Source organism: Erythrolamprus reginae, chromosome 9 (genome assembly GCF_031021105.1).
Source record: "Erythrolamprus reginae isolate rEryReg1 chromosome 9, rEryReg1.hap1, whole genome shotgun sequence".
Classification (NCBI taxonomy): Eukaryota; Metazoa; Chordata; class Lepidosauria; order Squamata; family Dipsadidae; genus Erythrolamprus; species Erythrolamprus reginae.
Genome location: NC_091958.1, coordinates 57622303 through 57757225, shown reverse-complemented (window position 1 = coordinate 57757225; position 134923 = coordinate 57622303). Strand labels below are relative to the sequence as shown.

At 56.2% G+C, this 134923-nt stretch overlaps 7 protein-coding genes across 18 annotated transcripts; 3 read left to right on the top strand and 4 right to left on the bottom strand.

Moving 5' to 3' along the window:
- Window positions 1–13433: 13433 nt before the first annotated feature.
- On the bottom strand, window positions 13434–57174 carry CLEC16A (C-type lectin domain containing 16A). 4 transcript variants are annotated; one of them, XM_070761487.1, is made up of 24 exons: window positions 56967–57102; window positions 54576–54704; window positions 54165–54298; window positions 52664–52812; window positions 50916–51021; window positions 48862–48985; window positions 48589–48763; window positions 46981–47034; window positions 45986–46099; window positions 43339–43552; window positions 42845–42956; window positions 42552–42652; window positions 39319–39441; window positions 38100–38209; window positions 37642–37686; window positions 36891–36941; window positions 35921–36049; window positions 31113–31233; window positions 28848–28999; window positions 27468–27672; window positions 27091–27255; window positions 19632–19775; window positions 16778–16898; window positions 13434–14344 (listed from the first exon to the last, which is right to left on the bottom strand). In XM_070761487.1, exons 1-23 carry the CDS (start codon window positions 57041–57043, stop codon window positions 16822–16824), a joined length of 2811 nt encoding a protein of 936 aa, XP_070617588.1. In that variant the 5' UTR covers window positions 57044–57102; the 3' UTR covers window positions 13434–14344; window positions 16778–16821. The 4 variants fall into 4 exon arrangements, with proteins under 4 accessions (XP_070617588.1, XP_070617585.1, XP_070617586.1 ...); XM_070761484.1 differs by having other exon boundaries at window positions 16778–16894; XM_070761485.1 differs by lacking the exon at window positions 16778–16898 and having other exon boundaries at window positions 56967–57174.
- Window positions 57175–57616: 442 nt separating this feature from the next.
- Window positions 57617–59588, top strand: DEXI (Dexi homolog). Its single transcript, XM_070760252.1, has 2 exons — window positions 57617–58040; window positions 58513–59588. The coding sequence occupies exon 1, from the start codon at window positions 57824–57826 to the stop codon at window positions 58028–58030; it is 207 nt and encodes a 68-aa protein (XP_070616353.1). The 5' UTR covers window positions 57617–57823; the 3' UTR covers window positions 58031–58040; window positions 58513–59588.
- Window positions 59589–60876: 1288 nt separating this feature from the next.
- CIITA (class II major histocompatibility complex transactivator) lies at window positions 60877–72343 on the bottom strand. Of its 6 annotated transcripts, XM_070761476.1 has the most exons (18): window positions 71886–72343; window positions 69152–69250; window positions 68941–69060; window positions 68507–68566; window positions 68233–68301; window positions 68041–68082; window positions 67508–67648; window positions 67237–67356; window positions 65367–67029; window positions 64508–64681; window positions 64127–64198; window positions 63859–63939; window positions 63401–63493; window positions 62854–62937; window positions 62636–62719; window positions 62215–62298; window positions 61620–61732; window positions 60877–61304 (listed from the first exon to the last, which is right to left on the bottom strand). In XM_070761476.1, the coding sequence occupies exons 1-17, from the start codon at window positions 72226–72228 to the stop codon at window positions 61657–61659; spliced, it is 3405 nt and encodes a 1134-aa protein (XP_070617577.1). In that variant the 5' UTR covers window positions 72229–72343; the 3' UTR covers window positions 60877–61304; window positions 61620–61656. The 6 variants fall into 6 exon arrangements, with proteins under 6 accessions (XP_070617577.1, XP_070617575.1, XP_070617576.1 ...); XM_070761474.1 differs by lacking the exon at window positions 60877–61304 and having other exon boundaries at window positions 61640–61859; XM_070761475.1 differs by lacking the exon at window positions 60877–61304 and having other exon boundaries at window positions 61640–61859; window positions 64127–64195.
- An 8571-nt stretch (window positions 72344–80914) lies between these two features.
- NUBP1 (NUBP iron-sulfur cluster assembly factor 1, cytosolic) lies at window positions 80915–86256 on the bottom strand. 2 transcript variants are annotated; one of them, XM_070761482.1, is made up of 11 exons: window positions 86150–86256; window positions 85081–85185; window positions 84589–84722; window positions 84336–84404; window positions 83820–83852; window positions 82897–82987; window positions 82447–82601; window positions 81916–82026; window positions 81511–81613; window positions 81285–81368; window positions 80915–81052 (listed from the first exon to the last, which is right to left on the bottom strand). In XM_070761482.1, exons 1-11 carry the CDS (start codon window positions 86190–86192, stop codon window positions 81000–81002), a joined length of 981 nt encoding a protein of 326 aa, XP_070617583.1. In that variant the 5' UTR covers window positions 86193–86256; the 3' UTR covers window positions 80915–80999. The 2 variants fall into 2 exon arrangements, with proteins under 2 accessions (XP_070617583.1, XP_070617584.1); XM_070761483.1 differs by having other exon boundaries at window positions 82447–82541.
- A 31-nt stretch (window positions 86257–86287) lies between these two features.
- TEKT5 (tektin 5) lies at window positions 86288–98093 on the top strand. Its single transcript, XM_070761481.1, has 7 exons — window positions 86288–87358; window positions 88918–89001; window positions 90131–90201; window positions 91224–91367; window positions 92512–92734; window positions 96394–96548; window positions 97700–98093. Exons 1-7 carry the CDS (start codon window positions 86792–86794, stop codon window positions 97914–97916), a joined length of 1461 nt encoding a protein of 486 aa, XP_070617582.1. The 5' UTR covers window positions 86288–86791; the 3' UTR covers window positions 97917–98093.
- Window positions 98094–107211: 9118 nt separating this feature from the next.
- Window positions 107212–117406, top strand: EMP2 (epithelial membrane protein 2). 2 transcript variants are annotated; one of them, XM_070761472.1, is made up of 5 exons: window positions 107212–107311; window positions 111606–111731; window positions 113043–113133; window positions 115015–115161; window positions 115317–117406. In XM_070761472.1, the coding sequence occupies exons 2-5, from the start codon at window positions 111654–111656 to the stop codon at window positions 115502–115504; spliced, it is 504 nt and encodes a 167-aa protein (XP_070617573.1). In that variant the 5' UTR covers window positions 107212–107311; window positions 111606–111653; the 3' UTR covers window positions 115505–117406. The 2 variants fall into 2 exon arrangements, with proteins under 2 accessions (XP_070617573.1, XP_070617574.1); XM_070761473.1 differs by lacking the exon at window positions 107212–107311 and adding an exon at window positions 108213–108276.
- An 892-nt stretch (window positions 117407–118298) lies between these two features.
- Window positions 118299–126684, bottom strand: ATF7IP2 (activating transcription factor 7 interacting protein 2). 2 transcript variants are annotated; one of them, XM_070761470.1, is made up of 11 exons: window positions 126570–126684; window positions 125686–126186; window positions 124786–124922; window positions 123097–123228; window positions 122788–122859; window positions 122308–122396; window positions 122095–122177; window positions 121225–121274; window positions 120985–121036; window positions 119637–119728; window positions 118299–119034 (listed from the first exon to the last, which is right to left on the bottom strand). In XM_070761470.1, the coding sequence occupies exons 2-11, from the start codon at window positions 126176–126178 to the stop codon at window positions 118630–118632; spliced, it is 1605 nt and encodes a 534-aa protein (XP_070617571.1). In that variant the 5' UTR covers window positions 126179–126186; window positions 126570–126684; the 3' UTR covers window positions 118299–118629. The 2 variants fall into 2 exon arrangements, with proteins under 2 accessions (XP_070617571.1, XP_070617572.1); XM_070761471.1 differs by having other exon boundaries at window positions 119637–119725; window positions 126570–126659.
- Window positions 126685–134923: the final 8239 nt, after the last annotated feature.

The window sequence follows — 134923 nt, the reverse complement described above, 5'->3', positions numbered from 1 at the left end:
TTCAGGGCTTCCCAGGAATTGAGCCCGAGGCTCCTGGGCTCCTCCTGGGCAGGGCCGGTCTGGGCCGCTTCCTCATTGAGCAACCGGGAAGGGAGCCAGCGTTCCCGGAGCCCAGGCGGGACTTTGCGAAGGGACTGGATTGGTCTGGCAGGGCTCAGCCTGGAAAGCCACATTGGTCTCCCAGCAGAGCTCCAAGGGCTTCATCCACCACTCCAAGCGCTGTCAATCAACCTGAAACCGATCCTGATTGAACCGGGAGTTTGATCCTTCCCAACTCAAAGGAATGCGGAGAAGAAGGAGCCAGGAGGTCTCGGGGAGGGGCCGCATGTAAATCCAATCCATCCATCAATCAATCACTATTTGAATTTGAAGAAATAAACAAATTTATAAATGAATAAAATAACTTAATAGCACACATATTAACCGGTGATATTGGGAAAAAGAAAACACACCAAGCGAAGAGACGGTGATTAGGAAAATGCTAGATTGTGCAAAATTAATCAAAATTACATTAGAATTGCAGAAAAAACAGGGCCAAGAACATTATACGGCAGGGGGGGGAGTTTTACAGCTGGATAGAAAAGGAAAAAGGGGGAAATAGTAGAAACAGAAATGCAGATGTGAATCTATATCAGAGTTTGTCGGTTCTGTTGTTGTTATGGTCTTTTTTCTGTTTGTGTTTTGTGTTTTCAATAATTTTTTAATGAAAAAAATTATAAATAAATAGATACATAAATACACCAGTGTTACCCCTGCCACAACACTTATGTTGTAAGCCACCCGGAGTCCTTGGAGAAAGGTGTAAGAAATAAAGAAATTAATAAACCAGCAGGCTCTGCTCCTTCAGCCCGAACAACCAGTGGGGGCCGTTTTCCAGCCCCCTTGAGCAGCAGGGCGTCTCCAGCGTTGGCCCCTTTAAGACTCGTGGACTTCAAATTCCAGAATTCCTCAGCCAGCCAATCAAAGGGGGCTGAGGAATTCTGGGAGCTGAAGTCCACAAGTCTTAAAGTCGCCAAGGTTGGAGCCCCCCTGCTGCTCAAGCGGACCCAGAGTTTTCCGAGGGCCACACGGCGCGTCCTTTGCCACCGCAGCTGCCCTGGGGGGAGGAAAAGTGGGGCCTTTGGTCCCCCCAGATGTTTACCCATTGCTTTGGTCTTTGGAAGAGGGGTTGGAAAAGCAGGAAGCAGGGACCAGGCAAAACGGAGAGGCCGCCTGCCACCTTTGGCTCCTGTGGGCCACCCGGCCCCTCTCCCCTGCCTGCCTGCCAGACCCAGAGAGGCCTCGAGGGGCTGCAGCCCACACGCCTCTGACTGTGGCCCCGAGCAAAGCGGAGGCTCCTCTGCCAACGCCTGCCCCCCTGCTGAGGCGAGGCCTGGCTTGGCCCCACCTGGGAGAGGCCCCTCGTGCTACGCCGGCCACAGCTGGAGCATCTGCAGACAATGGCAAGGGAGGCTCAGGCAGACTCCCCTCTGGGTGGGTGAAAAGACCGACAGGCGGCACTTCCTTCCTGGTAGACAATCCACAACAGCACAACAGCACAACTCAAGGTGTGAGCGCCTCCTCCCAGGGACGGCAGCCCCCACGGCTAGAGGGAGATGGGAAGCAGCGACTCCCGGGGAGGGCCTGGCGGGGCCACTCGGCTGCTGAGCAGGCCCCGCAAGGTCTATGTGGCCTCTGCGTGTGCATGTGCAGAGGGTGAAAAAGGGCACATGTAAAATCATGCGCTTCCGACCCGATAGGGAAGGTGATTAGATTCCACTGCTGACCCGGGTCCTCCCCTAAGAAGCACCCAGAGGGGCTGCAGAGGGTCCCTGTCCAAGGCTGGGCTTTGGGAGCGGGTGGGGATTCAACCAGTGAAGCTCTCCGTCCTGCAGTCCCAGCGGGGTGAATTGACCCCCAGCCGCTGCCCCTCCTCTGCCTGGAGGGAGGTCTCGGCTGGGAGGCTGCGGCTGAGCTTCCTTCCCTCCTGGAAACCTCTGCTGTGAGTGGGGCCACTTACAAGAAGGCCGGCCCCGGCTGCAGGGAGCCACGCGGCTGGTGGTGGAGGCCTTTCTTTCCTTCAAGAGCAGATTACAGAGAAGGAAGGGGGCCCATCCTGTCAGCCGCTGCCCGTATCTCCCCATCAGCCGCAGCACAAACAGCCCTTCGCCATCCGGGCCCCAAGACTCCCAGCCCCCTGCCAGAGATCAAGGGGGGGAGGGGGGTGCCTCCAAGCAGGGGTGGGCTGCTGCCTGGATGGGGGGGGGGCGCATTGGGGTCGCGAGAATGGAGCTCCACCCCAGAGACACCCAGTATGCGCTGAAAGATGCTGAAAGACAAGGCAGGGCCTCCTGCATCAGCCCCGCCCACAGGGTGGTAGTAATAACAAAAAGGGCAGCCCTTCCCTGTCTCCAACCTTGGGGGCTTTAAGCCTGGTGGACTTCAGCTCCCAGCATTCCCCAGCCAGCCAAGAATTCTGGGAGTTGAAGTCCACCAGGCTTAAAGTTGCCAAGGCTGGAGGCCGCTGCTCTGAGGCTGACCTTGAGGCAGGGAGGGATCCCCCTGGTCAACCGAGCGTGCAAAGCCGTGCTCAGAAAGGGGAGGGCGCTAGCGAGCTTCAGAATGGTGGAACCTCCATTGCATAACTGACGTTGGCACAATGGAGAGAGTCCAGGAAGAGGCCTTCACTCCTCCTCCTCCTCTCGAGACAAACTACCTGACTCCTCCAGGCTTCATATACTACACGTAGACAACCTACAACTACGTCGCCTCTGAACTGTGGCTCATAAGTTCATGCACAATAACGTCCTTCCTGCTAGTGACTACTTCACCTTCAACAACAACAACACAAGAGCACGTAATGGATGCAAACTAAATGTTAATCGCTCCAAACTCGACTGCAGAAAATACGACTTCAGCAACCGAGGGATCAATGCCTGCAACTCCCTGCCTGACTCTGTGGTTTCTCCCCCAAACCCCAAGATCTTCAACCTCAGATTGTCCCCTGTCGGCCCCTCCCCTTTTCTAAGAGGCCTTCTAAGGGGCGTGCGCATTGCACAAGCGCACTAGGGTGCCTACTGTCCTTGTCCTGCGGTCCTGTCGTCCTTTTTATCGCCTCTTCTTTACACTTTGTTATGTTAACACAAACTATAACTCTATACTTGTTTGACAAATGTAATGACTAAAATACCTTAAAGCAAAGGCCAGGCAATGGGGGCAGAAGCAGCAGAGCTTCATTGGGCAGCATCCCCCCCTCCCGCGAGGGTCCCACCCCCTCACCGCCTGCCCCACGGATGTCTTTACCTGCCTGGCTGGTGGGGGGGCCTGCACCTGGAGAGAAGCCGTGGGCAAGGGGTTTGGGCAAGGCAGGGGGAGAGGCTGGCATCTCTGCCTCCCCCCCCGTCTCCCCGCTTGGTGCCTGAGTTGCCTTCTGCACAAGGGTCAAGGGAGCTTGGTTGCCTCCTGGAAACTCGGCCTCTGCACAAGGCCCCCCAGCACTAAGGCAGGGAAACCCGAGCAATGCGCAGGAGTGGGGCAGGCGGCCCCCGGCTCAGCCTCCACAACGGTGAGTGGGATCCAGGCGTCCTGGTGGACAGCCGGTCAAGGGTGAGCCAGCCGGGTGCATCAACAGAGGGATGGTGTCAGTAGACCACGAGGAGTGTCAGTGATGCTTTGGGCCATAGTGGGGAGGCCACACTGGACCTTCTGTGTCTACAATACAAACAGGGGGCTCAGGCCCCTCCAGATACCCCCAGAGCCGCTCCCTTCTTGGGGGGACATTTTGCATCGCCCAGCATTGTTCCTGGGCACCGGCTGCAGGCCCAGGATGTCCAGTGGTCACCCTTGCAAGGCCCAGCCGTCCACCCTCTCTCCCCCCTCCTCCATGTGTGGCTCCCCTCCGTCTCCAACTCCCTCCTTTCGGCTGCAGCTCTGGCTCCTCCCCCCAGGAAGCAGCTGCCAGGGTAAATAAACAAGTCAAATAAATGAAGGAGTGGATGAGGCTGCCAGGATCCCCTTGGAGATTCTTCCCCTGCCGTCTGGCTTCTCTTGACGGGCAGCTCTGGCGGGTGACTCAGAAGGCAGGGAGGGCGGGGGGGCTCTTCTCCATCAGGGCCCTGCTCTCCCCTTCGGCCTCTGGACATCTGAGGGAGGACAAGCACGCCCGAGGGGACCAGTTGAAGCAACACACACACACACACACACACACACACACACAAGCGAGTCTCCTGCTCCCTCAGGGGTCTTCCCCTTGAAGGCTGTTTCTCAATGGGGCTGCTGCCAGCATTAAAATAAACGGGACACACGCTACCCCCCCCCACTATTATTGGGATTAAGGGCGAAGTTATTGGGGAAGCCAACGAGAATCAGTTGGTGGAATAAGGAAATAAAGTGGATCCGGCAGCCTTGGGTCCGTGGGGTCGATCCCCGGGAGCCTCCACTGGGCCCTGTGTCCACCAACTGATTTCTCACCAGGAAGGTCAGATAATGACGCCAATTCTCCCCGTGATGAGTTCCAGGAAAGGCCCTGCTTTCACTTTCTGCCGAAGGTCCTTGTTTACTCTAAAGGGGAGGGTCTGCACTGCCACGCGTGGCCTTGCTCGCCGTCCACGGGACAAAGACCTGCCCATCCTCTCTGCTGCAGGGAGGGGGAGGGCCTGGGTGGGGCTCTGGAGGACCCCTGGCAAAATGCTGCAGGGGGGTGGGCTTTCGTGGAGGGAGGAGCAGCCGGGGGGGGGGAGAGGAGGCAGCAGGGGGGATCCAGCCCCATTCCGGGACTTCTAGGGCTCCCACAAGGCACAGGCCCCCTCGTAGCAAGTATGCAGTGGATGATGGAGGTTGGTGGCCGGCCTTCTAACGGGGTTGATGGAAGCTGCAGGCCAAGGTGGGAAGAGGACCGGCCACGTGAGCCCTGGGGCTGATGTCTGGGAGGCCCTGGAGAGGCTGCCGAGGCCGAGGGGGTCCAGCCTCCGTGGTGGCCGGCTCCTTTCTGAAGAAGTGGGGCAGCCGGAGGGAATTGCCCCGCTTGCGTCATCTCCCTCCTGGGCCACCCTCGTCCAGCGTGGAGCATCTTCGCACTTCCTCCGGCTGACTCACCACGGTCTGGTTTTCTCCAGGGAGATTCGGAGGCGCCCAGAGGTTGACACAGCAGCAGCCCAGGGGAGGGGGGGCAGTTCCTTCTTTCTCCCGCGGGTCATCAGATGGCCTCCAAAAAGAGGTTTCAGCCCCTTCTTGTGGGGAGGGGTCAGGATGAGCTCCGTCCACCCAGGCATGCCACCAGCCACAGAGCGCACGGATCGGCATGGGCCAGGGGTCTTCCGCCCCCAAAAAAGCCTAAGGACAGTGCCCCCCCCCCGAGCCAATGATGACAGAAGATCCCCCCACCTAGAAAGACGATCAGCACAGGGGGGGCTGTCAGAAAGGAAGGTGCAAAACCAGCTTTTTCGGGGAGGCAGTTCAAGTTCACCGATGCATCGAAAGCTGAACTCAAGTCTGCCACTGACGGGAAGGGGGCCAGAGCTGAGAAGGCCCTGAATGGTGGGGCTTATTTTGACCTGAGCGCTTCTCCCTCAGAGGGAAGCTTTGCAGTGTGGTTATCCTGGAGCTAAGGGACCCTCCCCCAACCGCAAAGGTCCTCCTTCCACTCCTAACATCTCACCGTTTCCACTCCCTGCTGTGAATTCTGGAGCTGCGTTGTGTGACCGTCAAGGGGGACAAAAGTGGAAACAGCTGAGCTTATCGGTCACTTTCTGTGAAAGCAAACACAGAGACTTCCCAGGAATCGGCAAGAGGGAGGAGCTGCCCTGGGCCAAAGGGAAAGAGTGGGGGGGGGAAGGAGGCTGAGTCAATCAAGGTGGACTCAGCCTTCCATCCTTCCCAGGTGGGTCAAGTGGGGACCCAGACTGTTGGGGGGCAAGAGGCTGCACTGTGCAGCGGTATATATATTTATTGGATTTGTCTGCTGCTACTAAACTAGCCGGAAGGCCCACGCCAGAAAAGAGCTGGAACGACATCTTCGCCCCTCTTGGGCTCCACCACAAACTCGGCCCTGAGGGAACAGAGCCGGGCTGGCCCTGCGCACAGCTCCTGTGTGCACTTTGGCCCTGGGGATGCTCCTGCGCCCAGAGGGCAGCCACCGGCGAAAGACGCTGCGGCTCCCTTAAGGCCTCCTCCTGGCGACTCTGAAAGCAGCCGCCTCTTTTCCCCAAGTCCGAAATGGCTGCTTCCATGATACTGCAACCAGGATGATCAAGGCCCTGGAAACCAAAACATAGGAGGAAAGGTTGCAGGGACTGGGCGTGGATAGTCCAGCAAAGAGGAGGTCCAGGGGGGACATGAGAGCATCTTCCAATGCTTGAGAGCCTCCCACAGGGAGGAGGGGGACACGTTGTTTTCCAAAGCACCAGAGAGCCAGACCAGGAGCCACGGGCGGAAGCTGCCCAAAGAGAGATTCAACCTGGAGATAAGGAGGAACTTTCGGAGGGTGAGAGTGATCACGCTCCATCACTGGAGACCTTCAAGAAGAGGCTGGACTAGCATGATGGAGGGTCTCCGGCACCAGCACGGGGTTGGACTAGATGACCTGCAAGGTCCCTTCCAGCTCCAATAATAAAATAAAACCAAACGCAATGAAACAGAGCACCGGGAAAAGCTCTTCCCTGCCCTGACCACCTTCAAGGCTGCAGAGGGGATGAAGCTGCCTCTGAAATGTGGGGAGATTTCAAGAACAAAACCCCACTGCAACCCTCCGGCAGGCAAAACCCCTTCTCGGAATCCATGTTATTGGAACAAGGGAGCGCTGCCCCCCAGCCAGAGGCCCCTTTCCGCGTCTCCTGCGCAGGGGGGGGGCTGCTCTGCGGTTTCAGCCCCTGCCATGGTTCCTGAAGAGAGAGGTGGAGAAATGGAAAGGGTGAGCAGGATTTCTTGGAAAGGGAGGGGGGGCTGGCCGGAGGAAGCCGGTTCTGGCGAATTCAGAGGTTGCTCTCAAGAGGGGAGACGGCCCCCCCGCAAAGTGGACCAAGGAAACGCAGGAGGACTCCGGGGGGGGGGGCAAAGCTGGAGCTGCCCAGGGACGGCTGTACCCCGGTTGGTGTGATGCCAGGCCGGTTACCTGCGCTGCCCCAGCAGGGTCTCTGGACAGGGGCTGACCTGCCCCTCCTGAGACCACCCATCCCTGTGCAGCAGAGGGCGAGGGTGCTGACCACTTCATCTCTCCCGAAGGCGCATTCAGTGCAGGTTCTGCCTTGCGATGGACAACCCATCTGAAGGAGGGGTGGGGCCTACACAACGGTGCAGACTGGGTGACAAAATGTTGTTGTTTCTTCAGCGTGAATTCCTCACAGCCCCTTTTCCTGGGGGAGGGGACCCATGCCTACAAGGGCCAAGGGATCATTTATAAAACCGGGGGCTCTTTTTCTGCCATCAGTCTTCTATGTTTCCATGAGATGGACAGGACCCTCCAGCGCGTTGAGTTCACCCAGGGCTGGCTTATGGGGGGAGGGACCCCTGGGGCCCTCAGACTCCGCTGGCCCTGGTTTTGAAGGGGGGCTGCAGGGGGGGCTGTTGTTGCTTTAAGGCACGAAGGGAAGAAGCCCAAACCCTCCTGGTTGCAACAACCGGGTGTGCATCACTGCTCTGGAATCTGTTTATCTGGGCTCCAGGGCGATGTGGGTTTTTAATCCGCTGACGCTGCAATTCGGACTCTTGATGTAGGATCCATCAGGTGCATTTCCAGGGAAACGGGGCTGGAATTGCAGGAACATTTACACTTCATTGTCTTCCGTTTGTCTTCATCTCTCCAGTGTTTAGAGAGGGATTTTTTCCTTGGAGGGGATCTCTCGCTGCCCCGGTGCCTCCCACAGAGGGGGCTCCGCACCCCCCTCTCACAGGCTGCTGCTCTGCAGCCTTTCCGCCTCTCCGTGCTTGGAGAAACGGCTGTGACTCCGGCACAAGCTGCTCAGCAATGGGTCTCCTCTTGGTGCCCTTTCCAAGCTCTGCTCCCAGCCTGGCAAAAGGGGCGGCAGCTTCAGCCCCAGGCCCAGCGTGGCCTCTGCCCCTCTTTGCCCAGAAGCCTTCCTGGGCCACGCAGGTCACCCTTGCCCACCCCCTACCCATCCAGCCCCTGGCCAAGAGCCCTTCTGGCACTGTCTCCATCCGGGACTGAGTGCGAATCCCCCCTCCCCCCTCGGGCCCTGGAAGGAAGGGGCTGGAGAGGAGCCCTGGGGAGCCTCTTCCTCCCCCCCCTTAATTGGAAAGCCATATTCGGGGCCCAGGGGAAACAGCTTAAACAAACGGTTAAAAGTCTTTGGGGAAACGGGTTTTTTTAACGCTCTTCTAGGGAAAATGAAGCTGGACCCTTTCCAGCAGTAAATGCTTCCAAGGAACGAACAGTCTTCTGGTGTATAAACAAAGGAGCACTCAGAATCTGAGCAACAGCCCCGGCCGTCTTTGCGGTGGCCCTTCACCCACTCTCTTTAGGGGGGGCACAGGCACCCAATTCCCCCCCAAACTGGAGACGGGAGGCTTATTATTACCCTGGTTGTCCAGTCCTTGGCCAGGGTCCTTAGCTGGCCTCGGGCATTTTAGTCTACCTGGCAAGCCTGTCCTGGGATGGGCAGAGGTTGAATTATACTTTTTATTTTATTATCAGCGGATCAAACTCCATAAAACAGATATATTACCTTTGCTGATGATTTTTTTTAAAAAAAATAATCTTTATTAAGTTTCTACCTATAAAGAGCAATGTAAAGAAACGAAACATACAAAGAAAAAAGAAAGTGAAAGACAGAAAAATTGGCTTATAAATGTATAGAACATAGAAAGGGTTCAGTTTCACTGGTGTTTGATATATGCACATAGATAGTTATTTGCTTATCATCAATTGTATAATGATACTGAGGGTCTCCTCGCAGGACGGGAGCTGGCCCACGCTTTATTTTCACTATTCCTGGCAGCATCAGGAGACCGAGGCCACAGCTGGATCCGTATTGACCCCTCTACGCTCGCTTCTCACCTTCCTGCCCTCGCGAAGGTGCCCAAGGCCGGGGAACCCTGGACCCTCCTGGAGTGGGTGCGGAGGGGACAGGATCGGAGCATTTAAATGCGTGAAAGGGTTAAATGAGGTTCAGGAGGGAAGCGTTTTTCATAGGAAAGCGAAGCCAAGGACAAGGGGGCACAATCTGAGGTGAGTTGGGGGAAAGATCAGAAGCAACGGGAGGAAATATGATTTGACTGAAAGAGTAGTAGAGGCTTGGAACAAACTTGAACCTATAATTACAACACAGGAGGGTAGTGTTTTTAATAGGAAAATGAACCCAAGGACAAGGGGACACAATCTGAGGTCAGTTGGGAGAGAGATCAAAAGCAACACGAGAAAGTATTATTTGACTGAAAGAGTAGTAGGTGCTTGGAACAAACTTCCAGCAGACGTGGTTGGAAAAATCCCCAGGAAATGAATTAAAAACTTGCCTGGGATAAACATAGATCCATCCTAGGATAAAATACAGGAAATAGTATAAGGGCAGCAGACGAGATGGACCAGGGGGTCTTTTTCTGCCGTCAATTTTCTATGTTTCTCCGTTTCTCTCACTTGCTTAACAACCCACCTAAAGAAGTCCAGCACACTCACACATGCCCTCCATGGGGGTCCCCATGTTGCTTGGCCGTGGCATGCAGGGCCCGCCTGGATCCCCTGCAGGAGTGGCTGCCCCCCCGCCCCTCCCTCCCCCTGGCAGCGCCTCCTCCGTTGCCCAAGAGCCCTTCAGCTGAAGGAGGGCCAGCCCAGCTTGGCACCAGCCGCCCGCTCGGGGTGTGTCTTGCCCGGGGACAGAACGTGCCTCTTGCTTCTTACCCAGAAAGAGTTCAGGCTTCCAGAGAAGCTGCGGGGATAATTAAGCAGGAAGGCAGATCACGCGGAAGAGCTGCAGGCCGTGTTCACACAAGCGTTGCCCAACCAGGGTTTCTCAGGCAGCGCCTGCCTGGCTCCTCCCGACACCTGGAGCCACACTGGCCCCCTCCCCCTTCTGCAGGAGCCCCAGAGACCCCCGGCAGGGGCAGGGAAGGCAGGCCACCAGGAAAGGCCCAAGGGCGCCCCCCCCTGCTGGCCCTCCATGCTGCTGGAGTCCGGGGCAGGAAGAGGCAGGTCGGAGCTCGCTGGGTTTTTCTCAGCATCTCACCGGGGCCACTTCGTCGGGTTTGCCTGTGTTGCTAAGGAAAAAGTCGGCACCAAAATGCGCATATACCCTAAATCAGTGCTTCCCAACCTTGGCAACTGAAGATATCTGGACTTCAACTCCCAGGATTCATTTGCTGGCTGGGGAATTCTGGGAGTTGAAGTCCAGATATCTTCAAGTGGCCAAGGTTGGGAAACACTGCCCGAAATGGACTTCTTCATTGGACATTTTTGTTTCCAGGGTTGTCGAGTGTACGTGCTTCACGCAAACCATTTCACAGATGCAAAGCGTGGTTTTCAGGAACAGAGCAAAACGTGGCCAAGGGAATCCCCCCCCCCCCCCGAGCTTTGCTGTTGGCTCAAAAGCAGTGGAATTAGCTGTGTCTCATTTAATCCAGGCCCATTTGCCCCTGAGCTCCAGTGAAGAGACCTGTATTTTAATGGGCGTTTCTGTGTCAAAATGAGCCCTGGGTTAAACTGTCTGAATGCTGGAAGGCTTGCAGGTCAAGGTCAAGGCTGTGGGCTTTTCAAACAGGGGAAGGGGAAAGTGAAAGAGGCTGCTGTGGAAACTCTGGTCATTTGATCTGGGCCAGAACTGACCGGCTGAGCCCATGTGCTGTCAGGAGCCCAGAAGGGTCAGGGCAGGGTGGGGGGAGCGAGCTCTGGGCTGAGCTCTCAGCACTGACCACAGAGGAAGACGTTTAGGGGGTCTTCTGCCAGGGAATGGGAGAATCTGCCCCCCCCAGGGAAGGGACCGACATTTCCAGCCAGGGGAGGGGTGGCACGAATGAGGGCAGCCCCGATGCCAGTCCGGCCTCTCTGATGCCCCCTGGCGTGACTTTGCCCCCTTTGGACCAGACCCTGAGGACTTTGAGCTTCAGTTCAAGCAAGTTTGTGATTTGTTTATTTATGAATGGAATGTGTGGGCTGCCCCCTCCCGAAGGACTTCCATGTTTAGGCCGTGCTGCCCTCCGCCGGCCCAAGCCTCCTCCAGCCACTCCACTCAGCCGGACTGTTGTGCCAGCCGAACGTCCACAGGGAACCGCCAAAGAAGTGCTCCGAAAGGGCCCCCCCTGGAGCCCCCTCCTGGGAAAATGTGCCCCCCGGGTATCCCTTTGGGGGGGCTTTTCCAAGCCCTGCTGAGGAGGGGCATCCTTGGCGGCCCCTGCCCCGCACAGACCTTCCCCCCAGGGAGTCAGAGGAGGGGCCGGGGTCTTTGCATTGCCACCTGGGGGGCTAGGGGGGATCCAGCGTCCCGGCTACTCCGGGTCCCCTCGGGACTTTGGGGGCAGCAAGGAAAGCTTTCTGCCTACCTACAGACCCCCCCTCCATCTCCTTTAGCCGGCTGGACTCTTGGCCCAAATAAAGCCCTTGTCCAGCCCTGGCTCTACTGCCACCTCCCTGCCCCCCCAGAGCGTGTGGGGATTTCTCCGTGGCCTTATTTGGAGAACTTCCCTCTTGTGGGGAAAGCCATAAAATTGCTGCGCGTTGGAGATACCGTCAGAGTCGGCAAAGGACCCGTCGGCCTTTGGGAACAGGACATTCGGTGCTGGAGGAGCAGCCCTGGCGCAAGAGGAGGCGAGGGAGCCCCCCCCTTGAAGGAGCCCCCCCAGCTTCCTCCTTCCTTCCCCTTGGGTCCCTCCACGGAAGGCAAAGCCCGAATAAAAGAGGGCAGAGCTCCCACACTTGGGGCACGGGCTGTAAAATTCACTCAGGCAACCTTCCTAGGGCCAGGTTTTCCCAGCCGGGGACGATGGGCTCTGGGGTGCTCCAGGGTTGCTGCCCTCCAGCTACTCGCCCTGGCACAAGAATCACCCTGCGTGGGGGGCAGGGTCCTCCTCGGGACAAGGCGAAGTAAGCCGAAAGAGCCAGGAGGGGCCCAATTCTCGGGGGTCATGGAGGGCCATCAGTCAGCCCCCCCCCTCGCAAGGGCCCTGTGTGCCTCACTTCACTCACCCAGGAAGCCACAAAGCTCCAGACGGGCAACAAGAATGCTGCTGAGCCCCTTGACCTCTCTTTCTCACCTCATTCGCCCTCTTGGTGGGGCTGGGCACTTAGTGAAGGAGTGACCCAGAGATCCTGGGGGGGGGGGGGCTTTGGGCCAGCTTGCTCACGTAACCCCCCCCCCAATATTTGGGAGGAGGGGTTACACCTTCTGTAGAACAAACCCTCCCCCCTGCGAGAAGCCTGTGCACGGGGGCTGTTTGGGCGGCCTTTGGCCTTTGGCTTTCCATCCGCTGGCCGCAGGGGCAGCCTGGAGGGTCAGTTTGGAGGGGAGGGTCACCTGGCTTCGGAGGCTCCCCCCACCGGCACACCTGCAGAGGCAGCTCCAAAGGGGGGATGGGGGTTCTGACTCAGCCGGGACCAGGACAGGGGCTGGATTCCAGCCGTGACTCACAAGAGACGATCGATCGTGGCGGTTTCAGAGAAATGCAACTGGCCACGTCATGCGGCAGAAGCTCTTCCCCTCTGGAGGGGGGGGGGCAGACTACAACTCCCACCGTCCTCAGCTGGGGTGGCCCAGCCCCCTCCCTATCAGAGGCGGAGAGCCAGAGACCCCCGGGGGGGTCAGCTAACCTCCAGCCCCCTGGAGCCTCACCCCTATCTGCTGCTGGGCCCCTCCCTCCCAGAATGCAGGGTGTGTGTGTGTGTGTATCATCCTGTAAACACAGCAACACCTCCCCCCCCCCCCCCCGTCTTTCTGCCTCAACAGGATCAGCTGCTTTCCTGGGAAGCCAAAGTCCCAAAGTCCAGATGATCTGGCAGCTCTTGAAAAAAACTCCCTTGTTTGGAGTCTCAGATTCTCAGAGACAATGGAGGACACAGGAGCCTCCTTTGCACCAGGACGGGGCCTCCTTCCCCAGGGGGTGAATCACAGCCAGGGTTGGGGAGGGGGGCAGCAAATTGGGAGGGTCACTGGAGGGAGGGGCCTTGGTTTGCTCAGCCCCTCCCCCTGCCAGCTGCAGCCCTGGTGGCTCCCCCAAAGCCCACAGGAAGGGGAAAGAGAAACCAAGCCCCCCCCCCTTCCTGGAGCTTAAACAGCTGCTGTGCCCCCCCCCAGAACAAAGTCCCTGAGCTTTTGCAGCAGCCACACAAGGACCCCAACCAGATACCACAACTCCCAGGCAGCTCCAGGTGATCGGGGGGGGGGAGGAGAAATCCCTCTCCCAGGGGGCAATAACAGAAGCCATCTGCCCCCCCCCATTCATTCCTCGGCTGTGGCTGGGTTCCTACTCCCCCCTCCCTCCCCACCCCCCCAAGGAAAAATGAGAGGATGGACAGGATCTGTAAGCTAAAATATTTTACATTCCTTGAAATCCTTTACACAAAACTCCTGCCCCCCCTTCGCCCACGCAGCCCTTCAGACCTATGCAAAATATACATATATAGATGTGTATGTCCCAAATTCTGTGTGGGTGAATCTCCAACCGTGACAGACGCGTGCAAACAGCTCCGGGTTCAAATCACGTTGCAGGGAATACAGACAAGTGGGGGGGCTGCGTGAGAAGGCGAGAGGCCGAGTCCAGGGGGTCAGCTCAGTCCAGGGGTCCCCCAGGGCCTGTCCTGCCCACTCCTCCAAGGGGAGGAAGGGCTGCTCCCACCAGGGGCAGGCTGAGGGTGTGGGCAGGGCCATCCATGGGGGGAATCCATCCCGGCCAGAGTCCAGGGTGAAGGTCCATCCCAAAGGAGCCGGCAGGGGGGAGGGGGGGGCTCTGCTGCCAAGGAAAGACCCCCCCGCCCCTTCCACGTGAGCCCCCACAGCCGCCACTTAGGACGTCTCCTCCGGTAAAGAAACGCTGGTTTATTGTTTCAGAGAACCACGCTGGGGGGGGGTGAGCAGGCGGCCTCTGACCGCCCACCCCCCCGGCTCTGGCCTGAGCAGCAGCTACGACTGCTGGGGGTCCGCGAAGGCCTCTGAGTCCGCCGGCAGGAACTGGGCCGAGCCCACCGCCAGGACCCTGTGGGCAGCCACGGGAGGCACCAGGGTGAGGGACTCCAGGCTCAGGCCCTCCGTGCTGTCCTTGGAGAGGAGGGAGATGGTCGGCTGCGCGGCCGGGGTCAGGCTGGGTGACCAGGCTGCCGTCTCTGCTTCTCCGCCTCTGGAGGGGCTCTGGCCAGGCTTCAGCGAGCGATCAGCTGCAGAGAAGTAGCCGGAGGAGGAGGAGGGCAGGGACTTCTCCGGGGCCACCAACTCACCTGTGGAAGAGGAGGAAAGGGCAGCGCTTGTCATGCGTGGAGGGAAGGCGGCCCCATCCGCTTCCCTCGCCCCACCCCGCCCAGAGGGTCTGCCTGGCACCACTGGGGCAACCCGGGATCGATGTTGGCTAACCGGGGCCGGACTCCCCCCCATCTCGCAGGGCCTGCCCTTCCTGGAGCCCCGGGAGCCCCCACCTTCCCCCCAGGCTGCTGCCCCACAAGGCTTGGACTCTGCCTGCCTTGCCAAGGGACCATTAATGGCCCTGACCCAGGTGACCCCTAGATGCCTCCCTCCGTGCCCGGCTTTAACATGGGGGTCCTCGTGGACACTTGCCTGGGCATCTGGACACAACTGCTCTGGGCCAGGGGCTCCTTCTGGATTTATCCCTGCCTCCAAGGCCCCCCTCCCCCAGCAACACCAACTCTTCCCCCCAAGAGCCCCCCAGGCTCAGCAGGACCCTTGCCTGGCCCTCCCACCGAGAAGGCGGGCTCTGCCCCCCCCCTCCGCAAGGCAGGGGGGATTTGGCTCTGGCAAACAGAGGAAGCAAACGGGAGAGGGGTCAAATCAAGGGGGGGGGAACAGCAGTGGGAGAAGGCCTGGAGAGACTCCTGGAAGCCCCCAACCCAGGAAGAGGGGCAGGGAGGGAAAGGACCCCGAGCTTCATTCACGGAGAGCATCTGCCCCAGAGACAAATTCCTCGTGTGCGCAATCACACTTGGGCAAGAGAGAATTCCTGTTCTGTTCTATTCCGGAGACAAGAGGAGTGGGGGGCTCGGCTTCCCCTCCCCTCCCTTGGCAGCCCCTGCTCAGCCGGCCTCCGCAGGTGGGGGAGGCGTTCCGGAATCCCCACTGGGGGCAGGGGGAGGCCCGGAGGCTGAGCCCAGGTCCACCTGGAGGGGGGTGAGGGTGGAGGGGCAGGGCACGGAAGGGCCCCTCTCAGCCCAGACCACCCTGCCTTCCGGGGGCTCCCTCTGCCAGGGGGGGGGGGCAGGCTGGCATTGGTGCTCTAGGGCAGTGATTTTCAACCTTTTTTGAGCCGCGGCACATTTTTTACATTTACGAAACCCTGGGGCACATTGAGCCGGGGGGGGGGGGGGGCGCGCTAAAAAAAGTTTGGAGAAAAAAATTCTCTCTCTCTCCCTTCCTTCCTCTTTCTCTCTCCCTCTTTCTTTTCCTTCCTTCCTCTCTTTTTTGCTCTTTCTCTCCCTCCTTACCTCCCTCTATGTCTTTTTCTCTCTCCTTCCCTCCCTCTTTCTTTCTCTTACTTTCTTTCTCTCTTGCTTTCTTTCTCTTGTTCTCTTTCTCTCTCTCTTGCTTTCTTTCTCTCTCTCTTATTCTCTTTCTCGCTCACTCACTCTTTCTCTCTCTTGCTTGCTTTCTCTCTCTTGCTTTCTTTCTCTCTCTCTCTTGCTTTCGTTCTCTTTTTTTCTCTCTCTCTTGCTTTCTTTCTCTCTCTGAGCTTCGCGGCACACCTGACCATGTCTCGCGGCACACTAGTGTGCCATGGCACACTGGTTGAAAAACACTGCTCTAGGGCACCTCCTGCCAGGGCGCAGGGCCCTCTCGGCTGTCCGGCCAGCACACCCGGCTGCTCACTTGTCAGCGAAGGCAATCCCCGTTTCACCAGGCCGGTTGATGGAGGGAATTGACCTGCAGAGCCTTTCCCATTGATGGACACCAGGCCTCCCAACTGCCCCCAGGGACCCCCAGGGAAAGACAGAGGACCCCACAGCTGCACAGCCACGGTTTCGGGTGCTGGGAAGAGGGCGGGCTGTGTCAGGCCCCGGGGAGAGCGGCTCAAGGCAGCTAGAGCAAGGCCCTCCTCTGGCACCGGCCTGCGGAACTGACCGAACGGCCCGGCCACACACCTGCCTTTTGACCAGGCCACTCGCCCCCCTCACTTGTGAACCCAGGAGCAGGCCAGGCACACGGCAAGAGCCGGCGGCAGAGAACAATCTCCTGGCTGTCTCCGGAAGAGCTGCCCCCCCGCCCTGAAACTGGGGAGCCTTTTGTCAGCTGGGGAGGGGAGGGAGGGGGCCAAGTGGGAGGGGGTGGGGGGGCCTCCACAAGGGAAATTGGGATTCCCGAGACGCACAGGTGGGAAGGAAGCAGGATGCACATAAAGGCCAAGCAGGCCACACACGCGGTGGAACGAGCGCACGCCCAGCGCCCGAGTTGGGGCTTGCAAGCGGGCGGCAGCCTCCCTCACACGCCAGCAGAACCCCCGGCCCCCTCAGGCCACGCGGGGAGGTTTCAGGGGGGGGAAGGGGGAGGGTCCGGCTTCCACGTGGCTCTCTTGGATCTTATGCCCCCCTGGCCCCCCCTAAGACCTTCTCTGCCCTTCTTTCTTTTGAGGAGGGCGGGGGGAGAAGGGGAGCAAGACCCCGGTGCGAGAGACGCGGGCACAAGAACACATCCACGGAGACACCTGCCTGGAAGGGCCTTGCCAGGACGGGGCCCACGGCTGCTGGACGGCCTAAACCCAGTGTCCACCGTGGCTGTCAGCCTCTGAAAGACTAAGCACTCGGCGGCGTCCTTTCCTGCCCGGCCTGACTAGAGGGAAGAACAGGGAGAGGTCAGAGGGAACCTTCCGCCACTGGAGTGGGGGGGGGGGGAGGAAACAGGAAGCAGCACAGATTATAGAGCGACAACAACACAACCACCACCACCCGGGCCCAGACCTCCGCGGGTCCTCGTCCTGCCTTGAGGTAGGGGCCCCAGACAAGGCCGGCCTCCCCACCCACAGAAGAAACAAGTGACCGGAGATTTTGGCAGCGGGGCCCCTCCTCCCACGACCACAATCAATGAGAGGGTGGAGACATGGGGGCCCCTCCCACCTGGCAGGCCTGACCCCTGTGCCCGGAGCTAGAGGCAGGGCTCCGTTTGTCCAGATCAGAGACGGGAAGCAGGACTGGGAGAGGGGGGGCCACACACGGGATTGGGCACGCTGGACGGACGGGGAAGTTAATTGGGGGGGGAGGGGCAGGCAAGAGAGGAAAAGGGGGGAGGGGATGCCCTGATGCCGCCTCCTCCTCCTCCAAGAGGCCCGAAGCTCTTCCCACCCGCATCCGCTCTGCCCCCTTTCAGGAGGTCCAGCTCACCAGACCTCTCAGCGACAACTCCTGTGTGTTACACAACCCAGCTGCAGTGGCTCTTTGCACAGGCCCAGGTGGGGCTGGGTGGGGGGGCAGGAGACCAGGGACCGGCACCCCTCCGCTGGGCCTTGGTGGGGGGCGAATTCCCCCCCTGTGAGGCTCCGAGGGGCAACCTGGCTACCTCCGCTCTCACCTGTTAAGCAGGTGTCTCCAGGCCACCCAATCCGTCCCGTAAGGGGGCCGTGCTCAGGCCTCGACTGACGTAGCAGGGGGACTTTGCCCCCCTCCCCCCCCACAGGTGCACACAGCCGTCCGGGCCTGGTGCCAGTGGGGCAGGAGAGGCCGGTGGGGAGAGGGAGGCAGCCTTTTTGGTGAAAATGGGAGCAGCGCCAGGGACTTTGCCGCCGTTCTCTCCCACGGCCCCTTTGGTGGGAGCGAAGGGCTTTGGGGGACGGACTTTGGTTCCGAGCGAAAGCACCAAAAATCCCCCTCCTGAGCTCTGCCGCCAACGGTCACAAATCAAAGGGACTTTCCTGGCTGCCCGAAGGGACGCTTCCTCTCACAGGCTGCTCGCGGTGGAGCCGGAGGAAAATCCTTGGGGGGGGGGAGAACCAACCAGAAGGAAAAGCCAAGCTGGGGGGAGTCTGCCAGCACCTCCGGGGCAGCCTCACGGTGGGCTGACTCCTCTGGACAGGCTGCCACAGAGTCCCCACTTCTAAGCCTCTTGTGCCCAAAGACCCCACGGAGGCAGAGGGGGGCTGCTGGGGGGGGGAGGCGTGTGGCCCCCCTGCCCTGTGGCTCTGAGTGCTGGAGGAGTCCAGTGCAATTCTGCTACAGCACCTGGGCAGGTAGCGAAGTCGCCCGTGGAGACGCAGGTGCGCCCGTGGCTCAGGTGCCGTAGCATAATTGTGCTGGACTCCGCCAGCACTCAGAGCCACATGGGGGGGGGGGGGGGCCGCACGCCACCGTTCCACCTTTGCAAGCAGGGCTTCCAATCCGCCCCCCAGCTGTGTGTCTGGGCCGAGTGACACGTGGGCAGAAGCGAAAGGCCGGCATTTGGGCCAAAGCAGGGCCGTGGAAAGGAGCCCGGTGAAGCCGTGGCCGGCCTCCCCCCTGATGGGACCCATTGCAGAGCGCGCTCCATGTCTGACCCAGAGGGAGACTTTGCCTTTCCTGGAAAGGGGCTGCAGAGCCTGGACCTCCACTCCCAGAATCCCCCCGCAAAGCCTGTGCTGTCTGGGGAGCTCTGGGCCTGGAAGTCCGGCCACCTTGGAGTGGCCAGGGTTGAGGAAGGACTGGCCTGTGACAGGCATCGCTGGGCGGGGGTCTGATTTTATGAGTCGAATCCCTTCTCTGGAGCCAGGCTGAAGGCCTCTGAGGCAGAGAGGGGGCAGATGTGGACGGGAGGGTTGAGGGCCATTTGCACAGGGGGTGGCTGGAGAATGAGGCTGGGGGAGAGGGGTTTTGGGAGGGACCCTGACACGGAGCCCGGCCTGCAGGCTCTGCCCCCTTCCCCAGCCTGAAACCCCCATCCAGGAAGCCCCCCGCTTGGTCTCAGAAGGACCCAATTTGGAAGGGGTCATTTTCACTCTCCCCCCTGCAGCTGGGACACATCCACACACAGACTGAGAGCCGGTCAGCAAAAACAGATGCACGAGAAAGGTTCACACAAATCACTTTGAAAGCTTTTCAAAAGCGGCATTCCGGCCGCCCTGTTCATCCCTGGGGGGAACCGGCCCTCCCCCCCATCCCTGCCCAAGAAGGCCGGAGGTGAATGGTGGCCTCCACACGGGGGCTTCACCCCACCCCACGGGGGCCGAGGCTGGAGGGCGGAGGGCAGACAATGGACGGGTGGGGGGTGAGACTGGTTCCTTTGAGAGGCTCAGGATGACCCCCCTGCTAGCCAGCCCAGGGGAGGGGGGGCAGCCCTGCGAGGGGGGGAGAGGCAGGAATCCAAAGCCATGTGGCCTTCAGTCACGTAGCCACGTATGTGGTCCAAGCTGCACAAAAACGCTTCAAAGGAAAAATAACTTGGCAGACCGCTCTAAGTGTGTGGTGTTTTCCAGGAGAGTTGCTTGACCAATGGCAGTGTTTGGACAACTGGGCGTTAAAACTTACTCCGGTGCGGTTCAGGCGGAGGTCATGACCCGCCTGCTGCCCCCCCGAGAGTCGCCTGGCTGAGCGCAGGTACCTGAGGGGCTCTGTGCCACGGAGGGGCTGGAGGTGGAGCTGGCCACGGCCGAGTCACAGCCCCCGGTGCTCCTGCTGGTGGACGGGGAGAGCGAGGAAGAGGAGGAAGGGAGGGGCTGGTCCAGGCACTGGGCCACGGCAAAACCTGCAAGAGAAGAGGGAGGCCCAGCTCACACCACACAACCGCCCAGGGCAGGGGAGGGCAGCGCAGGGGGGGGGGCAGGGGGGCAGGCAATGTGGGGGAGGGGCCACTCTGAGGTAGGTCCTGCTGCTTCTGGGGGGTGCAAGTGCCACCAGCCAGGACTCCCGCATGATTGACCGGGGGGGGGGGTGTCACTCTGTCTCCGTCTTGCTCTCCTCCCTGGGCAGGTGCCAAGAGCTGCTGCCCTCTCCACGCAACCCCCTCCGCGGCCGATCCAAGCCCCCTGTGAGGTCACGGAATGAGCTTCCTGCACCCGGAGTCCCCCTGCGGCCCTTCTGGGGGGAGGGAGGAGGAGGCCAGGGAAGCCCCCGTCCCCTGATGGGGCCCTAACCCCCTTTCCCTGCAAACTGGGCAGAAGGCGGCCTGGGACCGAATGCTGCAGGAACTGCTCCTTGCGCCCCTGCTCTGACCGCTCAGAGACCCCTCGAGGTCAGGACCAGCTGCCCCCCCCCGCCAAGGAGCAGAGGGGAGGGGCCCTGTGCAAGGTGAAGGGGAGAGAGAGGCCCCTTCCTCCCACGTGAGCCCTCCGAGGCCTTGCTCTGCCCCACGTCCGTCTGCTGGACACTCCCATGGGCCCTGCCTGAACTATCGCTCGGGACACCAGGCAATGCGAGGCCAAAGCCTGCCGGTTTCCCCAGCATGGCAACCTTTATAAAACACAAACAAGGTACACAACAACAACCACAGAACCAAGGAGCCCAGAGGGGCGGGACGGAACAAATGACATCAACCGCCCAGAATCTGCCCCTGGGATGTCGCCAACTCCCCCACCCCACCCCAGCATCGCTAATCCAGGGGGACCTCAGCTTCCAGGCTGTGACCTGCGCAGTTCAGTTGTCGAAGGGTTCCCAGCCCCCCCTTGCCTTCTGTCCAGCCCCTGCCTCCCATGGACCCCACCCGCTGCCAGGAAGCCCAGCATCCCTGGCAATGACCCACGGCCTCCCGCCACCGTTTTGGGGAAGGGCCACCAAATCCCCCCCACCAGATGGAGGATTCGGGTTCCTGAGAAGATTGACGGGCATTTAAAAATAGTCCCGGGCTCTTGTGACTCCAAACCCAGTTCTAAAAATATGGGGGAAAGGCTATAAAGAGCCACCCACCGGCTGCAGACAGGCTGAGCGGGGCCACTGGGCAGAACCAGCGGGGGGCTCACCTAGCCAGCCCCCGCTCCCCCACAGACCCCTTGCTTGCCCTCCTCCCTGGACCGCTTGGGAGCAGCTGGCATTCTGGGAGTTGAAGTCCACTCTTTTTCAAAGGGCCTAGGGCAGGGGCGGGCAAAGTGGGCTCTTCTATGACTGGTGGACTTCACCTCCCAGAATTCGTGAGCTAGCATGATTGGCCCGGGAATTCTGGGAGTTGAAGTCCACCAGTCATAGAAGAGGCCACTTTGCCCGCCCCTGGCCCTGGCGGAGAAACACGGCCCTTTATTGCATACCCAGCCTTCCCCTGTCGTCTCTATCGCTCCCACGCATCAAATCCCCCTCCCAACAGTTCGGCACAGTCATTTACATCCACAGCTAACATGGGGTGGGGTGGGGGGGTCTCTTTGAGAGGCTTCTCCAAGGGAACTGGGGCTGACGATGGCGGCCAGGGTCTCCAGGGACTAGCGATGCACCCTTTGATTGGCAAGGGGGGCTGGAAAGGAGGGGGGAGAGAGGGCAGAGGCCACGGCATTCCTGCATTGCCCAAGAACCACTTTGGACCGACTGGGGGAGCTCCACTCTTAGCCAAGTCTTTCATCGGCACGGCTGACTCACCCCCAACTTCCTCCGGCTGCCCTGGGAACCGGCCTCTCCCTCCGCCGATGGCCACCCGTTCCCAGCCGCCTGGGTCAGCAGCCTTCCGCCTCCCATGGCCAAGACACCCCTCCCCCGGGAGCCCTTCTTGCCAGCCTCGGCACAGCCGCCCCACGGCCTCCGCTCGGCAGGACCACACTTGCAAATGGCAGGCAGGCGTCACGTCATCCGCTTTCTGGCTGGAGGGGGGCCTGCCCAGGAAGGGCTCCTCCCCCTCCTCAATGCCACCCGGAGGAGGGCAGCCCTGGGCACTGCTCTGCGTAGACACTCTGCCCGTGGGTGCAATCTCTCCAACGACGGTGTGCTGGCCTCTATGGGGAGACGCTGGGGGTCTTGCCTAGGGGCAGAGTTAGGCTGCCAACCATCTGCCCTGTGCCCAGACGCCAGAGGGAACCAAGCAGAGCTCCTTGAAATCCTCCGGCCCCTGGAGCCCATTCCGTGTCCAGTGCACCGCAGAGGGTGGCGCACCTGGCAGGACCCAGGGGAGAAGGGGGCAGGTGTGCTAGGCCGGATCCCCAGCGATCTGAGCTCAGGGCAGAGTTTTGAGAACATGACCACGTGTAGCTTGCTACCTTCAACCGAGCAGAGAAGAAACCTATGAAAACAAAGGTTCTTTTGAAGAAACTGAGCCACAGGAAGCAGCTCCCGTGTCTGCCAGGAAACACCACGTGGCTGGAAACCACAGCTTCAGAGAGGCTGGTGGGCCTGGTGTTCAGGTAGAGCCCGGGAAGGCTCCTCCGGGGCCCCACCACCAGCCCAGGGGAGGCATCTGCACACACACAAAAGCCCCCCCCCCCCCGTCCCCCTCTTGCTTCCTCCCCCCTTAAGAAAACCACTGTTTCCGAAGGAGAATTTCTAGGAACAGAGACTCTGGTCAAGAGCTGGAAGTCAATAAAATCTCAAGGGTAAAAAGTTCAGAGGCAAAGGGAGAGTTTCCGAAAACTATGAGGCAATGTGGAGAAACGGTTGGTGTGTATTATTACTAGTGGACCATCAGAAGACAGACAGAGCTACATTGGATCACCAGGCTCGGAAAAGGCAGGGGACAGACTCGTCCCTTCTCATCCCCCTGGGACAATTTAAAGCCAGAGAACTTCAGAGGGGCTGAAAGTCTAGGGGGGAGGTGGGGAAGCTTTTTTCCCTGGGGGGCCCAAAGAGCTTTGCTTGCAGGGCCCAGACCCAAAGTCCAACGCCCGGGGAGGGCAAACACAGCCTCTCCCGTCCCCCGGGGGCCCTCTGGAGGCCGGACACAGCCTCTTTCCCAACTCCTGGTGGGCCCAGTAGGCTCGTGGTTTGCCCTCCCCAGGACCCAAAGGCTTCCCTGGAGCCCAGAGAAGGTAAAACGCCCTCCCCCATCCCCCCAGAGCCTCTGTGGGAGCCAAAAATCAGCTGGCCGGCACATACATGAGCTGAGCGAGGGCAACGGCTCACATGCCAGCAGACATGGCTCTGTGTGCCACCTGTGCCGCCCTTGCCATAGGTTCGCCCTCACTGGTGTAGGACATTTACTGAAATTAGTGGTTATTTGCAGGAAGGGGGGAAGAAACCCAACATGGTGGTATTTGACTTCAGAAACAAATAACGTTTTATTTTTGAAAAACGGGGAGGGTGGCCGGAAGGGACCAGGCCTCCCCCAAACGCATTGCCTGGCGATGGGCCAGGAAGGTCCCCTCTTGACCCCCCTCTGAGTCAAGGGGGGGCTCTCCTCCAGGGAATCTGGGGGCTGGGCTTGGAAGAAGCACACTCCCTCCCCCCCTTCAAGGCAGGAGGACACCCGGGGCCGAGAGATGCCAACCCCGCGTGAATTGGGCGACTCAACTTCCAAGCCACCAAGCCGAACTTGAGCGTCTGCCCTGTGTGCGGCTGTGGAGAGGAGAGCCATGCGCCCTGCCCTCCTGGGAAAGCCACAGGGACACCTGGCTCAGGGCGCAGGGGCATCACCGCAGCCGCCCCCACAAAGCCCCCAGGGCTCCCCACGGCCCCAAGGAAAAGGGAGCGGGCAGGATGGGCCCGTGTGGCTCTTTCCCAGGGTTTATGGGAAGGCAGCCTCCATAGCCGGCAGCCGGTGTTGCGAAATCACCTGCCTTGCCACAGGACGGGGGGGGGGGGGCTATCTCCCTCCGAGCCACCCGACACGTGAAGCTTCCTCCTCCTCCTCCTCCCTCTTCCTCAGAAAGGCTCATTTGGCTATCAGGAGGGCGATTAGCACATAGCCACTTCGGGCCAACCTATCAGATGGATGATGTCACTAATGGCTTCTCTGGAAGGGCGCATCATGCAGAGAGGCCCTTCCGGTTTACAAGAGGTCAATCCCAGCCTCCTGTTTACCTAGAAAGGGCATTTCGTCCCCTCCTCCCTCGGCTGCGTTGCTGCCGTCCAGCTGGTGTTGGTTCCAAAAGCAGAACTGGGAGGGCAAACACAGCCCCTTATAGTGGGGGGGCCCAAGGAGGCCCCCTTCCCTCCCCCCACCCCTTTTCACCCTCTGCCCAGGAGGCGTTGCGCATGCGCCGAGGGTTAAAGAAGAGAACATGGCGATGTCCGGGTGGGTGGGCGGAGCCTGTGCTGCCGCTGCTACCGGTTCTCTGAACCACGGGTGTCCACTGCTGCCAGTGCCCCAGTCCTGGGCCGAACCGGTGACCTTTCAGCCCTGACTGAGGCCCCAAAGCAGGGGTGGGCCAAGGGGGCTCTTCTAGGACTTGTGGACCTCAACTCCCAGAATTCCTGAGCCAATCCTGCCAAGTCCACAGGTCACAGCAGAGCCCCCTTGGCCCACCCCTGCCCCAAAGGCCTCAGAGCTCCATCTTCAGCCCTTGTTAGCCTTTGCTCATCCTGCTCTGGGCCAGCTGGACGGACGGAGGGAGGGAGCCCCCCACCCACGACCTCCTCCACCTGCACTGGGGGGGCTGGGCCACCCAAATCCCACGCTGGGCCCCCCTCCCCTCCCACCACTGAAGGCCAGACTGGGAGAGATTCCCGGCTGCTTTTTTTAATAGTCTTCCAGGCTTGCGTGCCTCCTTCTCCCCCAGGGCTTATTGCGCTGGCTCTTCGGCAGCCTCCGTCCACACAACCGCCGGCCTCTCTCGCCTAGTGCTTCCTCAAGCAAAGGAACTGGAAGTGGGGGTGGCGGTGGCCTCAGCGATGGGCAGCGGGGTCCCTCCTGAGGAGCCTCTTCCTCTGCGCCCCTGCTTGCAAAAGAGAGTGGCTCTCAGGTGGTCATGCGCCTGCCTGGGACCACCCTTTCGCCACACCGGCCCCGGGAGGCCTGGCCAAAGGGAGGCTCCTGACCCCGAACGGCCGGGCAGCCTCCCCAGGCCAGGAGACCACGGGGGGGGGGGCTGCTTCCACTCTTGTGGGCTTTCCCGGATGAGAAGCGGTGGGAGGCAAGCAGGGCGCATAAGGGATGGGACCCCCACCTCCCCATTCCCAGCCCTTGACAGCTGCTGAGGAGGAGGGGGCACACGGCCCTGGTGGGCAAACTCTCCCCTCGGCCCAAACAGGCCAAGCAGAGGCCACGAGCCGACTGCCGTGGATGCCGTTGGCTCTGCCGAATGCAGCCTAGATGGGGGGGGGATCCTAAGGAAAGGGAAGCGGAGGGCAGCAGAGCCCCCCTCCTCCACCGTCACACGGCCCAAGGCAAGTGGCCCCCAGCCCCACTCGGGAAGCCGCTGAATTGGGAGATGTGTGGGGCCGCAACCAACTGCTTCTGCCGTGGCCCCCCCTCCCCACAGAGCTGCTACCTGTGCAGGGGGCCCCGGTCTGGGTGGAAGCCCCACAGGGGTGGGTGTTCCTTTCCCCCCAGCCCTTGAAAGCAGAAGACCCCCGGGAAGCTGTCCACCAGTGCCAAGCTGACCTGGACTTTCCGTCAGACCAGCTCCATCCACGGCCTCTGCCCCCATCGTGTGACACAACAGATGCAGTTCCCACGCCTTGTGCAATGACCAGCCCCCCAGCCCACAAACAAGCAAGTGGTGGCTGCCCCCCCACTCGAGCCGTGACTGAGGCAGGCGACTCTGGAACTGCAGTCTGGCTGCCTGCTGGGAAGGCCGCCCAGCCCTTCCCCAAGCACCGGCTGGGCCACCCCCTGAGCTCCACACAGGCCCTGCTTCCAGCCCTTCCAGCCGGAGTGCAGTGCTCAAGGGCTTTCAAGGTTTGTCTAGGCCAGGGGTTCTCAACCCTTTCTAATGCCCCCACCCCTCAATGCAGTTCCTCATGCTGCAGTGACCCCCAACCATAAGCCTAGCGCCAATTCTCCCAACAGAGCTTGAAGCTGATTGGCAGGAAGGTCAGAGGGACACCCCCACTGTCGATTGGTCAGATTGTAAAATTATGTTCCAAGGCGCCAGAACAGAAGCTTTTAGTTCCTAACACCAGGGGAAATTTGTCTTCCCCCCTGGGGTCCTAGGCAACCCCTGTGAAACGGCCATTCCACCCCCAAAGGGGGCCCAACTCCCAGGCTGAGAACCAGCGGTGTAGGCAATATCAAAAGAAATGTATTTCATATACTCTGGACCTATCCAGTTTTTGTTTCCATCTATCCATTTGGGTCATTTCATTTTTTAAATTATCACTTTCTAACATTATATGATCTTTTCCCCCAAGTGTTAAGAGAGATAAGAACGAATGTTTATAAAAACTCAGCTTTAAAATATTCCGTATTCACACAAGCAGCAAGTCCTCTTAGGAGTAAGGACAGGTGACGAGAGGAAATTGGACTTACACCCCTGATTTAAACCGCATGGTTTCCTGGCTTTATGAAGATTTTAAATAACTTTTGAGTTTAATCTGTTCCGATCAACAAAAGCAGAGCGGAGCCTTTTAACAGGCGGCTTCTTCACAGACCAGAGACACAACAAACACAACACAGCCAACCTCAAATAGAAGGTGCACAGAAGTGAAAGAGAGGATATTCAATAAACACCACAGCTGCCACCCACAGGGCCCTTCCTGTGCAGCCCATTCTCACACACCTTCCAGCCCCTCCCCTCCAGGCTCCCTCACACGCAGACTCAAGGCTTCTTCAGAGGAAACAGCAGGGCGGCCTTAGCCCCTGCCTGCTGCCTTCAGAGGAATCCTTTCTGGAGGGGTGCCAGGCGCTAGAAGCCCTCAAGAGCCGCCCTTGCCCCAGGCCCCATCGGGACACTTCCACAGAAGTTCTTTGGTTTAGGTGTGAACAGCACTAGCAAGTTTTCATTGTTTTCCTTTAAACAAAGGCTATAAACCTTTTTAGTTTTGTCTTCCAACTCATTTCATTTGTGGTGTGCTCACTAGTCCTGAGAGCCTACAGGGAAGGCGTTTACGCGGAGGTGGCTCTAGAAATAATACTACGGATATTATCGCGGAAAGAGAAACCCATTTGCCATAGAACACCGGGCCACGCCTTCCTCCGCCACAATGCCGTAACCTGGCTGTGGCACCTTACCTAAGATGCTCCCGGGGGGGGGGGGGAGGTGGAAGGAGCTTACCTGGGACTTTGTCGACCGAGGCAAACACCGAACGCTGGACGGCCGGGTCGCAGCTGCTCCGCCGGCCTTGCTCATAGAACCGGAACGGCAGGTGTGAGGTGGCAGCTGAGCTGTGTCCGAAGCCCATCACTTCGTTGGCGGGCTGGACGGGCAGGTCCAGGAGCGCTGGGTTCAAGGGAGACGCGCGTTACGCTTTGGCTGAGAGAGCCCAGGCTGCAGGACGACGCGTGGACGGCCTGGGGGTCACTCCCCTCTGCAGACAGACACGCCCACAACATGGCTTTCCCAGGACCAGCCAGGGGCCAGGACGGCGTCCGACTTGCTTGGGGAAAACCAGGCCCCACGAGGTGGGGGGGCAGTGGGGGCCAGGCCGCTACCTGCGATTCTTTGCATTTTCATCCGCCGGGCCTGGATCCTCCCTTTGGCCAGGCGCTGCTTGGCGATGATGCAACGGATGTGGTCCGAGAAAACGAAGTTGGCCTGAAGGATGGGGAAGGGCTTGGAGTGCGGGCTGGAGGCCGGCTTGTGGATGACGATGTTCAGGGCCCGGCTGTCGTCCTCCACTCCGGTCACCTGCATGTCCTGCAAGGGGCGAGGGAGGAAGCGCACGGGGTCGGTCAGCAAGGGCCGGAGCGGACAGCCAAGACCCAGAGCGGCCTTTGCAAAAGCCCCAGTGGAGGAGGCAGAATGAGTGAGCCTTTCTCACCGCAGCCAAGCCGGCCCCTAGTAACGGAGGAGGGGGCATCACAGGGGCTTCATACTGACCACATTCACACAGCCCCACGAGCCCAGTGTCACAACTCAGTTCTTCCGCTTGTACCACACACAGAACAGACCCATAAAGCCCTACATGGCATCGGACCAGGGTATCTCCAAGACCACCTTCTGCCGCATGAATCCCAGCGACTGGTCAGGTCCCTCAGAGTTGGCCTTCTCCGGGTCCCATCGACGAAACAATGCCGCCTGGCGGCACCCAGGGGAAGACCCTTCTCTGTGGTGGCCCCGACCCTCTGGAACCAGCTCCCCCCGGAGATTAGGACTGCCCCCACCCTCCTTGCCTTTCACAAACTCCTCAAAACCCACCTCTGTGGTCAGGCATGGGGGAATGGATTCCCCTGGGCCATTTCCCCTGTATGTATGGTCTGTATGAGATGTATGATTGTTTTTCATATTAAGGGTTTTCAGTTGTTTTAATGTATTGGGTTTGTACTGTTCCTAGTTGTGAGCCGCTCCGAGTCTGCGTAGACGGGTGGCATACAAATCTAAATAAATAAACAAAGGGGTTTGCTAACCGAAGGGGCCGAATTTGCATAAGACGGAAAAGCAACCGTGACGGAGACCGACTGAGCTCCAGGGACTCTGCCAAGGCGGCTTTTAGATCTGCCACTGAGCCACTTCCCCGTGTGGTGGTGGGGAGCCAGTCAATTAGGGCACAAGGAGCCATAAATACGGTGCTGGTGATTCCTGTTGCTTTAAAGCCAATAACCTGGAAGCTGGTTAGCCACAAACAAACCCTGGCAAGTCTCGTCTTGCTGGAAGCTCTGCACACCGGCAGCAGCTGTTCAGGGGCAGAGAAAAGGGCTGGGCCCCCTGGCTGGGGGAGGGAGGGGGTGGGAGGGGAAAGGGCCACTTGGATCCCGGCTTTGGAAACCTCCCAGGTGTGCTAGGAGGCCGGTCCCTCTCCACTCCGGGTGAGGGATGGTCTCCACCAGGGGCTGCTCTCAAACCCTGAAGCCCCCGCCAGGCTTGAGGCTCACCTGGAGGAGGCCGGCGAATTTAACGACTCCCCAGCCCAAGCGCCCCACGTCCGGCTCCACCAAGCTCATCTGGTAAATATCCACCGCCAGGAACCTCTGGACCTGCCCGCTGTCCTTGGTGATCACGGTGCAGGCGATCAAGTCACTGTTGTCTGCAGGGAGGAGAGCGAGGGGGGAGCCCTGAGAGAGGAGGGACCCAGTGGGGGGGGCATGTCCTGGGGGAGAACGCTGCAATCCCTCTGTGCCCGAAGGCCCCCAAAGAGGCCCACCCCCCCCGTGCCCCCCTGCCTGGCCCACCCGCCCCCACTTGGTTCCCCCCTTCCAGAGAAGAGGGCTAGAGGGCAGTCGGGTGCGAGAGCGGGTCAGCCTGCCCCTTTCAAAGTTCATGGTCATTGCCCAGAGCAAAGGGCCGGGGCAAGGAAAGTCTGGGGCTGAGATGGGGCAGAATCACCACCGCCGCTTCTGCCAGGTACGTGGCTTGAGCATCTTGGCTGGCCACTCAATGCCAGGGGTCAGTCTCTCGCAGGCGGAACATGCAGAGCAAGAGAGCCGGTCTCCTTGAGGCCGAAGACAGCTCATCTCCACAGAACAGAACGTGGCGTCCAGGGAAAACAGCCCAACGGGTCTTATTTAAAATGTGCAGTAACTGTTTAGTCAAGTGACAGGCTGGGAAAGTGCATTGCCCAACGCGCCCTGGAGCAGAGGCATTGGTGACTGTACCATGAGACGGAGCCAGGGTTACAGGAACAGACATTGAAACCACATCAATGAGCATTACTGAGCATTAAAACAAACAGAAGAGGGAGGGCAAAGCGGGTGGGGATCCAAAGGAGGAGGAGGAGGAGGAGGAAGAGAGGCTCCCTCAGGGCCACAGAGGCAGCTCAAACGACGCAGAGTTCAACTTCCTAAAATACCCTTCACAGTACAATGGGTCCTTTGATCATGACTGCTGCAAGTGTGACTGACATTGTTCTGTTCATAGAAGGCGTCTGCACCCAAAGGGAAGCAAGGGCAGGGCCTCTGCTGGCAAGGCTCATTGGTCCTCATCGTAGGGAGCCATCGCCAGAACCCCAGGGGGCTCTTTGGGGACTTCCAGTCTGGGCTACTGTGACCAGTGGCTTCACCTCTCCCAGACCAAAGGGGGGGAAAAAGGAGAGGGGGGAAATTAGGAGACACACACACACACACACACACAGAGCGAGGAAGGACGCAATGGCCTTCCTTCCTTCTTCCCTTCCTTCCTTCTTTCTTCCCTTCCTTCCTTCTTTCTTCCCTTCCTTCTTTCCTTCTTCCCTTCCTTCTTTCTTCCCTTCCTTCCTTCTTCCCTTTCTCCCTTTCTTCCTTCCTCCCTTCTTTCTTCCCTTCCTCCCTTCCTTCCTTCTTCCCTTCCTTCCTTCCCTCTTTCCTTCCTTCCTTCCCTCTTCCCTTCCTTCCTTCTTCCCTTCCTTCCTTTCTCCCTTCCTTCTTTCCTTCTTTCCTTCTTCCCTTCCTTCTTTCTTCCCTTCCTTCCTTCTTCCCTTCCTCCCTTCTTCCCTTCCTTTCTTTCCTTCTTCCCTTCCTTTCTTTCCTTCTTCCCTTCCTTCCTTCCTTCTTTCTTTCCTTCCTACTTTCCTTCTTCCCTTCCTTCCTTTCTCCCTTCCTTCCTTCTTTCCTTCCTCCCTTCTTTCTTCCCTTCCTCCCTTCCTTCCTTCTTTCTTTCCTTCCTTCCTTCTTCCCTTCCTTCTTCCCTTCCTTTCTTCCCTCTTTCCTTCCTTCCTTCCCTCTTTCCTTCCTTCCTTCTTCCCTTCCTTCTTTCTTCCTTCTTCCCTTCCTTCCTTTCTTTCCTTCTTTCCTTCCTCCCTTCCTTCTTTCTTCCCTTCCTTCCTTTCTTTCCTTCCTTATTCTTCCATTCCTTCCATCCCTCTTTCCTTCCTTCCTTCCCTCTTTCCTTCCTTCTTCCCTTCCTTCCTTCTTCCCTTCCTTCCTTCTTTCCTTCCTCCCTTCTTTCTTCCCTTCCTTCTTTCTTTCTTTCCTTCCTTCCTTCTTCCCTTCCTTCCTTCCCTCAGCTCAGCTGGCCCTCCAGATGCTGCACACACACAGGGTCGGCAGCAAGACTTCTCCCCAAACCTTCTGACCGACTCAGACCCCGCTGGGCCCTGAGAGAAGGCCACCAATCAAACAAGGGGGGGGGGGTTCTACCTGCACAGAAGGCACTAGAACGATGACTGACAACCGCTTGCCTTTCCCTGGCATCCCCCCTGCCCCCCCTCCTGGGCGGCTACTCACTCAGGTCCAGGACGTCGTCGGTCTTGATCAGGTCCTCCTCCCTGGTCAGGGGCAGCTGGGTCTCGGGCTCATCCTGGAGGTGCAGTGACAGGGAGCGCAGCATGAAGAACACGCGGATGGCCTGGAGGGGGGCGGGGGGGACACACAGAAAGGCCAGAGGTCCAACCAGGACACGCAACAAAGAGATACGAGCCTCCTCAAGCGCAGAATAATATTCTCTGTCGAAACCAAAAATCCCTTATTTTATGAATAAATCAAACTCCTTATTGATATAAGCAGACACAATGAAAGAAGGCTTGAAGGGGGGGGTGTTCTTTGGGGGGGGGAGCTGAATGTCAACAAGGTCCGGGGAGAACGCCAATCTCGGCCTAATTAGCATTGCAATCGATAGCAAAGTCCACCTGTCAGTTAAGCCTATGATTTACGCTCACCAGATTCCTGGTAACAAGCCTCCACCCGAGAATGAGTGCGATTGAGGCAGAAATCGTGGTTTTAAGGCTTCATTCAATCACCCCCCCAGCTTCACATCTCTTCCATTGAACAACGTAGAATCTCCACACCCCATTTCCCACAATCCTTTGCCTTTATACTGCCTGGAAGGGACACCACACCTCAAGGAGGCTAAGGCTGTAAGCTCCTGCCTTTTACTAGGCAACTCCTCTCGCCTCCTGAGCGAGGGTCAGTCCATTGGCTTTCTACTGGTCTTCCTCCTCCTCTGACTGGGACCACTCCCCCCTTGTCACATCAGCCCCCTCTAGTGGTTCCTCAGGGTCACTCGGGTCACTCCCTCCCTCGCTCTCGCTCGCTGCTTCCTCTGCCAGCCCCCCTGGCCCAGGGTACCCAGAGGGGCCGGGCTCATCCTCCTCAGGGTCTGACATGACCTGAGGGGCACCAGGGGCAATCACAACAGTAGCCGGCCATACAGGCACGTGGGAGCAGTTCAGGATAGGGGGCAAAATTAGGAATAGCAAGAAATCCAGTTGATATCACTTTGGCCCAAGAGCTGCGGGCTTCCCTAATCCCAGGACTGGACGGGAAGAGCCAGCCACCAAGGCTCCACGCCAGCATCCCTCGGCCTTCAGCAGAAGGTCACAGGTTCTGGCCAGGTGGGTTGGGAACCCTGCGAGCTGTCAGGTGATTGACGGGCAGGGGACAGGCCCTTCACAGGGCATTTGCTGTGCTCATTTTCTGAGAATACAACAATACAGAAATCCAGGGAGAAGAGAAACAACAACCCTGTTGTTGGCTGCCACTATTTCATAGTCTGATCTAACAGATGGCAAAGAACAAAAGGATTTGCTGAAGGTCTGTTTGGCAAATCATTAACTGCCAAAGCCATTGTGGATTTGCTGCCAGATAAAAACAACCGGTTCTTATCAGCAAAGCAGTAACTTAAATGGGCCTTGAAACACCAGCGTTTGAAAAAGGAAAGAAAAAAAGAGACCACTGTGTAAGGTCTTGAATTTTCCTTTTCTTAGCCCAGTTCAGGCTACTGGGAGGACGAGGGGGCTCCATGGGGATGTTGGAAGGGGCAAAGAGGGTTTTAGGCTCCCTACTGTTGCCCTTGAAGGCCCCAGAAGAAGCCTCGCCCAGACACCGCTAGGGGTTGTTGTGGTGTCTCTCTCTATGCGCCTGCACACCTGGAAACATCTGTGTAGGTGCGAGAGAGAGACCTTGGCAGCTGCACTGGGCTTGCTTCACACACGTCCTGGGTGGGCTCTTGGAATGGTGGGCCAGGGGAGGTCCCAAGTCAAAGCAGGTAGCCAGCACCGCCCTTCAGAACCGCTGGCCCAGCAACGCCTTCCTCAAGCAGCTCTCACCCCCGAGGTCTCTTCAAAGGCGGCCCAAGCAGGCAGGAAACAGCAACAGCCAAGCCACAATGATTGGCAGGTCCCTCCGCAGCTAAACAAACGGGTTGACAGAATACATGGAACACCCCCTCTGATCGCGGGAGGATTCATTTGGGGGGCGAAGGAAGCAACATTGGCGCAGCAATTATTTATTCAAGGGTTTGGTGGGTTTTGTGAATTCACGTGGGTCATTTTTAGGTGTGCTGGCAAAAACCAAGAAGTCACTCAAGGCTCAGCCCAGCGCATGCGAAGGGATGTGGTTTGTGGCTTCCTACAGAAAGAGATAATTTTTTAATGTACTTTTATTTACACGCATTAGAATGAACCTTTGCTCGTAAGGAGAAAATCTTTGTGCAAAGATGACCATCCCCTTGTCATTCTGGACATCGGATGTAGAATCTCTACGTCCAGGCAGCAGAAAACTGTGGCTTCAACTATGATCAAGAATAGGAACGGAACTTTTCTTGAATCGTTCAAGATTAAACGGCCCAAGATTCATGACCAGAAAGATTTACAGCCTGGCTGCTCTCCGTGACCCCAGCTAGTCAGAAACCCCTTGAAAAAAAGGGGTTTGTTTTGTTCTAGGAAAAGGCCCCGCTGCCTTCCCAGAAGCCTCTGAGAGCGAAAAGCCAGATAAGAAAGAGATGGTGCAGCGATAAGGGCCCTGTAAACCCAGCGCTTCTTCGGAGCCCGGCCTCGCAGCTGGGGTTTCCAAGAAAGCTCGTGAGCCTCCTCTCCGCCTCCCCCTCCCCATCCGCCCGCCTCCCCAGGCCCGGCCCACTGGTGGCGGCTCAGCCTGCCAGCCCCACCAGGCAGTTTAGTTCAGTTCAGTTTATTTAGATGTGTATGCCGCCCCTCTCCGAAGGCAAGCAAGGGGCCCTCGGGCAGCAGCTCCCCCAGGGCCAGACCCACGGCTACGCAGGGAGCAGAGAGCCTGGGGGGGGGACGGGGCTTGGGGGGGGATGGGGGGGAGGCAAGCTGATTGGGCCCCCTGTGACGCAGGCCTTTCTCAGAAGCGCCTTCCTCTGCGACAGGGCTTGACGCGCTCCAACACTCTTCTTATCAGGCCCCACCTGCACTCCCCCAGCTTGCATCACATGTGGGGGGCGCATATAAGGCCCCCTCCTGACCCTGAGGGCTTCCACCTCTCGGGGCTCATGGCAGCACCTAGAAGGCAACTGAATTACTTTCCCCTCCAGGCTGAGGGGTGCAAACAGAACCAGGTGGGGGTCTGGTTATGCCCCCGGCCCAGCTTGGCATGAGGGAGACATGTGATGGGGTGGGGCAGGGGATCAGGGAGAGCTGGAATATTAGGGTCCTAACTGGGAGGGGTAGGGAGGGTGGGAACCGAGGGGTCAGCCACTCACGGACAACCGGGACTCGCTGGGTCAAAGCGACCACCTCTTCTGGCCCCTCGGGCTCAGCTTGGGCGCCTGGGGACTCGGGGGTGTCAATCTGCGGCTGTGCAATGCCAGGTCTGCTGTCAACAAAGCCCCCCCCCCCATTCGTGATCTATTCATGGGAGAGGGAGCTGACCTGGCACGTATCACTGTGGCCTGGCTGGGCCAGGAGGGGGTGGGGGCGTCCCCCCCTCAGAGATGTGCCCAGGGGGGTTTCAAGAAGGGCCTCAGCCGCTGCCCCCCAGGGAAGAGGTGGGGGAGTGGCCATTCCAGCGTTGCAACGGTCTTCCTCCTCCTTGCAGGACCCCTGCCCGGGCGATTGCTGGGCGTGGGTCTCTCCTGCTGAGGTTGGACTCAGGGGCTCAGCTGGGTCCATTGCTGACGTACCTGCCCCCCACCTGCGTAACAATGGCCCCGCCTGCGCTGCTAGAGGCGGCAGCTGGAGTGGCGGTGGAGTTCCCCAGGCTCCTGGGGCTGTGGGACTTTGACTGGCCATCGCTCGGCGAATCCTCCGAGGCAGCTCAGGAGTTCATGGCTTCCATGACAACCACGGGCCTGACCCAAGACGTTCAGGGTCCGCCCCATAAGGGGGGAGGGGTGTCACATGCTTGACCTAGTGCTTCTCTCGGGACAGTGGAGAGATGATCTGAGAATAAGGGGCATAGTTGTTTCTCCCTTGTTGTGGTCAGATCATTTCCCGCTGAGGTTAGACTTTAAGGCACCACCAGGTCCGCGGGGGAGGGCCTTCTCTGTGATGGCCCCGACTCTCTGGAATCAGCTACCTCCCGAGATCCACACTACCCCCACCTTACTGGCCTTCCGGAAATACTGTAAAGACCTGGGTTTTCTGGCAGGCCTGAGATCTCTGACCACAGGGGGAGGATTAGCGTGGTTGGTCCATGAATGCATGGATGGCCGTAACTATTTTAAATTGAAATGGTTTTTTATATTGACCTATACCTGCTTTTTGTTGTGAGCCACCCTGAGTCCCTAGGGCAGTGATGGCGAACCTATGGCGCAGGTGCCAAAGGTGGAAGACAGAGCCATATCTGCTGGCAGGCGAGCCGTTGCCCTCGCTCAGCTCCAACGTCCACGTGTGTATCGCTCAGCTAATTCTTGGCTCACACAGAGGTTCCTGGATGGGGTTTTTGGCTCCCAGGGAGCCTCCAGAGGGATGGGGGAGGGGGCCTTTGGAGCCTGGGGAGGGCGAAACATGGACCCACTGGGCCCACCAGAAGTTGGGAAACAGGACATTCCCAGCCTCCGGGGGGTGGGGGGAGCTGTTTCATCCTCCCTAGGCACTGAATTATGGGTAGGGGCCCTCGCCCACGCTCTTTCGTCACCCGGGGAGAAAAAGGTTCACTATCACTGCCCTCTGGTCTGCAAGCGCCCCCCCCCCCCCCCCGTGGCAGAATCATGTCCGTCTCCTGCCATGAGCCGGGTGGCCAGAGCGGCCAGCTGGGAGGAACCCGGGCCAAGCGTGCCACTGTTCCCGGAGGAGGCGGGGGTGGGGCCCTTGGAGGACCGGAGGGCAGAGCCCCGAGGGAGGCGCACTCACCCGCCTGGTCCTCTCCACGTCCCCACAGGGGAGCCTCTTCACGAAGTCGATGCCCGTCAGGGGGGTCCCCGTGGGCGGCAGCAGAATGGAAGCGTCCATCATCAGGTACTCCACATTCATGGGCTTCAGCTGGAAGAAGAAACGCTGCCCTCAACTTCATGGACTTCAGGCTTCGATCCTGTCCCCCCCCTTCCCTTCTGCCCCACAGACTCTGCAGATAACAGTCCGTGAAGCCTTTCCTGATGGGCTTGGTGCTTCAGACCTCCCACCGTTCTTGCAGCCTGTCTTTGGAGCCCTTCGATTTTGTCCATATCTCTTTGTAGGTGAGGTCTCCAGAACTGGACACAGTATTATTCCAAATGTGGGGTCTCACCAGTGCTCTATATAAGGGGATCACAATCTCCTTCTTCCTGCTTGTGATACCTCTAGCTATGCAGCCAAGCATCCTGCTTGCTTTCCCTACCGCCCGACCACACTGTTCACCCATTTTGAGACTGTCAGAAATCACAACCCCTAAATCCTTCTCTTCTGAAGGTTTTGCTAACACAGAACTGCCAATACAATATGTGAATTATAGATTAATAACACTGATTATCATTTTTGAATATGTCTTTTTAAAATGATTAGATTTCTCACATATATTGTTTGCATTTACACTGTTGTACACAGCCCTGAGTCGCTTGGAGAAGGGGGACAATTAATAAACCCCCCCCTCAAAAGAGCCATGGGGGGTTGAATAGGGGAGCAGCTCAGATTCCCCCCTTCTCCCCCTCTGACTACGTGTCCAGCTTTCTCCCTGTTCAACTGCTCCATTCAAGCAGGGCTATTCATCTTTAATTCACATCTGGCCTATTTCAATACTTCCTCCTCTTTCCTTAACAGGTGACTGGCAAAAGGCTTACACACAATAGCAATTTTAACAAAACTTTGGCCAGTTTTGTATCTCCCTGGCAATTCGTCCATTACTTACGGTCATCGTCCTGTATTCATCTTCAAACATGTCCAGAAAAATTTCTTCTCCCTTTAAAGCAAGTAAAATATTTCATTCTCTTCATTCACTTCCTCAAAGATGGACCTCTGTCCCACCCAGGAATGAGTACAACTCCCGCACCCACTGCCCTGACCCTGACTCTGACCCTGACCCTCCCTAATTTGCCCTGCCCGGAGCAGAGGGCACTTGCTTATTCATGCAGCTGCTTTGGAAGAGCTGCTCCCCTCCTGCTCCTGTGAGTGAAGGGCCAAGTCATCAGGCCTTCCTCCTCCTCCTCCTCCTCCTCCTCCTCCCCCCAAACTGAAGGACCATTTTTCTGGGACACATTCTCTACCAACTATATCTCAAGCCCTCTATTAAATCGGCTGTAGACCTGCTGGGAGATCTGACCACCGGCCAGCTTTCGAGGGCAGCTGTTTAAACCTTTTAAGTGACCCCCCCCTGTCCTCTGTCAGGCTTGCCCCAATGAGGGGAGGGGGGGCTTTCAATGATGGCCAGAGACTCCTTTCATCCAGATCATCATCTGTCTTTGGTTCCACGCAAACTTAGTGGGGGCCATTCAATGCAGGGACATCCAGAGGCCCCACCCGGCCAGAACCAGGCAGGTACGTATGGGAAGGTCCTATCGGGAAGGACGCCTGCCATCCCATCGCAAGAGTTTCTCTGGAAACCTAAAACAGTCACGCCCAGGATTCAGTGGGGGGGGGGGGGCTTCAGGACGGGAGGTTACCTTGTAGAAACGCCGCACCAGGTGGACGCTTTCTTCTCTCGCCCCCTGGAAACAGAAACAGGGAACCTTCAGCTCAGGGCACAAAATGTTGAGGCTAACAGAAGTGGCACCATCTCCCCCCCCCCCAACGGCTCCCCTTAGTAAGGGCCACGTGGGAGAAACGGGCGGAGACGGAAGAACCACGGCCTATGACCAGCGACTGGCGACTGGCAAGGCCCACAAGCCGAGGGGCAGAGGCGGCAGGGTCAAGAAGGGGGGGGGGCTCTTCCCAAGAACCCAGGTGTGTGTGTGGGGGGGCAGGGAATCTCCCGGGGTTCAGACAGGGGGCCCCTGAGCCCCAGAGTCCCGCTATCAGCGGCCCTTGGTGGGAAAGGCAGGGACCGGGCTGGGCGATCTACACGGGAAGAGAGATGGGCCCAACAGGACAAGGGTTGTGTGTGTTTCTGCAGAAGACTCACTTCCAAACAGGCCAGGTGGACGTCTTTGATAATGCTGCCGTGTTTGTTGAACACCAGCTGCTTCAACAGGAGGCAGCTGAGCTCCAAGGTGGCCAGGCGGATCTTGCCATCTGTTGGGGGGCAGGGGGAGATTAAGAGAAAACCCATTGAATGGTTGTGACACTTTTCCCTGGAAGGTCCACATTCGGTTCACATCTGTCTCACACACAATTCAAGTTCAACGCACCAAGAGCGAAATGCCTTCTGCCACCAAAGACAGAAACGTCTTTCACCTGTGGTGGTTGTGTCCAGAGACAAGAATATATTGGGAAAAAATAAAGGATTGGTTGTGTCAAATAACAAATACAAAAATGGAATATGCGCCAGAGTTTTGTCTACTATTATGAGAGGTCCCTATTCTAAAAATGTAAAATATCTAAGCTTGCATATTACAACAGCTGCAAGGATGGTATTTGCACAGAACTGGAAAAATCCACAAATACCTGAAGACAATGAGGTCATCAAGAAAATATAGGACGGTGCAGAGATGGACAGATGGACAATGGAGCTTAATAATAAAAAAGAATCGGACTACTATGAAACCTGGACAAAATGGTCCCAGTGGACAAAATAAACTCAAAAGAAGCATTGAAATAAAATACTAAGAAATTCAAAAGCAATTAAAAGACAATATTGATAGGAATGTATATATGATGTAGATTCATCTGTAAATATGATCATGTACTTTTTTTTAAAAAAAGGGAAAACCTAATAAATATATATTAAAAAAAAGAAAAGAAAAGTGGGTGGACAGTCCACCAGGCTTTAAGAAGCAGGGATTTTATTCTTGGGCAGAAAAAGAGCAGAAGGATTCAAACCGCTTCGTGGGGGCGAGTCCTGGTTTTTTTCTTTCCTTACGAGACCAAGAGGGCAACAGCCCCCCCCCCCTCTCTCTGCTGATGGTGGAGGGAGGTTCTTGCCTACACAACTCTGGACACTCGGGGGTCTTTCATAAGCTCCCATCAGAAGCTGGGTCTCTTTTCCCCTGCCCTGCTTCGGACCCCTCCGTGCCAAAGGTGGCTGGAGTGGAGGCTTTGGACTTGCTGGTTCCTGCCCTGAGGGTCCAAAACTGCTCCAGGAGGAAAAGCTGTGCGTTGCCCCCTTTTTCCAACCACGCCTCTTGGCCCACAGGTCCGGCGGGGGGGGAGCGAAGGTGGCTCAGGACAAGGCCCCTCCCTACCTGGCTGAGCCGCGTAGCTCATGATCCGGATGAGCCGCTCTGCCAGGCCGGGGTTGTAGCTGCTCTTCTCCTCGGTGTCCTGGGCCGAGAGCTGGATCCTCTCCAGGGTGATCGGCTTGATTCCTGGGGAGAAACAGGAATCGGACGCTGCCATTACAACGCGGTGGGGGGCAAAGCAATGCCCAGGAACCACAAAAAGGGGAGGGGGGGAATGGGGGGGGTGTCAGCTCAGTTTGCAGGACAATCCCTCAAAGCTGCCAAGACAGAGATTTGGGAAGCTGAGGGAGGCCGGGGCTCTTCCGTTAGGTTGGATTGTCACCCAAGTTTAAGCCGACTCTGGGCTGCAGATAAAGAGGCTGAAACAACTACGCCTCTCTCTCTCTCTCTCTCTCTCTCTATTTCACTGAATTCGCCTCTAGCCCCCCCCCCCCCCCTGTGACCCTGACGAGCATCTGACAGTCCTGGGACCCCCTGACGCTTCTCCTCCAGCTGCCCTCCCACCCCCGCTCCTGTGCTCAACTCCTCCTGCGACTCCGGACAATGTGAATGGCCCCCCCTGGGTGGTTTCGATCCTTGGGGGGGAGGGGGAGGGGGTATTGCTATTGCTGTGAGCCGCCCTGAGTCTGCGGAGAGGGGCGGCATACAAATCTGATTTAAAAAATAATAATAAAAAAATAAATAAAAAAGGCCTGATAAACCCTAAACCAGGGATGGCAAACCTCTTTTCCCTCGGGTGCCAAGAGCGTGCTACCACACCTGCGCGACCACCCACACCCGTAATCCAATGCCTGGCGGGGGGGCGAAAACAGCTCTCCCCCCGGAGGCCCCTTGGATGCCAGAAATGGCTGTTCCCCAACTTCTGGTGGGCTCCTGTTTTGCCCTCCCCAGGCTCCAAAGGCTTCCCTGCAGCTGGAGGAGGGTGAAAACGCCCCCCCATCCCCCTGGAGGCTCTCTGGAAGCCAAACCCCCCTCCCAGAGCCTCTGTGTGAGCCAGAAGTCAGCTGACAGGCACAGGCACCTTGGAGCTGAGCGAGGGCAACAGCTTGTGTGCCAGCAGATATGGCTCCGCGTGCCCACCTGTGCCATAGGTTTGCCATCACTACCCTAAACCAATGTCCTGAGAGCCACTTCAAGCCTCCCTCTGAATGGCTGGCTTCCTTCCTTCCTTCCTTCTTTCCTTCCTCCCTCACTCTCTACTTCTTCCTCCCTCCCTCCCTCCGTTCCTTCCTCCCTTCCTCTCTTTCCTTCCTCCCTTCCTTCCTAAGGATGCTCTCATGAGACAAGAGGATGCAGAGCCAAGAGGGCGGCTAGCCCAGGTCGCCAAAGGGGTCTCGGATGCCCAGAGCCAACAGCTACCTCCACTGGCCTTTGGCCTGAGCATCTCAGGAGCACAAAGGCTCTCTCATCCCCACCCCCTTTTTCGCCTGCTGAGAGGCCCCTGGGGACCATTGATGGAAAGGGGGAGGGAGGGGGAAGAGAAAGAGAAAGCTACCGATCGGCCCTTGCAGGCACAGCATCCGCGGCAGTTGTGGGAGAGAGCGACAGCCCAGACCAAGAAAAGCTACAGACGGAGGAACCGAGCGCGTCCATTCAGTGGTGCTGGCTGGGGCAGCCGAGTTATTTAAAGCCGCATCAACCCAGCCAGCAGCTCTTGCAACGCTGCCGCCAGGTTATTTCTCAGAAGAGGCTGCTGTGAAAGAGCCCAGCCCTCGTCCAGCCACCCCCGTGCCCGTCACGTCCTCTGGCCAAGCGTTAGGGGCAGCAGGCCCACACAAAGAGGGACACTTTTCCTGATGCAGGCAAAATAGTTCGCAACTCTCCTACCCGCCAGCCCTCGACTCCCTGGCCCCCAGGAGAACCACTTGCGATGGGGATTTAACCAATTCAGGGACTCCAACCTCAGGAGTTTAGCGCCATTTTTAAAAAAAAATCTTTATTAATATATGCAGATTAAAACCAAAAGGAAAATCCCACAAAATAAGCAGTAGACTAAAGAAACAGTAAACAAACAATAACATGGCATTGGACCAGAGCACCTCCGGAACCGCCTGCTATGGCACAAATCCCAGCGGCCGATAAGGTCCCACAGAGTTGGCCTTCTCCGGGTCCCCTCGACTAAACAATGTCCTCTGGTGGGCCCCAGGGGAAGAGCCTTCTCTGTGGCGGCCCCAGCCCTCTGGAATCAACTCCCCCGGAGATTAGAACTGCCCCCACCCTCCTTGTCTTCCGTAAACTACTTAAGACCCACCTATACCGCCAGGCATGGGGGATTTGAGATACCTTTCCCCCAGGCTTATTACAATTTATGTTTGGTGTGTATGTGCTGTTTGGTTTTTAATTATGATAGGGTTTTTAGTTGTTTTTAATATTAGATTTGTGCCAGCATAATATTGTTTTTATCATTGTTGTGAGCCGCCCCGAGTCTTCGGAGAGGGGCGGCATACAAATCTAATAAATTATTATTATTATTATTATTATTATTATTATTATTATTAATAAAAAACCCATATAATACATTGCGGCAAAGATCAGAGAGGGAGGAGCGAGTAATATATTATATTCCTTATCATTTATTTTACATGGTGATAATAATAATAATAATAATAATAATAATAATAATAGTAATCATTTCCTATTAATATCTGACTATATTTATGTACATGCTCCTTTCTCTGAGTATCTAAGTTGCACTTAACACAAAGGAAACATAACTGGCAACCACACTGTGGACTTCTGCAGTTTTCGACCTTCTCTTACGGTTTCTATATCAGGAACATCTTATTTCTGTGCTTTGATTTATTTTAGGATCGTTTTATTTAACATTTAATTAATGCCATTTAATCTCATATAATTTTTTGGTTTTCTGTTTTCTCTAGAACACAATTAAAACATTAGAAAAAATAGATGAAACCCAATATAAAAAACCAATCATCCCTCGGTCATACTATTGGCCGCAGCGAAGCCACCGCTCACGGTCCCCAGGCCTGCCGGCATAAATGTGTTTCTAGCGCCTTCCGGAAGGCGAGGAGAGTGGGGAGGAGGGTACGAATCTCCGGGGTGGGGAGTTGGTTCCAGAAGACCGGGGCTGCAACCGAGAAGGCTCTCCCCTGTGGGCCTGCCAGGCAGCATTGTTTGGCTGATGGGACCCGGAGGACACAGGTGGAGAAAACCAGGGGGGGGGGGAGGTTGGAGCAGCAGCCCTGCCCCCCCCTCACAGAGTACCCCAGACTCACCTCTGTTGTGAGTCATGGCGTACAGAAGACACAGCACAAAGAGGGCATAGTAGTCAAAGTCGGCACACTCCAGGGCATTGTACACCATCTCCAGAAAGGGCCTGGGGGGGGGGGAGGGGGTGGTGGAAGAGAAAGAGGATTTGTTTTCACTAAGAGACCCTGACCCCTTTCTGAGGATTCTGCCCTTTCCCTGTATGCCGGAGGGTGACCCCCCCCTCCTCATGTGGGCAAAAGGGAAACCCCAGAGGGCCTTGCTAGCCGAGAGAGGGGGGAGAGGACCCCTCCCGGCCCACCTGTTCCAGCTGCAGACTTGGGAGGTGGCCGCTGCGCTCTTCTCCTCGTCCGTTATGTTTTGCTCCCTGGCCGAAAGGAGTTTGCAACGCTCCATGATGACCATCTCAATTTCTGGAGAGAGAGAGAGAAAGACGGTTGATTCCACGAGACAGAGGTGGGCAGGCGTGGCCCACGGGGGGTGGGGGGTGGGGTGGGGGGCCATGGGGATCTGGCCAGAGGGACCCTGCAGAGAGACGGCGGGTGCCCCGATTGCGGAGAAGCCCTGCCAGCTAGGAAGGTCCGAGGCCAGCCTCCTGTCCGGGCCCTCTGCAGTGGGAAGGGAAGCCCGGTTTGGGGCAGGGGGGATGTCCACCAGGCAGCAGCTGCAGGTCCCGGGAGAAGTGGGGGGAGCAGGCAAAGACCACCGGAAGGCTCAGGGGCAGGAAAAGAAGAGCGGTCGTCCCCTCGATATCGACCCCGCAGGCCCTGGAGGGCAGGAAGGGCCCCCGCTCACCTTCGCTCTCCCCACTGGGCTTGAGGCCCCTGGAGGGGCTCTCGGTGCCCTCCAGGGGGTCTTCTGGGCCCCTCTCCTCCTCCTCCTCCTCCTCCCCAACGTTCTTGTAGTTGGGCCTCTTCTGCAGCCTCTTCTTCCCCTTCTGTTTGTTGATCTCCAGCGAGCGCTCCAAAGTCTCGGAAGGTTTGATGAAGCACCGGATGCCGGCCTTCACCTGCAACAGCCACACAGGCAGAAGGGGGTCAGCTCCGTGGTCAGCCCCCCGGCCCACTCCACGGGAGGAGCCTCACAGGGAGAAAGGCCAGGAGCTGCAAAAGAAACGCCAGGCGGCCTTTCTGCCCCACCCCAAAGAACCGTGGTCTTTCGGTGGCCGGTTCTTTGCCTGTGGCAAGAATGGGACAGGGCAAGGGATGCCGGCACCTCTGGGCTCTAACACCACGGCCGTGAAGGGGCCACACCCTCCTCTCGTGGAGGCAGAGGGACACGGGAGCCTTGAAGAAACGTCCTGCAAGGACCGACCACTCCTGGAAACCTACAGTTTTATTCCATGCCGAGAATCTCGTTCTATGGGAGCCGAGGGGACGGGTCAGTCAAGCCCCACCTGGCGACATTATTTCCTCTGCTTCAGCCAATCCCCAACCAAGTCCAGGTACAAGTGGCACTTTCTCCCTCGCACGCCCCCCACCCCCCACCTACGTCGCCAGTCTTGGGGCAACTAGGTCTCAGCCCCCTGGACAACGAAATGGGATATATGTTGTATGATTGAACTGGTATGATTGTTTTTAAATATTGGCTTTTTAGATTGCAACTTTAAATTGAATTAGATTTGCCGTTGTACTGTTTTGTTATATTTTATGCTGTCAGCCTCCCCGAGTCCTCGGAGAAGGGCGGCACACAAATCATGAACGTGAGTGGTCAATGAGGGCTTGGACTGGCTTAATTCTTGACCCACAGATCTTGGACAGAAGCGGATTTAAAGTGGGTGCAATCCAGGAAACCTCTGCTCTTAGAGTCCAAAGAGGAAAGAAGGCGGATTCACTCCGCAGTGGGGAAAGGTCCCAACCTAGAAAAAGGTTTCCACCTTATGGGGTTTAAAGAGGGGTCAGCTCCCTCACTCAATACTGAGCTTGGCGGGGTCCTTCAGCCGAGACGCCCCCCTGCAGCAGGGATGGAAGTGCCGGCTGGGGCGTCTGCCTGAGAGACCCAACCTTTCCAGACCCCCCCCCCCCCCGCGGGGTTACAGGAAGGAGCAAAAGTAGGTTAAGCCCCGGTGCAGAGGCAGCCACATCCGACTGGGGCAGGAAGCCGAGCGAAGCCAGTTGAAAGGAGGGCAGGCGGGGGCCCCAGTGTGACTCCGGTCGCCTTGGGGGGGTGTCGGGCGAAGGCGTGTGACTCACCGGCCCCAGACAGCCAGGAGGAGACGGAGCAGCCCCCCCTCCTCTGGCGCTTCCCACGGCTGGAAACACAAGCCCCTTCTGGGGTCTGAGAACTGCCTCCCTCTTCTCCAGACCACTCAGGTGGGGGCTGACCAGAGACAGGGGGTGGGGGGCACACAGGGCAGAAACTCTGGCTTCCCCAGGTTTCTCAGCTGCTGAGAGAGAGAGAAGCCTCGTCCCAACCACTTGCCCCCCCCCACTTCATCTGAAGGTGTCACAGCCTGAGCCCAAGACCTGCCCTCCAACTGCAGCAGCCGCGCATCCAGGGGGGGGGGGCATTGGTAAAGGGGGCAACGTCAGTCAGAGTGCTTGGGAGGAGGAAGTGGGCAGGGACTCTGGGCAAAACAGGCGTTTGGACCTTCCACCTTCCTTCGGCTCCACTGCCCCACTGGCCTTATTGCCCCCAAGGCTGCTGCCCCCTTCGTTCCCTCCCCCTCCCCACAAGTGAGGGAGGGGCCTCTTTAAACCCCCACCACCACACTGCTTATAGGGCAGTCCTCAAGGCAGTCCCCACTTCGCAGCCCTCCTCCCCTTGAGAGGCTCCTCCTCCTCCTCCTCTTGGGGGGAAACAAGGCCAGCCCCCTTTGGGGAGACCCACCCCACCTGGCCCACCTGGCCCTCTTTCTGCTCAAACTGAGCCGGATGCTCTTTCCAATAAGCGCCCTCGTCTCCATCTCTTTCCAAAGCTTTAGGGACCCCCCCTCCGCCCCCCTGGCTTATCAAATGCTCTCTGAGTGATTGATGGGTGGAGCGACAGATTGAAAGCCAAACCGTCCAGAGCAGCTCTAGGAGGCGCCTGCCTTCGGAGGGACCAGGCTTACCTAGAAAAACCACCAACACAACATCCACTCTTGTCCCAACCCACTTCGATGAAGAACAAAAGACTCATTCAGTGGAAGTCAAACTGCTGGGGCAGAGGAGAAGGCGGCCAGCTGCTAACCACAGGTTTCCCAGTAACAGAAGCCGCTGAGCAGAGAAACGGGCCGAAGCCCCGAGTGAGTCTGGCGGCCGCACAGACAAGATCGTTTCCATGGGCCACGGCCCTTTTTATCTGTCAGCTCGCATGCGAGATCAGGGCCTGATTCTTTTAAAAAAAACACCAAGATAAGGCGGACCCAGGAACCCTCCAGATACCAGGCCCGGCCATGCCCACGGCCCCGGTCTGGCCAAACAGACCAAGAAGGCCTCCAACGGACGCTGGTTCTACTCACAGAACACTTCTGGACATCTTGCTCCACTTTTGAGGAAAGCCCCACGAGGTCTCCGTTCAGAATGACTTCGGCCAAGGAATTCACCAGAGGGGCATAGTGGATGATCAGGAACACCTGGGACGGGGGGAAGAGAAGCGAAGACGGTTGGGTGAGGAGGGAGGCTCAGAGCCTTCTCTGTGGTGGCCCCGGCCCTCTGGAGTCAACTCCCCCCCAGAGATCAGGACTGCCCCCACCCTCCTTGCCTTTCGCAAACTCCTGAAAACGCAGCTATGTCGCTACGGGTGGGGAAATCAACCGGCCCCTCGGCTGTTCCGTTTTATGTGTGATCTGTTTGGGTTGCATGGTTGTTGGTTTTTTAATACGGGTCTTAAAATTGCTTTTAATATTGGATTTGTATTTTGTATTGCTTGTTGTGAGCCGCCCCGAGTCCTCAGAGAGGGGCGGCATGCAAATCTCATAAATTATTATTATTATTATTATTATTATTATTATTATTATTATTATTATTATTATCTTGCTCCTTTCCTCCCCACTAGAGGACAAGAGAAGCCACTCAAGGCTGATTTCAAGGGCGGGTATTTCTCTGAGCGCGTGGGAGAAAAAGAGGAGGACAAGAGGAAATATCTCGGGTTCAACGCTTCCTGACGTCCTGCTGACGGACAGCCAGGGTCCCATCAGAGGGAATTGCAACTAATCCCCTTCTCAGCCCCTCCCACCCATTTGCCTTGATTCGTTACGGAGCCCACTTCTAACCCTGGTCCTTCAGTTTTCTCCCTGTCCTTAAAACCTCCCCCCCCCAAAAAAAACCCTCCCCTCAGCCAGTTTTAACACAGGCTATGTTACATCGCAGTTAGAAAGCAGACATCACCCCCCCTATCAAATTCTTAACTAACTCTACAGCAGCATTGCTCAAACCTGAGGGGTGGGCTTCCGCTCCCAGAATCCCATTTTGAAGGTGGCTGCTCCAGAATGAGGGGTGGGCCATTCGCACTTACCTGGGATAACAGGTACAGAGAGACCTGGAGACTTATTCTTGGCCGCTCTCCAGTCTAAGGAGGAAAAAAATTAAGAAACCGCTTTTAACTCCCTTCCGTTCTTCAACTGCACATGGAAAACTCTCTCCAGAACAGCCACAACCCAGGAGGGGAAACGTCGCCCACAACCTCTTTGTAGAACAGAAGCACCGCTCGATTGTGCAACCGTTTGGGGAGAGCATGGGGAGGTGGGCCATGTTTCATCCTCTTGCCTAGAGCGGGGAACATCCCCAGGGAGAACAGGCAGGGAGCTACAGGGAGCCCCACCAAGGGGTCACAGCTCAGAGCCTGTGGATGGGACTTCCATAGGGGTTAAATCGCTCAGGGGGAACCCTCCATAAAAGCCTTTAGAAGGTTCCAGGAGCTCTTGGGGAAAGGCATTTTCTAAAGACCACAAACCCCTCTGCACAGCGTTAGACTTCTCTCAATTCATTCGGGGTCCCTAAGCCTGAGCCTTCCCCCCACCCCAAGACCACGGAGGGGGCTGCCTTCCCGCAGGTGGGGGCTCTTCTTTCCCCTTGGAGAAGCAGTCGGGTGTGGATACGAGGGCGGCAGCCACAGGCCTCCGTTCTTGCTTGTGCTGGCAGACAGGTGCCCCCCCTGCCCTGCCCTCCCCTGGGGACGGGGGTCTGCAGGGACAACCAAGCGAGGAGGAAAGCCCAAGAGCTGAAGCTTTAACCAGAACCCATGAAGCAACCTCTGTGGCTGCCCAAAAGACGCTTATCCAGGGCAAAGCCACAGACTGATTCATGCGCATCGTTACGTCAGGAGGGATTGAGAAATCTTTGTTATGAAAGGAGGCGACGGAGCTGGCGGTCCAAGGATGACGCTGGCGGCCACAGCTGCCCTCGCTCCCTGGCTTTGCCCCGACAGGGAAGCAGCGGTTGAGAGGAGGCCTCCGCGAGATCTCTCTCTCTCCCCCCCACTCTCTCTCTCAGGGGGGAACGGCACAAGGTTACTGACAGAAAGGACCGTGGCGTCAATACGGGCCAGAATATCTCAGGGACCGCCTTCTGCCGCACGAATCCCAGCGACCGGTTAGGTCCCACAGAGTTGGCCTTCTCCGGGTCCCGTCAACTAAGCAATGTCGTTTGGTGGGACCCAGGAGAAGAGCCTTCTCTGTGGAGGCCCCGACCCTCTGGAACCAGCTCCCCCCAGATATCAGAGTTGCCCCCACCCTCCTCGCCTTTCGCAAGCTCCTTAAAACCCACCTCTGTCATCAGGCATGGGGGAATTGATTCTTTCTCTCCCCCTAGGCTTATAGGATTTATACATGGGATGCTTGTATGTATGAGTGGTTCTTTAAATGGGGGTTTTTTAGATGGTTTTTAATACTAGATTTGTTTACATTGTCTTTTTATATTGTTGTTAGCCGCCCCAAGAGGGGCGGCATACAAATCAAATCAAATCAAATCAAATCAAATCAAATCAAATCAAATCAAATCAAATAAACAAACAAATGTAGCTTTGTGTCGGTGCAGTTGCCCGATTCAAGAAAGATCCAAGGCAGCCTGGGTTCTTGGAAAGCCCCCCCCCCCCCCGGGGTAAAGCAGGGGGCGAGCCCCTCACCTTCTCCTGATTGACCAGGGAGTAGACGTAGAGCGGCAGGAACAGGCTGTTCAGCAGGTGGTCGGTCAAGACTTCGTTTAAGAATTCACAGTTGATAATGAGGATGTCGTTCAGGTAATGGAGGTGGTCCAGGTGCTCGGCTACCAGGTCACTCAGTTTGCCCCGGTTTCTGTGCCTGTAAGAAAAAAAAAGGGGGGGTGCAGACTAAATATGCAGTCACTAACCAACCCCCCCCCCCGAGAAAAGGCCCCCTGGTGAGCAAGAAAGGCTTACTCCTCATCTGTCTGGACGCAATTGTCCAGTTCGATGACGTGGCTGCCGATGAACCAGACCAGGTTGGAGAAGTAAGGGACGGCCGTCTTATCTCGAATGTAGTGCAGCATCGGCTGGTTGTCCACTGAAGGCAAAGAGGCGGTCATCACCGTCGGCCCATTTCTCCCCAAACGCTTTAAGAACGGACCCCTTCCTCTAACGCGCTCTCGGCGGCAGGGGCCAAAGTCAGCTCTGTCTCTGCGGCAGTTTTGGGGGAAGACCGACATCCCCTTTGGGGAGATGGTCCTAACAGTAGTAAAAAGGCTGAGAGTGGCCGGACCCTGCCCTCGCCCGGAAGGGCCCCGCTTGCACTCTAGGGAACTGGGCAACGGCCCCACCGGCAGACTTACATGACACTGTGTTAAGGGAGACGGGATGCGCCAGTGAAGAGAGGACGAGGAGAGACAAGAGAGACAGCGTGGTTAGCAGGGTTAGGAGCTCCACAGAGGTCAGTGGTTAAAGCAGCAGGGCATCTAGGCTAGAAGACAGCAGTTAGGAACAAGCAGGCAGCCCTCCCTACGAAACCCCTCTCCCAAGGCCGGCCACCAGGGGGCGCTGTCCCCTCAACTGCACATCCCATGGGCGGGGGGGGGGGGGGAAGACTAGGCATTATTATTTCATTTATTTATATCCAGCCTTGGGGGGGGGGGGGTTTCCCGTAGCTGAGAACAGAAGAAGTCCTGTCTCTGTCCGACTGCCACTTCTACAGCCTCTGACCAGAACCACCCTTTGGAAGGGGCCCAAGTCAAATTTATTAGGGGGGGGGGTTGCGTGAGGGATAGGCAAACCCAATGGCCCCCCCTCTCCTCGGTTGCTGGAGTCCACCGACTCAGGGCGGAGTTTCAAACGGACACAAAACCCAGCCCAGACCCCTTAAAATCCTTTGGAACCAACTCCCCCCAGATATCAGAGTTGCCCCCACCCTCCTTGCCTTTCGTAAGCTCCTGAAAACCCACCTCTGTCGTCAGGCCTGGGGGAATTGAGACTTTCCCTCCCCCTAGGCTTATAAAAATCTATGCATGGTATGTCTGTATGTATGATTGGTTTCTAAATTGGGGTTTTTAAATTAACTTAAATATTAGATTTGTTTACATTGTATTATTATTGCTGTGAGCCGCCCCGAGTCTGTGGAGAGGGGCAGCATACAAGTCTGATTAATAAATAAATAAATAAATAATAAATAAAACCTCTACCGCTAATGTCTGGGCAAAACAGAGAGACGCATGGCCTCTATTGCTCTACAGTGGGAAACATCTGGCTGAATTCTAGGCTGCAGCTGGCATTTTCTTCACTGAGGAAGTAGAGTGTGCATGCATGGGACACACACACACACACACACACACACACACACACACACACACAGAGGGAACAAAAGTTCTAATAAATACACTTAAACAACAGAATATAACTCCAAGGAAATCAAACGTCTGTGAAAATCAAACCGTCCACTTAGGAAGAAGCAACACTGGCGAACAATCTAATTTCACATGTGCTGTTGTGCGCATTCCACTCTGGACAGGACAAAGGATCCCATGGGGACATTTCATTCGTTCAGATCTAGGGGCTGATCCTTGAGGCCCCCCTTATTTTCTTTGACTGAGTCGTATGGTTTTAATAATGGGGTGTTGCTTTTTTAACACATTGGATTTGTGACATTGCCTTCGGTTGTGAGCCGCTCAGAGTCCTCGGAGAGGGGCGGCATGCAAATCGAATAAATTAAATTAAGTTAATTCTCTGCGCAGTCTATTCCAGGGAGCTGCTCCGAGTCCTGACCGGGCAGCCCAGGAGAACCCTCCTCCCTTTCACAGTCTCAAGAGGGGAACCGCGTGCCAAGGGCGCCCTCCAGTGGCCATTGCCCGAGAGTTCTGCAGCGTCTACCGCCCCCTCCTGGCTGAGAGGACAGCGCTGGCTTCCAACCCTGGGCCTGGGGTCAGGAGGCCCACTCGGCCAACTGGGGGGCTGCCCCTTCCTCCCGAGGCAGGTGGGGCGCTGAAGGGACCCAAGGGGACGCTTACCTTTGTAGACGTTCAAGGTGATGGTCCTCACCGCGATCCTCACCATGCTCTCGGGGTGGTTGAAGAATTTGATGGCCTCGGTGTACAGGGCAAAATCGTTGGTGTGCTGAGGGAGAAGGCGGGGAAGGACATGCGTTATGCGCTTTGCACATTTTTAATTTAATTTAGAAACTTAAATAATTTTAATTTAATTTAGAAATTTAAATAATTTTGACTTATATGCGGCCCAATCCCAATGGGACTCGGGGCGGCTTTCAACAGTAAATGGTACATACAATAAACGGGTTCAAATAATTAGGAATAACAACAGTAAAACCCATAACAAACCCTAATGAAGTTTCCAATCAAACCCACAGAACAGTTGCTAATCAGACAAGATGCTACATTCGCGGTTACATTGCCAGCAAAGCCAGGTCTCCACAGCCTTTCAGAAGGACTCTCGGGTGGGAGCAGTACGAATATCGGGGGGTAGTTGGTTCCATAAGGTCGGGGCAGCCACAGAGAAGGCTCTGCCCCGAGGGCCCATCAACCTGCATTCTTTAGTCCACGGGACCTGGAGGATCTTATTCGTCTCTGGGACGTATGTGGCAGGAGACGGTCTCATATATGGACTGGCCCTGAGCCATCTAGGGCTTCATAGGTAATAACCAACACCTTGAATTGTGACCGGAGACCAACTGGTAGCCAGTGCAGTGTTGGTATTATATGGGTGCATCTAAGCACCCCCATAACAACTTGTGCGGCTGCATTCTGGACTCTCTGTCCGAACGCTCTTCAAGGGTAGCCCCATGTAGAGCACGTTGCAATAATCTAGAATGGAGGTGATGAGGGCCTGAGTGACCATGCAGAGGGCCTCCTGGTCCAAATAGGGTCGCAACTGGTGTACCAGGCAAATCTGGGCAAAGGGCCCTCTAGCCACAGTTGAGAGGTGGTGGTCACGGCTCAGCTGTGGACCTAGGAGGAGACCTAGATTACGGACCCTACCTGAGGGGGTTAAAGCCCCCCCCTAATCCCAGAGACAATTGAGGGACGGATGGAATGGTCCTTCGGAGGAAATGCCCAGAGCCCCTCGGTCTTGTGAGGGTTGAGCTTGACCCTCACAGCTTCTAGGCACCGGCACATTACATCAACCACTTCACTGAATTGGCATGGGGTGGAGATGTATAATTGGGTATTATCAGCGAATTGGTGACACCGCACCCCGTGCCCTCAGGTGATCTTATTCTTCCCTTTCAGACTTTGGACTGTTAAAGATCAGAAGATCAGAAGCAACGTGAGAAAATATTATTTGACTGAAAGAGTAGTAGATGCTTGGAACAAACTTCCAGCAGACGTGGTTGGTCAATCCACAGGATTGAAACCTGCCTGGGATAAACAGAGATCCACCCTAAGATAAAACACAGGGAATCGTAAAAGGGCAGACAAGGTGGACCAGGAGGTCTTTTTCTGCCGTCAATCGTTCTTCTATGTTTCTACAGGACGATCTGGGGCCTCGGTCAGTAGAGGAAGCTCCCGTCGGCACCTGCCTTGCTACACAAGGGGTCGGGGCAGAATTTTAAGGCCTCCTCCCTTAGCCTGCCTCCCTCCAGACTGCCCCCAGCCACAACTCCAGCAGAAAAACCTACTGGCTCTTTGAGAGATTTTGAAATCAACAGTGAGGATGCAGCCACTTCTGAAGTATACATGGAGCAACATTATAGATACTGCACATCATTCCATGAAATGTTTATCCGACCTGCCACACTCACCTCGTTGTAGAAAAAGTGAACGGTGTGACTGTTGAGTTTCAGAGACAGCGTCTTTAAGAATGAGATGTAGTAGGCCATGATTTCTTCATCGGAGAAGTCAAACTTGTGCACAATGATGGAATTCACGTAGTTGTTGGACAGCAAATAGTCTGAGGGGGGGAAGAGACACAGGTGCATAAAATACAGGGAGTCCTCTACTTGTGACCACACTGGAGCCCCAAATTTCCGCTGCTAAGTGAGATGTTTGTTAAGAGAACTTTGCCCCATTTAACAACCGTTTCTGCCACAGCTGTTAAGTGAATTGCTGCCGTGGTGAACCCGGCTTAGTCGCAAAAGGGAGATCGGGTGATGCGAGGACACAGCAGCCATCACCAGTATGAACCAGTTGCCAAGCATCCATATAAAGCCCTTCATGGCATTGGACCAGAATATCTCCAGGACTGCCTTCTGCCGCACGAATCCCAGCGACCGGTTAGGTCCCACAGAGTCGGCCTTCTCCGAGTCCCATCAACTAAACAATGTCGGTTGGCGGGCCCCAGGGGAAGAGCCTTCTCTGTGGCGGCCCCAACTCTCTGGAACCAGCTCCCCCCAGAGATTAGAACTGCCCCTACCCTCCTTGCCTTTCGTAAACTTCTCAAAACCCACCTCTGTCGTCAGGCATGGGGGAACTGAAATATCTCCCCTGGGCCTATACAACTTATGTATGGTATGTTTGTATGTATGTCTGCTTAATAATGGGGTTTTTAAAAAATATTTTTCATTGTAAATTATTAGATTTGTTATGAACTATTTTATTGTGTTGTGAGCAGCCCCGAGTCTACGGAGAGGGCGGCATACAAATCTAATAAATAATAATAATAAAAATAATGCAATCACGTGGCCACAAGGATGATGCAAAGGCCCCAAGTGCCTTTTGCCTGTGCAGCTATGACTTTGAGCAGCCACCGAACGAACCGTTGTAAGTCCAGGACGACCTGTACACATGAGTATAAAAATGAACCCAGCCAACTGAAGGAGATGCTCAACACATCCTAGCAGAGAGGGCTTTTTTTTTTAAAAGGACCTTTATCATCTCTGAACTGTTTAATCCCAAACCACCACAAAGCCCGGAGAGGTTCATACGTCCCTCTTCTCTGCCTTCACTGCACAGGTGGACTTTCATGGTTTGGATTTTCAGGAAAAAGGAGGGTGGTCAAAGCATTATAGAGGCCTGGTTGTTTTTTTTAAAAAAAACCTTATGATTTATATCACAGGTCTTTTGCAAAATGTATGTCTCTGTGTGAAAAGAGAAACCACTTGGCAACTTAATAAAATTAACTGGTTGGACAGTACTGTGCATGTTGGAGAATATTAATCGGGTCAAGTCCCAATTAATTTAATCCATTTAATACCCAGTACATTTAAAACGTCTCAAACTCTCCAGTCTTCAGGAGAGAAAACAAGAGCCTCCATTGTAGCTGATGTTGCTTTGCATAAAGAGGAAAGAAATGTTCACACTCACAAAGAGATGTTTCGTGGCTGATGTTCTCAAAGAGGATATTTAAAGTCTGCAGAAGCTGCACGCAGACATAACGGCCCGACTTCTGGCGCAGAATGTTCAGAAAGAACACAAACATGTTTTTCTCCAGGAAAAAGCTGGAATGCAAACATTTTTACCAATTTACTACATCTTATTGGAGAAATTTCATTCAAATGTTCCTTTCTGGAATGTAATATGGGTGGAGATCTTGGTGATGACTACATTTTAACCAGCATGATTAGAACTATATCGATACGTTTCTTAGCTTCTCACGCCACTGCAGCCAGATAATTCTCAGCAGTTACAGGAAATAAAACATCCATGAAACAATAATTATACAGGTAATGAAAAAAAAGTCTGTATCTGTTAAAGCAAAATCCGAAAAGCTCTTACTCAAACACTGAACTGTCATTTTGATCTCCCCATATCAGGATCTCGGTTATCGATCGAATAGTTTCCACCAGGAGGTTGCGGTTATGGTCAGTCACAGTGGTATTCTTGGTCAAAACATGATACATATACCTGAAAGACAAGAAGAGAAAGTGAACCTCGGGCACTGCAAATAGAGGATTCTAAATAGGTAAAGGTGGGAGAATCTGTGGCTCTTTGGAACCACTGCAGGAACAATCCACAGATTCTCATCACTTCTTGCCTCTTCTTTAGATTGATTTATTCATTCATTCATTCATTCATTCATTCATTTATTAGATTTGTATGCTGCCCCTCTCCGTAGACTCAGGGCGGCTCACAACAATAACAAGAACAATGTAAAAAACAAATCTAATAATTTAAAAAACACTAAAAACCCCATTATTAAAAGCAAACACACACACAAACATTCCATGTATAAACTGTATAGGCCCGGGGGAGATGTCTCAGTTCCCCCATGCCTGACGGCAGAGATGGGTCTTAAGAACTTTACGAAAGGCAAGGAGGGTGGGGGCAGTTCTAATCTCCGGGGGGAGCTGGTTCCAGAGGGTCGGGGCTGCCACAGAGAAGGCTCTTCTCCTGGGTCCCGCTAAATGACATTGTTTAGTTGACGGGACCCGGAGAAGGCCAACTCTGTGGGACCTAACTGGTCGCTGGGATTCGTTCCATGTTCTCCATCTAGCATAAGCCACCCTGGTACCAAAAGCATCCCCTACACTTCTTTCCCTGTTCCAGGCATTTTCCCTGCAGAAAGGGCAACCGAGGGTCCCATCAGAACGGTCTTCCCGCTGAAGGGGGGCCAGAGGAACCCCCCCCCCAAGAAAGCCAGCAAGTACCAAAGGGTGCCATGCTTGATGCAAATAAAATGTAGGCATAATTAGCTTGAATGATATATTTGTTTTACACAAACAGTTCATGTATGGTTTTACACAATTATGAAATCTATGGGAAAATCAAAAAGCCATGGCCTGTTTCTCCAGATCATTTAAACCTGGAACAATGTGACTGTGTACCTCAAGCATGGAATGCTGATGAAAAATAACCAAGATGGTCAAGGGAGCTGATAAAAAATCACATTTTCTGAGCTTTTGTGGGGGTAAGGAATAAAAGAGCGAGAGGTCTGACAGATTATGCTGGTTGAGAAAGCTGTACCAGGAAAAACACCTCCCTTTTCTGAAAGAATAATCCGATAAAGGAAGTAATTCTTAGTCACAAAACAAAACTGTCAGATTGGCTACCAGAAAATCATCCTGACAGTCTTTGTATACTAGAAGGAAAAATAAGAATAATTTAAATAAAATAGATGAATAGAAACATAGTGCTGATGGCCAGTCTTAACACGTTTAGGTACACAAATACTCAGCAGTTAAAACTGCTGGTCATGCTGACTCTGCTACCTTGGAAAGACACACACACACACAGCCTCTGCTTCCCAAAGACAAGGGCCTGTCAGAGGGAGGGAGCTGTCAGCTGCTTTGCTTACAAGCCTCCTTCCCTTCACCCATAGCAATAGCTTGGCAGCCCACTCTAGAGCCAGCAGCATCTTGCCCCCACCAATCTGGACCCTCCTTTTGCGAAGGATGGACGGCTGAGTCGGCCTTCGGGTCAAGATCACCCTGGCCTGAAGGGCCCTTGACCTCATCCAGCCTTCGTCTTGTGACCTTAGGTTCCCCTGACACCAGATTACAATTCCAACTGTTCTCTCTCCAGGCACTTCCTGGAATATGAAAAAGGGGCAAAACCTATAGAGGGTCATTTGGGCCAAGGGTCGGTTTATCTCCTCCACCCACTCCGGGAGCCTTATTTCGCAGAGCAGTGGTTCCCAATCTTGGCATTCGCTGGCAGGGGAATTCTGGGAGTTGAAGTCCAAATGCCTTCAAGTGGCCAAGGTTGGGGAACACTGTCAAAGAGGACTAATGCTCGACCAATAACACGAATAACAGTGATGTGGGAAAAGCACAGAAGTTTCTTTGGGCACCCAAGGTCTCTTCCTTGTTAGGCCTCGGCGGCTCTGCCCTTCCCTGGGCCCTGCCCGGCCTCCCAACCCCGGGACAGAGGGAGGCAGCGGAAGCATAGCCGCTCCCTTTAGCCCGTCCTGCTCCACCCCAACTCGCAGGTGCAGGTGCAGGTGTTCTCGACCGCGGCCCCTTTAAGAAGGTCCCCCCCTCATCACGGCTGCCCAGGGAATCCTGGGAGTAGTAGTCCACACGTCCTGTGGAGGCCCAGGTCGCCGGCAGCCGCCCGTGGAGAAGCGACCCCCCCCCCCGTCGGCACCCCAGAGACCCCCGACGCTCCCGGGGCGGCTGCGGAGGATGGGCGCGGGAGTCCCCGGGGGCGGCGGCGAGGGACACTCACTTGAGGTGCTCGAGCGAGTGGATGTTGCGCGAGGCCTTCCCGCCGCCGCCGCCCCAGCTGCGCGACCGCCCGAACATGGTGCGCGGGCCCCGCGGGCGCGCCTCCGCTCCTACGGCCGCCGCCTCCGCCTGCGCTGCTGCCGCCGCTGCCCCTCCCCGCTCGCCTCGTCCTCGGCAGCCGCCGCCGCCATCCTCCCCTCAGCCTCTCTGAGGAGCCGTCCTCTCGCGGGCCGCGTAGGCGCGAGGCACGCCGGGAAACGCAGTCTTCCGTGCCCGCGTCAACCCCGACGCCCGACGCCGGGCGGACCGGCCGCGAACTCCGCTTCCCGGCGGCCCCTGCGCGCGAGCATCCCGGAAGGGGAGCGAGGCGGCGAGCGTTTGTGATCCAAGAGGGGCGGGGCGCGCATGCTAATGAGGCGCGGCGTCACGCTTAACCCCCTCGCCGCCGCGCCGCAGCCGATGCGATGTGGAGGGGCGCTGCGGGCGGGCGGGATGCGCGCTCTGCGGACCGGGAGCCGCGCAGCTGGAGGGGCCGGGCGGGCTGAGCGGTGGGCGCGGGGGCCGCTGCGGGCCGGCGTCTGGCGGGCTCCCGGGGCGGGCATGGCCGGGGCGGGCGCAGGGCGGGCGGGCGTCGGGGCTTAGGGAGCAGGGCCGCCCCCCACCCCCGTTTCCTCGCAGCAGCCCTCCTGGGACGGGGCTGAGCCCCCCGGGGAAGAGAGGCCGGGCGCCCGAGGCCCTCCCGCCCCCGCTGGCCCGCCCTGGGCGCCGGGACTGGGCCGGGCTGGGGGCGGCTGTCGTGGGGGGCGTCGTGGGTGGGTGGGGTCTGCCGAGGGGTGGCGCCCGCGGGGCTCCTGCTCGATGTTCTCGGCGGGCCTCTTCCTGGTCAACGTGCTGATCCTGTACTACGCCTTCCTGCTGGAGTACATCGCGCTCAACGTGGGCCTGGTCTTCCTGCCCGACGACGTGGACCAGGCGCTGGGCGACCTCGGGCTCCTCTCCGACCCGGCGCTCGGCCTCTACCGCCTGGACAGCGACGCCGAGCCGCTCGACGGCGCCTGGGACTAGGGCCGGCCAGGTAGGCGCCGCCCGCCCGCCGGGGGGCGCTGCGGAGGTGGGAGGCTGAGCCGTGCGGTGCGCGCCCACGGGGCTCCGGTGCTGGCGGCGTCCAGGCCAATGACGCAGGGCCGCCCGTGGCCCAGGGGCCGTAGCGCAGTTCAGCAGGCCCCCTCCGCCTCCCGCGGGAACCTGGGACTCCCCCGCCCATCATGCTGAGCCAGCCCTGGATGCCCCTCACTCCCCCGCCCATCATGCTGAGCCAGCCCTGGATCCCCGGAGGGGCAGGAAGGCCGGAGCTGAATTCTCCGGAAGGGCCGCCAGGTCCGAGCTAAGAAGGTGCACAGGGGTCTTTCCCCCCCCCCCCAAAAAGAAGCCAATGCTCCTCCGTCTGCTCCCAGGCTCTCAGCCTTCCTGCCCCACGGGGCAATTCCTTCAGGGCCCCTCTGCAGCCCCCCCCCCTTTAACCCTCTGCTTCCTTCACATCCCCACAGGCTCCACAAGGGAACAGAAAGAAGAGGAGATCCCAGAAAGGACAGCTGGACTCCTGCAGGCCGGCCTGTGGTGGCCCCTCTTGCAATTCTGCAGGAGTCCGTTGGACACAATGGCAGGGGTTCCCCGCAGGGTCTGGAGGGGAGAAACCCACCCAGAGATTATGGCTCCTTATGTGAGCGGAGGGACCTCCTCCCCCTGTCCAAACCTCCAGGAGCAAGACTGCCCTCTGGTGCTTTTGAAGAGGTGAAGGTACATGGGGGGCTCGCCTGGATCCCCTGACAAGGAAGCAGTGGCCGTGAGGGGCTGACCAGGGCTCAAGGGGGCTGGGGAAACGAACAAACCCAGAGAGCCTGAGGTTGCTTGCAGCAGCGCATGTTCCTGAACACAGAAGACCCCCCAATCACGTTTTCCCCACAGGACAGTAGAACATAGCCCCCCACCACCACCAGTACCCTCCACATCTGTGAGAGCTTTGACAAAAGACCTTCACTACTCATTAATGGGATGTTCTCCAGCACGTAGAAAGGTGGTGTGAGCTCAATGGAGCTGCTCCCCGACATGCTAGGTTTCCGGCTGCAGGGAGACGCGGGGGGGGGGATATATGGCAAAGCCATCGATTTGCACAGGGGTCCTTAAGTGTTATTAGCCGCGGAGGCTCCGGTTTCTGCTCTTTGGAAGCGTGGAAATGTTGGAAGCCTCCAACCGGCAATCTTAATTTGCCGTGAATGATCAGGTCGCCCTCCTTGAAATTTTATTTTTTTTAATTGTTTGGGATCCCCTGAATCTTTGCAATGCCCGCAAAAGTTCTGCTTTTAAAGGAGTAATAATTTAAGGGGGGGAGGGGAGAAGAACCTGCAGGGATGTTTCTGTCCTACTGTTACAGAGAAGAATTGATTTTGTAAGTATTTTTATAACTGAGGGGGGGGGGAGGAAAGGAGAGCCGCCTTGTCATTGTCTGGGCAAGTTATTTTGGAAAACGTTCAAGTGCATTGTTATGTAAAGCAGAAAATGTAAAAAAAGCAATATCTTGATAACTCCACCTCTTGCAAATACAGATGTGTGCCGGTGACAACAACTCGCTTTGCGTTTTATTGCTGGGACCAAGGTGGCCACTGGGGGGGGGGGTTCACGGCAAAGACTGCGGCTAGAAACACACACACACACACCATGGGGCCTTTGCATCCTTAAAAGTGTGTGCGTGTGTCGAGGTGCTTCCAGTGGCCCCAACGGACGGGTGCAGATAGACCCTCCTCTTTGCCTCCTTCTAGGACCCCCCCACCCCCTTTGCCCCCTCTGCTTTGTCTCGGAACCCTGGGCAACACTGCCCCCACTTTCTGCCGTCCATCCCCAAAGGAAATGAATTCAGAGCTGCTCGTTCTTAACCCAAGACTCCACCAATATCCCCACTTCCAAAAGGAAAAAAAAAGATGCTTCTAGAAAAACTATTTATTGACAGTCTTGGGGGGGGCATGAAAACTGTACATTAGAGTTAACTCACATCGGAGTCTCTCTGCTCCGATCCCTAGAAAAAAAGCTCCTGGGCCCTGGTACACACCAACACAGCCACACTCCCAGCAGTTGTCGAGCTTGAAATGATCCTTGTGGGTCCAGGAGTCCAGCTCTGCCTTGGCTACTTGTGTGTTTGTTACGCTATTCCTCCAAACCTTTTAGCCAAGCTGCCAGGGACCGATCGTGAATTCGTGCAGAGATGCTCCAGAAACATATCAGCTCTCAAAGGGAGTCGAGTTTCTTCAGAAATGAAGCATTGGTGGTGCTGCTTTTGGGTTTTTTTTTTTAGGAAAGTCAGTTGCTTATTCTCCATAGCAGTGTTTCCCAACCTTGGCCACTTGAAGATATCTGGACTTCAACTCCCAGATGTCCTGAATGCTGGCTGGGGAATTCTGGGAGTTGAAGTCCAAATACAGTGATACCTTGTCTTACAAACTTAATTGGTTCTGGGACGAGGTTCTTAAGATGAAAAGTTTCCCATAGGAATCAATGGAAAAGCAAGCCCAAAATTCACCCCTTTTGCCAGCCGAAGCGCCGGTTTTTGAACCCCACCTCCAGACTTCCGTGTTTTTGCGATGCTGCAGGGGAATCCCAGCAGTGCAAAAACGGGCGCTTCGCTGGCAACAGAAGTCCGGAGGTGGGGTTTCCCAGCGAGGGGAGCCTCAGTGAAATCGCAGCATCACAAAAACACCAAAGTCCTCAAAACCCCACCTCCAGACCTCTGTGTTTTTGCGATGCTGCGATTTCACTGAGGCTCCCCTCGCTGGGAAACCCCACCTCCGGACTTACGTTGCCAGTGAAGCGCCCGTTTTTGTGCTGCTGGGATTCCCCTGCAGCATCGCAAAAACAGGGAAGTTCAGAGGTGGGGTTTCCCAGAGAGGGGAGCCTCAGGGGAATCCCAGCAGCGTAAAAATGGGTGCTTCGCTGGCAACGGAAGTCTGGAGGCGGGACATCCCAGTGGCGGCGACTTAGGTTTGTAAGGTGAAAAAGTTTGTAAGAAGAGGCAAAAAAATCTTAAACCCCAGGTTTGTATCTCGAAAAGTTTGTATGACGAGGGGTTTGTAAGTCGAGGTATCACTGTAGCTTCAAGTGGCCAAGCTTGGGAAACACTGCTCCATAGAGGTCTCTGCTAAGTAACCTCTGTTGCATCCCCCGAGACACACAAACCGTTGCCTTCGCCCTTCACAAAATGTGGGAGAGGATTCCTCCAGATCCTGTCCATGGAGGAGCAGCAGCAGCCCTCAGGGATCCCCCAGCAAGAGTGGAGCAGCAGGGCTTCCTCCTGAGGGAGAGAAAGTGGGGGTGGGGGGCAGGACTCTCTTAAAGGTAGGGGACTGCCATGGGGGAGGGGCTTTCCTAGCCTTGCATTGAGCCCTGGGGGGGGGGCAGGGGAGGCAAAGGGCTTATTCATTAGCTACATTGATGACATTGATTGAGATGAAAAGGGTGCGTGTGTCTCAAAGGGCCCATATTGATTCAATAGCGTTTTATGATTCATGAACGGGGGGGGGGGCTCCCGCCTGTAGTTCAGCACCTGCCCCACGGGGAGGGGCATGGAGTGGGCCCAAGGTAGAAGCGAGGGCAGGGAGACACTCACCACCGCAGGGTCCCAAGCGGCCGGTCGGGGGCTGCCCCTAAAACCTCCTGATCCGAGAGTCCAGCTGCTGCAGGTGATCCAGGACCCCGTGTGGGATGGTCGGGTTCCACAGCCTGGAAGGTGTTTTAGGAAGGAAAAGAATGAAAGACCTGTGGCCTCTCTGGTGTCTCCCACGTCTTCTGTCCCTGGGTCTTTTCTGCTATTCTCTCGTAGATGTGTTTCACCCCTATATTTTCTCTTCTTTCTTTAATACATTATAACCTTCATTGTGTATTATTGTGTATTGGGCAAAATAAATAAACAAACAAACAAATAAAGGCAAGGGGAATTGGTGGTTCTCCCTCCGGAACAAGAGGGTTATTATAGCTGTGAACCACCATTGATTGACAAAACAATCAATCAAAGAAACAAACCAATAAATGCCACCAGCAGCGGCCACTGAGGGCCGGGGGGGGGGGGCTTTCCTCCGTGTCTCCCACTCTGCAGCCGGCCAGGAATTGGGGGGCACAGATCGTCCCGCCCACACCCTCTTCCCAAGCTGCACCTGTTGAATCCCGTGCAGGCGGAGGGGCCGCCTGGGGCAGCCCACACTTACGCCAGGCTCTGAAGGCCGGGGCACCTCCTCAACCGCTCCGTCAGGCACCGGGCTCCGGCGGCCGAAATCTGGTTGCAGTGCAGGCTGGGGGGGGGGAAGGGGGGGAGAGGCACAGGCAGGATTACAGCCCCCCCTTTGCCAGCCCCCCCCTCGAGGCAGGCAGGCAACCAAGGGCTGAGCAGGGGCGGGAGTCTCAGCATCCTTTTCAAGGGCCGCCTGGCATTTGGGGGGAGGGGCTCCCCAAGAGCTGGGGGGGGCAGAAGTCTTCCTCTTTTCCACCCCCCCCCCCACTGAACGTCCACGCAGGCGGGGTGACTGTGCATCAGCTAAGGGGTGCCTGTGTCAAGACTGGTGGGTGCCAGTCCCGTGCTTTGAAACCCCCTCCCCGCCAGCCCTCGGCCAGAGACCCTGGCACACTCACTCCAGCACCCGCAAGGCCGACATCTGGGGCAGCACCTCCGCCACGTGCTCAGCACCCGCGTCCCCAATGTTGTTTTCGTACAAGCTGTGGGGGGCCGAAGCAAGAGAGAGAGGCTGACCCACAAGCCCCCTCCCCTGGACTCAGGCAAGGAAGGAGGGCCAGTCCCACAGAGGGAGACCACCCTCCTCAGCCCCCCCATCTGCCACTGGCTGGCTCACCTGAGGGTCTTCAGCAAAGGCAGGGAGGGGAGGGCTCCAACCAACACCTCCGCCCCCAGGTCACTGACCTTGTTCCGGGACAGGCTGGGGAGAAAAGAGGGTTAAACTCAGGATGGAGGGGGGCGTCCTCCTCCCCCTCCCTCTCTGGATGTGAGGCTGGTGTGGGGGGCACCCCCCGGGAACAGCCCCTTCCTCAATGAATGTTACTGTTTTTTATAATAAGGGTTTTAAACTTTTTTTTTTAACCATTAGTTTTGCACCATGTATTGTTGTTGTGAGCCGCTCTGAGTCTCCGGAGAGGGGCGGCATACAAATATAAATAATAACAATAACAACAACAACAACAATAATAATACTGTTTATAATCTTGGCTATCAGGTGCTTTGTCACTATTTCCTGTCCCAGCCTGCTTCTTTTGGCCAGGTGCCAAACACAAACCTAAACACACTCAATCCATCACACACACACAAACAGAATGTCCACCGTGATTCTCTGTGTGTGTGTGTGCGTGTGTGGCATTTCTGGAGCTGAGGGACAATGAACCCACTTCAAGGTCTCCAGCGACGCCAAGCGCGGAAGGACACGGGTGAGGGTCTCCACCCCTTCGTCTCCCAGGCCGTTCTCCTCGGGGGAGTCCAAGCTGGGGAGAAAACAAGCCCAGACGGCTGCAGGGTCCGCTTCCCCCGAGGGTCTTTTGGGGGAGACCCAGGCCAGCCCCCCTCCCCCCCGTGGGACTTGGCTTTCCTTCCCGAGAAGGGGCTACAGATGCGAGGGTGTGGGGAGGGGGCCGGCAGGATTGGGAATATCCTGTAGCCCCTCTTGGAGGGTCTTGCCTGCCAGCCCAGAAGGGCCACCTGGACGGGGAGAGGAGGGGGGCCCACGGGGGCTCCCTCTTCCTGCGGCCCTGATGGTCTCGGTGCCTAAATCTGGCATCTGACAAAGAGGGGCCCCCTCCCTCCCCCAACTCCAAGACCCTCCCCCAAGAGGGGCCTGTGGCTCACTTACTCCAAGTGCCGAAGAGCCGAGAAGGCAACCAAAGAATCCGCCAACTTTTGGAAACCCTCCAAGCCAGAGGTGGGTCCGAGGCTGCAAGGCAAAGGGGGGGGGACAGTGGGTGCTGGACTCCTGACCCAAGGCCTCCCCCCCAGCCCAGGTGGAAAATGGAGGCTGTTGGGAGGTAGACTGCCTCAGCACAAAGAGGTTCTGCTTTCAACAGACGGCTGCCTCCACCTCCTGCTGCTTTCCACTCTTAAAAAAACACAGCTGAACTTACCTGAATTCCAGGTGCAGGAACCTAGCGATGGCTGGAATAAGGCGGCCGCCGGAACCTGCAGCGTCTTCCCTGCTGAACCAAAATGGGTTGGGGGCAGAGAGGGTCAGGCTGTGATTCTCCCAGAGGGCAGGGCCTCACCTGCTGCAGCTCCTACCCTAAGCGAGGCTCCTCCATCCTCCAGCACCTTCGGCTGGGCCTGGGGAGGGTGGGGGCTGGGCAGGCCGTCTCTGGCCAAAGCCCCCACAAGCTTTCCCCTGGCGGTCAGCACAGCACCTGCCCTCCCCCAGGCTCCGTTCCCCAAGTCAGGCCCAGAGGTGGCCCAGGATTCCACATTGCAGAGACCCCCCCTCAGCTGTGGCTGAGATGGGGGGGGCTTCTTACCCTTCTGCCATGAGTCTCTGCAGCTGCACCAGGGCGAGGAGGGCGTCCACGTCCCCCATCGTCTCCGCTCGGAACGGCAGCACCGGGAGCTTCTCCATGGCCGTGCGCAGGGCCTCCCTCTGCCCTTCGTCCCACAGGTGCCTCCAGAGCGCCACCGCCTCCCCCAGGGAGACCCTGCAAAGAGAGACGTCCTGCGGGAAACTGCCTCTCCCTCTGACGTGGGGGGGGTTGTCCTGCTCCCCCCCTGCCGCCGCTGCAGCTTCTCCCGGACCCTGGCTCTGCCTTTCCTGGCCCGGGAGTGAGCTCCAAAACCCTCCACGTCTGGTTCGTGGGCGGGGGCAGGTGGGCGGAGCGTCCCGGGCTCAGAGGGGTGGAGCCTCCCACTGCTGGCGCTACTGGTTCTTAGAACAGGGCCAAACCTCCCACCGCTGATCTGCTCTGAAGGACACACGGCAATGCCCGAGGAACCAGGTCCAATCTCCTTCTCGGACACCGACCGCCTCCCCAGACTGTGGATCGGTTCCCATCCAACCTTGACAGACCTTCCTCGCGTTGTTACCAAGATAATTTTTATGGGCCCACTCAGGTCACTGGGGGACAACCGAGACCCCTTCAGTTTAGGAATAAACCCCACCGGACGTCCCTCAGAAATAACCCAATTTTTTAGAAGCGTTCCAGATGTTCTCCCAGCCACTCCAACTGCAGCCTCCCCCTCCCCCAGGAATGGCCCCATCTAGGGTCACTTGCTAGAGCCGTTGCTCTTGGGCCCCTCCCTCTTAGCCCCTCGTCCTCAGTTCCAGGGACTTGAAGCCCCCCCCCTTTATCCAGAGGGTTCCACGCTCCAAAAACCTCCACCAACCTAAACCTGGTGACGTTCTTGAGGTCCACCAGCTTCCGGAGTCCGTCCAGGGGAAGGCAGCTGCCCCTCAGGTCTAAAGAGAACCTCTTGGAGGGACTCCTGCTCAACACAGAGTGCAGGACGCTGACGTCTGGTGGGCTGAGCGGAAAGCCCAAGAAGGAGAGGTCCGGTCCCAGCCCCAGCGTCACGTGGCTCAGGAGGTGGGGGTCTTCGGTTTCATGGACGCAGTGGAGCAGCTCCAGCAACAGGTCCGGACTGAAGTCCCGAAGGGGAAGTTTGCGGATGAACCGGGCGAGGCTTCTCTGCTTCCTGGCGATCATCTTCTCTGCACCGGACTCTCCTTCCTGGCCCAAGAGGAGAGAGCGGCTCCGCTCGTCCTTTAGGAACAGCAGCCCAGACAAGAAGCGGGGCACCAGGCCCCCCGGAGAGCGGAATCTCCTGAACCGGGCCCCAAACCCGAGGTGCTTGGTGAGCTTTTTGCCCTTCATCTCCCGGGCAAGGGTCAAATGCAGGGCCAGCAGGACGTTCTGGACCACGAAGCTGGAGAACTCATAGACCTCCCGATGCTCCTCCACGAGCCCAGTTTCCAGGGCGAACTCCTTGACCTCTGCGGAAGGGAAGTGCTCGCTCAGGAGGGCCTTTTGGCACCGCTGCCCGAGAGACCACGAGACCTCGGCCAAGGCGGGGAGGGCCCTGCTGCCTGCTGCCGAGGTGGCCACCTTCTGGAGGAGGTAGGGGACGAAGAGGCCGGTGAGGGTGGAGGGCAGCTCTCGGCCACCGCTCGCTTCAAGCACGGCCTGGCAAATGGACCGGCAGAGTCCAGGATTGCAGCAGTGGCTGAAGAGGTAAGGGGAGGCCCTGATCAGGCCGGCCTTCTGCTCCCACTGGGCAGAGCCCTCCAGAGAGCGGGCGAGGCAGAGCGAGGCCTGCTCCGTGGAGAGGCCCACCACCTCCAGCACCGTGTCCACCCGGGGGAAGTAGGGGGGCAGCCTTTCTTTGGGCCGTCCGGTCAGCAGGAAAGTGCAGCCGTTGAGCACCTTCCTCTGGAAGAGGGAGGCCAAGAGGGCGCCAAGGCCGTGGGCCGCTTCCCTGCAGGGCGGGCTCTCCGGGGAGGGGGAGGGGGGCGCGGAGGAGAAGCCCTCGGGATCCTTCAGGTCTCCCACACCGTCAAAGAGGAGCAGGACCCTTTCGGGCCTCTGCAGGAGCCTGGCGTGGACTTCGTGGAGGCCCTGCCAGGAGCCGCCCAGGGAATCCGCCAGCAGGGCCCGGAGGTCGTGGCAGGCGCCGTGCAGCAGGCTCAGCCTCCGGCAGTCGAACGGGAAGACAAAGTCGAACTGGGGCAGGTGGCCATCGGCCCAGTCCAGGCAGATCTGCTGGATCAGGGCGCTCTTGCCCGTGCCCGCCTTGCCCAGGACCACGATGACCCTGCCGCCAAGGCCGCTTCTCCCGGCCACCTGGAACAAGCTGCTCCTGTCCAGGGAGGCCTCCCACTTCTCCCCCAGGTGGCAACGCCTCAGGTCAGCGCCCCTCCCGCCCCGGCCGTCCAGCAGGTGCTGCACCAGGTCCCGCTCCAGGTAAAGGCGTCCCGGGGGCTGCCCGGCCTTTGGGCCCCACTCTCTGTGGAAATGCTCCTGCAGCCGTTGGCAGAAAGACCGGACCAAGCCTGGGAAAGGAGGGGGGCAGAGGGTCAAGGCCCAGCCAGGGGGCAGGGAAAGAGGCCGGGCCCTTGAAGGCAGCCGCCTCCAGCCTTCCCCCCCCCAGAATGACCCAGCCGGCTTGGCTTTAAGGAGACCCCAAACCCCTGCTCTGAGGACTCCAGCCTTGGCGCTCTGGTGGTCCCGAGACCCCACTCTCTTGGAGTCAGAATCACCTGGGGAGGCGGGGGCACGTGGGGGCGAGCGGGGCTGCTGGGCATTTTCGAGGGTGAAGATCATCTGGAAGTTGCTCTTATGGCCTGGGATGCACCAGAGCTCCCCCTCGGAAGAGGGTCCTGGAGGGAGAGAGAGAGGGTGGTGGTGGTGGATGGGGGGGTTCCCCTCGGCCCCCCCGCCTTCCTTCCCGCAGCAGAAGAGGGTTTTTGCACCCAGGGGTCCCGGCACAGCCGGTCCAGGGCTGGGATCTCTGGGGGGGCTTCCACATACCAAGCGCTTTCGGGGGTCTGCCCACAGGGCCCACAGTGGCCACCAGAATTTGCATGTGGAAGTCGGGTGGAGGGTCGGGGCCAGGGTTCAGCGGGAGGGCGAGGGTCTCCCCGCTCACAATGCAGAGCGCTGGTGGGTGAGCTGTCAAAGGAAAGGACGGTTAGGCAAGGGGGGCTCCGTGACGAAGTGAAAGTGGAAGACCCCCCCCTCCGCTTAGTCTGGAATGTTGGAAGGGTCGTGTTTCATTCCCTTGCTGCCTACAGATGCGAGGGGCTTCCAAGCCAGTGGCTGGGGATGATGGGAGTTGAAGCCTCAGGCCTGGGGAAGGGCTTGCCATTTTGTAGGGGGGGGACGCTTGGAGGGCAGAAGGCCGGAGTGGCAAGGCACTTTGAAAAGCCCCCATCGGGAGGGGAAAGAAGCAGGGGGAGGTGGGGGGTGTCTTCCGAGAGGGGAGGGGGCTTGGGGCAGGGGTCGGCCCCCATCTCTGCCCAGCCCAGTTCCTGAAGGAGACCCCGAGGACGCTGCCCACTCACCCAGCCTCGGGCGCTTGGCCTCGGGGGCATCGGAGGAGGGTCCTGCGGGAGGAGAGGGGCCGGCTGAGGTGGGGCCGAGTCCCTGCGGATGCTCAGGGGGCTGAGCAGGGGTCTCGGCAGCCAGCCTGGGGGTGGGTGTCCGTCACTCTCCGAACCTGAACCCGCCTCCAGCCCCCCTGCTGCCTCACTTACCCCAGTGGGCTTTGGCCTCTGCGCAACCCCCAGGCCCCTCGGCAGCCCCCACATCCCAAAAGAGGCTTTCTGGCGATGGAGAGAAGAGCCGGAGAGGACGGTTAGCATGGGGGCAGGCACCCCAGGATTAAGCAAAGCCCCGGGAGCCGGTCCTCATGAAGGTTGGGAGGGGTGGAGGAGCCAGGTGGCCCCACCCTCACCCGCCAATAGGCCCCCTCCAGGCCAGAGTCCTCCGGGGGAGCCCTGGAAGCAAAGCGGGGAAGGGGGGGCTCACCAAAGTGGTCGTCCACTGGGGCATCTTCCTGGTCTTTCAGCAGGTATTCAGCCAGGGCAGCTAAAGGTGGGAGGGGGGCAAGGAGGTGTGGGGGGGGGAGGAAACAGGACCTGAACTCTCAGGCACCACAAATCCTTTCCAAAGTGCAACATCCTCATTAAAGCGGGGACATTGTGCCCCCCCCCCCCATTCAATTCAGCTCCTGGTGTGGATGGTGAGGGTGTGTGTGTGCCCCCCAAGCTGTCCTGCCGGCTCCCCCCAAAGTCTTGGGCCGGGCATCCCGGGGTGACCTTTGGGCATTGGGACTCCCAAGTCGCATGGAGACGTGGACCCTTTCCCCCAGACACCCCCCCTGCCTTCTGGGGTCCTGGACTGTGACCTCAAGGGAGGGCACCCTCAGGCCGCTGACCGGCCCTCGTCCAGGAGGGACCCACCTATCTTGTCGTAGGCCTCCCCCATGTCGGAGCAGAGATAGACGACCTCTCCGCTCTCGTCCCTCTCCACTGTGAAAAAGACCTCGGGGTTCTCAGGGTCTTCGCTGACCCCTCCGGGCGCTTGAAGAGAAGAGTGTGTTGGTGACCCCCAGAGGCCTCCCCAGAGACAGCCCCCCCCACCAGGAGCTCCCCTTCAGCCAGGCCCAAGCACCTGCGGCTGCCCCGTCCATCTCGTCCATTGAGCCCGGGGCGGTCTTGCTCTGCAGGCAGGGGGTCTGCGGTGGGATCCCTCCAGGGCCGCTCACCTCACCTGGGGCAGAAACAGTGTGGGGGGGGAGAAGGGGAGGGAGCTCTTCAGCAGGGGACAACAGCCGACCTCCAGCCCCTCGTCTAGGGCCATTTTAAGGCGGGGGGGGGGGGAACGTGGCTTTGAGGACCCCCACCAGCTGCTTTGGAGAGAAAGGGCTAAAGGCCATTTCCCTTCCCTAACTTTTATGCCTGGATTCACTTTCCAGATGCTCTGGAGGAAAATGACACTGGGGGGATTTTTGAAGAAAAAGGGGCGCAGGCCCATGGCTGGTCCAGACTTCGCTTTATGGGGGGGGGGTTTACTGAACAACCTACGAGGTTCTGAAACAGAGTTTGCAATCTGGCTGGGATCAGTTTATTGGACCTCTGAGGGACCCCCGGGGGGGGCAAAACGTGGGGCTAAGCTGCACCACGCAGCCCCCGCCCCTTTTCCACCACGCCCCCCTCTTTGACCCCGAGGGCTCCAGAGGAAGAGACCCCACAGCCGTGCTCCTTCTTCACAAAAGGGGAAGAGAAAGGGGGCTCCCGTCTTCTGCCTTCTATAAATATCTGGGAGGGGGGGAGAAGAGGGGAGGGGCGACTCAATCTTAGCTCAAACAAGGAGGGCAAGAAAACATCCCATCTCCTTAGAAGACACCCTCACCCCACCCCCAAAAAAGAAGGACCACCGCTGTGCCCCTCTTATCAATTCAAAAGCATCCCATGATTGATGGTGGCGGCTGTAACACTGGAAAGACACGGAGGAGGAGGAGGAGGAGGAGGAGGGGCCGGTGGGCGGTCTGGAGCCTCTTTCAACCCCCCCTCCCAGGTTTAGCAAGGCTGGCCAGAGACCACATGGTTTGGCTGCAGCAAAGGAGCCTCCGTCAAGCTCAAACATCTGAACCGAAAAGTGACCGACATTTGCCCGTTGCCTTCCTTTAAAAAAAGGGGGCAGCTGGCTGCACGCACAGAACCAGCAAGAGCTGCAAGACCCCCCTGCAATACTCAGCCTCTAAGAGGGGAGGGGGCTGCCTCCTCCTGCTCCCCCCCTGGGAATGTGAAGGCAGGGTCAGCTGGCACCTTTCCCTCCCTGGGGGTCACTCACTTCCCTTCTCCACCAGCCACACCACCGGCTAACCCTGAGAGCACCATCGGTGAAGAAGGGGGGAGGGGTCTTCCAGAAGCCCCCCTCTCACCCCCTGGCTGGCAAAGATCGGGGAGCAGAGAGATGAGATTCTGGGGGAGTGAGAGGGGGGGGAATGAAAACCGACCTTGCAGGAAACTTTCCAGCCACCCTCCCTGCCAAAAGCCTGGCTGGGCAAGCTCCGGGAGACGAGCCATCCTGGAGGCCGTGGGGCAAAGTGGCCAGGCTGCCCGGTCCTTTTGCCTCGCCCAGGTGGCTGCCCGTAACGGCAGGAAAATCCCAGCAGGGAGCTCGGGAGGGAGGAATTCCCCTTCGTGTCAGAATCAGAAATAATCTACCGAGTTTGGCAACTCCCTGGCTGCCCGGCCAGCCCCCTGCCCTGCTCCTCTGCCCGACCACGTGCCCTGCAGGGCTGGGCACCTACCGTCCAGGTGGCCACACATACATGGCTTCAGGGCTCGGGCGGAGGAGAGTTCCTCCAGCTGCTCTCGGGTGTGCAACCGACACACCAGAAGTGAAAGTGGCTTCGCGATTCCGATTCTATCGGGTCCACCCACTCGCCCCTTTGCATCTCCTCCCCCCTCTCCCCCCCCTTTGGCCCTCTTGGGGCTGCTCCTCCCACCCGCGACCCTTCCACCCGGGACAGGGTTGCCTCCCCAGGGGCCCCGGTGCACGGCTGTGGTATGGACGCGGGCACCAACACCACCGCGCAGGCACCAGTGGGCAAGGGCTGGGCGGGGAGCCGGCCCTGGTCATCTAACAGGGGACCCCCACAGCCAGGCCCCGGGGGAACTAGCAGGAGATCAAAGAAATGGGGCGGGTGGGGTGGAAGATGGAATAATGAACTGGCGCTCTGGACTACAATTCCCATCATCCTGTCACCCAGCACCTTTGTAGGGTTCCTTTCTCAAATTAAGGATTTTTTTTTTCCTGGTAATGGTTCCAAGATTTTAAAATGAGGTTCCAAAATGTCCTATTTATCACATTAAATTGAAACTCAGCAGTATTTAAAACATTTAAGATTTTAAAAAAGGCAGTTGGAGAAAAAAAACCTCGCTCATTTATTTATTTATTTATTTATTGGACTTTTATGCCGCCCATCTCCGAGGACTCGGGGAGGTTTACAACCTATAATAAACAATATACAATATCTTAGATCCAATTAATTAAATTTAAACCCTATAAAAAACAGTCGTTCCATTCGCTCAACGTATTCTCAACACTTTCATTGGCGGGGGGGTGGGGGGCAAGAATCTAATAATTTAATTCTCAGATAAGGTAAGTCCTACCGATTAGAGGGAGAAATAGGATTTATCCCACTTGAGAATTAGTGTTCATTGATTTTGGAATTAAATTTGAATTCACGTTAGGTTTAAGGACTTGCCTACTGCTTGAAAGACGGAGCCAGTGAAATTATCCGATTGGGCAGGAAGGAGGCGTCTCGCAGAGGGAGGTTGGATGGACCTTAATTCCCTTCCCACATAAATGCAGAGAATCATATGACGAAGCTTACCGGCCCAGTCTCTAGTCCTCAGTGAGGCATCTCCATTCTTAGCATTTTCCCTAGAATTGCTAGACACGGGTGAGGAGGGGGGGCAGGAGGAATTCGGTGGCCCAGCCTGCTTCCCAAACAGGGTCAGGGCGACTTTCCTTGCCAAATCCTCCACGTCGTCTTCGTAAACCAAGGTCTGGTAATATTCCCTGGATATGATCCCTTCCCTCAGCATGGAGTCCAGGAAGGCTCGAACCTGCGGGGCCGAAGCCGTTAACAAAACCTCCCTCACTTCCGGCAAGAGTTGCTTGAAAACGTCCATTCGGTCAGCAGGAGCGCTTGGATTCCTCTGAACTATCTGCATGGCACTTCCCTGTTTTTATAGGGATATTTCTATGATGGACGCGCGTCTGAGCAGGGCTCCAAAAAGATGAAGTGAGAAAAGGCCTTTGGTTTGGAGAATCTTCTCCGCCACCGTTTCCTCATTTCGCTGAGACACCAGAGCCTCCTCCAAGGATTCCCTCTCCCTCAGGTTTCCATGGTTTGAAATCATTCCTAAAAATTGACTTGGATGTGAATAGCCAAACTCTACATTGCAGGTGGGAAGCTTTGGTCTTTGGAACCCCCCCCCCCCAAGAGCGGGAAATTCACCGGAGCCGTTGCCAGAGTCAAATAGAGACTTTATTGTGTGTGTGTTTGAGAGCCAGGAAGCCTCGAGTGTGAAATTACACGTTTAATTGTAGGTGCTTAGTTGCAGAAGTGACGCTTGGCTGAGTTTCTGGACCTTCCCTGGATGCACTCCAACAGCAGAGGGGGGGGTTTTCACCCCCTCCCTTTAAATCCCCCCTAAGAGACTCCAGAACTGCATAAGGACATGAGAACCTAGGAAGAGCCCTGCTGAATGGGCCCAAAGCCCCTCGAGTCCGGCATTCTGTGTCCCCCACTGGCCCCCCAATTGTCCCTGGGGATCTTGAGCAGAAAGAGAAGGCAAGACCCTCCCTTTCCCTTGACCCCCAACAAATGGGACCCAAGGGAACCCTGCCTGCCTCCACCAACATAGAGGTGGCACATGGACATCTGTTTCAATAAGGGGGAGAAGGAAGGAAGGAAGGAAGGAAGGAAGGAAGGAAGGAAGGAAGGAAGGAAGGAAGGAATGAATATAAGAACCCAAGAAGAGCCCTGCTGAATGGGCCCAAATCCCCTCGAGTCAAACATTCTGTGTCCCACAGTGGCCCCCCAATTGTCCAGGGGGATCTTCAGCAGGAGGAGAAGGCAAGACCCTCCCCTTTGCAGCAGAGGGATCCTAGGCGGGGTGCCTGGTTGACCCCCAGGAAGATTGGAGGGGGGGCGCCAATGGCTGAACGGGAGCGAGGCGGATGGCAGGGGAGGGGGCCACTCTCCCACCCCAAGGAGAAGAGGGCCCTGCGGGGGCTGCCTGGGCTTGTGGAGGTTGGGGCAGCCCAGGACACATGCATCCCAAGGATCCCAGGGACCTCCCCCAACCCAAAGCAGGGAGGGCAGCCCAGCAGCGCCCAGGGCAGGAAGGGGGAAACGGGGCTCCCCACTGTCTGCCCGGCAGCCTCACTCGCACTCGCGCCCCCTACTCTGGTTTCACCTGTGGCCACCCTCGGAAGGCTCCTCCAGGGGGGCCTGGGGCGTTTCTGCCTCAAAGCCCTCACCCGGGCAGTCGGCCAGCAGACACACCTCCTAAACGCCTCAGGCCAGAATACCTCCAGGACCGCCTTCTGCCGCACGAATCCCAGCGGCCAATGAGGTCCCACAGAGTTGGCCTTCTCCGGGTCCCACTGACTAAGCAATGCCATCTGGCGGGATCCATGGGAAGAGCCTTCTCTGTGGCGGCCCTGGCCCTCTGGAATCAACCCCCCCCAGATATCAAGACTGCCCCCACCCTCCTTGCCTTTCGTAAACTTTTGAAAACCCACCTATGTTGCCAGGCATGGGGAAATTAGGCCACCCCTAAGCTATTGAAGTTTATGCAGGGTTTGTTTGGCTTGTATGATTACTTTTTTATAAGGGTTTTTAAATATTGGCTTTGTATTCATTGTATTGTGGGGTTTTTTCCTTGTTGTGAGCCGCTCCGAGTTCTCGGAGAGGGTCAGCATACAAATCTAATAAATGTAATATACAATACAATATATGAACAACGCAGGGGAATTCCAGTGGCTGGGCTAGGCAAATGCACGGCAGATACAAACCCCCTCTGCCTTCTTCACAAAGGTTGTGGGGGGTGGGGGGGAGCGGGGGGGGATAGGAGCTCCCCCCCCCTTTTTATGCCTGCGTCTCCTGCTGCAGATTTTCCAGGCCAGGTTTTGCATCTGGGGCTGGATTCCAGCGCTGTGACGTTGCATCCGTTCCTTGTAGCCATGAAGCCAGGTAGCTCGGCAGCACCTGGCAGGTGGGAAGGCAGGTGAGGTGGGAAACCCCGCTGGGCAGGTGAGGGTTGTCCTGAAAGAGCAGCCCCCACGGGGGACTTTGGCCCAGCGTCGCCCAGGAGCTGCCCAAAGGCGGCCAGTCTGTGTCCCAGCCTGCCCCTCTGGGTAGCAGCATCCCTGCTCCGGTCGCCATAGCAACGGCCAGGAGGAGGCAGGATATTGGGCGGATCCTGCTCACATCCGCAGAGGCCAGAGGAGGAGGAGGGGGAGACGGAGCCGAGAAGATGAAGCAGGTGGGGGAGAACGGGGGCGAAGGGGAGGCAGACCCGGGCGTTTATTATGGGCTGGCTTTGGACCGATGGGATGCGTGAGGCCGTGTGTAACAGCAGGGAAAGGGGACTCCCTGCCCAAGGGGGCTCCAGAACCCTCTGGGAGGAGGCTATCTGGAACGGAAAACCTTTTCTGGAGGGAGGCCCTGCGCATCGGGCCGTGCGCGCACATGGTGCTTCTGGAAAAGAAGAGGCAGGGAGACCCTCTGGAGGCACAAGGGGGGGGGGGGCTCAGCCCTCCAGTCAATACAGGGGCCCCGTGGGCTTCCCCAGACTGGGAAGAGGCCCCTCCACGCAGGTGGGAAGCAGGTAGAAGCAGGGGAGGACCAGCCTGGCCGGTCACAGGAGGAAGGGGTGGTGGGGGTGGGTGGGTGAGGGGGGGCAGAGCTCTGCTGGAGGAGGAGGGGGGGGAAAGAGGCCCGGTCCTGCCTCCCCTGCAGGGGCTTCTGAGCCTGGGTGTGCAGGTGATGCTCACACGAGGCCCCTCTCTTTAGCATAGCTTAGCAGACGACACGGAAGACGTGTCCCTGGACTTCGGGAATGAAGAGGAGCTGGCCTTGAGGAAGGCAAAACTCAGGTAAGGGGAGGGGCCTCTTCCAAATCCCCCCCACCCCCAAAGCCTTCTATGGGTTCTATAGAGTAGTGTTTCCCAACCTTGGCCACTTGAAGATATCTGGACTTCAACTCCCAGAGCGAATGCTGGCTGGGGAATTCTGGGAGTTGAAGTCCAGATATCTTCAAGTGGCCAAGGTTGGGAAAGACTGTTATAGAGAGGCCTCTGGTTGGTGTGTGATGCACAGGCAAAGCCTCTTTCGCAGTTTCTGCCTCACTGGTTGGAGGGTTTCCCCCCCCTGCTCAGCTGAATTTGGTAGAAAGCTTGTTCGAATTCTTGGCTTTGTAGCCGTCCTGGCATCACTGTTCTTAGGGAAGCTGAGTGAAGTATTTGGTGTTTCTGGCACTTAGTGGTCATTGCCAGATTAATTGGCTGTCCAGAATTGGGCTGCACACACGTTTAATATTTTTAAAAGATATTAATGTACATTTTAAAAGTAACAATAACAATTCTTTGTCACATACATTCTGTATCGTTGTATATTCTTTACAGCTGGAGAAACATAAGAGAAATTCCTTGCGTGTCCAATCACGCTTGGCCAATGAAGAATTGTATATTTTTTAAAAGTCTTTTCTTCTTGAGATCCTCTAGCTTCTTAAATGTTTTTCACTTAATAAAATCATGCTGCTTCTTTAGTGGGGTCAGCCGGTCTTTGGAAACGCTGACCAGTCTGACTCGGAGGGGGGGGGAGAGGGCACAGGAACTGGGATCAGAACTTTCTCCAAAGCTTTTTTCATGATCAGGTCTTGGGTATCAGCAACACCCTTAATCTGATTGACTATTTTAAATTCTTATCACGCTTTTCCTGTTGTAAGCCGCACGGAGTCCACAAGGAGGAGGGCAGCCTATCAATCAAATGAAATCAAATAAATATTGTTCCTGTAATTGGCCTAAGTGTTTTGGATTTGCTTTTAAAATTGCCTGATTATATACGGTGACCTTTGCTCTTTGGGTCCAGAACTGCCCGAGAGAGGCTTCTTCACTGAAATTCACAGGTGCAAATAAAAACATTTCTCCTTGCTGTTCTCTTGTGCCTACGGTTGCCAGGTAGGTAAATATTCGGTCACCTGATAATGTCCCAGGTGTCCTTGGAATCAGCCCAGCTGTAACCTGTTCACCTTTCTCCTCCTTCTCACCAATGTAAACACACCTGCTTTGCTCCTGCAGCGACGGAGCTTCCCTGGGAAACCAGGGGGCCAACCTCCAGCCAGACCCCTCTGGCCTTTGCCCTCCAGGGCAGCAAAGAAATCCTGTGGGGCTGTCCAGCCTTGGCAGCTTCCAGACCACTGGATGTCGGTTCCCTGCTAGGTACCCGCTGGCCACCTTCTTCCACCTCTTCTTCCGCGTGAATGCCATTGTGACCTACCTCTTCTGCGACTGGTTCAGCAAAAGCTTCATCGCCTGCTTCCTCCTCATCCTCCTCCTCCTCTCCTTTGACTTCTGGTCTGTGAAGGTAGGCCTCCTCCCGCTGGCCCCGGGTCACCCCGCCTCGCCGGGCCCTTCGCGATGCCCAGGGAGACAGGCGGCCCCCGAGCTCGGCTTCACCCTCTCTCTTCCTCTGCTTCGTAAAGTTTATTTAGTGCTCTTGTTGTGGGCAGATAAAGGAAGTAAACACTGTATTTGCTTTACTGGGTGTGAGTTTGTTATTTATCGGGTGCCAATTATGGAAAAGGCAGTTTGTTCTCCTAGATAAAAGGAGAAAGTGACCTTTGGGACTGTCTCCTGCCTCATCTACCCCACCGGGCAGTCAGTCCCACAGTCGGCCTTCCCCAGGTCCCATCGGCCAGAAAATGTCGTCCGGTGGGGCCTAGGGGAAGAGCCTTCTCTGTGGTGACCCCGGCCCTCTGGAACAAACTCTCCCCAGAGATACGTACCGCGCCCCCCCCCTCCTGGTCTTTCACAAAGTTCTGAAGACCCCCTCTGCCGGTGGTCATGGGGGGCCACGAGTGATGAGATTGTCTCTGGCCGATATTAGGAATGATTGGATTGGATGAATGTGTGTGAGTGTATATGGGGTTTTAAACACTTTTAGTAATTTTGCAAAATTCTTTTTAAAGTAATGTAGATTTCTTTATATATATACATTTGCATTTATAACGTTTTACGCTGCCGAGTCATCTCGAGAAGGGCAGCATAGAAATCTAATAAATGAATAAATGAATAAATAAGGGCGTGGGGGGGTGCGATGGTGCCTTGGGCATCACCCCCAGTCAAGCGACTGGACGAGTTAATTGAACGGCCAGTTGCAGCAGATGCAGTGAAGGAGACCGGTCGAGTCCTTCAGGATTGGGCGGCATGCAAGTCGAAGGAAGGAAGGGACGCATACATATCCCCTAGCTTTCCAGCCCAGGACCTGTCAGGCCACCGGTTCCCTTCTGACCAGCCGGCAGTCACAGTGTTGAGTCCTCGATCGAGATGGACGAGTCACAAGCGGCTTCTCCAAGTGACGGCCAGGGGAAACGGGGAGGGGCTGGTCCTGGGGGGCCCCACGTGCTGGTAGCTGAGACGGGAGGGGCCTCCTGCCTTTCTCCAGTCCAAGGAGCCCCCCCAAACCCACCTCTTTGTCCCCGTCCGTCCCCCTGAAGCGCCCACTGTTCTTTCTCCCTCTGCCCCACCAGAATGTCACTGGGCGGCTGCTGGTCGGTTTGCGATGGTGGAACCAGATCGACGAGGACGGGAGGAGCCACTGGGTCTTCGAAGCCAGGAAGGTAGCCCTTGACCGGGTCTCCTTTGGGGCCCTTTGCTCTGCAACTGCGGGGGGGGGGGAAGCCCCCCCCGGCACACCTGGGCATCTCCCTCCCAGCCTGGGGTCATGACCCCCAGCTAACCCCGCGATGCTTGGGAACCAGGGGATTTTTTTTCCATTTCTGGCCTGGGAAAGGGAGGCGGGAGGAAAGTGCCTATTGTTCCAAGGGGATGCGGCGGCTCAGTGGCCAAGATGCTGAAGGTCCAGCGGTTCGAATCCTCAGTGCCACCTAACCGAGTGATGAGCTCCCGTTGCTTGTCCCAGTTTCCGCCAACCCAGCAGCCTGAAAGCAAGTAGGAAATTAGGGGCCACTTTAGAGGGAAGGTCACCGGGCTCCGTCTGCCTCTGGCGTTTAGTCTTGCCGGCCAGCTGACCACAGACACGTCTTGGGGCAGCGCTGGCTCTTTGGCTTGGAAATGGAGATGAGCACCGCCCCCTAGAGTCAGGAACGACTAGCACACGTGTGTGGGGAAACCTTCAAATTTGCATTTCAAAGAGCTTTTTTTAAAGAAAGTTTTTTATTTATAGTTTTCAGATACAATTAGAAAAAGCTCTCAAAAAATCTCCTTTGTGTCATGTATTTCAATGCCCCCATGATCTGGTACCAGAGGCCGTTCTGCCTTGTTTCTTTTTTGGATCCATTTGTACCGTTTCCCCCGTGGTTTATTCGCTCCGTTGCCTTTTGCTTTACGGATTGTTTGGTCTCTTCTTTCGGACCCTACGAACCCAATCAAAACAATCACATTTTGAGGAAGTTGCCTTGCTGGCCGGAGGAAGTGAATCTGCTTTCTTAACATGAGACGGTATCTGTTCCCGTTTCTGCTGAACGTGGCCGTCTTGAGACCAACGTCCACAACGGCATTTTCCTAAAACAATTTGCTTTTCTCTTCTCTGCAGGGCCCCTCTGCTGTGGCTCCCCCCACGGAGGTAGAGGCCCGCATCTTCTGGCTCGGGCTGATCGTCTGCCCCGTCATCTGGATCCTCTTCTTCTTCAGCAGCTTGTTGTCTCTGAAGCTGCAGTGGCTGGTATGGGCTGGGCCACCCCCGGGAGGGCCCCGCTGGGACTTTGACAAGGCCAGGGGGCTTTTCAGACGGGGGCTTTGGCCCAGGTGTTTCGCAGCCAGAGCGAGATACTTTGTGAGCAGGCGGGGATGGAGTCAATCCTGCATTGGGAGTGGGGAGGGGACCACCACACGGGGCCCCTGTGCAGTGGGGAGGCCTCCTTAGTGTGGGGCACTAAAGCGTTTCCTGAGTCAGGAGACGGGAAGAACTCGGTTCACTCCGTTCTGTGTGACCTTGGACAGACTGGCTGTCACCCCAACTTTCCTTAAGCTCTGCTTTCAGGTAGAACTTTGCAGCCTTCCAGAAGGGGAGACATTTTTAAAAGACCCCCAGATTCTCAAGACCTTGAATTTCTTACAAAATATCCCCGTGATTATGTGAAGGTGCTTTGCACAATCGTAAAAGAAATGTGTAAGAGCCGGCCTTTCTGGAAGCGAGGGCTGCTCTCCCGGGGGTCTCCTCTCCTTGGGGGTCTTCCCAGCCTCCTGGAGCCTTTACGCCACTAGAAAACTTTGCCTGTGGGTCTGCTGCCCCTAACTTTTCTGTTCCAGGCGCTGGTGATAGCCGGCATCTGTCTCCAGACGGCTAACCTTTACGGCTACATCCACTGCAAACTAGGGGGAGCCCCCCAAACCATCCGCAAAGTCACCCCACACTTCCCGGGCCAGGAGGTCTTCCAGAAGGTCAGTGGGGCAGCCTCCTGCCTGGATTTGGGGGTCGGTGGAAATGTAGGTGGCTTTTTAAAGAGAGGGAATCGTTCAATGAATCCTGGCAGTGGGGCAGGGGACCCCTAGGCCAGGCAGGCCTGCATTCACAGGAAGGGGGGGGGCGGTGTAGGCTTGCTGGGTCCTCCCGCCTCTTTGGCAGCCCCCAGCCTTGATTTATTGCTCCTGCAGGATCGGCCAGAGGGCTTTCAAAAAAACGTCCTGAAGCACCTGGGGGCCCAAAGCCAAGTCAAGTGAGGCCGCCTGGGAAGTCCCTGGGGGGGTGGGGGTGGGGGGAAATGGGAAGGTTTCTGGCCCAAGGCCCAGAGAGGCTGCACGTCGCTTGAGAAGAGCCAACGCAGCACCTCCAGCAGCAGCAACGTCGGCTTCCTCTTGGCTTCACTCCCAGGCGACGCTTCCCGGCCCACCCACCCTTTTCTAGGAAGCTGCCCGGGGCTTTTCCTCTGCTGGAGAAGGGGGCTTCTCCCCTTGCGAGGCAGGCCCGGAGACCTCTTCTTCTGCCTGCTCCTTTGGGGGAGAGGGGGCCCTTCTCTCGGAGCCCTTAGTGGCTCCCTCACAACGCGGCATAAAGATTCAGCCCCACCCCAATTCTGTCACGCATCGTTTCAGCGCCTGTGGGCGGCTTGCTAGCGCTCTGCAGCAGGGGGGCTGGGTGGGCCGGCCACAGGTTTATTTCTGCCCCTGCTCACCTGCGCAGGATGCTGGGGGCGCTAACCAGTCATCCTTCCTGCCAATCTCTCCCCGGGGAGCAGCAAGGGGCAGGAGAGGGGGGTCTCTGCCCACGGGCTTTGCCTGCAAGAACGTTTGCTCCGCGAAGCTGATGAGGAAATGAAAGCGCCACGGCTGAGAACCAGGCAGAGACCAAGGGAGGAGTTGTTGTTGTTTTTATTTGCATTCCTAAAAGAGCTAATGGGGCCCTCGCGAACAGGGCCCTGCCAGTGTCACCCGAAGAACGAGACTAAACAGACTTTAAACGAACCTCCAATAGAAAAAGAAAGACTTACGTTTCCTCAATAAAAGCCACCTCTGAAACTTGCCTCCAGTGGCTGATTCCACTAGTGAAGATAATTATATCTTAAGTTATCAAACCGCGACAGGTGGATCTGCTCCCGGGAACTCAAGGCCGCCTGTTCTGGGAAATTTAGAAGGGCTCTCCTCAGGAAACACACCCCACTGGCAAGGGTCATTCAAAGGTATTTATTTGCACACACACGTATTTATGCACCTATATATAGATATGCACAAAGGGTCCAGGCTGATCTGCTGCTCAGGCCATGTGGTCTTCCTGTGGGGAGTTCTGGTTGCAGTAGTCCTGGATCCCTGCACAAAGACCCAAAGCAAGAATGGGGCTCAGGCTCCGCGATGCCTCTCTCTCTGGCCGGCTTCCAGGCACAGGTACGAAGGCCACACGGTGGCTCTTGGGGGGCCACGATTATCCAAAGGAGTGGCCTGTGGCTGAAAACGACTCTGCAGGCCACAGAGATTTGCTACCCAAAACATTGTCTTAAAAAAAGGGATGGGCTGAAATGCTTTGATGCAGGGCTGAACTCACTTTGGATAATGGTCCTGCAAGACCGGGCGGCTGGAGACTGTGCTGCCTCAGCTAAGAAAGAGTGGCCGCGGTCACAGCTTTTTCCTGCTCGAGGAGAGGGGGAAAGGGAAGGTGCAGAGTTAGTGGAATGACCAGTCCCCCACCAGGCTGCCTCGTCCACTCGGAGGGACAAGGATTCTTGCTGCCAATCGTGTGGCGCCAAAGGTGAGCCACTAGGGAGCCTTACCTATCTGGGGGTCGAGGGGCATTTTCCCCAGGAGAGGCACGTTTAGACTGCGGCACATCGTCTCTGCCCCTCCCGTGGTGAGAGGGAAGATTTGGGACTCGTTCTGTAACAGGGAAGACACTCACACAGGCTCCGAGGGGGACAAAAAGAGGAGGGGGGTGGGTGGGTGTCTCTCTCTTCCGCTGCAGCCCCTCCAGGGGGAGGAGCCCCCCTCCCAGGCCAGCTGCCCAGGCCTGCAGAAGCCCCCTGGAATTCACAGGAGAGCCGCCTTGGCAGCTGGAGGCGTAAAGGGAGGAGGAACCCTGAGGGGCTGGGCGGGAGGAGGAGAATCTTGCCGTGGGAGGACTGGACGCGGCAAGAGTGAATCCTCCCGACTAAGAGCCATTAAAAGAGATGCAGCGATACCTTGCATTTGGGGCACACGAAGCCGCTCATGTTTTCCACCACTCCAATGACAGGGAGCTTCACCTTCCGGCAGAAGCTGATCTCTTTCCGAACATCCTGAAGAGCCACTTCCTGTGTGTGAAAGGACAGCTGGCCACTAACCCCACTTTCCCACATTAAAGAGTTGGCCCCACTGCCCTTAGGTTCTGGATGCCCTGGAGTCCAGCGAGCGTTGCTGGGGGGACTGACCCCTCGATCTCTACCTGCCTCTTCTGCCTCTCCCCTTCTCACCTGACCTCCTCTCCCAAACCCCAAATGGCTCTTCCCAATCTTGTCTCGGCAACTCTGGCCGTATCTACCGATTCCCCTTCAAACCTGGTTCGTCCGCTTCCTGCTCCAATTGTGCTTCCCACTTACCTGTGAGGACAACCTGGGGGCGGCCGTTGTGGGGTTTTCCTCAGAAGGCTCAGCTGATTCAAACACCTGCCTACAGATGTTTGCAGCCCGAGTGAAAAGCCGTTTTAACCCAATTGCTGAGGCTCCGTGTCTCACCTGCGGGGTGGTGATGATGACCGCCCCATCGACTCTGGCGCTGCTGAGGAACTGGACGATGGATATATGTTCATCGGATGTTCCCGGAGGGGTATCTACAATCAGGTAGTCAATGTCACCCCAGTCCACATCCCGAAGAAACTGCTTAATCATCCCTAAAAATAATAATAATAATGAAAAATAGAGGGACGAAGTGGGTCTTTTTGCCCCCCCCCCCCGAAATTTACCCCAATCGCCAGCATCGTATGTCTACGTGCTGCATCTATTTTTCTTAATATATTTTCACACGGCCACCAGACAAAAATAATTATCAGCTAGTTATCAAGCTCTAGAACTAGAACTAGTTTCATTTTAACCAAACTGGTGGAAATTCCAGATGTGGAGAAGCCACTGCCACTCAGAGGCAAAATCTGCAGCTGGGGTTCTTTGCAGGAGCCGAGAGAGACAAACCGTTTTTTTTCGGCCCTCTCCAAATAACGGCATCATCGGGGCTGCTGAGCAGAAACCCCACCGACATCACCCCCAGGTTTTCTTCAACGTACTAAAAGACAGAAGCACAAACACAACGCATGAAAAAACCCAACAGATGCATTATTATTTCTTTTTTTGAAAAATATCTTTATTAAATATTTACATTTAAAACAGAAACAAAGACAGAAAACATACAAACAAAAACGTGCCATAAAAGAGCATACAGCTTTATAGAGATTACTTTGGTATCGGAACTTAAGCATCTAACACTTATGTGGCAGCTGTTCTGTGGAACCTTGTTCCTTACAGCCTATACAGCGCTGGGCTCCAGCCGGAACGCTAAATTGGGCTCGCCACCGCGGCTGGTGAGTGCTTGCGGGGCCAGCGCAATTTTGCTTCTGCACCTGTGGAGATAGCAAAATTGTGCACGGAGCCGCAGGTGCGTCCATGTTTCCGCATGCACAGAAGCAAAAAAACCTTGCCGAAACATGGGCACACCTGTGGCTCTATGCACAATTTTGCTATCTCCACAGGTGCAGAAGCAAAATTGCGCAGGGACTCACAAGCCGCCACAGCGAGCCCAATTTAGCATTCCGGCTAGCAGCCCACCCCTGAGCCTATCTATATTTTATATGCATTATTATTTCTGTATATGAAGCAGCTGCCGAAGTGGACACGGCGGTCAAGTATCTAGGCCAAACTTTTTCAGAAAGTAAATAAATCTGTAAAATCAGTCGGGTAAACTAATACAAGGGACTTCAGCACCAAAACAGGGGAATATGGGAGAGGACACCTAAGCTTTGCTTTTCCTTGTAGTTTCTAATTTTTGGCTGGAAGTGGCCATCAGCAGAAAAGACCAGAGTTCTCACAGAGTTTATTAAGAAATAGCCACAGCAACTTACCACTGGAGACCATCCGGACCCACTTTGATGAACCTGAAAAGAAACTTTCAAAATGTTAATATTAACAAAGCACATAGCATCACAACAATTTGCTGTTTCTCTAAATTTGTAATTCAAAATTACAGGGGATTTATGATGATGATATTTGTGTAGTAAGAAGAAAAACCCAATACATAAATTTCCCAAGATGATATTGTAACAGATTGACAATCAACAAGCATATCCCCCACCCCCCGTGCAAAATCAGGGAGAAGAGCCAGGCACCCTATTTTAGAAACATGCAAGTTTGCTACAACACAATGTTCTGTTTTGGGATAGATCTTTTAAGCACATCTTATTATTAGTTTCCAAAAGGCCAGTTTCCCACTTTGTAGAACCATAAAACCAAACATAAAGAGTGTCCAGGTTACTTTATTTTTACCCAGGAAGCTGCATTTTTAAAAGGACTACAGGGCACAAAATCTGACATCCTGGGTCAGAGAGCAACACAAAGAACATGACACATAAAAGCCACACCTGTTCTCCCTCAAGGCCCATGATTTTCGGGATGGATGGTCCACAAATGTCAATGTCCAGCACGGCAACCTGGTGTGGGAAAAGGCAGCCTGGATTTTCAATTTGCAAAAGGACACAGTCACTATGTGCTATCAAGCAACATTATTTATGCATGGCCTTCCTCACGAAGCCATGATGAGAAATTGCTTGTTCCTCCTTGTCTGCATTGTCAGGTTACCGTTGCAACCACCTCTGTGATACAGAAGACGCTCACCTGGGTCATTTCTTCCTCAGCCAGTCCGTGGGCCAAGAGGGCAGTGAACGTGCTCTTGCCCACACCTCCTTTCCCAGACAGAACCAGCAACTTGTGCTTGACAGCTTTCATTTTTTCCTTGATTTCCTCAATGGCTTCATGGAGGGAAAAACAACAGGAAAAGTTTTATGGAGAGAGTCAGATATATGAAACGCGGTCTTCCTCCTGTGACTGAGTAGCGCTGCAACAGGCTTAGCCTCCAGCCTGCCATTAAGCCCCCCCCCCCCCCATATACTGCTTCACAGCCCTCTAAGCGATTTATAGAGTTAGCGTGTTGCCCCCAACAATCTGGTTCATTTTACCCACCGTGGAAAGATGGAAGGCTGAGCCGGTGAGGATCAAACTCCTCACGCACAGCTCAAAGTAATTTAAAAAAAAAAGTATTGAGAGCCCTGCAAGTTGCCATCAGAGGTTCCTTCCCAAACTCAGTTGCATAATGCACACGTAACATACCTGGGTCGGGGCCAGCAAGTTGTCCCGAGGAACACAAGCCCTGGTTGGGGCATCCTTGGCAAGCATCGGCCTTGCCTGCTTCATTGCTGCCGGTGCCTGGGCAGTCTGATAGGAATATGGGAAAAGGAGATTAGGCACATTGGAGGAAGCATGGTGGCAATAGATCAAAGCAGCATCAATGGCTGTGCAGCTTGGTTGGAAATCCATAAAGGGGATGCTCCCCTCCGCCCCACCTTTCCTCTGGAAGGACATAGGCCCTTTGCCCCAGGCTCAAAGTTGCTCTCCTATCCACCCCCCCACCCCGCTGATATTTCAAAGGGACTGGAAAAGGCGGCTCTTAGCAGGGGCCTTTGGCGAGGGTGAGTGAGGCCTCCTCCTTTTCTTCTTCTTCGACCCCTTTGGCCCTCTTGGCTTTTAAACGCTTTCAGCCATTTGTAAACTGGCAGTCAGGAAGAGTATAAATTCTTTGTCAAGTGGACCAGGTAAAATTGAAGCCTTGTTTGAAAAGAAACCATCACAAAAGCAACATACGATAGAAAAAAGTGCATTTTCTAATGAAATAAAAATGAAGATGATTGAAGGTGAGAAAACAGAGAGCAATAGGAAAAAAACATTGCTCTTTCTAATGAAGATTGAAGGTGAAGAAGCAGCTGTTTTCTCACCTTCAATCATCTTCATTTTTATTTCATTAGAAAGAGCACTTTTTTCTATCATCATGTATGTTGCTTTTGTGATGGTTTCTTTTCAAACAAGGCTGCAAAAGTGGACACCTGGTCCACTTGACAAAGAATGACCCACATTGAATCCATTAGATTTTTGTCCCACCTTTTGTTCACACACACACAATGGAAGTCTGCAAAAACGGTTCTCTGGTAGTTTATACATTTATTATTATTATTTAATTTTTCTACGTCCCCACGGGATGACTCTGGGCGGCTTACGAGGCCTTTAAGACAAGCGCCTCGCCCTCCTCCCTCCGGGCCCCGCTGCCAGGCCTCCGAGGGGCTCCGGGGGCGGCCGTTGGGCCAAGAGGCGCGACCCCCGTCCGCCCGCCGCCCCGCCTGCTCACCGTGAGGCCGGCTGTCGAGGGAAGGCCCGCTCCCCTCGGCCATAGCGGCGCCACTGCCGGAAGAAAAGCGCACTTCCGGCAGGTGGGGGGACGCCAAAAATCTCCCCCGCGGTGCACCCGAAAGAAATCCTCCCCCGGAAACAAGGGGAGGGGCGATGCAGTTCCGGTTGCGGCGCGGAGGGAGGCTGGCGGGGCCGAGCGAGGGGAGGGGAGGCCGCCCCCTCTTTTCCGGCCTTGGTCCGGCCCCACCGCTTGGGCCACTGCGCCCCCTCAGCCCCCCCTCCCCAGCTCTTTGGTTCGGGGTCATCCGTCCAGGGGGCCTGGGAAGCTGCCTGCTGAGGCCTGACCCCCCCTCCCCAGAAGAGTTGGGCTTTCTCCCAGAATCCCCCAGCGGGCATGTCACCCGGGGGATTCTGGGGATTGAAGTCCACCCACCCTCGGGTTGCCCAGGTCGAGAAAGGCTGGCCTGGGCGAGCAGGGAGCCATTTTAAGCAGGCAGTGGTGGTGGGCAGGGGGGTCTCCAGGGCCCTTTTGTGACACCAGCGCCAAGTCACAGTGCCAGGCTGGGCTGCAGGGCAGAGACCCCCCCTCCCCCCGGGCAGCTGAATTGCTTTGGGGCCTTGGGCTGCCAGGGAGGTTTTGATGGAATTCCTGGGCACCACCCAGACGGCCAGCTACTGCGGACCGAAGAAGAGCTGCCTGCTGCCGGAGGTGGCCCCGACCAGCCTCAGCCATGACAGCTACCAGGCGTACTACCTGCCAGGCTATCGCTACCTGAACTCGTGGAGGCCCAGCCTCTTCTACAAGGTCTCAGCTTTCCGGCCCGGCGATGAGGGGGCCGGGCGCTTCAGTGCCCCGTTGCGGCCCCCGACTATCCTGCCCTCCGTGAGGTCCTCCCTCTATGCCCGCTACAGCCCCCACGACTGGTACAAGGCCAACGCGGTGCAGATCAAAGGCTCGGAGGCCTACCGGCACTGGGCCGGGCGGCTGAACGCAGACAGTGCGCGGCTCATGCAAGACAAGGACCAGCTGACTTGGCAGCAGCAGGAGGATTCGGGGAAAAACCTGGGGCAGCGGCTGGCCGACATCGATTTCTGGCGGTCCGAGCTGACCTATGAGCTGGAGCGGCTGCTGAACGATACCCGTGCGCTGGACACGGCCAAGCGGCGCCTGGAGTGTGCGGCTGATGAAGCCCAGGGGCCTCTCCAGGCAAGTGTGGGGCTGCCAGGCTGCTATTCGTGTGGGGCGCTGGAGAAAAAGCATTTGATGCCTCTCTTGCAGCCACTGCGGGGTGAGGCCTTGCCAGCCGTTTCCCTGGTGGGGACTGAGTGAGTTCGACAGCATTCTCCTTCGCTGTAACACTGCTGCATCCTTCGGATGGTGGGGTTGGCCCTTGGAAGGATGGCAGCATGCTCTTTATTATCAACCTATCCCTAAACTAGGCCATCAACAGCCTCAGAAAATGACAGGCAAGGTAAAATGACCTGCGCTCTCTTCCAAGGGCGGTTTGCAGTGGAGGTGCAGAGAAACACCTCCAAATTATAGATTCCGCCGTAGAAAGGATGGATCCCTTTGGGATAAGAAGAGATTAAAAATGCTTAGACAGATTCCTTCAGAAATGGCAGTTCTACTTTTTGTGTTAAAGGCCAGAACAGCAATTTATTTTGAGCTCAGAAAGGAGGAGGAATTTTTGCCAAGGCTTTGGAAGCAGTAAAGTCTTAACGTCTCTGCTGGTGGCAGCACCAGGTCAATCTTGACTTGAAGGCTAAGCAAGGTTGCCCCCTCCCCTCCCCCCCCGGTTGAAAAACTAAGTCACTGGGAGTCAGTTTGATGAACCTCTGGCTTCCCTATCAGACCTCTGGTTCCTTGTGCGTCCAAACACACTTGGCCAATAAAGAATTCTCCCTGCCTATTTATCCAGTCAGAACTCAGAGTGCCTTCCGTGCCCTGTCCTAATGTTTCTCTTTTGCTAGTGTCATGTATATAAATATTATATCATTATACATATATAAATATTATACTACCAATACCTACTTGACAAAACAAACAAAAAAATAAAATAAATTATAATTTTGTATCAATTTATATTTCCGATAGGTAGAAGTTTATTTATTTATTAGATTTATATGCCACCCCTCTCCGTAGACTTGTGCTACTATGGAGCCTCTTGGAAGCTTTATTGGTGCCTATTGTTGGTGCCTTCCCACAAAATATCAGTTGTAGAAGAAAAGGGTGAGAATTCCACTTTCTTGAATGTAGAAAAACAGGACTTAAAAAATGTGTTTTGCGCCCGCTGTGAGATTAAAACTGGTCACTAGGTGGCATATTAGGTTTTCTCTTCAAATCTGGCCAGGACATGATATTGTTGATCCCAAAGTAGCCAATGTTGGCTTGTGGCAGGAGCTTTTCATCCTCTCCCCCAGCCCTCTCCCCCCACCTTGGTCATCCTTACTCAGAGCTGCCAGATTTTAGTTGCCAAATCCAGACAACCACTGGAGGATAGCAAAGAGATTTTTTAAAAATCTGTCCCCTCTTCCCCCAAGGTTTGCTGCTGCCCAGATTCTACGGAATAGCAGCCCGTGCTGGTCCCCTTTCCATCCAGCAGAATTTTATTTTAGCTGCTTCTAGCTCCTAGGCTAGAAAAAGGGAGTGGGCTGCTTAGTCTGCTTGGGGGAGGGCAGACCGGTCGGCCTATCAAGTTTGAAAAAATAATGCTTAACACTGGGAGTATTAGCCGTACTCACCCGATTTGTCTGGATTGCTCCTAGGTGGCCTTGGAATGCTTATACAATCGGGAGAAACGGATGGGAATTGACTTGGTCCATGATCACGTGGAGAGGAATCTTATACAGGTATTGTGTGATAGTTTGTAAGCAGTCGCCAAAAAAGTAGCATTTTTGTTTTCCTGCTCTTCCTGTGTCCCCCGGCTTGTTCATGGAAAGATAAGTTGAGACCGGAAATTGTTCAGAGCAAAAATAAAGATGCTCTCCAGCTTGTGTAGAGATATCTGGCTGCATATCAGGAAGAGGGGTTTCCTTTTCCTTTCCTTTTCTGTGTGCAGGAAATTTTTGTATCAGGCAAGTCGCAGTAATGTAAGATTAGTCCAGTTTTAGGAAAAACCTTGAGAAACTGGGGTGAAGAGCTGCTGCCCAGGAAACGGTCTGAGAAGAGGCAGCAGACTGACCCACAGCTGGACAGCGGTCAGCAGAGCGAGAGGCTCAGAAGAGGCACTGCCCAGTTCCCCAGGCTGCGAAGGGGACGGTGGGAGTGGAGGGCTTTCAGGCTTGCAAAATTCTGCTAGTGGAGCTTCACAAATAAAGTAGAATGAGATTCATTGGCTGTGTTTCCTGCCTGATAAGGTGACGGCTTGCTTAAAATTCCCCAATTTTAATACGGCAAGGATTTTTCTGCAGCTGGTTTCCCAAATGTAGGCTGTGTTGAACTTCAGCTCCCATAATTCCCAGCCACTGAGACTTACTGAAAGATAATAACTCGCAACAATTCTACATATGCTCCCACTGAGCTATGCCTCTGCTGTGTTTATTAATGCCTGTATGTAACGCATGATGAAACTTTTGTCTTGGTTCAGGTTCAAACAAATAACTCTGGAGGCTCCAGTGTGTAGATCTCTCAATCTGGAGTCTCCCTTGAATCGCCTGACAAGCTCCATGTTAATTTAATATTGCTGGGGATAAAAGTGAACGAGACTCACAACTCCCAGTGTGCAACTGCATATAAATGTCACACAAGGATCTTTTCGCGTCTTTAATAAACAAGATGTTGCGTACGTCCTGGAGGAGGGCTTGGACAAGACTCTCTGGAGCTGCTGCTCGATTTACGTGGATGTCTCGGTATTTTCACCAGGCGTCAAAATACCAACGGCCTTTAATTCCCTCTCACCATTGGTTTCCCTCTGCAAGGACGGAGGGCTCCCTGGACGTCCGTAGGATCCCTGACCGGCGTGTGTCTTTTCTCTTCCAGGAGGTGGACTTGATCAGGGCTTGTCAAGAGAAGATGAGGAAGCTTGCGGAAAGAATTGACCAGCAGATTAAGTAAGCTTTGAAACAAGCCTTGAAACAAGCCTCTCTAGAGCGGGACACCCGCTGGTCTGACTGATCTGGGCTGGGGATGATGCAACACCCGCAGCAGTTCAAGACCAGCATTATGGTTTGGGGAGTCTTCTTTAGGATGGGTGGGGCCTTCAGCAAAGCGCAGTCAGCTCACTGGGCGGCTCCAACTGGGAAACACCCCGAGGGCAAACTGGAAGCGGTCATCAAAGGCAGGAGGTGGCGGGGAAAGGAAAATTAGCCCTAACCCTAAACAAGCATGATTGTTGGGACTCCTCTGGACCACAGTGACCCTCCCACATATTTCACTTGGACTGCCACAGTAGGCAGAAATCCAACAGGTAGTGGTAGCAGGACTCCTTTTGTCTTACCGAGAGGGAAGTGTGATAATCAGGAATTCTTCTTTGTCAATTGCAGCCTTCTTTGTAAGTGTAGCCTTAAAAGTCAGGGCTTCCACCATAGTTCCCTCTAAGCTGAGCAGTGAGCAATCGCTCACTTAAAAATCATCATCAACTCAGAGTTTTCCAAACCTGCCCAGAAGCCGAGAGGGAAACAGTGAGAGGGAAGGAGAGAGAGAGGAAGAGAGAGAAACAGATAGAAAAAAGAGAGGAAGGAAAAGAGAAAGAAAAAGAATGGGAGTAAGGAAGAGAGAAAGAAAATCAAAATCTAGTTTGAAACTAGCTCAACTATTTAAGTGGAGTTTTGATATTGATAGAGTTGCCCTATTATGAGCTCACTGTCATAGACACACAGTACAGTGTTTTATTTTGAAATTCTCTGAGGCAAAACAGGGTGGGTTTTTTATTTGTTTGTTTATTTATTTATTATTTCTGTGCCGCTCAGACACTATACTTTTCCACCCCCCCCCCAAAAAATTAGAGGGAACACTGGCTTCCACCCCCCCCCCCTTGCAATCTGGGGCTGTAGAGGCCTTTCCTGGGCCTTGGCCCCTTTGAAGAACAATATTGGGAGAGAAGAGAAAGTAACGGCATAAACCTTCTTCGCAGCCTTAACAGAGATGCTCAGCACGCACTCGAGCGGGATCTCGGTGATAAAAGTTCAGCTCATTTTATCGACGAAAAATGCTATAATTTGAGGAATACTTCGGACAGTATCAACTATTACCATGGAATTGAGAAAATAGATGGAACGTAAGTATCCGACTGTCTCCTCCTAGTCAGCTAAATGAAGGTGAGGATAAGAAAGAGCCCGGATGAAACTTCACGAGAAGTTTGCCAGAGTTGGCTCATGGATGAGTGGACACTGGGTAAGGGACATCCATGAGCGCTTTGACTGACCAAAAAAAAGTTAAGAGGAAAAAACCCCTTAAAACATGATTCCTCTTGACTGAAATGCATTGGCGTCCGTCAGTCTCGAAAGACCCCGGTAATCATGCTCTGGATGACATCTGTCTATCTTTCTGTCCTCCGTATTAACCTCCTCAGGCTCTAGACTGAAAGGCATGTTGAATTGTTCCATATCAACTTTAGATGGTGCTCAACGATTTTTAACGCCTTCTTATGTTCCACATTAAAGAGCCCTGCTTCTCCGTTGTAGGTGTAACTGAGTCTCCAGCCTGGGAAACTTTAAGGCTTGTGGACTTCAACTCCCAGAGTTGAACATTCTGGGAGTTGGTCCACAAGTGTTAAGGTTGCCAAGGTTGGAGACTCCTGCGCTAGTTTATTTATTTATTTATTTATTTATTTAGTGGATTTATATGCCGCCCCTCTCCGAAAACTCGGGGCGGCTAACAGCAATCATAAACAGTATACAAACATAATCCAATACTGAAAGCGAATTAAAAACCCCTTAATATAAAAAAACCAAACATACATACAAACATGCCATGCATACAATTGTAAAGGCCTAGGGGGAGAAGGAATCTTAACTCCCCCATGCCTGGCGGCAGAGGTGGGTTTTGAGTAGCTTACGAAAGGCGAGGAGGGTGGGGCAATTCTAATCTCTGGGGGGAGTTGGTTCCAGAGGGCCGGGGCCGCCACAGAGAAGGCTCTTCCCCTGGGTCCCGCCAAGTGGCATTGTTTAGTTGACGGGACCCGGAGAAGGCCCACTCTGTGGGACATGACTGGCCGCTGGGATTTCTTTGCTTCTCTGAGGCCTTTTTCACCATCTCGTAGTCAGCCAAAGGGGACTGATCCCTGCGCACCTACATGGAGGACTCTTTCTATCCCATAGTCTTCTTTGCTGTTGTGAGCACCAGGCTATAATTTTGACCAAGTCCCTTGAAACAACCGTTTCTGTCCATTACCCAAAGCGACTCTGGTTCTTGCCTTGCAGAGTCTCTGTCCCTGAAACGTGGGCGAAGTTTAGCGATGACAACATCCGGTATTCCCAGAACGCCCGGGCCAACTCGGCCATCCTCTGCGAGGAAGCAAACCACACGCTGGAATTCACCTCCGACGACATGTGGAAACAGTGGACGGACAGCAACTTGTCCTTTACCTCTCGCATCTCAGAAATTGCAGATGCCAAGAACCAGCTGCAAGCACAGCTGGCGAAGGTAGGACGGCATCTGGCTGGCTCTGGGCTGACCGAATCTCTCCCGCTCGTAGATTTGTGTCCAGGAAAACCACCGGGGTCACTAGAGCAGGGGTGGCTAACCCTTCTTTCCTCGGGGGCCGAAAGAGAGTGCCTGCCCGAGTGCCCACACCCATAACTCAGGGGCTGGGGAGGACGAAAGCAGCTTCCCCCACCCCTGGAGGCCCCCTGGAGACCAGAAACGGCCTGTTTCCCAACTTCTGGTCGGTCTAGTAGCCCCATGTTTCTCCCTCCCCAGGCTCCAAAGGCTTCCCTGGACCCAGGGGAGGGGAAAACTGCCCCCCCCGGAGGCTCTCTGGAAGCCAAAAACACCCTCCCAGAGCCTCTGGTCAGCGAATTTACCACTTGTGGATTGTGGATTGGTGGCTGAGGAATTATGGTAGTTGAAATCCACAAGTGGTCAAGTTGCCACGGTTGGTGACCTTGCTGGAGATAAGGACACAACAACAGAGTGGGAAGGGACCTTGGAGGCCATCTAGTCCAACCCCCTGCTGTAGAGGAGACCCCATCGCAAGACCCGTCACTGGAGGTTCCAAGCTGAAACCGCGGTGGTCCTCATCCTGAGGACCACAGTCGGGGCCCGGGTTCCAGTGGCTAAGCAGCTCAGGGCCTCCACTCCCGGGATCGGGACGCTGGACAGAGCGGTGGTTGGTGAGCAAGCGTGGAGGGGGTGGTCCGAGTTGGCAAGTCGGGAGCTCCCTGTTTGGTCTGTCTGTGCCGCCGGTCTGCTCTGCCCACACGGCCCTGTGAGGTCACCGGAGCGGAGACACTCCAGCAGTGCGTGAGAGAGAGGTTTTGTGGGGAGACAACCGAACCGCACCAGAGTGTTGGGGGCAACGTGGGCAGGCGGGCTTGGCCTCAATAAGTCCCTTGTTCCAGTCTCTTGCACGGCAGGAGGGATGAATTGCGGCTTTCAGCGAAACCTTTGCCGGTTAACAAACCCCCACCCCCCAAATAACTTCTCTAATGAATCTGGGGCCCTTTGAATTTCAGATTAAGCCGGTGCAGCTAGAGGGAGCAGGGCCCCCAGCCTCTTCCGTGCTGCATCATTGCATGAGAGAGAGGCGGAGGGAGGGGCTGAGTCCCTGGGGGTCTCTTGGGAGTCTGTTGGACAAGAGCGGGTGGCATTTCAGAGAAGCGGGAGGATGGGAGGCCACCCAGAAAGAACTCTATGAAAAAAGGAGCATGGGGCTCCCTGCCTTTGTCTCCCAGGAGGGGCTTTAACTGAGGAGCCGGGGAGGCCAGTGAGGTCACTCGTGTTTGCCTTCTGGAGCAGGAGGGCGTCGCTTGAAGGGCCACTTCTGGAGTCCTTAATTTTTGGCTCTTTTGCACGATTCCTGGCCCTTCAACCACAGCTCTTCCGAGGTGCAGGGTTGTTGACGTTAGCTGCTATTAAGATCACACCCTTTGAAACGATGTGAATTGTTTTGCATGGCGGATTTTATGTGCAGTCCTCATTAGGGGTAGTTAAGATCACATTGCTGGCAGGCAGGAGGGCTGAATGGGCTGCAAACACACAACACACACCGGCTCTCTTCCTGCTTTTGTGGAAGCAACGGAATTGTGACTTCAAATCGCATCTCTCCCAACACTCTCTGCTCAGGTTTATACGTGGCTGAGTGGTTGGTTTTAATCCAGCGTTTATTCTGTTATTCTGTTTCTCAGCATGACATTAAGAGAAAAAACACCACAGGACAAGAAGGAGCAAAGCCATAAACAAGGCAGCCAGGATCTGTCTTTGCGCCCGGTCCTTTTGCTCGGCTGGAGAGCAGCCCCCTCCCCTCCAATGCCCCCTCTCAGCCGGAGGGGGCTGCATTCCTCCTGCAGAAGGGTTGGGCTCCCTTGGAGCATCTCTCAGGAGGAAGTGCCGGGACTCCTGGCCCACCCCAATCTGCTGAGTGTGCTCATTGTTTTGAGAGTGACTGTGGGAAAGGGAGCAGCGCATCCTTTTTCATGACTCACGAAACACCCGAAAGGCGAGAACCAGATATTCACCTCCCCACTTGGTCCATGCCCTCCCCGGGGAGGCCCTGTGCTGGGGGAGCTCCAGGGCTGCTTCAGGGGCAACCTTCATCTGCCTTCTGCACCTCCACAGCCACCTTCCTTTGGGCCAGTCTGGGGCCACTATTAATCCTTAGAGAGCCGGCACATCTCATGATACCGGACAGAAAGTTGAGGTCGTGCTGGCAGAGGAGGCTGTGGGTCTCCAAGCATCAAGCAGAGCATGGAACCATGGAGGGCCTTGACCAGCTTATAGGGACACTCCCTCCATTGCAGCTGTTACAGATCCGTGAACGAATCTTGAATCTCGGCCATGAAGTTGTTTACATACTCAGTTTGTTTTGCTTGATGTATGCACAGATATTTCGGCCGCCTTGCTCACTTTAACTGACAGAGATCAAAATGTCCCCATCCAAATTTATTCTCGGCCCAGCTCCGCCAGGGCAAGGGGAGGGCTACATTTTCCAGACCAATTAGCACCATATTTTTGGCCTGCTTGCGACACTGGGAGGCTGGACGAAGATGCCCGAGGCCACAAAGGAGAAGCGAAAAAGGGACCTGGACAAAAACGAAACGGGTTTTAATTAAAATCAGTGTTCATCAATTAATTACAATGAATATTCCATGTGCGTTTAATTATTTCCTCCTTCTGGCAAGTTAAAAATTGCAATTCAATGTCACCCATTCGGGGTCTCTGGGGATTCTCTTCCCAGGTGTTAGTTATGTCTCCCCTGATTAATCATGAAACTTTTAAAAAGGGGCAAAGTTGCCTTCGAGGGAAGTGTGATCCTAGCCCCCCCAGGGGTGGGTGCGTTTTTGGGGCATGTGGTTTCCAGGTAGTTTTTGTGGGAACAGTGAGGAAGGGCAAAGCATTTTTCTGGGTTCATAGCAACGGTGCCCATGCGATTGCTGAGAGCACTGTTTCCCAACCTTGGCCACTTGAAGAGATCTGGACTTCAACTCCCAGAATTCCCCAGCCAGCTTTTGCTGGGTGGGGAATTCTGGGAGTTGAAGTCCAAATCTCTTCAAGTTGCCACGGTTGGGAAACACTGGCTTAGAGCAGCCTTTGTCCACCTCAGCTACTTTAAGATACCTGGACGTCAACTCCCAGAATTCCTCGGCCAATACAGGAGCCATTCAGAGTTCGTGACTGATGAAAAACAAAGCAGGCGCATAGGACGGGACCTTTGGGATCAAAGCTACCTGTGGGAAAGATAAGTTTGTAATTGACCACAAGATGGAAATAAGTCTGCAGTTATTAAATAAAGGCAAACAGAGGCAAATAAGACCTGAAAGAGGTGCAGCTGGGGGCTGAGAGTTTAGCCCCATTCTGCATTGGTTAGAGGTCACTCAGGACAGAACTCTTTATATGGACCAAGTGTGACTGGACACACAAGGAACTTGTGCTCGGAGAGGGGCGACTCCTTGGAGAGGGGCGGCACATAAATCCCATTTAATAAATAAAATAAATAAACACATTTGTCTTTGGTGCAGCCGGGATAGGTGGGAATTCCGTGATTTTGGAGAATTCCGATTTGTGGGAGACGATGTCCGAGGAGGAGGCTGACCGCCATTCTTCTTCCCAAGAGTCTCACTACGGACGTTTCTTTCTCCTTTCAGACCCTCCAGGAAATCTTCCAGACGGAGAACACCATCATGTTGCTGGAGAGAGCCATCATGGCCAAGGAGTGTCCACTGAAGGTGGCCCAGACCCGCCTGGAAGCCAGGACCCGGCGGCCAAACATGGAGCTGTGCCGCGATGTCCCCCAGTTCAGGTGAGTGCCGGCACACAGCCCCCATTGGCGCTGCCCACATCGGCCCCCAGAGACGCTGCTTCTGCTGCCGTAGTGGAGGCCTCGGCTTGTGCAGCCAGGCGCAATTTGGGGAATCCGGGCGGAGTCCCTGCAAAGCCGGCTGGGTGGGTCCCTGGCCTGGCCCTTCCTGAGCCCTGAGCCGCCTATCCGGCTCAGGCGGTTTCCACGCCTTCTGAAGTCGGGTGGCAGCGTTGGGCCCTGAGCTCCTGGCCTCCTCCTGCTTCCGAGCCTTTGGTTCAGGCTGAGCGCCAGGCAGGCCTCCCTCCCTCCCTCCCAGGGCGGGAATTAAAGGCCAGATTTAGGCCCAGGCAGCCCGGCAGACCCCTCCGCTGCTGCTGCTGCAGGAAGAGGAGGAGGAGGGGATGCGCCCCCCTCGCCAGCCACCTCCACTTCCAAGGCTTCTCCTGATGGCTGTTAGTCTTGGCTGATTTGTTAACATCTTTTTAAGCCCCTAGAACGGATCCCATTAAGAAAGGAGGAGCAAGCCAGACGCCAGCAGGTCTGATGGGCTTCAGAGCCTGGGCCTCCCCCGGCTGCCCCCCCCCCCCCCATGGTGACCGCTGGTGACCCCTCCTTCTCCTTGGTCTGGCGTGGAAGGGGGGACTTGATTGAAGTGTATAAAATCTTGCATGGGATAGAAAAGGTGGATGGAGAAAAGTCCTTTTCTCTGTCCCACAATACTAGGACGAGGGGGTCACTCCCTAAAGCTCATAGGTAAGAAAGTGAGGACAGATCAAGGGAGATATTTCTCCACCCAGAGGGTCCTTGGTTGATGGGATTCCCTTCCAGAAGAGGTCGTGACAGCTGTCAGCCTGGAGAGCTTGAAGGCAGGATGAGACAGATTCATGGATGCCAAGTGTATCATAGGTGGTGATTGAAAGGGATGTCCAAGTGCCCCCTCTATGTTGGTTGAGGCAGGCAGGGTTCCCTTGGGTCCCATTTGTTGGGGGGTCCAGGGAAAGGGAGGGTCCTGCCTTCTCTTTCTGCTCAAGATCCCCAAGGGGGACAATTGGGGGAGGGCCCCTGTGGGACACAGAATGCTGGACTCTCGGTGGGTTTCGGCCCCACTCAGCAGGGCTCTTCTTGGGTTCTCACGCTCTCCCACCCCCCAGGCTGGTGAACGAGGTCTTCACCATCGACGACACCTTGCAGACCCTGAAGTTGCGGCTGCGCGAGGCCCAGGACACCCTGCAGCTGCTGATCCTGAACAAGTCCAAGCTGGAGCACGACCTGATGGTCAAGGCCAACAGCCTCTTCATCGACAAGGAGAAGTGCATGGGGATGCGCAAGACCTTCCCCAGCACCCCGCGCCTGGTCGGATACACCTGAGGCCGCCCCGCCCGCCTCCCGCGCTCCGCTCAATCTGACATAAAAGATTGAAAATCATGGGAGACAGTTCCGCTCATTTATTTTTTTGTAGCAAACGGAAGAAGGAGGAAGAGGAAAAAAAAAAGTGAAAAAAATCCCGTGAAAAAATAAATAAACGTAATGTCACAAAAACCAAAACCGGGACCAGGTCACAGCTTTTGTTGCTCCCAGAAAGCGTGAGGCGGGAGCCAAGGCCATAAAAGAGAGTCCGGCCCCGGCCTCCCTCCCCAGGGGTCACTCTTCCACCCCACCCGGAGGCCACAGGGCTGAATCCGCCATTGAACCTGGCGATCTGGCCGCCCGCGTGGCGAGAGGAGGAGGAGGAGGCGAGACGGGGCAAACGGCGCAGAGCAGAGCGGCTCCCCCTGCAAAGACCGGCTCCCCTGCTCGCCCCCTTGGGCCCGGGGGGGGGGGGGAAGCCAGCCTGGCGGAGGGCAAAGAGCTGCAAAGCGGCACGTAAGTAGCGAACATTCACCCTGACCCTCCCGCCTGTGTGAACGTGATCGATGTGTCCTGCCATACGAAGCGCAGGAAAAGGCCCACAGGATCTCTCTCTCCACGATGCTCACGGTGGGAACGAACTCAACCTCCCCCGGCCCCTATTTCATTTGGTAGAACCAAAGTCCACAGTGTCCGGAGCAGAGGGGGCAAACCACTAAGCCAGGATAATCATGCTGGTATTTGCTCACAGGGTCAGACCAGGTCAGTCCCAGTGTCCGGCCTTCTTCTGCTCCAGGTCCCCCTCTATAACTGCCCTTCCATTTCTACACCTCTGGGCAAGGACTGCAGCCAGGATCCTTCCCAGGTCAGATCCGGTCCCTCTCTTAGAAGTGTGGAAGGGGATTCCTGCAGAGGGAAAGGAGGCCCTGCTGGGTGGCGTCAGCTTCCTGCCTTTCCCCCTTCGCAGGAGACCTTGGCAGGCTGGGCCAGCGGTCAGCTGAGGATGGCTTCAGAGGATGGACGTTGCGCTTAGCCCTGGGGGACCATTTCTTCCTCTTCTTTTTCTTCTTCCTTCTTTTTCTTCTTCTTCTTCCTCTTCTTCTTCCTTCTTTTTCTTCTTCTTCTTCTTCCTCTTCCTCTTCTTCTTCTTCTTCTTCTTCCTCCTTTTCCTCTTCCTCTTCTTCCTCCTCCTCTTCTTCTTTTTCTTCTTCCATAGTCCAGCCACGTTCTGCGTCCCCCCCACCCTCTGCAGTGTCCTGGTCAGCAGAAAACAAAGTGGCCCCTTGTTCCCTCTTCCGTGTTGCACTCAACGAGTAGCCGCTTGCCTGGGCTCCTGGGCCGCCTTCCTTCAGTTTCCCTGCTGGGGTTGAAGAGGAGGAAGAAGGGCTGGGGGCAGAGGGGGGCTGCCAAGGTGGGATGGGGCCGTGTGCTCCCCCCCAGGGCTCTGAGTGCTGCCAGCGCAATTAGGCTACTGCACCTGGACCATGGGCGTGTCCGCCTGCGATTTTGCTACCTGCCCAGGTGCAGAAGCGTAATTGCGCTGGACTCCACTGGCATCACTCAGAGCCCCGGGGGGAGCACACGTCCCCGTCCCACCTTAGCAGCCCACCTGTGGCTGGGAGGGAGGGGGGGCAGAGGCTGGGCTCAGGCTGACTCCCTGTGAATAACTCCCGGCCTTTCCAGCATCATCCAGGCGAAAGGAGAAGGCCTCCCTTGCGTGGCCCCTAGTGCTTCTGAGACTCTTTTCAGCCCAGGGGCCCAGAGCAAGTCCCGCCCTCTAAATCCAGGGGCCCTTTAGTCCCACGTGGGGGGGGGGGCTGGCTTAGGGCTGGGGGAAGGCCAAGGGGGAGGCGGAAGAGGTTCCAGTGGGCGCAGAGGCTGTGCCAGGGCTGCTGCGGAATGCCCTCTGGCCTTCCACCCTCCCTCTGCCAGCGCCGGAGACGCCTTGCGGGTGGGTGCGCTCGTTCCGAGGAGAAGAAAGGGCGCCTGTTCGGAAGGAGGGGGGGTCCCGCTCTCCCCTTGGACTTAAACAAGAGCCTGGGCTGGAGCTTCGGAAAAGCCCGGAGGCTGCGCGGTTAGGAAAGCTGCAGCCTGGACAAGGAGCGTGTGGCCTTCCCCCACCCCTGCCCCAGCTGTCCTGAGCACCCCGTGGCCTCCTCCGGCTCCCACCCTCCCTCGAAATGCACATCTGGACGGCACGTCTCCTGCCCTCTTCAGGGCTCCAGGGATTCCCCCCATCCCCCAGCACAGGAAACCCCATTGGCCACACCGGCTGGAAGTGGCACGGTGGAGGTGGAGGCACACATTTGGGGGAGGGGGCTACACCCTCCTAAAACTCTCCTGACTTCAGAGATGCTGGACTAGAGCTTAGAGAACACTGCCCAGCACTATGGAGTAATATTACTATTACCATTATTATTATTATTACTACTATTTTTTATATTTGTATGCCGCCCCTCTCCGAGCCCTGGGAGGTCTTCTGCTGCTATCCCAGCCTTTGTGGTCCCAGGATCCATGCAGAGGCTCTTGGGTGAGAAGGGCAGGGGTCTTTCCCAGGGACCAGCATCTGCCCCCCTCCCCTCCGGCACTCCAGATATTCCACAGAACAGGAGTGGAAGGGAGACCGCATGGAATCCCAGAGCAGGGGAAGATGGGGAAGTTGGGGGAAAAAGGGGACCAGTAGAGAGACAGTGTGTCTCTACTGGTCTTGGGTAGATGGTCTCCACCTGCAGTGAGTTGAGCGCCAGGACCTCACTAAGTCGGATGCCGCCAGGATCTTTGGAGACTTCTCAGCGCCCCACCCCGGCTAGGGAAGTCTCTCTTCTAGGAACTGGGGTGCCTTTGTGTGTGTGTGTGTGTGTCTCTCCTTCCCTTCTTCCCTTCAGTGCCCCTTCCTTCCTTCCTTCCTTCCTTCCTTCCTTCCTTCCTTCCTTTCCTTCCTTCCTTCTTCCTTTCCTTCCTTCCTTCCTTCCTTCCTTTCCTTCCTTCCTTCCTTCCTTCTTCCTTTCCTTTCCTTCCTTCCTTCTTCCTTTCCTTTCCTTCCTTCCTTCCTTCCTTCTTCCTTTCCTTCCTTCCTTCTTCCTTCCCTTCCTTCCTTCCTTCCTTTCCTTTCCTTCCCTTCCCTTCCTTCCTTCCTTCCTTCCTTCCTTCCTTCCTTTCCTTCCTTCCTTCCTTCTTCCTTTCCTTTCCTTCCTTCCTTCCCTTTCCTTCCTTCCTTCCTTCCTTCCTTCCTTCTTCCTTTCCTTTCCTTCCTTCCTTCTTCCTTTCCTTTCCTTCCTTCCTTCTTCCTTTCCTTCCTTCCTTCCTTCTTCCTTCCCTTCCTTCCTTCCTTCCTTTCCTTTCCTTCCCTTCCCTTCCCTTCCTTCCTTCCTTCCTTCCTTCCTTCCTTCCTTCCTTCCTTCCTGGCCGTGTCCGATGCTTTGGCTTCTCGGGGTTTCATTAAACAGGCTAATTGTCCCTTCGCCACTTTCATCTCTGCCGTGATTAACCAAACAAGCCTCTGCCTTTTCTTTTGCCGTCCTGGCAGTAAGAGACCATTACTACTTAATTGAACCTTGCTGGCAACCTTAGGGAGCAAACACAGAGGAGGCAGGCTAATTATACCCCGCCCCAAAAAGCTGCCGAGCGGCGTCGCTTTCCTTTTTAAAAGTAGGGGCCGAAATAGTCCAGCGATTGCTTGGCCAGCGATGGCGAAAGCGACAGCTGCCCTGGAAATGTGAAGGAGGAGGACTCGGGACCATGAGCCCTTGGGGAGCCCAGGATGACCCTGGCCTGGTTTGAGTGCCTCCCTCTTCTGTGAGGCAGGGACGGGCAGTTCCCTTTCAATAAACGGGGGGCGGGGGGGGAGGAAAAAGGGGGGGCTGTAGAAGGGGAGAGAAGATCTGGCTTGGGGTGAAGATGTGCCCCCCTCCCCTCATTTGGGTCCACTCCAGAGACCTCCAAATAGTGCTGGGCTCTCTGGCCCGAGACCGGCCCCCCTGGTAGCCTCGGCCTGGGCTCCAGAGCAGTGACCGGCAGGAATCTCCTTGGGGAGGAGGGGAGAAGTCCCCCCCCCTCGTGGCTTTCCCAGAAGGAAGGGAGGGGCCAGCTGGGGAAGGTGAGGCCGATTCTTTTCTCTGCCTCCAAAGGAGGAAAATAAAACAAAATAAGCTGGAAGGGGGGGGGCTGTTGCAGGCCAAGCACGTTCTCAGTGACCCGACTCTGGACGGTCGGTTGAGTGAAGGCCACCTCTTTCTTTCTCCCCAGTTGCTCTGAGGGGAGTTTTGGGCTCCTGCTTCCCGAAGGGTCAAAGAAACCCCTGCCCAAGAAGAAGAAGAGGTCAAAAGCAAAGCAGGCCTTGCCCGGTGGGAAGCTGGACCTCTGGGGAGGGTCTTTCTGTGCGGCCTCCTCCCTCCCTGGAAAATAACTCTGCCTCTACTGGCTTCTTCCTGCAAGTTTGCATGACTGGTTTTACAGCGAATGCAAATTCCGGCCCGATGGACAAGGGCCTTGTGGGTGGGAGGCTTCTTTCCCAAGGCCGGATGGTCAGCCTGCAGGCTGGGGAGTCTCCTAGGGAGGGGCCCCATCAGATGGGGGGGGGGGGGTTTGGCAGGAGAGCCGCTCCTTGATCCCAGGCGTGAGGAGGCCCATGGAGGAGGGGCTGCCCTCCCCAAAAACCCCGCTCCAGCCCTCCCCAAGCAGGTTTGGGCCTCTGGGAGAGAATGCGGCGAGTCAGCCGCGCAATGGCGGAGCATCAGGTTGATCTGTGGGCTCCCCAGCCAGCCAGGAGGCCCTGCAGCTTCGCTTAACCCAACGCAGTCAGCATCCCACGGGAAGAGCCACAAGGCAAGAGGCCAGGAGGGATGGGAGGCCCTGTTGGCCAAAGCCCCCACCCGTCGCCTTCCTGGCTAGAGAGGAGCTGCAGAGGAGAGCCCTTCCTTGGCCTGCAGGAATCCCCCCTCGAGTCCCCAGGGCTGGCGAGTGGACTTGCAGGGAATGCCTCCTCCAGATCCTGCCTGGGCAGCTGCTCAAGCCACCAGGTTCTGCTTCCTCACAGGGGAAAACTGGGTGCAATGGACGGCTGTGAAAGCTGGGCCACAAGGGAGGCTGAGCGCCAGAGAATGGAGGCCTTGGAACTCTGGGGCTGGAGAAGACTCCTGAGAGTCCCCTCGGACTGCAAGGCGACCTGACCCGTCAGTCTTAGAGGAGGTCCACCCTGGCTGCTCTTGAGAAGGCCAGATCCTGAAAGAGGAAACTCAAAAAGACTTTGGCCACCCCATGACAATGGGTCAGACACGACTTTACAACTAACAGGAACAGCAAGATAGACAGCAAGATAGAAAGATAGATGGATGGATGGATGGATGGATAGATAAGATAGATAGGTAGATAAATAAGAGAGGATAGATTAGATAGATGTATGTATGTATGTATGTATGTATGTATGTATGTATGTATGTATGGATGGATGGACGGATGGATCTATAGAAGGCGAGATCCTGAAGAGGAAACTTAAATCCTCTGACCACCTCATGAGAAGGAAGGACTCACTGGAGAAGAGCCCGATGCTGGCACCGGTGGAGGGCAAAAGAAGAAGAAAGGGGCGACGGAGAACGAGGTGGCCGGATGGTCACTGAAGCAGTCGGCCTGAGCTTAAATGGACTCCAGAGGATGGGAGAGGACAGGAAGGCCTGGAGGAACGTTGTCCACGGGGTCACAATGGGTCAGACACGACTTTGCAACTAACAGCCACAAGAGATGAAGTTCCGCATACCTGAAGGCAGGAGAAGCCACCTTAGGTCAAGGTTCCCAGAGCGTGGATGGCTGCGTGGCCCTCCCCTCCCGTCTGCCCCCAACGCACTCTCCCTCCCCCAGCCCTTTGCCCCCCTTCCCTCTCCCAGCCCCGGCTGAATCGGCCCCACCCAAACCTTTCAAACTTTATTTTCTCAGATTAATCCTGTCGTGGCCCAGACATGTCCTTGTGGGTTCTCAGTGTATCTCTGCATTGAACGTGTTCCTAGGCTTCCTCTGGAGTCAACAGCCCAGGAGAGGCAGGAAAGAAAGGGAGAAATTGAGCAAAGTTAAGCCACAGCAGGCGGCCTACAAACCCTTCTACGTCCCACAAGAGAGAATGGAAGGGAATGGAGTGGAATAGAATAGAATAGAATAGAATCCTTTCTAGGCCAAGTGTGATCGGACACACAAGGACTTTGTCTTGGGTGCAGATGCTCTCAGTGGAAATAAAAGAAAAGAGACATTGGTCAAGAATCACAGCACTTATGATAGTCCGCGTACATATAAGCAATGAATATTAGGAACCAGTCAATAGAAATAGTAAGAATACAAGCAACAAAGATACAGTCACACAGTCATTGGTGGGAGGAGATGGTGATGGGAATGATGAGAAGATTAATAGTAGTGCAGCCTTAGTAAATAGTTGGACAGTGTTGAGGGATTTATTTATTTAGCAGAGCGATGGCGTTGGAGAAAAACCTGTCCTTGTGTCTAGTTGTCTTGGTGTGCAGGGCTCTGTAGCAACGTTTTAAGGGTAGGAATTGAAACAGTTTGTGTCCAGGATGCGAGGGGTCAATAAATACTTTCACCGCCCTCTTTTTGACCCGTGCAGTCTACAGGTCGTCAATGGAAGGCAGGTGGGCAGCCATTGTTTCTTCTGCAGTTCTGATTCTCCTCTGAAGTCTGTGTCGGTCTTGTTGGGCTGCAGAACCCAACCAGACAGTGATAGAGGTGCAGATGACAGACCCAACAATTCCTCTGTAGAACTGGATCTGCAGCTCTTTGGGCAGTTTGAGCTTCCTGAGCTGGCGCAGAAAGAACATTCTTTGTTGTGCTTTTTTGATGATGTTTTTGATGTTAGGTGACCATTTTAGATCCTGTGATATGGTCGAACCTAGAAATTTGAAGGTCTCCACTGTTGATACTGTGTTGTCTAGTATTGTGAGAGGTGGTAGGATGGGAGGGTTTCTCCTAAAGTCTCCCACCATTTCTGTGGTGTTGAGTGTGTTCAGTTCCAGATGGTTCAACTCCCCTTCTGTACATGGATCGATTATTGCCTTGAACGAGACCAATCACTGTTGTATCGTCTGCAAACTTCAATAGTTTAACAGATGGTTCGATCGGTCATTGGTATATAGAGAGGAGGGAGTTGGAGGGGGGGGGGGCTCCTGTGCTAATTGTAGAGGTACCGGGTGGGATTCTGCTTAACCCAAAAGTGCACAGGCTGCTGGTGCTAATACAAAACCGAAGTGTTAGAAACAATAACTCGTTTAAACACATTTCATTCCACACAATTGTTGTCTATGCCAATGTTGAAATTCTGCTTTTATGGGTGGGAGGGCCATTTTGCCCTCCCCCTCAAGAGAGGCAGGGGGAGCCCAGCCGTAAACGGCCCCCGTGGGTCGGTCGCTGACAGAGGAAGAGAAGATAAAGATTTCAATCCATCCGGTGGCTGCACATTTCTTTGCTGCAGGGAAAAATCCAGAGCTGGTGCTTTATTTTTAGATTTTTATCTTGCTGTGAGCAGAACAAACAGTAATTCTGTGGGTAACTCTTCCACCCTTTGATCTCCCTTATCTAAGATTTTGGCTCTGCAGCGTTAGGGGAGCGCCTCCATCCTCTCCGGGATGCTGCAGCAGGAGATTGGGGTGGGGGGAAAAGGGGGGCACGGCTGACCTGGAAGACTGACCTGGAGCTGGCAGGGAGGGTGTGTGCAGGTGGCCCAGCCGCTCCTGGGAAAGAGCCCCACCCCCTGCCATGTCCCAGGACAAGCCACTATCTGCTCTCTCCTCAACTGACGGGCCCGCTCCTCGGCATTGATAGGCCGCCTGCCTCTCCGATGGGCTCGCCAGGTGCGCCCCAGCCCCCCTCCCTCCCTCCTCCCTCCCCGCCCAACCTGGGCTGGCAAAGCAGAGGAGGAAGTTGCTCTTCACCAACCGTTGAGCTAGTTTGGGAGCCTGCAGGAAGAGAGCAAAGCCCTACCTGCCCTCCAGGTGTGCTGGGCCCCCTCCCTTCCCAGGCCCCTCCTGGCTGGGCCAAGTGTCCCTTCCAGGCCACTCGTGTCTTCTAGGAGGCCTCTCGGGCCAGGTGAGGTGCTGGAGAGCTTCTGCCCGTCACAGGGAACCGTGTAGAAATAATGCAGAAAACCTGGGAAGTCACGTGGGGGGGGGGAGGGCAGACCTCTCGGTGAGCCTTGACCGTTTGTGCCCTTGAGGGATGCCTCCCCACCAGGTGTGCCTGCCTTGAACCTCCCCTGCTGCCAGGGCCCAGGTAGGCGCACCTGGATGGGAAAGCTGAAGACGCTGCTGCAGAGATGGAGGTGCTGCCCTGGGCCTCCTCTTCCTTCTGGTGGGATGATGTACTTAAAAAAACAATCTTTGTTGGTTATTTCCATATAGAAAACACACAAATCGATGTAGGGGAAAATAAGCACAATAGCCAAATACAAGCAGAGGTAAAAGAAAAAGAGGGAGGGGAGAAAAAGGCTGGTGGAGTTGTCTGGCTGGGACCTTCCCGCGAGACCCTCCAGGCCCTGGACGGAGCCTTCCGCAAAGGAACGTGGTGGCCCTTCTGGCTGCTCCGTGGGTGTGTTTTCCAGGCCAGGGAAGGAGGGAGGGAGGGATGGGGGGGGGGCGCTGGTGGTGGAAATTCCTGCCTCAGTTGCCAAAAGAACTTGGCTGGTGGGAGGGGCCCTTGTCTGCTCTTCCCCACAGCAAAGGGCCTGGCCGGGGTCCCCTTGACCCCCCTCCCAGTGAAGAAGGGAGAGTCCGCCCCCTCTGTAAGAGGTGCCCAGTAAGTCTGGCCAGTCAAAAGAGGCTGCAGGACACCCCCACACCCCGTTTCTGATTGGTTCCCTTGGCACCTTTGATGGATCGGTGTGGAAAGGCACCTGGGGGTGGGTGGTCGCTGTCGCCCCCCTCCAGCAAAAGGCCTTTGTGGCTGAGCCCCTTGAGTCCCCCTGGGGGAAGTAATGGGGTTGCTGGGGTTTGGCTTGAAGTGTCCCGTGGATCCAGTGGATTCCAGTGCGGGGGGGGGGATCCTGGGTTGGCTCCTCCTCGCCCGCCTGCCCCCCCCTTTTCCCCGAGGAAGGGAAGGAAGGAGCCCTGGCCCTACTCTTTGGGGAGGGGGACACCCCCGTTTGACTGGCCTGCCCAGACCGGAGCCCGAGGCTGGACCTTGGGAGGGGGGGACCTGAAAAGGTGGGGAGGGGCTGCGGGGGCGACTCCTCGGCCCCTCCCCTTCCCGCCCCCAGCGCCCATCCTCCCCCCGCCCGGCCGGCTGCCTCCTCCCCTCCCCTCCCCTCCCCGCTGCTCCTGCCCCCGCCGGCCCAGGAGGCGGCCCAGCCAGCAGCCACTCCTCGCGCGCCCCAGCCCCGCCGCCGCCGCTCCCGCTCCCGCTCCCTGCCCGGGCCAGCGCCACCGGCCGTAAGTGGGGCGCGGGGGGACGGAGGGGGGGGGGGTGTCCGCCGGCCCAAGGCAAGCGGGGCGTCCCGGGAGAACAGGAGCTCCGGCCGGACGGGAGGGGGGGGGGGGAAGAAGCGCTCCCTCCGCCGCGCCTCTGGCGGCCCAGACGGGGCTCCCTCCGCCGCCGAACTCCGAAGGCGCCGCGCTGGGCTTGGCGGGGCAGAAGCGGCGGGAGGCGGCCGGGGTGTGTGTGTCTCGGGCACTCCGGGCGCCGCTCTGCGCGTGGGGGTCCCGGGGGGGCCGGGAGGAGGGCGGGGGAGGCTGGAGGACCGACGGCAGGCGGCCGGGACGGTCCCTCCTGCGGCTCTTCGGCCTGCGCGGGCGGTGTGGTCCCGGGGGGGCTTCCCCGCTGCTCCCGAGTCCTTTGGGGAGGGGGCGGCTGCCGGAGCTCCTTCGGAGAGAGCCGGGCCGCCCGCGAAGCCCTCCAGCCAGATCCGTCCCGCAGAGGGTCCCGAGGGGCTTGAGCCACGCCCCCCCCGTGCCTGGCTCCCCCTGCCTGTACAAGGCGGAGCTGGGGAGTCCCCGCGGGGGCCCGTGGGGGGAGAGACAAGGGAAGGCGGCTCGGAGGGCAGAGGCTGGACTGGCGGAGGGGGACACACAAGGAAGAGCGGGGGGGCTTCCCCCAAGAGCCTCCCTTGCACCCCCCTCCGGGGAACGGGCGTCGGGGGCCGGGGGCCTGCAACGGGGCCCAGGTGTGGGAGCCTTCTCCGTGCTGGTCGGGGCAGCCAGCGTGGACGCCCGGAGCTTCAGGGCAAAGTCCCACGGAGTCCACCCGGGAATCCCTTCCCAAATTCCCTGGCCGGGTTGCAGCTGAATCGCTTCCTCTGGCTTGGCAACCCGTGATGGACCGTTGAGCCTGTCATGTCCACTCCGCCAGTTGCAACCTATTCAGCAAACTTCATTATGCAAAGTGTCCATCAGGCGAGGTGTGAATTGGGATTAAGGGAGAAGGAAAAGTGTCACTCAGAACAATGAGACAAAGAGCCAGGATTCCCATATTCATGGAGGCTCATGTGCATGTCTCTGTGCGCATGTGTGAAGCCACTGTCCTGGGCATGCCCTCCGGCCAGGATGCTGGGCTGCCTCCTGTCTCCCCTCTTTGTCTCCAGGGCTTCAGTCTTGACCAACCTCCCAGGTCACCAGTTGCATCCAGCGGTCACTTCCTTTGTCCCAGCCCCACTGGTCAGCCACTTGCGTCTGGCTCTCCCCACCCACGGTCCTCCATCAGGACTGGCCTTTCCCGAAGACCCTCCCCACCCGGCCTTTGGAGGGAACCCCAGAGAGGAAGCTCAGAAAGGGGGGGGGATGCCCAGGTCAACCCTGACTTCTGCCAGGGGGTGATGCTCAGGTGCAAGGTGGGTGTGGCCGAAGGCAGCATTGGTTGCCCTCATGCTAGGAAGCCCTTGGAGACCCTCACATTCTTCTCATCTTCTTCAGACCCTAATTGTAAAAGGGGTCATTGGAACAGTGGGGCACTGTATTCTTGAGGGGGAGGGAAGGAAGGAAGGAAGGAGAAGAGAAGAAGGAAGGAAGGAAGGAAAGAAGGAGGGAGAAGGGAAGAAGGAAGGAAGGAGAAGAGAAGAAGGAAGGAAGGAAGGAAGGAAGGAAAGAAAGAAGGAGGGAGAAGGGAAGAAGGAAGGAAGGGAAGAAGGAGGGAAGAAGGAGGGAAGAAGGAAGGAAGGAGAAGAGAAGAAGGAAGGAAGGAAGGAAGGAAGGAGAAGAGAAGAAGGAAGGAAGGAAAGAAAGGGAGGGAGAAGGGAAGAAGAAAGGAAGGAAGGAAGGAAGGAGAATGGAAGAAGGAAGGAAGGAGAATGGAAGAAGGAAGGAAGGAAGGAAGGAAGGAGAAGGGAAGAAGGAAGGAAGGAAGGAGAAGGGAAGGAAGGAAGGAAGGAAGGAAGGAAGGACACTAAACATGGCTTTGTGTGAACCTTGCTGGCCTCTCAGTTCTTCTTTCACCAGCAGCCAGCCAGGTATATAGTTGGGAAGGCGGACATTTAGGCCCCCCAGGAGGTGGCTCCTGCTCTGGAGTCCCTGGGGTGGACCCAGAATCCCAGGTAAGGGTCACCTGCCCGTAAGCCAAGCGTTTTTCCCTGCCTCCTGTCCGAGGGGAAGTGGTTGGGATCCCTGGGGCTGGAGGACTGTTGCCAGAGACTCTCAAGGTTGTTTGCAATGCTTCTGCCTCCCTTTGCATTCCTGCTTGTTTTCTGCGCATTGCTTTGATTGGTAGATCATCGCTTGTAAGCTTTCCAGGAACATCTGCCCAGCTGCTCTTGGAAATGGCTCTTTTCTCCCCCCCCCTTCAGAGCGATGGAAATAGAACCGCCCGGATTCAGTGGACCAGGCCAGGGCGTAAATCTCAGGCCACGGAGGATGAGCCTCATGGGAGGGAACTGAGCTGGCATGGGTGTGGGCTGGGCACGTTGGGCAAACCGGCCCGTGCAGTCGGTCAGCTGTGGCTTAAGGAGGCGCAGGGTCCCTCCTGCACTTTGAGGGGTCTTTCAAGCGGCCTTGTGAGATTTTGTAACCCCACGTAGGTAGCGCCCTTCTTTCCATGGCCCAGCGCAGGTGGAACCGTGGGCAGCCGGGAAATGGGGGGTGGGCAGTAAGGAAGCCTGAGAGGACCAGACACCCCCCCCCCCACCCCCGTTTCCTCACCAGCCGGGTTGCTGCCCTGGTTGCCCTCAGGGCTTCTGGTAGCCTCAGGGACCCCGGCTTCTTGTTCTCCTCCGGCCCCTCCCCGGTTGGACAAACAGCCCTTGTTTCTCAGGCAGGACTCTCCCCCCCCTCCTTCCCCCCGGGCGAGAGAGAGATGTCCTGGGCCTGGCCATGGGCTGAAATGCCCTGGAGGCTGCCCGCTCCCCCCACCCCTGTCCTTATTGTCTGGGCTAGGAAAGTCCTCCTTTCGCCAGATGCCCTTTAGGGGTGGCCACACAAGCTGGGCATTGTGAGGAGGAGGAGGGGTTTCTCTCTCTCCCCCCCATTGCCATTTCCTTCCTTCTGCTCTGAAAGACCCCCCCTCGGAGAGACTGCACTTTTACCCCAGGGGGGCCTTTGGCCAAGGGCGGCAAGTGCCATCCTGGAGGCCACTAGAACCTCCGAGTCTCAGCATCGTCCTCTTCTTCGCCAGGTGTCTTCTCAACCCTCTGGCCTCCTTAAGAGGGGCACCCACTATGGGCCTTCTCTGCAGGGTTCCTTGGCACCACAAGGGGCCAAGCACACTAGGAGAAGAGTCCACACACAGAAACATAGAAACATAGAAGATTGGTGGCAGAAAAAGACTCCCTGGTCCATCTTGTCTGCCCTTCTACTATTTCCTGTATTCTATCTTAGGAGGGATCTATGTTTATCCCAGGCATGTTTAAATTCAGTTCCTGTGGGTTGACCAACCACGTCTGCTGGAAGTTTGTTCCAAGGATCTACGACTCTTTCAGTGAAATAATATTTTCTCACGTTGCTTCTGATCTTTCCCCCAACTAACTTCAGATTGTGCCCCCTTGTTCTTGGGTTTACTTTCCTATTAAAAACACTTCCCTCCTGGACCTTATTTAACCCTTTAACATATTTAAATGTTTCGATCATGTCCCCCCTTTTCCTTCTGTCCTCCAGACTATACAGATGGAGTTCATTAAGTCTTTCCTGATAGGTTTTATGCTTAAGACCTTCCACCATTCTTGTAGCCCGTCTTTGGACCCCTTCAATTTGATCTTGAGAACGAGAAAGAGAAAAAGAAAGAAAGAGAGAGAGAGAGAAATAAAAAGAAAGAAGGAAGGAAGGAAAGAAAGAAAGAAACCAGAGTAGTTAGGATGGGATCAGACCCCATGGGGAAAAAAATTAGGAAGTCTCCTTTTCTGGTGTCCCTGGAATTGCAGCTGCCCAGGCGATCCAGGGGCCTGGCTGCCTCTCTGGGGAAAGTGGGGAGACGCTCCAGAGACGACCGCTGGTCCCTCGGAGGCTCCCGTGGCTTCCTGGGCGTGAGGGGAGGGTGAGGGGCACGGCCTCTTTCCTCTCTCTCCCTGTGTCTCCCTCTCGACCGGTGGATCCAGATCTTCCACTCTGAGGAAAGCGCTTCTGTTGCCAAAAGGAGCAGATCCTGCCCAACCGCATCTCCCCGGTTCTTCTCAATCCACGTTTGTCAAGCTTGGCAACTTCCAGGCGTTGTGTCTTTGGGGGGGAGGCAGCTTTGATCTGTGCAGCCGAGGAAGCGGCCCTGCCTGGCCGGGCCTGATCCTGTGGCCTTTCCTTTCTGCCCCAACAGCGTCGCTTCCTTCTCGCCCGAAAGAGCCGCCCCTGACCCTGCTCCACCATGCTGGTCCTCCTGGCCTTCATCATCCTCTTCCACATCACCTCCGCCGCGCTTCTCTTCATCTCCACCATCGATAACGTGAGTGGCTCGGGGACCCTCCCCCTGGGCCCTGATTCCGGGATGGAGCAAGGGGGCTAAATCTGGAAACCCACCGAGAGCGCCCTAGAGTCTAAGGCAGGGCTGCTTTACCTCGGACCCTTGAAAACGGGCGGGCTCAACCCCCAGAAGCCCCCCAAGCTGGCTGGGGAATCCTGGGAGTCGAAGTCCGCGTGGCTTTGAGCAGCCAAGGTTGAGAAACCCTGGGGCTGCTGCGAAGGGCCCCCGGGGATTGGGTGCCCCACCTGAAACGGGGGAAAAACCATGCACACCCATGACCTGTCAGAAATAAGTTTATTTAACATTACAGTGCAAGCAAGTGGTTTGTATCCACAGTGAAGGCTGATGTAAGCCATAATCAGCGTCTAATCACGGCTTTGCTAATTGTGCTGCCCCCTGATTGGCTGTCACCTATATAAGGAGGAACACCCTTTGTTATAGTGGTTTGGTCCAGAGTGGTTTTGTGCTGGGTGGTTTATAGTTAGTGGTTAGTGCTTAGTGGTTGCTGTGGTGGATGTAAGAAGAGTTATACTAATGTTGTGGGTGGCTTATTGTAGCGGTTAAATGTAAAAGTGGTAGTTTATTTAGAGAAGCAGTTTGACCAGAAGAAAACAAAATATATATTTTTGCAGGGAAGCCCACTGCAGCGTTTTTCATTGAAGACTTCCACTAGGTGTAGGGGTGGACTGTGGCTCCTTGGGGGATTAACTTCCACATGCACCAAACTCTCCCCCAACGTGATTGGGGTGATGCCAATTCCCCCGAGCAAATGGGTCACTGGGACCACTTGACCACCAGTATGTGGGTCGAATTGAATAGAGGGGGGACACCAAAAGTCCTTCTGACCTTTGAAGTCTCTCTTATCCCAGGGGTCATCTCCCCCCCCCCTCTGATTTGTCAATCCACGGGCTGTTACGGTTGTGTTTCCACTGCCCACGAATCGCCGGCAAACACAAGGTGATGGATTTGCTCTGTTCTGAGCTGAGTTCAGGCTGAATAAAGCACAAATACTGACCTCACCAGCTGAAACAAAACACCACCTTAGTTTGTGTGCGTGCGTGTGTACACACACACACACTCCTGCACAGAGCTACTTCCTGACTCTTTTCTTAGGCATATTTACAAAGTTCTCTCTCCGCGTATCCGTGGACGAGGTCAGTGGGCAAGAGCTGCCAGCCACAAAGGCTTCACGTTGGTTGAGGCTGTTTTTTCTTTCAAATAAACATCTGTTTCTGGGTCTCCTGAGTGGAGGTGTCCGTGCACCCTGTGTGTCCCCCCCCTCTTCCTTTCCAGGCCTGGTGGGTGGGCGATGGCTTCTTCACGGACATCTGGCACCAGTGCTCCAACGGGACCAACTGCACCGCCTTGGACAACAGCCTCCCAGGTGAGTCTCCAGCCGTGCCCCTCCCCCTCCCCCAAGTCTTCTAACTAGCCCCTAAAAGTCTCAAAACCCCAGGGCATCACGGCATTGTCCCAATTGCACAGAAACAGCGCCTGCTTCGGGGGCCATGACAGCTCAGTGGTGAAAGAGGCAGAGCTTGTCCATTGTAGGATGGTAATTTGTACAAGCAAAACATTAGAAAAGTAATGATAAAAAAAGTAATGATAAAAGAGGAGAATAGGGCAGTAGGACAGGGACGGTAGGCAACCCCCCTGCAGACCTCTTAGAAAGGGGGGAGAGGTCAATTGTAGACAATCTAAGGTTACAGGGTTTGGTGTTAGGAATTGAAACCACAGGACTACAATACTGAGGACTAGAATACTGCTTTTCTAGGCTTGTCAGGGCCTCTGGGGTGCCCGCCCCAACCGAAAAGCCCTTCCTCCTGGGATCTCCCTGTCCTTGAGGAGCAGGGCCTCCTCGGGGGAAGCCGGGGCACTTGGGGAGAGAAGAGGAGGAAGGGAGTGGCCCACAGCTGCCCCATTCAGAAGTTCCTTGCCATGGAAGCCGGACGGTTTTCCTGTGGAGGAAATCGAGGACGTGGAGTTGGCAGGGGAGCCTGGCCTCCTTCCATTGTCCTTCGAGGTGGGGTTGGCACGGGGGCCTCCGGGGCAGGATGTGGCTGGGCCTGTGGGCGGAAAGGCCGGTGGGAAATGAGCCTGGACAGGGGAGGCCCCCCCCAGGTGCTACTGCTGCTTTCTGGAAGGAGGTGGGGGGCGAGGGGGGCTTCCTCCGGTCTGCCTTTGAAGCTCCCCCTGCCCTGGGCCTTCAGCCCCCCCCCCATCCTGGCTGCCGGCCGTGAGAACGGAGGCCTGGGAACTTCGATGCCCAGACCTTAAAAGCTGCAAAGGTCCTCAGGGAGCGGGCGGCATGTAAATTAAATTATATTAAATTTTATAACATATATTTATACGTATATATACACTGGTCAAATAAACAAAGGGAACCCTCAAAGAACCCACCATCCTAGAACTGAGCGGATGGAATATTCCCATTGAATCCTTTGTTCTGTCCAAAGTTGAATGGGCACAACAGCAGGCGAAACTGACTGTCCATCAGCGTTGCTTCCTAAGTGGGCAGTTGGATTGCACAGAGGTTTGATTTACGTAGATGTTGAAGGTCTTGGCACATCTGGGTTTCTTCCCGTGTAAGTTTCAGAGATTCCTGGCGACGTTTCCAGGAGGTCCCACTCGTGGTCTTCAGGCTGGGCCTTTTGTCCTCGTGCTGGGCCGAGCAACGCCTGGACTTCTCTTGGCTCCCAGACCACGCATTGCTCGCCCCAGCACAAGGACAAAAGCAGCAGTGTGTATACACATATATGTGTGTGTGTGTGACTCAGGACGCCTTACAACTTATCATAAAAACAATAAAATACAATGGCAAATCCAATTAATTAAACGAAACAACTGACCTAAAATCCCCAATATTTTAAAAATCAATCGTACCCATTCAGACCTCGGCCATACCTAACATTCATCGGCCAGGGGATCGAGACCTAATGACCTCAAGCCTGCCGACATAGATGAGTCTCAAGACACTTGTGGAAGGCGAGGGGGTGGGTGGGGGCAGTGCGGATCTCCAGGGGGAGCTGACTCCAAAGGTCTGGGCCCCCCACAGAGAAGGCTCTGCCCCTTGGCCCCGCCAAGTGACATCGCCTAGTTGACGGGACCTGCTCTGGGCTTTCACGACGGCTGGGGAATTCTGGGAATTGATGTCCGCAGGGCTTAAGGTGGCCGAGGTTTGACCCCTGCGCGATAGGAGCCCCGCCCTGGTGGGCCCTTTGCCTGTCTCCACCCGCCTTCTAACCCCCCCCCCCCCACCTTTCAGAGTACGCGTCTCTCCAGACGGTCCAGGCCTCGATGATCCTGTCCACGATCCTGTGCTGCGTGGCCTTCTTCGTCTTCCTCCTCCAGCTCTTCCGCCTGAAGCAGGGCGAGCGGTTCGTGCTGACCTCCATCATCCAGCTCTTGTCCTGTGAGTCCCCGGGCCCCTTCATGGGGGGCGGGGAAGCGGTTTCCGCCCTCCCCAGGCATTGAATTATGGGTGTGGGCACTCGAGGGAAAAAAGGGTCCGAGAGTTTGTGCCCTGTGGCTGAGCGGGGGCCCCTCTCTGCCTCCTTGCCCCCCCAGGCCTCTGCGTGATGATCGGGGCCTCTGTCTACACCAACCGTCGCCCGGAGCTGCACCGGGGCCTCCTCTACGACCACTTGGAGGTGGAGAGCGGCCACTTCGGCTACTCCTACGTGCTGTCCTGGGTGGCCTTCGCCTTCACGCTGCTCAGCGGCCTCATGTACCTGGTCCTCAGGAAGCGCAAATAAAAGCCCCCCCCAGCCCCCCCTCCTCAAAGCGCTGGCCCCCCCAGCCCCCTCCCCCCCTTTGTGTAAATGGAAGCGCTTGTCCCACAGCCGGGCTTGGGTCCCTCCCCCGTCCTTGGCATGGCATTGCGAGGCCGGAGGGAAGACCGGACAGGAGACCCAGGTGGGTGGACCGGCACGCAGGGATGCCCAGTGCCAGCCAGCAACAGCCACGGAGTGACCCACGAGCCCCGGGCAGGCCGGTCCCCCCTCCTGCCTTGGGGGCTGCTCTGGCTCTGTAGCACCCCAAACAACAGCAGGGCTACCAAAGGCGAGGAGGGTGGGGGGCACAGAAGTGTGTGGGGGGTCTGGTTGCCACAAATGCCAGCCTTCTTAGCTTAGCCCAGCTTCCCTTTTAACTCCACAGGGAAGGGGAGCACCCCACAACTCCCCTTGCCCCCCCACTGCCCCAATTCTGTCAAACCCCCCCCGTCCCCTCTGTGAGCTGGTGTCTTGGGATCTGGGGTGACCGTCGTGAACCCTTCTGGGCGCCCAGGGCCCTGTCCCCATCTGCCCCTCCAGTTGCCACGCGCAGCAGGGCCTCCCCGTGGGGTGACTGAGGGCTTTCCTTCCGCCCTGCCCGGGGTGTGTGAGATCTTACAAGGGCCCCCTCCCCCAAGAAGAAGCTGCTCCTGGGCGATGCTCGCTTGCATCCTGAGCTACCTCATTGTGTGCCATGCGGTCCCTGCCTCGATCCGCGGTTGGAGCGTTTCCACCCTTGGCGCAGCTCCAGAGGGCCGCCTCTCCCACTCCCCCCGCGCAGAATTCCTCCCCGTTTTGTCCTCCCCCCCTGTTCTCCGAGGAACTTCAAACATTCCTGGTGCCTCCATCAATCGCAAGAGGGAGCCAAGTTCGATGGAGCAACTCTGCTTGTCCAGAGGGGGCCCGTTGGCGGCAAGAGAAGCTGGACTTTGGCATTTGCACCCCAGCTGGACATTGTTGGCAACCCTCTGAGGCCCCAGAAGCCTCCCTCCGCCCCCCGGCTGACGGACTGACGTGGGCAGACTTCAAGGCCGTGTGAGGCTTGACCGGTGCTGGGCAGGAGAGAGGGGCCCAGGGAGACCCTCTGGCTGCTTCCCCTCCCGACCCTCTTTGGCCAGAGGCTGACCCATCCCAGCCCCCTCGCGGCTGCCGGCGTTCCTTCTCGATGGCTCCCTTGGAGCGGCCCTGTCGTTTCTAGGAGGTTGTGACCGTCAGGGCTGCAGAGCAACCTGGGGCTGCGTCTCTGGACAGGAGCTCACCTGCTTTCCATGAGTCTCCTCAGGCGGAGATTTGGAGTGAGAGACTGACCCTCTGTGGATGGGAATGGCATCCTCCGGGACGGGACGGGACTTCCTTGCCCTCTTTGGCCTTTTAATGCTTTTTAATTTTGCCTTTGACCTCCGCCACTTCCTCTCTTTGGGATAAGCCCTTGTCCACCCCACCCCGTCTCTTCCCTGACCCCCAAGCTGGCCCTTTCCTTCAGGCTGAAGCTTTTAAAAAAGTCTGGGCCCTGGGTGAACCTTTGCGCAGATCAGCTAACTCCTCTGGTGACTATAAAGTTTGGATTTGGATTTATGCGTAACCCTATCGGCCTTTCTATCTCTGACCCCCTTCGTAAGGGGACAGCAGGAAACCTCCCTAGGAGCAGGCGGCCCGGCCTTAGAGATACAGAACTGCCCCCCTTGACCACTGAGTGCCACGCTGCCCGAAGTGGGACCAGGCTCTTGGCGCTTGCCCGGGTCTTTCAAGGTTTTCAGCGGCCGAGCAATTGGGGGCCACTCAGGGGAGCAATCTGTAGCTCCCTCCCCCCAACGGTGCCTTCGCCCTTTTGTATTTTATATGCCGATTCTTGTATATAGAAATAAAACCTTGCCACCAGTTTCAGGCCGGCATTTCATTTACCTACGGCTGCCAGGCGGGCCTGAGCGTGGACCGGATGGTTTAGGGACAAACAGGAGGCAGCGTTTTGCTTCCCTGCCATGCTTTTAAAGTTTCTAGTCCTCCTCACAGCTGCGGGCTGACCAATCTCCTGCTTTTCAGTGGCAGTTACTACGTCTCTTCTCCAGAACGGGCACAAATACAGAGTGACCAGTATCTCTGCACCGTAATCAAGGAAGCTTGGTGGAAACCTGCCCGGTTACGGTTAAATGCCCTCCGGGTAACAAATGCCCCGGAGACCCCCTCAATTCCACGGAAGCAGCTTTAAGAGGCGTGGACGTCGACCTCCGGATTTCCCCACCTGTCCATCCAGTTGGGGACTTCTGGGCGTTGAAGCCCCCCGCAGGGTGTCCAGGGCGAAGGCATTTTGAAATCCCCTGACCTTTCCCCGTGACTTGCGGTCTAGTTAAGGCCGCGGTCGTAGATGACGTCATACCAAACGGCTCAGCCGTGGAGAAATATTGGTGGCTGAGGAAGCAAGTGGTGGCCACAGTTGTGCTCATTTTTGCTTGACTCTGCCGGGCAGCGCGATCTGGGTTTTGTTTGTTTACATGATTTTTCCCATTTTAATACAATTTGGTTTTCCACCCTGATTTATTCAATTTTTTTTCCACAAATTCCCTAATAATTCCGATATTTCCCAAATTTCCAGGATGGCTGGACGTGTGGCCACAGCCAGGGTGGAGAAACGGTGCGCCAGGCCACATGTCCAGCAAGGCCCCACCCACTATTTTAGCCAATGTTGGGAAAGAGGGGGAAAAATGCCTTGGGAGAGAAAAGTGGCCTTTAGGGTGGGACCCACCACCCGAGGGGCCTCTCACCAAATCAGGAGTTGAGATCCAACAAAAAAAGGCACTTTATTTAGAAAAAAATAACTGTTTTTCTTTGGGACAAAACAACATCCATCTCCTTTCTCTCCTCTTGTTGGGAAAGGGATGGAAACAATACTGAAAGCAGCAGTGCCCCCCCCCCCCCAAATCCCCTCTCTGGGGGCATCAGTCTGTCTCCCCGGCCTCCTCTCTGATGCTCTCTCACAGAGGAGGAGGGGGAAAGGGGCCACCCAGAACTGCCCGGAGAGGCCGCTGAGCGAGGGAAACAAGGCCCCCTCCCGGGAGGAAAGTCTCTGGGCAAAGGAGGGGTCAGCAGTGGAGGGGTGGGGCCCGCCCCCCCTAGAGGGCCGAGATGGACTGGACCTCGCAGAAGGGCCCGTGCCGCCCGTGGACGTCCTTGGAGCGCATGGTGAAGTAGCACTTGACCGAGCGGGGGAACTGGGAGAGGGAGCAGGCCATGGGCAGCGGCAGGGCCTTGATGACGCTGGTGCGCCTCCACTCGGAGGTGGTGCCGTTGCTCAGGTCCTCCAGGCAGATGAAGAGGGAGAAGCTCTCGATGGGGGCACACCGGGGGTCCACGCGGCTGACGTTCCACTGGAGGGCGAAGCCTTTGGGCTGCTTCACCTGGGCCACCACCAGCTCCAGCCTCTGCGGGGGAGGGGAGTCCCCCAGGTCCTTCCGGGGCGCTGCGTCGGCCTCAGCCCCGCTCGGCAGGGGAGGCAGGTGGGGGAACCTCGCGGCCACCTGGAGGGGGAGGAGCCGCGGTTGGTGGGCCGGCCGGATGAGGGACGTGGCCCCTCCCCACCAAGCAGAGGCTCTGAGCCAGGCAAGGTATCACACACACACACAGAGAAGACGTTTGTGGGGTGGCCTTGGTGGCAGCAGAGAAGAGGGGAGAGCAAGGCTGAAGGGAGGGCTCAGGGGCAAGGACTTCCTGCCCCCCCCCGCCCTCTGCAGAGGTCCCCTTAAACTTTGGCCAAACTTCTGAAGGCTCCTTTGGCTGCCCCCCCCCCGGGGCCCCATTTAGGGCCAGGCTGAGCCGCAGGGGGGCTTCTTGGGTTTTGCATTGCAGGAAGTTCAGAGGGTTTGGGGCTGGGGAACCCACCGAAGCCCCCCCCCCCCCAAGGGTTTCCAAGCTCAGCTTCAGGATCCCGCCTGGCCTTTCCCACTGCAAGGCTGCCCCCTTGTGGCCAAGGGAATAAAACGCACCCCTTCCAAAGCAGGACTTGGCCCAACAAAAACCAATGTTCCCCTTCTGTATTGTGGAGTGTGTGTGTGTGTGCAGCTCACCCTGCCTGCAGGGGACACACAGCCGTTTTCACAAGGGGGAGGTCTCCTCCCAATACCTGATCCGGGGATTCTCTTGCAGGCCGTGGGAGTCTCTCCGGACGGCTTTCGGGGCCCAGGGGTCGGCTTCCCACCACTTTTGTCTTCTCTTCTTTGACCATAAAGATAAAAAAGTGACCAGTACAGCATTTTAAACATTGTGCTAAGATGCCCCACTTCATTCATTGGTGGCAGGTCCACCTCAGGTGGCTTCTCACGATATCCACAGCTACCAAAAGAAGGGACTAAGCGCGGAGATCTTCCAGGCAGGGCAAATGAAGAACCCCCCCATCCCAAGACCGGGCGGCCCCCCCTGTCCTTTCCCCCAGCGCCCAAATGCTCTGGGGCTGTGGAAGGGACGCTCTTGGGCCAACCACCGTCCTGGGGGCAGCCGGTCTGGTACAAAGGTTCCAGCAGAGGAAACATTTTATTCCACCAGAGACAACGGGAGCATCGTGAAAGGGATTGACCTGCACTTCATGGACATGGGGCCATCATGTTTACTCCGAGGCTTTGAGGAAAGGTAAAAAGCACTGTTGCTAACATGTTGTAAGCTGCCCTGAGTCTAAAGAGAAGGGCAGCATGAAAAAAGGCAGCTCTCTACATGGGGCGACCTTTGAACAGTGTTCGGAAACTTCAGATCGTGCAGAATGCAGCTGCGAGAGCAATCATGGGCTTCCCTAAATATGCCCATGTCACACCAACACTCCGCAGTCTGCATTGGTTGCCGATCAGTTTCAACTCACAATTCAAAGTGTTGGTTATGACCTATAAAGCCCTTCATGGCACTGGGCCAATTATCTCAGGGACCGCCTTCTGCCGCACGAATCCCAGCGACCAGTTAGGTCCCACAGAGTGGGTCTTCTCCGGGTTCCGGCAACTAAACAATGCCGTTTGGCGGGACCCAGTGGAAGAGCCTTCTCTGTGGCGGCCCCGACCCTCTGGAACCAGCTCCCCCCAGAGATTAGAACTGCCCCCACCCTCCTCGCCTTTCGTAAACTCCTTAAAACCCACCTCTGCCGTCAGGCATGGGGGAACTGAAACATCTCCCCTGGGCCTATACACTTATGCATGGTATGCTTGTATGTATGTTTGCTTTTAATAATGGGTTTTTTAGTGTTTTTTAAGTTATTAGATTTGTTATATATTGTTTATTATTGCTGTGAACTGCCCCGAGTCTACGGAGAGGGGCGGCATACAAATCTAATAAATAAATAAATAAATAAATAAATAAATAAATAAATAAATAATAAAAAGAATCAAATAAATAAATAAAAGCAGGACAGAGTCTGGACAGCCATGCAGTTAAAATAATGGCAAACACCAGCTCTGTGTCCCCATGAAGGTGTGAAGAAATGGCCTGCTCACCTTTATGGGCATGGCCTTCTCCATCTGTCAAGTCGATCACCAACGCATCGTCCTGCAATTGGGAGGAAAGGTGAATTAAGGGGACCAAGCGGGTTCTGACAATAAATAATGATAATGATGATAATAATAATAATAATTCTGGCCCTTGGGTGACCGCAGAGCAGGAAGGAGGTCAGGGAAGGCAGGCCGAAGAGGAGGAAACTGCGGCAGAGCTTCAGAGCTGACCTGGGACTCGCTCACCTGGTCACCTGCAGGGTCTGGCCATCCAGCAGCCGCTTTCGGTGGAGGAGCTGCAGGAATTGGGACACAAGCGGGGGCGGTTTTAAAACCCCGAGGTTTGCTGGGTGGCTCAAAAAGGCAGAAGCTGGCACACGAGTCGGGGAGGGGGCTCTCCCAGGCACTCCCCCTGCCCCCCCCACGGCTGGACAGCCTCCTAACTTTCCTGGGCAAGGCGGAGAAGCCCACTTGGCCCAAGGTCTGGGTCTGGCTGGGGGCAGAGAAGAGCCACGTTTGGAGACACCGGCTTGTGGGGACGCCCAGCACGAGTGACCGGAGGGCGCAAGAGCCCGGGGGTCCCTCTCAGCCTTGGGGGCAGCCTCGGCCGGGGGTCTGCAGTCTGCAAGTGGGCTCTGCCTGAGCCACCGCCCCTTCTCACCCCTGGACTGCCCCACCGTGGAAAGCAACCCCTCAGCCCCAGTGAAAGACGGCTGACTAAGCCAGCGGAGGCCTCTTCCCAGGCCCCCTAACGAGGCCGCTGTGGGTCCTCTAGAGCCGAGCGCTTTCGTGCTGCCCCCCCTGGAGATCCAGGCCTGCTGCTTCCATTCTGCTGGATGCCGGGCTGCCCACAGGAGACCCCTCCCCTAATTGCCGAGTCCAGCCCCTCCCGCGTGCTCTCCGCACAGGCCGCGTGACCGTCAGTGATTTCTCTTTTCCGTGGGGCAAAGGAGGCAAACACACCTGGTGCCCCCCTGAAGGAAGACCTGCCAGAGCCTGGAGACTTAACCTGCCCCCTGGGGTCCATGGAGATGCGCTCAGGTGAGGCACCTGCTTCTTCTTTTTAAACATGTTTGTCGAGGAGCTGAAAAGCGAGAGCCCCCCCCCCCTGTGTACCTGGAGCCTCGGTGGCCGGCAGCACCCCCTCTGGGCTGGGCTTCGACGCCTCCACGCAAGGACCCTCCCCAGCACCGGGCGACCTGGTCAAGAAGCCACCAGCGTCACTCACGGCGTCCGGCGAGGGATTCGCGGAGCAGCTGGCCTCTTGCCACCGGAGACGCCGTATAAATGCCGGGGACGTTCCCCCCCCCCCCGCCGTTTGCCACCAACCTTTCTGACAAGCGCTCGGTCGACGTTGGCTTTTGGCTGGCCACATTTGTGTCCGGAGGAAGAGTGTCGCCGTTTAACCTCGGCTTGGCCTGGGAAAAGGAAAGAAGCCGTTGCTCTCCTCTGCGGGGATGACCCATCCTGCCACTGAGCTTGGCGCCCGGCCTCGAGGGAGGGGAGGGGCGGGGGGCCATCGGACGTCCTCGGCCAAAGCTCTGAGGAACAAGCCCGGCTGGGAAAGGAGGGGAGGCGGAACCCACCCCCACGTCTCCTGAGAACAGGAGCGATGCCTCCATTCAGCACCCAAAGGCTTTGGGCAGGTTGAGAGCCTGGATCTTGGGGCATGGCCCCCTCGCCCCTTAAAGGAGACCCCGACACCATTGGGCCCCACCCAGAGGCCCCGAAATGGAGGGCCGGGCTCTACTGCAGCCCCCGATGCCCCATGGCCTGTGCGCCAGAGCATGGCCACGGGAGGAGCCTCACTTTGTGGGAGAGCCACTTCCTCTGGAACAATATCACCGCATTGATGTGTCTGTTCAGCCGGGAGATTTTCTTCTGCAGGAAAAGGGAGGCACAGCTGCACCAGTGGACCCTCTGCCTTGCGCCCTGGTGCCCCCAACCCTCCCCAGCCCTTAAACATGGGCAGAGATGCTCCTGGGGGGGGGAAGCTGTCAATCTGCGTGCGAGGACCACAAAGACGCTTCTTGTGGCCCGTTCTGTGCGCGTGACAGAAAGACACACACTCTCTCTCTCACACACACACAAAGAGCTTGAAAAGAAGGGCCCCCTTACAAAAATCTTCATGGCGATGCCCTCGTGTTTGCGCGGATACTGTATGCGATCGATTCTCTCGTTCAAGTGCTGGAGTCCCTGGTCCAATTCTCTCACCGAGGCCTCCAGCTGACTCCGAATCAAGCCCTTGACCTGCACCAAGGAAGACACACAAAGACGGACACGTTGCTCAACCTAAACACACCCACACCCTCCCCAACACAACCTGGAGGCCTTTCCAAACCGTGCCCCTCTCCACCTCCCGTTTCCCCCTTCTGAATTTATTCACTTCCCCGGACTTTTGCATCCAGACATACGCAATGCCCACATTGACCGTGGACACGTAAATGTACAGAACTAAAGAAAACAGACCCACAATTCCACACACTAGACACAAATACCTAACATTAGGTCACTCGACAGTCAGAGTCAACAGGGTGGTTGACAAACTGTGTCTTCTATATATGGATGTAGAGAAAGAAAATATTAATCATAAGCAAATAACTATCTCTGTGCATATAAAGAACACTACGCAGACTGAACACGTTCTATACATTGTTTAAGTTGATAAGTTCATTTGTCTGTTTATCTTGTTCTGTTTAATTTTTTTCTTTTCTTTCTATTTCTATATATAGAGACTTAATAAAGATGATGCAAAAAAAAGAGACCGTGAACTATTTCCAATTACTGCATTCCTCGCCACTTCCATCGTGCCAGCCAGCCCCCTCCCCGGTCTCAGCCTCCCTTCTGCTCAGCCCAAAGCGGGTCGCAAAGGCCACAGAGGACCTGAAGGCCAAAGGGGCTGCTGCCCACGTGGGCACGACTCTGGTCTGGCCTTCCGGGCTTCCTTTCAAAGGTGCAAAAGTCACAAAGTTTATGCAGCTTGCACTTCCGAGGCAGAATGTCAATACTCAAGGAATGTATGTTTATATGATGTACCTTTAAGAGATGGATCCTGGTTGGCCACTAGAGGGCGCCAAAGGAGCTCCTGTCTGGGGGCAGTTTTGTTTACTGATAGTTACTGGATGGCTGTGTGGATGGCGACTGCCTTGTATTGGATATTGAGATGGTGTTTGTGACTAGAAGCCTAAAGAGAATATTCCACCTGGTGGATGTATGTAATATATATAGATTTTGTGTACTGATTTATGTGAACCGTCCATTACTATCACCACTCACACCTAACACTGTTGTTGAGTTGCTTTGTGGATATATTTTCCCTAAACAGTCAATCACAGAAGAGGCTCCGTCCATCCCCTGGACATTTCTAAAGTTTTTCCTCCTCCAAATCTTGTAACGAAACCAATTGCTTCCCGTGGCAGAATCGTGTGCGTGGACGAAGGAGGCCGGGGAGGCCAGGAGGTGCAGGTGGGGGCTCCTCTCGGCCGGACGTCCCTGGGATGCAGCTGGAGCAACCCCCCCCCCCACACACATAACGTGACTGCCCCATGCAGCATTACCTGGGTGGCCTTTCCCAGCCCGCGAAGGGCCTGAAGCAAGCTATCAAGACAAAAAGAGCGGTTACGGGCGGCTGGGAGGAAGAGCTCACACCACGCAGAGCGACGGCCCAGAAATCCACCAGCCACCAGCCACAGCGCTGGGCAGGAGGGCTTCGACGTGGCCCCGTGGGAAGCGGCACTCACAACAGCCCCCTATCCCGCTGCACTACGTTCGGAAGGGCCGCGATCCCTGTGACCTGCAGCCCTTTACCTTGTCCAGCCCAGACTCCGTTTTCCCCGGGGCTGGCGTGGCCCCTTCTGTGGGGGCCCCGTAGGCTTTGCTGCGCTTGGGAAGGATGTGGTCCTCCTCCCTGTTGCCGGATGCCGCCCTCTTCCTCCGGACCTCTCCTGCCAGGAAAGAGGGGTGGAGGTCAGGGGGGGATCGGACTCACCTCCAGGGCCTTTGTCACTTGGACGGACCCCCCCCCCCATCTTGGCAAAAAGGGGCAGCAGAATTATGATGCAAATGTCTCCAGCTGTTGTGGAAGGCCACCACTGGCCACCATCCCCTAAAGCAGTGGGGGTGAACCTTTTTCTCCTCAGGTGCTGAAAAAGAAAAGCAGGGGCTATCCTGCATCCACAACTGCCCACACCCACAATTCAATGCCTGGGGAGGGCAAAAACAGCCGCCCCTGCCCCCTGGAGGCCAGAAACGGCCCATTTCCCAACTTCTGGTGGGCCCAATAGACTCACGTTTCACCCTCCCCAGAATCCAAAGGCTTCCCTGGAGCTGCGGGAGGGTAAAAAATGCCCCCCCTCCCCGGGGGGATCTCTGGAAGCCAAAAACGCCCTCCCGGAGCCTCCGTACGAGCCAAGCATCACCTGGCCGCCCCCCCCCACATTGGAGCTGAGCTGGGGCAGGGGCCTGTGTGTGCCACCTGTGCCAGAGGTTGCCCATTCAGTGGGGGCCAAAGCAAAGGCAAGTGACCATGGAGCTCCACTGTCCAAATCAGGCACTTCAAGGTGGCCCCCAACTAACAACTCAGGCCAAAATCTCTGCCGTCGAGTGAGACGTTTGTGAAGCGGGTTTTGCCCTCTGCCCAAAGGGGGCCCTCGGAGGGTGGGGGATGCGCCCCCTTTTCACTGGCTCTCAAAGCGACCCCCGTCTTACCCAGGGGCACCGCGGGCTCCCCGTCTCTCTCCGGCACCCCAGAGTGGCTCTCCGGCTGCAGCAAGGCTGGGCGTGTCTGGCCGGCAGGCGTTTCGGCCACTGTGTCTGTGGCGGAGCTTTTATGCCTGGCAGAGGCGACCGGCGGCTGGTCCGAGTGCCGGGGCGGTGGGAGTGGCTCTGACCGGGGGGCCTCGGAGTCCTTCTCGTACCAGTAGGAAAGCAGGTCCTGCAGGGTGCCGCCGTTCAGGAAGCGCTGGAGGTCCGGGCTGGGCTGGGCCGCTTTCTGGGGCTCCGGGCAGGTGCTGGTTTCGGAGTTCACTGGCAGGCTGGCCAGGGGCTCTTTGGGGGGCCGGGGCTCCTCTCCGGCCGGGCTCTGGATGCCGTCTCGCAGCTCGGCCCTCTTCACCTGGCTCAGCTGCTTCCGGCTGCTCGGGGCCATCGTCTTCCTCGCCCGCAGCGGCTTCCGCACGGCCACCTCCACCCCCGAGTTCATCCTCACGGCTGAAAAGCAACCTCGGCCCCTTAGGACGGAGCCCCACCCGGGGCCCCACTGCAAAGAGCCAATGTCCGGGGGGGCGAGGGGGGGCAGGGATGCTTGCTTGGACCTTCCCCTCCCCCAGCCAGGAGGGGGGAGGGGCAGGAAGGGGAGGGGGGGGCCGCCCTGGGCTTGCTGGACAGCTTCCCTCCCCCCGGCTTCCCCCCTCCCTCCCCTCCAACCAGGCGGGGGGGGCGGGCGGGGGTCAGCCTCGTGGGGACCCGCCTCGCCGCCCCCCGGCCAGACCCCCGCCCGGGCGCAGCGCTGCTCGACCCCCCCCCCCCCGGAAGAGCGGCGGCACCGGGCGGCTCCTCCCCCCTCGGGCTTCCTGCCGGCGACCCCAACTCACATGCCGTTATGCGCACGCGCGCCGCCTATGTGCCCGGAGCTGCCCCCCCCTCTCCTCTCGGTCGCCTCCCGGAATGCTCGCGGCGCCGACGGAGGAAAGGATGCCGCGCAGGCGCAGAGCGAGGCGCACAGCTGGGGGAGTGGGCGGCGGCTTCGGGCCTGGCACCCAACCGGGGGCAGAGAAGGAGGGACTTTTTCCCTCGCGCCCAATCGGCAGCGAGCCCGGGGCCGGACCTTTGCCCCGATTGGCCGGGCTCGCCTAGCCGTGCTTTGTTTCAACCCGGGTTCCTTCAGGCGCACGTGTGAAGGCGGAGATGCGGGTTGGCGCCCGGTACATGAGGGAAAGGCTTCCCTGGCAAGGCTGCTGCGGCGGCAAAAAGCATTGCCGAAGGGGCGGGGGTGGGTGGGGGGTGGGAGAGGGTGGGGGGACCCGGAGGCGCCGGCGGGAAGGAGTCCAGGCCGGGCCCCTCAGGAGCCACGCCGAAGGAGGCCTCACGCAGCCCCCCCCCGCCCTCTCCGTGTTGCCCCCAAAGCCCCTCTTGCACAGCAGAGGTGGCAGGGGCCGTGGAGGCCTTCTAGTCCAGCCCCCCTGCTCAGGCAGGGACCCCGGCCCTCCCTCAGGGAGATCAAAACCTTCTGTGTTGGGGCCTTCACACCTTCTGGTGGCAAGCAGTTCCACTGGTTAATTGTTCCTACCATCAGGAATTTTCTCCTTAATTCTAGCTTGCTTCTCTCCTTGTTTCTAACAACAACAAGAGTTGGAAGGGACCTTGGAGGTCTTCTAGTGCAGCCCCCTGCTAAGGCAGGAAACTCTACACTCCTTCAGGGAGATGGTCATCCAACATCTTCTTAAAAACCTCCAGTGTTGGGGCATCACAACCTCTCGAGGCCACTTCTGTTCCACTGGTTAATTCTAATCACCAGGAAAGTTAGTTTCCACCCATTGCTTCTTGTTCTATCCTCAGGTGCTTTGGAGAATAGCCTGACTCCTCCTTCTTTGTGGCAACCCCTGAGACATTGGAAGGCTGCTATCCTGTCCCCCCTGGTCCTTCTTCTCATTAAACCACGCATTTACCCAGTTCCTGCAACCGTTTTTCATAGGTTTTATCCTCCAGGCCCCTCATCCTCTTTATGGCTCTAGACCAGTGTTTCCCAACCGTGGCAACTTGAAGATATTTGGACTTCAACTCCCAGAATTCCCCAGCCACCGGATGCTTGAAGTCCAAATATCTTCAAGTTGCCAAGGTTGGGAAACACTGGTCTAGATAGAGAGATAGATATTTTGGGCAGGGGGCCTCCGGATATGTCCTGGGAGGCCTTGCTAGGAAGCCGAGCCCCCCTCACCCCCCTCCTTCCCTGCTAATTCTTTTTTTTAATGATAAGACAAAACTCAAACATAAAACATACACAGGGGCTTTGGCTGCCCCACTCTTATCAGAAGTTTCTAGAGCAAAAATATACACAAATTTTCATGCAAACATACATATACTTACATTCCTTACATGGATTAAGACCATCGAGTTCAATCTTCACAAATTAGGCTTTAATACTGGAGATGAACTATGATCTGGCAGGACAGACCTTGCGACAAAGGGTGGAGGACATGGAGAGGCAGGAGGACCTGGGGAGAGCTCCGCTGTTTCTGGCCCCAGATGCCACTAGATATGTTGTGGCTCCTGCAAGATACCTGGCACAGCTGGAGTCAGCAAGCCATCGAAAGGCATTTGCTCTTGTACGGTGCCGTGCGCTTCCATGCGCTGTTTGGCACGGCAAGTACAAGGGAACTTCAGCCACCGAAAGATTTCGCCCTTGTGGCTCAGGAGAGGTGGAGACTGAGGGACCCATGCTCCTGAGATGCTCCTTTTACACAGACATTGGGAGAAAGCACATTCTACCCCTTGTTGAGGGATATCCTGGCCGCTCGGACGTTGCCTATCTCCGGTGGCTGCTTGGGGATGAGCAGGCCAGGATTACGGCACAGGTGGCCAGATTCTGCTCGGCAGCAGCAGCAGGGATTCATGGCAAATGTGTCCCTTCCTAGCGAGATACGTACACCTCTTGTATAGTTACAACGGGTCAATCTTGGTTGCTCAGCCAAAGTCCTGTTCCCTGTTCTTTTTCCTTTTAATTATTATTAATATTATATTGATGGTCTTTGACCGCAAATAAAATTTTATTATTATATTCCTTACGAATATTTTATCTAATTCTTAATAAAATTCTAATATTGTTTGCTATTCACTATTTACACATTTATGACTCGATTATTCCTTAATCTTTTATCTAGCCAGACATAAACCTCATCCCAGACTGATTCTTCCTGCCCCTTTAACCTTCCCTGCTAATTCAAAAGAGAAAGGATGCCCTGGGGAGGGGACCAGCCTTGGACTGGTTTGCCCGAACTGGCAGTGACCCAATGGTGACCTCATGATGATGTCACTGAACCAAATCACTTAGGGCCTGATTGGGTGCCACCATCTTAAAAAAAAATAGGATTTTTTTTCCTTCTGCACATGCGCAGAAGCCGAATACCGTTTTGTAGGGCTTTAAAAAAAATTGCATGTTTTTTTGCACTGCGCATGTGTGTGCGTACGAAGCACAGGTGTGGCCACGTGGCGTGGGAGGAAGCGAACTGGCAGGGAGGGAGGTTGGAGCCCATTCATGGCCTAATGCCCCTCCCGGCCTCAGAGGAGGCGCAACCTTCTGCCGCACGAATCCCAGCGACCGATTAGGTCCCACAGAGTCGGCCTTCTCCGGGTCCCGTCAACTAAACAATGTCGGTTGGCGGGCCCCAGGGGAAGAGCCTTCTCTGTGGCGGCCCCGACTCTCTGGAACCAACTCCCCCCAGAGATTAGAACTGCCCCTACTCTCCCTGCCTTCTGTAAACTCCTTAAAACCCACCTTTGCCGTCAGGCATGGGGGAACTGAAACACCTCCCCCGGGCATGTATAATTTATGCATGGTATGTTTGTGTGTGTGTTTGTTAGTAAATGGGGTTCTTTTTAAATCTTTTTAAATATTTTACATTTATTTGGATTTGTCATGAATTGCTGTGTCTTGCTGTGAGCCGCCCTGAGTCTGCGGAGAGGGTCGGCATACAAATCTAAATAATAAATAAAATAATAAATAAATAAACCTGCCTAAGATTAGATTTAGATTTAATTGGATTCAGATGCCGCCCTCTCTGAGGACTCGGGGCGGCTCACAGCATGTACAGAAAGAACAGGAAACAATAATAAGAATCCAATTATACCTTAAAAACAATCTTAAAATTCTAATTAAAAACTATCAATATCATTCATTCAGCAGTCAAACTAGGCCAGATGGGCATTTAAATGGGGAAGAGATCCTTCCTCAGTCCCCCCCCCCCCACTAAAAACAGTCTCCCGTTGACTGATGGGCTCCAGGACTGACCGGCGGACTGGACGGCTTGTGGAAACCAGGGTTTATATTCAGCCGGACGGGTGAATCCTGCAAGTGGATGTTTGTTCCTTACACCCAGATTGAAAACAAACAGTGGTTTAAGGGTGACTTAAGAACTAGGTCAGTGAGATTGGCAGCTCAGCCCCGGGCTTGTTTCTCGAAAGGGGAGGCCGAATTCCACAGAGGGAGGCTGAACTGTCCGGCTGGTCTGAGGTTGGGTCCCACCACAGCCCCCCAAGTGCCCTCGGCCGTGGAGGTGTGCATTGGGGGTTTTCTTGGGTTCTTTAAAAAGAAGCTTTTATCTCATCTTTCTGCCACTCCTGGGTGGAAGGAATCTCACCCCACAATTCCTGCCCACACCTACAAATCTTTAGGTTTTTGACCCCCAGAGTCCTAAAGAGGCCCCCACCGTCCTGCGGAGTGGCTGGCGTGGGCCGTGGCTGCTGCGTGGGTTCTCTTAATCGGCACTTGTATTTGTAGAGCAGAAGTAGGAAGTCGCTAACCACAAGAGCCGACTGGTGCCAACCTCCGTTTCATGAAATGCATTTTTGCCCTGAGCAGAGAATCTAATCTGGCGGAAACTCTGCCGACGTTACTGGCCAGTCCCGATTGCACAACTATGCCCAGGTGGTCTCTGCCCCCCCTCTGAAGTGGGCAGAACCTGGTGGGGTCTCTGGGATAAACTTGGCTCAGGGAGTCTGACCCCTCTCTCCCTCAACGGGGCAGTGGGGGATTTTCCCCTGTGGGAGGGACGGGACTGAGGTCTCCCCAAATAGCTCAGTCTGCTCTGTGCAACGTTCACCTGCGGTTGATGTGAATGTGTGTGTGGGGGGAACACACGCGTGAAGCTTCCCTCCAGTGCAGATAAATGGGACCGTCCCTCAAAGTCTTTCTTTTAAACCCCCCCCCCCATGAATGCAGCAGCCGCCCGGATCTTTGATAGCTTCACAGATGATTTAATTCAGGTTGACCGTAGATGGAGCTCTGCCACAATTATTGGAGCGGCTTGTGCTCCACACGTCCCCTCTGGAGGAGTGCAGAGGATTGAACGGCACGAGAGGGGGGGAGAAGTGAGAGCAGCACAGCCCCCAGCCCCACATTCCCCGTCCCTCCACGCTGCCCCGTCTCCCAGACTCTGCTGTCACTCAGAGTCTGGGAGGCTCCTTTGCAGCTCCCTGCTCAGAGGTTAAACGTCCGAACTGGGCTGCAATCTGTCCCACAGTTCCATCAGTGTGTGTTTGCGTCCTCACAATCTTTTTTCCACTGAGTGTAAACCTGCCTGGGATAAACACAGATCCATCCTAGGAAATAGTAGAAGGGCAGACGAGATGGACCAGGAGGGCTTTTTCTGTCCTCAATCTCCTATCTTTCTATGCTTCCATAATGCAACCCTCTTCCCGTTCATTGTCAGAAAGTCTCTGACCAGCACAGTGGGACGTGTGCATGGCATTGTCTTAGCCGGGGAGGGGTTGTGTGTGTGTGTGTGGGGGGGGGAACAGAATGTCATTTCGGCCCAGCCTTGCTGCTGTGTTTCCAGCTATGACCAGCCCTGCAGGTACGGGAGTTGTAACTGGGGGTGTCTTTCTTAACTCTTCCCCCAAATCACAGAACGGGACCCCCCCCATTCTGGAGTGAGCAGGAGGGACAGGCATCTGCAGCGGAGAAGATGGGAAGCCCAGTGGAGCTGGAAGGAGGAGTGGACACAAGCGAGGTGAGATCATTCATGGGGAGAAATGGTCCCCCTGGTGCAAGACTCGCCCCCTCTCACCGAGGGAGAGCGTCTCTGCCCCCTCCCCCTCCCCTTTTCTGTGGCCAACCAAGCGCCTGCATTGCATAACAGATTGTGTGGCGGATGCAGCTTGAGGCGCCTCTCCGGGTGGACCGGTCATCTGTGATTAGCAGACCTCCCCAAACCTTGGCAAGTGAGGGAGAGGCACGGCTGAACCGATGCACACATGGACTTGGGCTTTACTTACACAAGGGTCTGCGCAGAGCGATGGCACTGACCCCCTGCTGGTGCGCTCTCGGGTCCCTGAAAAACACCACGTCCACACGCCCTGGTCGCACTCAGTTGCAGGAGCCATTTGCCAAGCACCGCCCAGACCTGGCGCTTCCCTCAAATTGCGGAGAAGACACTTTGAGCCCCTCGCCCGCCCGTCTCCTCCCAGTCCTTGGAAAGAGGCCTTATTTTAAGCAGGCTCGCTGGTGGCCATTGGCGCAGGAGAAGTGACCGGAGAGCAAGAGGCTGCACGGGAGGAAAGAATTCCTGACGTTGCCTGATAAAAGAGGCGCCCGAGAGAATCGTGGCTGGGCTGCTGGAGCTTCTCAGACATTCAGGTCTTGGTTGCCCCAAAGGAGCTTTTTCAACAGGCAACTGGGCTTCCTGGTTTTCCTTTGAAGAGGTTTCGCTTCTCATGCCTTAAGAAGCTCCTTCAGTTCTAGACCAGTGAAGAAAAGTCAACAGAACTGAAGAAGCTTCTGGGAATAAGAAGCGAAACCTCTTCAAGGAAAAACCAGGAAGCCCAGTTGCCTCTTGAAAAAGCCCCTTTGAGACATAAGCAGTGCTCGGAAAGGGGCGGCATAGACATCTAATTATTATTATTATTATTATTATTATTATTATTATTGATGATGATGATGATGATGATGATGATTGCAAAAGGCCGCTTTACTAGGATTGGCAAACATAATTCACCACTACATCACGCAGTCCTAGGTGCTTGGGAAGCGCCCGACTGGGGATGAAATACGAAATCCAGCATAGTGATCTCGTTTGCTGTGTTGTACTGACATAATAATAATAATAATAATAATAATAATAATAATAATAATAATAATAATAATAATCCATCAGCCCAGGCTGGAGGTCTTGCCCTGGGGGTGTTTTCCCTCCCACCTCCCTCTCCTGCCGTGTTTGTCGGACGTTGTGCTAGAGGGCAGAGCCCCTGCGCCCCCTTCCGGAAAATCACGTCTGCCTCTCTAGGTGCCTCCCCCTCCCGCCTTGGCTGGTGCGGTGGTTGTTTTTGGCTTGGCCACGCGTGGTCTGCCTCCCCTTTCCCGGGTATTTCTCTGGGCTCCCCGTTGAGTGAAATTGTCAAACACAGCACCTGCTGTGGCATTGCCAAAGGGCACATTAAGCCGGCCTTGCTGGATGCCGGATTGCTTGTCCATCACCACTGATGTGCAAAGGCGCCTGGCAGGAGAGACGCCGGCTCCGGCAGGGGGTGAAAATGTTATGGCTGCGTCTCGGGGAGTTGTCTGCACACCTCGGTCTGGCCAGCTGTTCACCAAAACTGCCGGCTCTGGTTGAGGCAAAGCAAGGTCGTCTCCAGCTGCTATGAGGAAGGATTGAATTGGACGAATGTGCCTGGCTGCACATGGGATTCTTCTTTAAAAAACCCAAAAAGCTGCTAGCCCTCATGCTCGGTTGGATACAAGAGGTGCCAACTGGCCATCCAGGCCTCCTGAATGTTAGTCTTGGCTTCATCCTGTGAAAGGGGGAAACAGAGGCCAGGAAAGGAATTCAAAAGAAAACCACACAGTTTTGCAGTGGACGATTCGTCTCCTGGTCCTCAGGAAAGTGCCCACTGCGAGGAGGCAGCGTTGGTGTCTCAGCCAGTCGCTTCCAATGTCTGGAGCAGCTGAGGTTGGGAGAGGACTGAACTGGACCCAGTTTCTGGACACGGCCACCACATTTTCTTGGCAACGGCCCAAAGCTTCTTTTATTCCATGCAGCTGCTGACCTCTCGGATGGGGAAGGCCTCGGGACTCCCTTCTTCACCCACCACCTTCCTCCTGCCAGGGCTGAGCCAGGCCCTCCATGGAGCCCCCAGGCCAGGGAGGAAGACCCCATCCTCTCCCTGGGCCTCTCAGGCAGCTGCCGCATGGCCCCCCGGGCCTTTCCCCCTCCAAATCCAACGGCTGCCTGCTCCCTACTCGCCTTGTGTTGTGTCTCCCCCCTCGACCTCCTCCCCCCTCCTGCCCTGCTCCTCCCTCGCTCGCTCGCTCCCTCCCTCTGCGGCTGCTGGAATCCTCCGTCCCTCCCTGGCCCAGAAGGGACTTGCCCACCTAAGCTGCCCCTCTTTTCCCCTCGGCCTTTTGACAGTCCTGCCCGGCTTTTGCAACGCCGTCTCCTCGGCTTTCCTGTGGCGACCCCCAATCTCTGGCCTTGATTGTCTAACACGGAATCCTAAACCTGCGGTGGACTGTCAGAAAACACTGGAAGGTTCTGGAGGCTCCGATTCCGGATTCTGGCTCCACTGCCTTCCACTGCCGGGGTCTCAAAGCCACGAGACGGCCCCCCTCACTGCCCCACGTTCCACCGGACCATCCGTGGGGCTCCATCCAATTCTTTTGGTGGGATTCGTTCCCCTGGGAGGGAAGACGGGACGGCCGCTGAAACTGGGGCACTGCTCGGATCTCGGGAAGAACCTGCTGCCCAAAGAACCCGACTGGCCGTGTTTCTCTCTGGCTCCCTCCCTCCAAGGCCGGCCCCTCCGAGCGTGCCGGGGCGATGCAAGGGCGCCTGCTTTGGAACCTCACTAGCGCTACCTGAGCCCAAAATAGAGCCATCCCCATTCAAAGGAATTGGATTTCTGCAGAGTCTTAATGATGTTGGAATTGAAAGTGTCTTTCAGATTATGGAACACTACCGGTCTTCTCCTCACCCCCCCTCCGCTTAAGCCCATAACACTCCCAATGGGGAGGGGGAGAGAAGGGGAAGAGAAAAGGGGGGGAGGAGACCCCTAAGCCCCTCATCTCCAGAGCTGAAGAGGATAAAGGGGGCTACTTACAGAAGCTGCCCAGGTGGTGGCCCCGAAAAGCCCTTTCCTGGGTCCGTCCCTCCGTGAGCCCAGCTGCCCTTCTGGGGCTGAGACGCGATGCAGCTCCACCCTGGACTCTAAGGGTCAGGAGGGGAGGGGGCAGAGACTG

Excerpts from the sequence above, each read along its gene's own strand:
- CLEC16A (XM_070761484.1), bottom strand. The coding sequence starts at position 57,043 with ATGTTCGGGCGGTCGCGCAGCTGGGGCGGCGGCGGCGGGAAGGCCTCG. Across the intron at positions 48,764-48,861 it reads TGCGTCCAGACAGATGAGGA|GCACAGAAACCGGGGCAAAC; the intron begins GTAAGCCTTTCT and ends TTTTTCTTACAG. Across the intron at positions 36,050-36,890 it reads ATGAATACAGGACGATGACC|CTGAAGCCCATGAATGTGGA; the intron begins GTAAGTAATGGA and ends TTCTTCTTCCAG.
- DEXI (XM_070760252.1), top strand. The coding sequence starts at position 57,824 with ATGTTCTCGGCGGGCCTCTTCCTGGTCAACGTGCTGATCCTGTACTAC.
- CIITA (XM_070761474.1), bottom strand. The coding sequence starts at position 72,228 with ATGCAGATAGTTCAGAGGAATCCAAGCGCTCCTGCTGACCGAATGGAC. Across the intron at positions 68,083-68,232 it reads AGAGGCCAAAGCCCACTGGG|GACCCTCCTCCGATGCCCCC; the intron begins GTAAGTGAGGCA and ends CTCCTCCCGCAG. Across the intron at positions 61,860-62,214 it reads CCCGGCCTTCAGAGCCTGGC|AAGAGAAAATATAGGGGTGA; the intron begins GTAAGTGTGGGC and ends TATTAAAGAAAG.
- NUBP1 (XM_070761482.1), bottom strand. The coding sequence starts at position 86,192 with ATGGCCGAGGGGAGCGGGCCTTCCCTCGACAGCCGGCCTCACG. Across the intron at positions 85,186-86,149 it reads CCTCGACAGCCGGCCTCACG|ACTGCCCAGGCACCGGCAGC; the intron begins GTGAGCAGGCGG and ends TATTCCTATCAG. Across the intron at positions 83,853-84,335 it reads TGGGCCTTGAGGGAGAACAG|GTTCATCAAAGTGGGTCCGG; the intron begins GTGTGGCTTTTA and ends GTTTCTTTTCAG.
- TEKT5 (XM_070761481.1), top strand. The coding sequence starts at position 86,792 with ATGGAATTCCTGGGCACCACCCAGACGGCCAGCTACTGCGGACCGAAG. Across the intron at positions 87,359-88,917 it reads AAGCCCAGGGGCCTCTCCAG|GTGGCCTTGGAATGCTTATA; the intron begins GCAAGTGTGGGG and ends GATTGCTCCTAG. Across the intron at positions 92,735-96,393 it reads TGCAAGCACAGCTGGCGAAG|ACCCTCCAGGAAATCTTCCA; the intron begins GTAGGACGGCAT and ends TTCTCCTTTCAG.
- EMP2 (XM_070761472.1), top strand. The coding sequence starts at position 111,654 with ATGCTGGTCCTCCTGGCCTTCATCATCCTCTTCCACATCACCTCCGCC. Across the intron at positions 113,134-115,014 it reads CTTGGACAACAGCCTCCCAG|AGTACGCGTCTCTCCAGACG; the intron begins GTGAGTCTCCAG and ends CCCACCTTTCAG. Across the intron at positions 115,162-115,316 it reads CATCATCCAGCTCTTGTCCT|GCCTCTGCGTGATGATCGGG; the intron begins GTGAGTCCCCGG and ends TTGCCCCCCCAG.
- ATF7IP2 (XM_070761470.1), bottom strand. The coding sequence starts at position 126,178 with ATGAACTCGGGGGTGGAGGTGGCCGTGCGGAAGCCGCTGCGGGCGAGG. Across the intron at positions 121,037-121,224 it reads CAGACCCTGCAGGTGACCAG|GACGATGCGTTGGTGATCGA; the intron begins GTGAGCGAGTCC and ends TCCCAATTGCAG. Across the intron at positions 119,729-120,984 it reads AGAAGGCCATGCCCATAAAG|AAGAGAAGACAAAAGTGGTG; the intron begins GTGAGCAGGCCA and ends TTATGGTCAAAG.